This window comes from Microcaecilia unicolor, chromosome 11 (assembly GCF_901765095.1).
Source record: "Microcaecilia unicolor chromosome 11, aMicUni1.1, whole genome shotgun sequence".
Classification (NCBI taxonomy): Eukaryota; Metazoa; Chordata; class Amphibia; order Gymnophiona; family Siphonopidae; genus Microcaecilia; species Microcaecilia unicolor.
In genome coordinates, this window is record NC_044041.1 from 203875227 (window position 1) to 204019012 (window position 143786).

Consider the following 143786-nt stretch of genomic DNA (forward strand, 5'->3'; position numbering starts at 1 on the left):
TGGGAAAAATCCACAATTCCAGGAATAACATGTATAGAATGTTTGTACGTTTGGGAAGCTTGCCAGGTGCCCTTGGCCTGGATTGGCCGCTGTCGTGGACAGGATGCTGGGCTCAATGGACCCTTGGTCTTTTCCCAGTGTGGCATTACTTATGTACTTATCCTGGTGCATTATGGAACCTGCAGCACTGATTCCAATGGCTAGAATCATGGACTACAAATACTACACTGCTTTGGGATGTAAGTTTAAAACCAGAACCGGCCAAAAAAATCTCCCTCCTGGAATGGGTAACTTGGCAGCTGTGCTGCTTAACGAGATCATTCAACTGGAAGTCACCTTTAATAGAAGTGGAGACACTGGATTTCCTTTCCTAATATACATCCACAATGAATATGCATGAGACCGATTGTGGAAATCCTGAAAACCTGTCTGACTGGGTGTGCCTACAGAAGAGGCTTGGGAAGCACTGGCACTTAGTACCCTTTCCAAAAGGCGCTCCTTGTCAGGAAATGCCCTCCCCATCCGCTGTTCCTACACTGCAGCAGTAATTGGGAAAGGTGCTGTATAGGCAAGTTATCAAACAGCAACATACAAGGAACATCTGGAAGGGAAGAGGTCTTTCCAAAGAAACAAAGACATTCACAAACATAATACACTATATTTAACTTTAATTGTTTATGCACACAAACTGCTATTATTTAAATTTATCACTGATAGAACATTCAAAGATCATTATAAACCACGTTTCCTCACATTTTTGAATTAAGTCAAAATCCTAACAATCCTGACATGAGACACAGAAAGGGATGTGATATGAACATTTCCTGGAGGAAAACCTCTGGCAAGCACAGGTGCAACGTGGTACCTGTAGTGTTGACTGCAAACGGGAAAAACAGAGCGACAAATAGCACATTGGAAGTTGAAAAACAAGGACTGAAGCGGGGTTACCTTCACAGCCCTCAAATATCCCCACAGCCACAGCGTTTTGGTTGCTGTTCTTTCAATTCTCTGGGCTACACAAATTTAGGCCTGGACAATTCTTGGATAGAAGATTTCCAGGCTGTAGGGAGTAGTGTTTATCCGTCCGAACTACACAGAATTAATGCCACAATGTAAGGGCTGCTGGGACACCTTCTCCTGAATAAGATGTTACACTCAAATCCTATCCACATCCTGAATGTTAAAGCAGAGGGAAACTTATCTCGCTGTCATGGATAATTCATGGGTTTTATAAGTAGGGCTTCTGGTTTTAGGCTTTAACTGATAAAACACTGATAAAACAGCCCTGATACATACACATACGAAAAAGGTGTTTATTGAATAAACACTGAAATACCCCACTTCCCCTAGTGCTCTCTCACTCATTCCCTGGCTTCTGTTCTGTTTAGTTTTATCTGCACCCTTCTCCTCCACCTCTAACTCCAGACTCCGTTCCTTCTATCTTGCTGCACCGTATGCCTGGAATAAACTTCCTGAGCCGGTACATCAAGCCTCATCTCTGGCCATCTTCAAATCTAGGCTAAAAACCCACCTCTTCGATGCTGCTTTTAACACCTAAACCTTCAACTGTCCCCTATCCCTGATATGTCCTGTCTGTCCTAACCCTTATCCCTTACTTGTCCTGTCTGCCTGTCATAATTAGATTGTAAGCTCTATTGAGCAGGGACTGTCTCTCCTTGTTCAAGTGTGAAGCGCTGTGTACGTCCGGTAGCGCTATAGAAATGATAAGTAGTAGTAGTAGTAGTTTTCCTGTGTTTTCTGTGCTAACAATACCTAAGTTACACATATTTGAATCCAACAGAAAAAGTACCCAGTCATAGTATCTTGGTGTGATTTCTTATAACTTCAAAGAACCCCTAATTAGCTAGAAAATAAACATTTCAATTAACTTATTACCACCTGCAAGCCTGAAAGCCATCAAAGCAGTGGACATTCAGGTACACTAGGTATTTCTCTGTCCCCCCCAGAGGACTTACAATTTAGTTCAGTGTTCTTAATGCAAAGCCGGGACGCCAATGGCAGCCCCCATTGTCTTTTTAGATTTCTTTTTCTGCTACCCAGGCTCAGGACAGAAAGGGGAAAGTGGATGGAGGAAGAGCCCCATGCATGAAAGACAAAGCAGTTCTCAATAGACACAAGAGAATGCATGTGGAAATGCTCACAACAACCTTGATGATACCACCCAATGAAGTTTGAAGGTGAGCTGGTGGGGGATGGGTGTCATTGACACACACTGGTCAACGGTGACACGACCCTGGATGGGAAGATATTTGGCTGCGCTCCTTCAGCTCATTAAAGTGACCCCAGCTTAAAAATTAATGAAGGCCATTGATCTAGTTTGTACCTGAGGCAATGGAGGGTTAAGTGACTTGCCCAAGGTCACAGGGAGCTGCAATGGGAGTCACTTGGTTCTCAGTCTGCTGCTTTAACCATTAGGCTGCTCCTCCCCAATTTCTAAAACCTTCAAAATGAAGCCTATTTTATAAATAGCCCCGTCCACACAGTGGTGTGCTGGAGCAGGCTCTCACAGGCTCGCAAGAGCCGGTTGTTAAGTTTTTAAGAATTTTGGGAGCCGGTTGTTAAAGTAGGGCCCTCCGTGGCTACTTTAAAAACTGGCCCCCAAAATGTGGGTTTGGGCCCCCTGCTGAATTCTCTTTTACTTTGCTGGTGGGGATGCTGAGCCCTACCAGCCAAGTAAATAGACTACTGCTGCTCCCCACTCCTTGTTTCCACCTCTGGGCAGCAGGCTGGGACTTCTCGAGCATGTGAGAGAAGTTCCAGCATGCTGCTCAGAGCAAGAAGTTGGGAGTGGTGGCAGTCCATTTATTGGCTGCCAGCAAAGGTATGCCTAGTGTGCCCGCACGAAGGGAGGGAGGGAGGAGAGGCAAGTGTTGCTCCCCCACCCCCCTGGCCCTTCCAACTGCAGAGCTGGCTATGTCCGGAAAAAGAGCCTGTTGTTAAAAATTTACCAGCACACCCCTGCGTCCACATATCAACTGTACAACCAACCTCATTAAGTCCATGCATCCCTTCTTAGTATTGTATCAGGCTTCAGAGAAAAATATGTTGTGCTCATACAGTAATTGTAAAAATGATGCCTGATGAATGGGAGTCTTGCTCCAGTAGACCAGTTTACACTGTGGGCCCTCCTCCCCCACCTTTCTTCTGGCTGAGGTATGGCTTATGGGGTAGAAGTGGTGCCTTGCGGGCCAAGCAACGAAATGCACTAGGCTTTTTCACACAAGTTTGTGGGTGCGGAGATGTAATAAAAGGCGTTTGCTTATGAGTTTTTCTTGTGCAAAGCCTTGTGGAGACACCAGGGCATGATAGTGAGGCTTGTCTGCACAGATGCAGAGCACGCGAGGAAGGCTGAAAGGCTGAGCTGAACGCCGAGGAGGAGTAAAACATCAGCTGGTTCTTTCTGTGGTCACGTTAGTGGGATTTCATGCCTGTGTCTTCCCTGTACTACTAGGATGTAAGACCCACAACTTTATTTTTTCTTGGTTTCACAAAGAGCATAGGTGAAAGATAAAAGGAGACAGAACTGAGGAGGGCCGTGCGCTGGCCTTTTTCTATAACTGGGTGCCATTTCTAGAATTTGAGGGTGGATGTGAGAGAGAGAAGCAATCCCCAAAAAGAAACCAAGTCATTTTTTTGCTCCTGCTGTCTATACAGCCATCCCAGATACACAGCACATACCACACGCTGTGATAATAAAAGGACACGCAGAGGAATCTCGTTTGTGCCAATACTTTATTTCAAGTTCGGATTTGTCAATAGGCAAAAACAAACATTGATCTCTGAGTTACCACTGTACACGAGAGCTTCAGTTTCACATACTCAGTGTTGACCAATAAACGCTATTTTGCCACACTGATTCTTCACTTTTTCAGTGTGCTTCTACTTCTGGACTGCTCTGGTATCTTTTGTCTCTCCTTCTGTTCATGAAACATTCCCCCCCCCCCCCCAACACACACACACAAGCACAGGGCAGCTGCTCACTGCGACCTCAGATTAACTGATGGGCACAGGGTGGTCTTCTTAGCTTGGGCATGTAGGACGGAGCAGAGCTTCAGGCGTTTAGTAGAAAGACTAGGGCATGACTTTTTCCAGGGGAGGAAACAGGGGCGTAGCCAGACACCTACATTTGGTGGGCACCACCAAGATGGGTGGGCAGAAGAACTCTGCCCTGTCCCACAAGTGATTTGATCTCTCACTCTCTCGCCTGAATGCCATATGGTCTCTCAAACATCCCCCCTACCCCGCATGCCTTTTACATAGCAGATTTTCAATGGCAGCGAGCAGCAACTAATACACACTGCTCATGTTGGCCCCACAGTCTTCCCTCTGATGCAACTTCCTGTTTCCGCATAGGAGGGAATACATCAGAGGGACAGTTGTTGGGAGTTTTTGGCTGGTGGGGCTTGGGGATCCCTGCCAGACACATCATAGGTGTGCTGTTACTGGGTGTGCAGTTACTATGCCAATGGGAGGAAATAGAAGAAAGCAATTGAAGCTGCTACGAGGAGTGGGCTCTTTTAAGTGACGGCAGGGTCTTCAGTGTGTTGAGTAATTGATGGCAGTTTTGATTTGTGTATTAGTTTTATTTATGGTTTTATCGCATCTACTATACATGCTTTTTTTTACTCTGTACATCATTTGGGCAGGTCCGTTTTGATTGGGGGGGGGGGGGGGAGGGCAGGCTATTAATTAATAAATGAAAAGAAATGAAAACAAGAAAACAACATTGAGTTCTGTTCCCTTCCCGTCCAGGGTGGTAGGATGTATGAAAGGAGGCAGAACACAGAATCCCGTCAGGAGTAAGACTAGCTAAAACACTCTTTGGCTAGTAAATGGAGGAACATTTTATTAATTTATAACATTTATAAGCTGCATCTAACACTTGACACAGCTTCAGCTCGCTTCATTGTTCTGATTGAAACAGAGCGACTTCTTACAACAGGGATCTTAAAATAAGAGCCCAATTAAATTACAACCAGTCATTTCTACTAGTTACAGTTACTCAAGTGCATTTAAGAAAAATCAGAAGGGTTTGCAATCCTGACCAGCGGGTATTTGCGTTATGAAATTAACAGTTTATATCTCTCAGTTTCACAGATTGTATTGTGGCTTTGGCAGCACAAGTCGAGATGCCCAATTCCACCCCAAGGGGTCATTTGCTAACAATTATTGTATACTAGTCTGCTGTTAACCGCATGCCATTTGCCATGAAAATAGGCCCAGTGGCAAATAACACATGTGAGAACTCTTAGTAAATGACCCCGTAAATGTTAGTAAAGGATGACTCTAACAAAACAAAGACAAACAACCTCTTTCATACTCAAAGTGAACAGTGCTCCTAAATCCATAAGAACATCAGAGTTAGCCATACTGGGTCAGACCAATGGTCCATCTAGCCCAGTATCCTGTTTCCAACAGTGTCCAAGCCAGGCCACAAGTACTGCCCATATGCTTTGAGGTTCAGTGGACAGAAAAAAATAGAGAGGAAGAATCTCCACAGAAAACCAGATGGGAAAAGAAGCAGCAACGACCAGTAGGAGAGCTGATGAGCAACTCAGAATTCCACTAGATTAGAACATTTACTGTAGCTCCCAACAGTTCGAAATGCTAACAGTCCTTTAAATACCAAAATACTGAAAGAAAGCTTGATGATTTTAGAGGACCTTTGGCATTTTGAACTAATGTTGGCAAATCACAGTTTGACGCAGGCACATTATACTGAAACATGGTCTATATCGGGCCTCCTTATCTGGTGGAGTCCTGAGTCATTCATGAACTCCTCCTACTGGTCATGATCCCTCGAGGTTCAGTGGAAGATTTCATGAAGTTTTCAGGCATTTATAATTCTTATGATCTCCGCCAAATTGGACCTGAATACCAAACCCAGTGTAGTCTAGGATGTGAGCAAAATAAACAAATGTCTCAGAACATGGCATCAGTAGTAGTTCAAGGTGATGTTTTTGTAAACTTTCTTTGTAAACTGGTAATAATGAGGGCAAAGAACCTCTGGCCAGCTGAGACAGATCATTGTCAAATGTTTTTTGGGGAACGAGATGAAAAGATGAACATTTTGCGTGGGAAGCAGAAGTGGAAACGGTCATTGAGGATGTCTGTTTGAGAATTACATCTTCTCAAGAAAGATGTCCACATGTCGGTTCTCCCAAATGTATATTACTGGTACTGATCCTTTCACATTATATCAAAAACCTACACTAATTCTCAGAATTGCTATAAAACTGCCAACAAGGTTCAAAGAGGGAAATCATTGCTTGCCTGAGTGGATGAAAACCAATGGAGACGATATTTGATATCATCTGACAGGTCAATGGCATTCACTCCTAACCCTTGAGCACTATGAGTAGGTCAGGTTTTCAGGCTCTCTTTAATGATTATGCATCAGATATATTTGTATACAATGGAGAGTGTATGCATGCAAATCTTCCTTATGCGTGTTTGTTAGGGATAGCCTGGAAACCTGACTCATTTATGGCCCTTGAGGAGTTGGGGGTGAATGCCCCTGCCCTAGAGACATCCAGGGGTGCTGGTAAATTGTTAACAGGGGGCTCTCTCTCGCCAGCAAAGTAAAAGAGAATTCAGGAGGGGCCCAAGCCCACATTTTGGGATCCATTTGTTAAAGTAGCCATGGAGAACCGGCTCCCAAAATTCTTAAAAACTTAACAAACAGCTCTCGAGAGCCTGTGAGAGCCTGCTCCAGCACACCACTGGTCAGACATCGGAACTGAGGGTCCATATATTCAGTTGGGAAAGCCAGGACTGGGTCCGCCAGACTTTACGTTCATAAACTTTACCTAACGTTTGACAGTATGTTCTTCAAACATTTTTTTTGTTTGAAGAATCTGCAGCATATCATCAGGGAAAGAAGATCTTCTCTGGATAAGGATGCCAGAATGTTTAAAAGAATGATTTTTCAGCAAGCCTTTTTCCAAAGTAAACTTTTGATGTCTCACTCCTCCTTCCCAGACTTGTCTAGTTTCAGTGCGTATTAATTTGTTGACCTTAAACATACTGTTGTTTAGAAGCAGAGCTGCTAGCTCTACTCGACAGCTTTTTGTGATCTCCCAAGGACTGGGTGTGCACACCTACTGGTGAGAAAGCACTGTGGGATGACTGCTCCAGAGCTGGCTTGCTTCTGTTGTGCCCTGCCAGGTGATTCTCCATGTTGAAGTTGCTCCAGTTCTCCTCATTAGCCATTTTGTAGCCTGTGAAGGGAGAATGGTCTTCATTCATAGGAGGGCAAAGGTAGGATATGTTCTGGAATGGAGCACTGGACAGGTTATATGCTTTCTGTGGGGCACTGTTGATGTCTCTCGCAGATGTACTAGGTGGACACATTTTCACATTATGAAGCATGCACTTGCAAATAAGGTGGACAAGTTCCATCAGGTTGAGGACCAGTGAAACCAGAGACACCACCAACATGAAGAGGATGAAGATGGTCTTCTCGGTAGGGCGTGAATTGAAGCAATCCACTTTGTGGGGACAAGGTTCCCTTTCACATACATACAATGGGGCCATCATAAAGCCATACAAGTACCATTGCCCAAGGAGAAATCCAGCTTCAAAGAAACTTTTGAAGATGACACTTACAGTGTATGTCAACATCAAGGCACCCTGAATCTTCACTTTGCCATCTTCCTGCACACAGATCTTCGATAACTTCTTCTCAATGTCTGCAATTTGCATATCAACTTGCAGATCTTTTGTCTGGAGGGCTCGGAGACTGCTCTCCTTCTGTTTCAGCTTCTCATCTTGTCTGGCCAGGTAGATCACATGAGCAAGATACACCAGTGTTGGCGTGCTGACAAACAAGAATTGCAGAACCCAGAATCGGATGTGGGAGATGGGGAAGGCCTTGTCGTAGCAAACATTTGTGCAACCTGGCTGCTCAGTGTTGCAAAGAAACTCTGACTGTTCATCCCCCCAGACAGACTCTCCAGCCAGCCCCAAAATTAAAATGCGGAAAATGAAGAGCACCATCAGCCAGACCTTGCCGATGGCAGTGGAATGCTCCTGCACTTGGTCCAACAGTTTCTCCAAGAAGCCCCAGTCTCCCATTCTCTTTGGATATTGTATCTGTAAATTACAAATAGTTTGTTAGTTTTGTTTATTTTAAATCAAGATTAGTTCACAATTCAATGAAAAATAAAGATCCGTATGATACCATTCGCTTTTTCTACTTTACATTTGGTTTTCTGTGTGTTCTGCAGCTTGTAGTCTCAGAGCTGGTGGACCATAGAGCAGTTGTCTAGAACATCCTATTCTTGCAACATTTACCCTAATGCTAAATGCTCATAGTTCCTGGTCCCTAGGCCTTGGGTTCCAATAACTGTACAGCACAGATGACTTTCTCAATAACACAATAAACTGGGATAAGCAGTATAAAATGTTTTGTACTTTTTGGGATCTTGCCAGGTATTTGTGATCTGGATTGGCCACTGTTGGACACAGGATGCTGGGCTTGATGGACCTTCAGTCTTTCCCAGTATGGCAATGCACTTATGACTGGGAGCTCATTTTCAAAGCATTTAGACTTAAAATGTTCTACAGGTTACTATTGTAACTTTGTAAGTCTAAGTGCTTTGAAAATACACAGTGCATTATGAAATGTCACCACAGAACGAATCTACTGTTATCAACATCCAATGTTTCTCGTAAGTTCTGTAAAACAAGCTTGCTCTCCTTTTAACTGTGGGAATGTGCTGAAGCCATCATATGGGGTGGGGCACACAGGTTTCATGGGACTTCTATGAGACAACTTCCCTGCATGGTTCAATTCAAAGGAGGGCTACTGCACACCCCCCAGTTAGAGCATTGGTAGCAGACTCCCGTGCAGTTTACTACTACTGCTACTTATCATTTCTAAAGCGCTACTAGACGTACGCAGCGCTGTACACTTGAACATGAAGAGACAGTCCCTGCTTGACAGAGTTTATAATCTAATCAAGACAGACAAACAGGACAAACAAGAGATAAGAAAATAAGTCCATAAGCCATTATATTAAGATGGATTTGAGGAAAATCCACTGCTTATTTCTAGGATAAGCAGTAAAAAAAAATCTATTTTATTGTTTTGGGTGTCCTGACAGGTACCCTTAACCTGGATTGGCCACAGAATCCAGGGACTCTACCATGAAGGTGAATGGCAGCTCCCTTGTTCAGTGCTTCTCAATCCTTTTCTGAAGGTAGTCAGGTTCTCAGGATTGCCTCAATAAATGAGATAGCATTGCATGCAACGGTTATTAAGTCTATGCAGGTTTATCTCATGCGTATTCACTGTGATAATCTTGGAAACTTGACTGCCTCCAGGAGAGGGGTGAGAAGCACTGCCCTAAACTGAACTGGTAGAAATATTTTTGTCCTTTCTCACTTCGTTGTCCCATTGACAACCACATCACTTCTCAGCTTTTCTTGGCAGTGATCCAGGTGCAGGGTCTGAATGAGTTGAGTATAGACCCCTCTTGACCTTCTGACTGAGTCTAAGAATCTAGACAATACAGAAGAGAGGGGGAGGGAGACCTTTGGGGCCCCAAACTGTTTGGACTCTGACCAAACCAGGATAGGTTTAATTTACCCTTAAATAAAATGATGACCTCCCAGAGCCCAACATGTTCAACAGTTTGTCATTACTGCTGCTGTAGATGTACCAGTGACTAGTCACATGCAATTAATATGAACACATAAGGAATCCAAATAAAACATCAGATCTCTCACTCGACTATTGCTGATCCCTTCTGTAACTCTTTGCCACTTTCCATTGTCCTTTTTTCCAACCTTTCATGACTGTGATGACCTGTACAGAAACAACCTGTATAAACACATCACATCCTTCCTATAACTTTGCAAACACAATTCTGCAAAATCTCTCTCTGGAAAACAAAACAAACCCAGAAGCATGGTGGCCACTGATTACAATCTTGCCCCTGGTTCTTTAATCCTCTGCTAAAAACAAAAGCTGAAGTGTACCACTGAGGGGTAATGCTGTCATGATCCTGTTTTCATTTGACTTAAAAAAAAATTATCAGCAAATGCCTGGACTAGGGAGGACATCCCCAGTGCTAATTACTGTAACATTGTGTTGATTTTACTGTGTTGTACATGTGTTTTTTTTCCCCTAGGTATTTCTTCTTTCCTGGTGATGTGTTAAAGGGGTTGCTTGGGAGGTGGTAAATGGAACTGAATTAGCTAGCCCAGATTGGAGGAAAACCACCAATACAGTGACTGCATTTACTGCATGGCCAGCTCTTTTTCTTCTCAGGGTATTCAGAGCTCATTTTCTGAATCCCAGGAACATGGGGAAATGTGGGCTGGCTAGCCGCTTTCACCAGGAACACACATGTGGTGGACAGAAGGACAGAAATATGGCTGAAGAAATGAGTAACCGGGCAATCGGGAACTCGGTGGCTGCCTTCAGCTGTGTTTCAAGTGAATTCTGAGAGAGACTTGGAGAAGGGGATAAATGGAAATCTGGTCATATTTTTTAGCCAGTTGAGGGAACCCTTCTCCTGAAGAGAAAGTGGATGCTGTGGTGGTAAGTTTACAAGTCTTCAACATTTGAACAAAAGCTTATGGGTACTGCTTTGGTACAGAACACCAAGACATGCGCATGTATAACACATTAAAGATAATTTTTACCAGTAATGAAGGAGGGAAAAGCCCGTAAGCCATTATGAGGATGGACTCGGGGAAAATCCACTGCTTATTTCTAGGATAAACAATTGTGCCTGTGCTCTGTCGAGCATCAAAATATAACAAAATATTTAAACACACATGAATACAAGTGTATTGCTTCTTCAGCTTATTGAGAGTGGAGTAGTCTCATATGTAACACACGATAAAGATTATTTGATTTTTCACCCAATGACTGGGTGTATTATCTGTGTGTATTGTCTAATCATTGACTTAACCTCCACCACCCTTTGCTAATCTTGTATATGAAAATATATTTCTGTTTATCAATATGCTATCAGGTTAAGTCAATGATTAGACAATACACACAGATAATACACCCAGTCATTGGGTGAAAAATCAAATAATCTTTATCGTGTGTTATATATGAGACTACTCCACTCTCAATAAGCTGAAGAAGCAATACACTTGTATTCATGTGTGTTTAAATATTTTGTTATATTTTTAGGATAAGCAGCATAAAATCTGTTTTACTCTTCTGGGATCTTGCAAGGTACCTGTGACCTGGATGGGCCGCTGTTGGAAACAGGATACTGGGCTTGATGGACCTTTGGACTGTCCTAGAAAGGCAATGCTTATGGTCTTAACCTGCAGCACATTCAGTGCTTTCCATTCTGTATTTCTGCCATGGTCCTTGCTAGACCACAGGTAAATTAATTGCTTGTAGGATTCGCCCTCCCCTCCCCCCCTACAAAGTGACAGGGACTTACAGTTTCAAAATATTTGGGTATTTATGGTCATCTGACTCTATTATATAAAAAGGACAGAAGAGGTTTAAGGTCCATGATACCGCGATGTATGCCAAAATATTCAAATCTTTGAACTATACGTGCAGGCTTATATTTTTAGAGGTCCCAGAATGTAGTAGATTAATGTTAAATTTGATAATCTACTCAAAGCTTAGTACAATAAAGTACAAGCAATGATACATTTAAATAAATATAAGACAGCAAATAAAACAATTTTAAAATGCTATCAGTCAATAAACCCCCTACCATTATGGGGTGTTAACCTCTTGGGCTCGATATGGGCTTTAAAGTAAGATCTGCCACTCTGCCATCCCACTCTCTAACTTAGCTTTGCTACACTCATCACTTACCTTCCGTCCACTCAAGGCATCAAAAGTCAGAGTCTCTTTATCTCAGTATTTCCTGACTTGTTTCCATTAACTATTGAGAGCAGAGCAGCTCATCTGTGCTTTTCAGGCAGGACTGGGAGTATTTCTGGAATTCTGTGACAAAATGCTCAAAACTTCCAGGCTGATACCTGGCTATTTATAGATCTTTCCAAATACTATGAGTTCTCAAACCAGGAACCACTTCAAGGGACACTGCATCTCTTGAGTTCCTCTCTCCTACTGACATGACAAGAGACTGATTTACATGTCAATCCTCTGTCCCTGCTTGGTTTTAAATACAGTCTTTCTGTTGGTTTTATGAAGGACAGAGATCTGAAAAAAAGGTGACGAAAAAGATGATCCAGTGATATGATGGGGGGGGGGGGGGGGGCAGTCTTAACTAAGTAGGCTTTTGTTTCAGACTTTGGGGATAGAATTAAAATAAAATATAACTGATATTATTATTACAAGAGCAAATTGACTGTTGGTGAGTTATATTGTTTTCATTCAAATGCATTGTTTATCTTGGTAAAATTAATAGAAAAAGTAATTGATGTCACTATTCGTGATCCTTAGAAATATTTTTATGCACTAGAATTCAATCTATTTCATGCAACAGACTCAAAAACACTGGAACTGACATCTGCATGTGATGTATTGCACAGTACCAGAAACTGGACTGTATTTTAATACAGAGTTCTAATAACTAAAATAGTGCAAAGGCAGTTTCGCTTACCTGTGTAGCTGGCTCAGCAGTGACGTTCCTGTGGTGATTGGCTGCCTGTTTTCCAGCACAGGAGAGGTAGAAGCATGATCAGTAGTTTTGAGGTTGGAAGGGCTCTCTTAACAGTCATATAAATATGTCAGAAAGACCGTAGAAAGGGAGGAGGCGAGGAACCTTTGCCAATGACTCTGGGCTGGATTATTCCTGAGGGAAAAGCCTGTGAAATTTGAGGGTAGGCTGGAGGTGGTGCAGGAAACTAGGGGCCAGGCTCTGGGCTGGAGAAGGGGAGGCGCAGAATGTTAGGGGCGTGGCTGTTGGAGGTGCCATGGGATGCAGTAAGTGGTCTGATGCAGAGAGATCTAAACATTCACCAGATAGAAAAGGCAAGGGACCAAACAGTACCGATGTTAGATTTTTCCTTATTTTAGAATTCCTCCAGGCCATCTACTGCCCGGGGCTTGGATGACATCTTTTTAGGGTCTTCCGCTGTACACCTGACTAAAAGGTTGGTTTGTTTTGTGCTTTTGACTAGGTCCTGCTATTTGGATATTACTGGTGTGAACTGTATCCATGCTCAGACTATAGCTGTACCGAATTGCATATTTTAATATTCGGCCGAATATGAATAACGGGCATTGAGCTGTAACATAACAAATAATAAAGAATCAACATTGAATCAGCGATCAAGTGTTTATTTCAGTAGGATTTAGCACAGTGGAGCTCCAGATTATTTATATTCGAATTTAAATCACTATTCAGCCAAATAAAAATAATGTATTCAGGGCACTATTTGGATGGAATACGAATATTCATTACAGCCCTACCTCAGACCTCGTTAAATTCATTCCCTTGTCTTTACAGAAGTTGTCAGAATTTCCAGAGCCTTTCAATAGTAATTGTGGTATCTGAAAAGAACACTTTCAGTATTAGACAGGTTGGGGAATTACCGCGGAACGTTTGTAATCTGGAGAGTTGTTTGCATTCTCAATTTTGTGTGAGTGTGTTTTTGGGGTGGGGTGGGGTTGGGGAGGAGCCCTCTGGGAAGTTTAGTCCCCCTGATTTCTAGCATTAAATAAAATACAAATCTACTTAACCCAGAATGAGAAAACCAGAACTGGAGTGCACCAGTAGATAACAAACAAACCAGCAAACAAACCAGAAGGTATCCTCTTAACCAAAGTCCACAAAACGAAGATGGGGGTAGACCAATGTGCTTCCAAAGCAAGTGGTTTATTGATGAAAATTTTTCTTCACCCAACACATAATTAAACTCTGGAATTCGTTGCCGGAAGCTTAGCAGAGTTTAAAAAGGGGTTAGGCGGTTTCCTAAAGAACAAGTCCATAAACCGCTACTAAATGGACTTGGGAAAAATCCACAATTCCAGGAATAACATGTATAAAATGTTAGTACGTTTGGGAAGCTTGCCAGGTGCCCTTGGCCTGGATTGGCCGCTGTCGTGGACAGGATGCTGGGCTCGATGGACCCTCGGTCTTTTCCCAGTGTGGCATTACTTATGTACTTATGTACTTATGTCCTCTACTTGGCTCACTTTTATTACATAGAGCAGTGATTTAACCTATTGTGATGTCATAGTGGCTCATTCCACCAATAAGAGCCAACCTCATTAGTGATGTCACAATGGCTTGATTGTATAGAATGTTTGTACGTTTGGGAAGCTCGTCAGGTGCCCTTGGCCTGGATTGGCCGCTGTCGTGGACAGGATGCTGGGCTCGATGGACCCTTGGTCTTTTCCCAGTGTGGCATTACTTATGTACTTATGAATAATGGCTAAAAATGACTCAACGCAATCCTGCGTTTCAGTGCCTGATGCGCCTGCCTCAGGATTCAAACCTATATTTTTCAAAGATACTGACGAGCTGAGCATAGATAAATAGCATATTTATGCCCAGTTCGTCAGTATCTTTGAAAAATATAGGCTTGAATCCTGAGGCAGGCGCATCAGGCACCGAAATGCAGGACTTTTAGCCATTATTCATCAATAAACCACTTGCTTTGGAAGCACTTTGGTCTACCCCCATCTTCGTTTTGTGCACCAGTAGATAGCAGAATGAGCCAATGCAAAGTAAGACACTTTTATCTGGTTTTCTTTTATAAGTTCGGGTTTCAACACATTTGGGGAACAGCTGCTAAAAAAAAAAAACTCCATCCTTACACAGGATGAAATAAATTACAGCTGAACAGAAATGTCTGGTGGTATCTTTTTGTCGGAAGTGTTGTGGTACGGTCTGCTCACACTGTGCACGAGATAATTTTGACAGCTGATGGATGATTCATTAGACATTTTTAAAACTAGAATACAATCTGCAAACCTGAAAGCAGCTAATAGGGCCGACCAGGGGAAAGCAACCCTTATTAGGAGAAATGCCTCTCAGATCCAAGTATATTAAGAGATATCTTACTTTTAGAAAAGGTTCTGTGGACTCTGTTGGCAGAGGATGTGGTCGAGGTGACCAACGTAGCAGGCTTCGAAAGAGGACTGAACAAGTTCCTGGAGGAAGTATCCTTAAAATATTACAGTCACGAACAGTCGGCAAACTGCTGTACTGGAAAGTGGTCACCAAAAGGAAGGAGTAGAGCAATGAAACTTCTCACAGATGGTGTTCGAACCAAAGTTTATTCAAAATTCTTCTAAAACATTGATGACAACCCGTCACCAATGTTTTAGAAGAATTTTGAATAAACTTTGGTTCGAACACCATCTGTGAGAAGTTTCATTGCTCTACGCCTTCCTTAAAATATTAGCCAGATAGACTTGGGAGAGCCACTGCTCACCCCTGGACATGACCTATGGGAGATAGATCTCATTTCAGGTATTTGTGACCTAGACTGGCCACTGTTAGAGACAGGATACTGGGCTTGATGGACCTTGGTCTGACTCAGCATGACTTCCCTTATATTCCCGTATTCTGTTCAATGGATGTTCCCTGTATCAGCAAGGGGTCTTCTCCATGGTAAGCTAATGTACAGCTCAAGCCATAGAGTCCTTTCACCTAACATGACCATAAAGCAATAGCTACCCCTTTAACTAAGGTGGGGGGGGGGGGCACCTTGATATGCAAGATTTTCCCAACACCCTTCTTCAGTTCCTTCTGAAATCCTAATCTTTTAAAAGTCATCAGAAGCTTGATACGTTCAGGTAAGAGCTGGAACTACAGCCATGGATCTCACTGCTCAGTTCCATTAGGAGCAGATCTCTACAAAGTATTGTGTCTGGGATAAATCCAGACATCGGGGTCTGTGTGTGAATGTGAAAAGAAAATAATTCTGATCCCTCAGCCAATAAATGTGCTGATTTAATTTGCAGTGGCCACAATGGCCATATGCGCATGTGCGCATATAGATATTACGGCCATACGCAATATATTTTTTTAACAGCACAGTTCCCTCCCAAGCACTGGAGCTCAGGTCTTTGTAGTTGGGTCTCACAGATATGGCACAGTTTGGCAAAACATTTCACTTAAAACTCTGACGATCTATTCTTAACACACACAAACCATGTCCTAACATAGTAAATGATGGCAGATAAAGACCTGTACGGTCCATCCAGTCTGCCCAACAAGATAAACTCATTTTACATGGTATGTGATACTTTATACCTGAGTTTGATTTGTCCTTGCCTTTCTCAGGGCACAGACCGTAGAAGTCTGCCCAGCACTGTTCTTGTACTAAAAGTTCTGAAGATTCTGGAATCCTAAAGAGTTACAAGATTCTGGAATCCCAATTAGTAGCAACATTCCATGTAGAACCCCAAAGAGTAACACAGTAACATAGTAAATGATGGCAGATAAAGACCTGTACGGTCCATCCAGTCTGCCCAACAAGATAAACTCATTTTACATGGTATGTGATACTTTATACCCGAGTTTGATTTGTCCTTGCCTTTCTCAGGGCACAGACCGAGAAGTCTGCCCAGCACTGTTCTTGTACTAAAAGTTCTGAAGATTCTGGAATCCTAAAGAGTTACAAGATTCTGGAATCCCAATTAGTAGCAACATTCCATGTAGAACCCCAAAAAGTAACATAGTAAATGACGGCAGATAAAGACCTGAACGGTCCATCCAGTCTGCCCAACAAGATAAACTCATTTTACATGGTGTGCGATGCTTTATACGTGCACCCAAGTTTGATTTGTCCTTTCCATTCTCAGGGCACAGACCGTAGAAGTCTACCCAGCACTGTTCTTGTACTAAGTTCTGGAGCTAACGTCAAAGCCCCTTAACATTCACACTCCAGCCCATCCCTATCTAAATAGAAACAGGTGTTACTGGTGGAAATACAGTATGGGAGGAATTCTATAAATGATACTTAAAAATAGGCACTGGAAAAGATCATCACTTCATGCTATTCTTCAAAGGGTTGGCGCTTTCTGGAACGGTGCGTAGCAACCGACTCTGGGCGCCAGACCTACGCCTGCTGAAACCTGGTGTAAATTACAGGGTCCAAGTTGGACACAGAAACCCATAATTCTATAACAACCTTTTAAAATGCCCAGGCCCCTCCCGCACCACACTCCTTTTTGGGTTGTGTGCTTTGGGCATTGGAGCCGACTCTGTGGGTGCTTGAGCACCCCCAATATTGAGAAGATTCCTTGTATGTGTCCAGGGAGGGGTTATTTCCATTGGGCTTAGCACCCCCAATAATTTTGAAAAGTTGGCTCCTATGGTTGTGGGATTTCGGCACACAGTCAGATGAACACACAAACTGTATTTAAAGTCAATCGTTGATGGTTAACAGCTTGTAGCCAATTAAACTGCACATACATTTTGGAAGCACGCCCAAATTTGGGTGCCATATATAGAATCTAGGGGAAAGACAGAACCCAACTTCTGGCTTCTTTGTCTCGCTCTACCTTTATGGGATAAGCTTATTTCTACCTAGGACATTGTAGTTTAATTCTGTGCTGGTAAAATCACAGGGGCCCTTAGACTAAGCTGCATTAAGAAGTAGGCTTAGCATAGGGGCGGCCCAAGGCACTCTGCCCCTCTGAGGCAGGGATGAGATGCTGCCCCTGTCCCCACCATCTCCCCCCTTCCCTCCTCAACCCTCTTCCCCACGTTTACCTTATATTTTTTTTCCAAAAGACAGCAGCGCCAGTGATTCCCATAGACTGCCCTGCCGTGGTGCCACCGGAACTGGCCTCTTGGCTCTAGTGCGTCCCGCCTCTGAGGAAACAGGAAGTTACATAAAGAGGCGGGCTGCAGTAGGGAGAAGAGGCCAGTTCTGGTCCATCTCAGGGTGATTCAGATAGTCATGGACATTTTTGGTCCTCTGCCATTGACAGCTAAACCCTGTACCTTGTTGAAAGTTTCGAGGAGTTTTAAGCCAGAATAGCATTAATTCAGGAAATTTCCTTTTAAATATAAGCTTTTATCCTGTATGATAACAGATGCGGACTCCATTGTGTACCCATGGATAGCTACATGTACAACACAGGACATGCTCAACTGCTTCTAAATGTAATATGAATACAACCTATGCATAGGAGGCACATATGACATAATCAGTGATGCTGTTACCTCGTGTCTTCCTTGATCAGCAAATTAGATGTCTACACATGAATGAGGGAGAAAGAAGGAAGATCCCCACGTAGCTGATGAGATTGTCACCTTGAATGAACGAATGAGTAGAAATGGTATCAATAGGGCAACTGCCTTATTTGATGTGTTCAACACTCCTCTCCGTGCTACCCTGAGATAGAGTAATTGCATGTCATCACCGCAAGAAAGCAGCTGTTGAGTTAACACGATTTCCTCATGCAGTAATTTATAGGGAGGGTCTGTGCTATTCTTTCTTACGATCTTCTACCAACACATGCCGTGATATGCAAAAGAGCAAAAAATAAGTGAGAGTGAGGAAGAGCTTGCCTCAGGCTAAGAAAGCCTAATGTCACTACTTGTGGTGGTTGCTTAAATTAAATATATTTTTGTTTTGAAGCAGCCCTGCTGGATGGCTTTTCAGGATCTCCAAAGGAATGGCTAGCCGCAGCTGTTGGAGAGAAGGAACTATCAGATGAATGGTTCAAGGTGGGACTGATTTTGCTGAGCATTGCCAGGTGATGCTCTGTGTTGAAATTGGTCCAGTTCTGCTCACTTGACATGTTGTTATAGGCTGGTGCTGAAGGATGATTCTCTGACATGGAGAGGCAGCAGCAACGATCATTCAGAAAGGAGTTGGTTGAACCCTCAGGTAACTTCGGTGGGACACTGTTGATATCTCTCAGAGATGAGCTAGGTGGACACGTTTTCATACGGTGATGCGCACACTTGCAAATAAGGTGGACAAGTTCCATCAGGTTGAGGACCAGTGAAAGCAGAGACACCACCAACATGAAGAGGATGAAGATGGTCTTCTCGGTAGGGCGTGAATTGAAGCAATCCACTTTGTGGGGACAAGGTTTCCTTTCACATACATACAATGGGGCCATCATAAAGCCATACAAGTACCATTGGCCAAGGAGAAATCCAGCTTCAAAGAAACTTTTGAAGATGACACTTACAGTGTATGTCAACATCAAGGCACCCTGAATCTTCACTTTGCCATCTTCCTGCACACAGATCTTCGATAACTTCTTCTCAATGTCTGCAATTTGCATATCAACTTGCAAATCTTTTGTCTGCAGGGCTCGAAGATTGCTCTCCTTCTGTTTCAGCTTCTCATCTTGTCTGGCCAGGTGGATCACATGAGCAAGATACACCAGTGTTGGCGTGCTGACAAACAAGAATTGCAGAACCCAGAAACGGATGTGGGAGATGGGGAAGGCCTTGTCGTAGCAAACATTTGTGCAACCTGGCTGCTTGGTATTGCAAAGAAACTCTGACTGTTCATCCCCCCAGACAGACTCTCCAGCCAGCCCCAAAATTAAAATGCGGAAAATGAAGAGCACCATCAGCCAGACCTTGCCTATGGCAGTGGAATGCACCTGCACTTGGTCCAACAGTTTCTCCAAGAAGCCCCAGTCTCCCATTCTCTTTTGATGTGGTACCTGTAAATTAGAAGATAGTTCATGGTCAGGTGCTCTATGTGCAACGTTCCCCTAATTCTAGAAAGTTGTGTGCGCAAATTTGCACGTGTAGGTTATAGAATAAGGTCAATTGTGCACGCAACTTCAAGGGGGTATGGACCTGGGAGGGGCATGGCCAGGTCAGGGGAATGGTCATGGAATAATTGCCTCCAGTTAGGTGCCAGCAATATGCCAGCCTAAGTTAGTCATGTAAATATGGTGTTACAAATGTTGCACGTACGAACGATATTATAGAATTTGCGAGAAGCGCGAATCATTCGGGCGTCTACGTTTAGGCAACCTTTTAAGAATTACCCCCCTGAGTGCCCATTTTGTTTGAAAATAAGTACATAAGTACATAAGTAATGCCATACTGGGAAAAGACCAAGGGTCCATCGAGCCCAGCATCCTGTCCACGACAGCGGCCAATCCAGGCCAAGGGCACCTGGCAAGCTTCCCAAACGTACAAACATTCTATATATGTTATTCCTGGAATTGTGGATTTTTCCCAAGTCCATTTAGTAGCGGTTTATGGACTTGTCCTTTAGGAAACCGTCCAACCCCTTTTTAAACTCTGCTAAGCTAACTGCCTTCACCACATTTTCCGGCAATGAATTCCAGAGTTTAATTACACGTTGGGTGAAGAAAACTTTTCTCCGATTTGTTTTAAATTTACTACACTGTAGTTTCATCGCATGCCCCCTAGTCCTAGTATTTTTGGAAAGCGTGAACAGACGCTTCACATCCACCTGTTCCACTCCACTCATTATTTTATATACCTCTATCATGTCTCCCTTCAGCCGTCTCTTCTCCAAGCTGAATAGCCCTAGCCTCCTTAGTCTTTCTTCATAGGGAAGTCGTCCCATCCCCGCTATCATTTTAGTTGTCCCATCCCCGCTGAAATCTTTGAGGTACGTATTTAAAATGATTTACCCAGGCAGCAGAGGCTCTCACCTGGGTAAATCGTTTTGGTGGCTCTGCCGCTGATATGCAGAGGCTTTTAACCAGACGGTGCCAGCAAATATCAGCTGTGACCACTGTGGCGTTACCTGGTTAGTGCCAGGGCAGTCTGGGGGGTAGAATTAGGCTGGAGCAAGGACTTACCTGGTCTGAATATTGGCCGTGACAGCTGCAAGTGAGCCAGATAATCAATGATGGCGCCTGGATTGAATAGCCGGATCTAATAAACTGTGCCTGCCAGTGGCTTTACAATCGCTGACCAGGGCCGCCGAGAGGGGGTGGCAGGGGGGGGGGAGACAAAATTCCCTGAGCCTTCAAGGGGGTCCCGGCACCGCAGTCCCACCCGCCCTTAGCTCCGTCGTCGACCGTCTGCCACCGGGCCAGGCCCCCTGCATTGAAATCACAGCACCTCTCACCTTCATGTGAAAGCGCTGCAGGCAGCAGCAGATCGCCTCCCTTCGAGCCTCCTTCCCTCCCTGTGCCCCGCCCTCATCTGACGTAACTTCCGTGAGGGGCGGGGCACATGGAGGGAAGGAGGCCCGAAGGGAGGCGATCTGCTGCTGCCTGCAGCGCTTTCATACGGAAGTGAGAGGCGCTGTGATTTCAATGCAGGGGGTCTGGGCCAGTGGCGGACCGGGCGGTGGGGGCTGGCCCAGTCTCTGACCGTTGCAGGCTGTTTCTAGGCAGAAAAAACAATTTCTACTGCAGAGGCAGATCTGCGGAAACATGGAAACACCACAAACGCCTGCTGTGCACTCTGAAGGGCTAATTTTGCAGCAGGGTGGCCAGGCAGGGAAGGAACAGGGGCACCTCTTCTGCTTTGAATCTCTAAAGCTGCCCACCGGAAAAACTGCCTGTCTGTTCCAAGTTAGGTGAAACTTTGAGCATGTGTGTGTCAGTAAGAATTAATACTTATGTGTGCATTTCATAAGGTAGGTGCATAACTGCTGATCCCAGGAACATCCCACATATGCACTTATTGTGTACATATGGCTGCAGGGCACCCACGGAGGGTGGCAGAGCAGCAGAGCCAGTGCAGAGGCCTCATTTGCATAAAACACATGGCCAGCCCAGAGCATTGTTACAAGCTTTTTAAGATTAACCCCTAAAGCACCAAATAGCATTTGCAGCACCATTTGAGCAGGGTTTAGGTTTTCTCACAGGATCAAATCTCAAATATACTTTGCAAGGTTTTACTTTGAAATTAAGAGTTCATGAGCTATGGTTAAGATACCTGTAAAACTGAGGCTTTAGCTAAATAAAATTACAAGCCAGTAAGGTGTCCTATTTCTTGTTAAGCTAAAATTCTTGCTATTTGCTACTCAGTGTGTGGAAATCTTACAGCAAACTTCTAATCTATTCCTCACCAGCTGCAGCCCTGCTTTGCTAACAGTAAAAATAAAACAGAGTTTAGGTGCTACAGAAAGTTCAAGATCCTGTGAGGCTTTTCCTAAATTTCTCTCTGGGCAAAAGAGCCCCAGGATTTCTTTCTGTGGAATATTTTCCACTTGCAGGAGAGGGAAGATTGGGCAGAAGAGGAGCCGTCGAAGCTTCCTGCAACTTTCTCTGCTCTGGTTCTGTTCAGACCTTCCATTTGGACCTAAGGAAGCCGAGAGAACCAGCAGGAAAAGAGACAGAGAGGGAGAGAAAGCGTGAGGGAAGCTGCCAAAGAAGGAGACGGTGGCATATTTGGACATAGTTATGCAAAGTGACGAGAGCCAGAATGGGTTTGGGTAGGGATGAGAACAAGCAGAGACGCCCCCCTCCCAGGGTCCCGGGCTCTATGTCTGCTCAGTGTCACCGGGGGGGGGGGGGGGGGGGGGGGGGGAGACATACAGAGCCCTGTCACTTGCAGGAACATCATTCTTGTGCAAGAGACAGTTCCTTTAGCAGGGAAGAGAGAGGCAGAATCGAGCACTTGGAGAAAGGAACAGATGTAGGAATATAATCCTATTAATTAAAAAAAAAAAACATAGTGAAACGTGTGAAAATCTCTGGCTGTATCCTAGGGGATTGGGGGGGGGGGGGGGGAGTGTGATCATCTTTTTCTGACAGATTATTTCTGAAGCCTCCACCTCCCTCCCGGAGCAGTCAAGACTGTCTCTTCCTGCATCTCGTAATTAAAGCAGCCCAGAAGTTTTCCTGCACTTACCCGCCCTTGCCAGGGGAGCTTCAGACCGATTCGTCCAACATGGCAAAAAGAGACCTTCTTGAATCACATCCCTGTGACAGCAAAGCGAATCTGAAGAGGAGAGAGAGATCTTGGAAGCTCAGGGTAGATGATTCCAAAGAGGGAAAGTCAGGGATGCACTGGGCACTGGGGGCTGGGCAGGACTCAGGAGGAGGATCTTGAACGAGGGTTGGGGATATGACAGACAGAGCCAGGGAGGGAGCTGTCTGGTACCGGTTCCAACCCAATATCCATAAATCAGCAGAGTATTCCTAGTAAAGAATTTGGAGACGGAAGAATCAAAGACATTACAGAGGATATGTTGGTTTATTTCATAGTAACGACCTTTCCACTCAAGCGTGTGCATTTTCTTAGTGATTCTTTTAGCCTTCCCAGAAAACCATCCAGAGTGGTGTACAAAACAGATTTAAAAATACAGCACTTGGAACATAATAAAAACATAGCATTAACAGTCACACAAAACCATAATAACCAACCCAGAAATACACTATAAGTACCCATATCAAGGCTCCTTTCAGCTAATGAAGGGAGATGATATACTGGCTTTCTGTGGCTTTTTGTAACTACATTCAAAGCGGTTTACATATTTTCAGGTACTTATTTTGTACCAGGGGCAATGGAGGGTTAAGTGACTTGCCCAGAGTCACTAGGAGCTGCAGTGGGAATCGAGCCCAGTTCCCCAGGATCAAAGTCCACTACACTAACCACTAGGCTACTCCTCCACTCATTCCACCAATAAGAGCCAACCTCATCAGTGATGTCACAATGGCTTGATTGCCCGATACTTGGCTCACTTCTGATATTGTGATGTCATAAGGGAAAGGAGGAAAGGGAAATGGGACTTGATATACCGTCTTTCTGAGGTTTTTGCAACTACATTCAAAGCGGTTTACATATTTTCAGGTACTTATTTTGTACCAGGGGCAATGGAGGGTTAAGTGACTTGCCCAGAGTCACAAAGAGCTGCAGTGGGAATTGAATTCAGTTCCCCAGGATCAAAGTCCTCTGTACTAACCACCAGGCTGCTCCTCCACTCATTCCACCAATAAGAGCCAACCTCATCAGTTATGTCACAATGGCTTAAAGTCCATTGCACTAACCACTAGGCTACTCCTCCACTCATTCCACCAATAAGAGCCAACCTTATCAGTGATGTCACAATGGCTTGATTGCCTGATACTTGGCTCACTTGGATATTGTGATGTCATAAGGGAAAGAGGGAAAGGGAACTGGGACTTGATATACCACCTTTCTGAGGTTTTTGCAACTACATTCAAAGCGGTTTACATATATTCAGGTACTTATTTTGTACCAGGGGCAATGGAGGGTTAAGTGACTTGCCCAGAGTCACAAGGAGCTGCAGTGGGAATCAAACTCAGTTCCCCAGGATCAAAGTCCATTGCACTAACCACTAGGCTACTCCTCCACTCATTCCACCAATAAGAGCCAACCTCATCAGTGATGTCACAATGGCTTGATTGCCCGATACTTGGCTCACTTCTGATATTGTGATGTCATAAGGGAAAGGGGGAAAGGGGAAATGGGACTTGATATACCGCCTTTCTGAGGTTTTTGCAACTACATTCAAAGCGGTTTACATATATTCAGGTACTTATTTTGTACCAGGGGCAATGGAGGGTTAAGTGACTTGCCCAGAGTCACAAGGAGCTGCACTGGGAATTGAACTCAGTCCCCCAGGATCAAAGTCCACTGCACTAACCACTAGGCTACTCCTCCACTCATTCCACCAATAAGAGCCAACCTCATCAGTGATGTCACAATGGCTTGATTGCCTGATACTTGGCTCACTTCTGATATTGTGATGTCATAAGGGAAAGGGGGAAAGGGAAATGGGACTTGATATACCGCCTTTCTGAGGTTTTTGCAACTACATTCAAAGTGGTTTACATATATTCAGGTACTTATTTTGTACCAGGGGCAATGGAGGGTTAAGTGACTTGCCCAGAGTCACAAGGAGCTGCAGGGGGAATTGAGCCCAGTTCCCCCAGATCAAGGTCCACTGCACTAACCACTAGGCTACTCCTCCATTCCTTAATCTTTGGGGTTCCGGAATCTTGTTATTCTTTGGGGTTCTACATGGAATGTTGCTATTCTTTGAGATTGTGCATGGAATCTTGTTAATGGGACTTAATATACCACCTTTCTGTGGTTTTTGCAACTACATTCAAAGCGGTGTACATATATTCAGGTACTTATTTTGTACCAGGGCAATGGAGGGTTAAGTGATTTGCCCAGAGTCACAAGGAGCTGCAGTGGGAACTGAACTCAGTTCCCCAGGATCAAGGTCCACTGCATTAATCACTAGGCTAATCCTCCACTCTCCATGAAGGCAACGCTCCCTCTCTTCCCCACCATGCACAGCCATCTGGGACTCATTCAACCAGGTCGCAAAGGAAGCTGTTGAAAATATAACCTGAGCTCTTAATCCCCGCCCAGCAAAGATTGTACAACAAGTGAGCACAGACCTCATTGAAGGGGTCACTAAAATTAACTCCTCTCTTATGGCGGGGCAGCTGCCATCAACACTAAAAACAGCGATGGTGCGCCCCCTACTGAAAAAAAAAGAGCTCACTGGACCAGGACAAGCTTGAAAACTACGGACCAGTCCCTAACATTCCTTTCTTGGCAAAACGTATAGAACGGACAGACTGCATTCAACTCAACAACTGGCTAATTAAAAGTAATTGGCTAGACCCATGTCAATCTGGCTTCAGACCTGGGTACGGAACAGAGACAGCTCTTGTGTCCCCTCTTGATGATCTGCACAGAAACCATGACAGGGGATCTGCCTCGATACTAGTGTTGTTCGATTTTTCAGTAGCCTTCAATACCGTGGATCATAATATCATGCTTACAAGACTGGCAGACGCAGTATTTACTTGGGTCAAATCCTATCTTCAGAGGCAGACTGATGGTGATCTGGACCCACCCCACCCATCCCATCCCACCCAGATCACTTGTTCTCAGAATTAGAACTCAGATACGGTCAAGCAGATGAGAATCAATCAGATTCCAGTGATGTGGATCTGGAATGAGAACAGAACCCAGGAATAGAGGTAGGTGGTAAATGCATCAACCAGCTACCCACCCCCCCCCCCCAAACATCCCCCTCTAAACAAGAAAACAGCAACAAAACTCCCTTCAGAGATCCAGACTATAATCAGCCATTAGATTCTTCAGAGGATAAAGGAAGAAGATAGCCTTCCTTGGTGGAGGAATTAAGATAGAGACACTTTCAAACATCTCTTTGGCCTTTTGTTCTGAAGAACACAAGTAGAGTTTGTTGTGTTCTAGGTGTGGATGAGGGGATGTAGCTTTTACTTGCAATGTATTAAAATTGGAAGATGGATGACTGTGGTGAGTCACTGGGCAGTGACCCCAGTGTGAAACACTGCTGAGTAAGCTACACCACTTTAATGTCTTATAGGTGAAATGGGCAGTCCAGTTTTACCCCTCCCCTCACCTCACAGAAGCCTAGCCAGGTTTTGATGTGTGTGTAGGGGGGGAGGGGGGGGGGAGGAGCAGACCTTTTGAAAAACAGACACAGGTGCCAGGCTGCAGGCCGATCTGCACAGGTGCCTTTCCTTCCAAATCTGTTTGGGGAACTGGCCACTCCTCTTCCCCCCTCTCAGATTTTCAGCTCTGGAAGAGATGCTACAAGACCAGAATCTAGACTCTGTGTGAGCAGAAAGGGATCACCGGCATCTCGCCTTTCTCGGAGCTCAACGCCAATCTGTTCCCCAGTAAATGCCGCACAAGTAACATTAATATTTTTGGGCAGAGTGTTGTATATTTCAGTATTAGGTTACACTTTTCACTCTAGCATTTACTGCAATTATTTTTAAATCATTTTTTCTTGTGTAAACAAACAAAGTCCCCTGCAAATTGGAGAAAAAGATCAAATCCAAAAAGAAATGGAACAATTGTTCCCTCTGCACAGCTATTGTAATTCTTGCACTCCCTTTAAAGATTAAGACTAAGGTGCGCTGGAAAATGTCCTGCGGTGGTGTAGGCGTGTGTTTTGGGCGTGCACACAATCATTTTTCAGCGCACCAGCAAAAAAAAAAAAAAATGTCTTTAAAAAAATGTTTTTGCCGAAAATGAATGTGCAGCAAAAATGAAAATTGCTGGTCATTCATTTTGGGTCTGAGACATTACCGCCAGTCACTGACCTAGCGGTAAAGTCTCATGCAGTAACCGGGTGGTAATGACCGCACATCAAATGCTACTTGGCACGCATCCCATACATGCATCTAAAAATTATTTTTTGGCCGCGCACCAATAATGAAATTACCACAAGAGCCCCGTGGTAGCCGGGCGGTAACTCCATTTTGCCGCACGTTGATGCTTACGCAGCTTAGTAAAAGGCCACCCAAGGCTTCTGCTTCCGGTGCAAAATACGATCGAAATGATGAAGCACTGGGTCCCCTGAGAGTACAGGACCCTGTACTGAAAGTGAATGGGCTGTGTCAGTGCCCTGTGGCTTTGTGAGCAGGGGCCTTGGGGGGGAGGGGATTGGGTGACTTACACCAGGAGCTGCAGAGGGAATTGAACCCAGGACACCAGGATCAAAGACCACTGCATTAGCCCTTAGGCCACTCCTCCTCTCTTCTTTATTTTTATTTATTTATTGCATTTGTATCCCACATTTTCCCACCTCTTTGCAGGCTCAATGTGGCTTACATTACATCATGAATAGTGGAAATATGTAAGAAAATATACATTTAGTATTGCATAAGGATCTTGGGTAACATGATAATGATAAAGCAGGATGGTAGAATAACAAGCAAATATCGTGAGGCAGTTCTGGATATATGTGTAAGGGTTCACATTTGTTGATCTTTGTGGTATGCCTTGTCAAAGAGATGGGTCTTCAGTAGTTTGCGGAAGTTGGTTAGTTCATAGATCATTTTTAAGTTGCCAGAATTGTGTGCTCAAGTAGGAAAAGGTTGATGCATGCGTTAGTTTGCATTTTAGACCTTTGCAGTTGGGGAAGTGAAGATTAAGGAATGTGCGGGATGACTTTTTAGCGTTCCTGGGTGGTAAGTCTATCAGGTCTGACACGTAGGCTGGAGCATCTCTGTGAATGATTTTGTGAACTAGGGTACATATTTTGAATGTGATGCGTTTTTTAAGTGGTAGCCAGTGTAGTTTTTCTCGTAGGGATTTAGCACTTTCATATTTTGTTTTTCCGAATATGAGTCTAGCTGCAGTGTTCTGGGCTGTCTGAAGTTTCTTGATTATTTGCTCTTTGCAGCCAGCATAGAGTGCGTTGCAATAGTCTAGATGGCTGAGTACCATTGATTGTATCAGGTTGCGGAAGACGGTCCTTGGGAAGAAAGGTCTTACTCTTTTTAATTTCCACATTGAGTGGAACATCTTCTTGGTTGTGTTTTTCACATGATTCTTTATGATGTTTAATTTTCTCATTCACTCAATAAATATTAAATCATCTTTTATGTCATCATTCCTAAACATATCTTTCAAATTTCTTTTCTACTGAACGTAATATTACCATCCACAGCAACAATATCCTAGAGTGCCCAGTACAACCGAACAAATACAGATTACACTGGCTTCCCATTAAGGAACGTATTGCCTTTAAGGTTTGATTCATAGGATTATTTACGGAGAATTTCCTGGATACATGTTAAATCTAATAGATCTACCACCTAGAAACCGTTCCTGCTTTTCCCGATCCTTCCTAAATTTACATTATCCAGAATGCAACGGCCTTAAATACAAATCTACCTACGCACCCAGCTTCTCCTTCGTAGGCACACAGCTATGGAATGCACTACCCAAAATCTTAAGATCAATTCAGAACCATCTAAATTTCAGGAAATTACTGAAGACCACCCTGTTCAAGAAGGCTTACCTTCCAGACTCAACCTAACTTACTTCTTTGTTACAGAAAAAATTCATGGACTCTATCTTTTATTATCTCTGTTGTTTTATACGTTGCATATTTGATTACCATGTAATTGTATTTTACTAACTGTAGCCTGCACTACAGTATTGTGTAAGCCACATTGAGCTTACAACTAGTGGGAAAATGTGGGGTATAAATGTGTTAAATAAATACAAAATCCAAACAATGCTAGAATAATATGTAAATCACAAACCAGACCTTCAATATTTTCTGGAATTGTAGATTCTGTTGGGGTAATATTCAGTGTGCAGGCAGAACTAACCTTGGAGATTCAATGCCAGGGCAGGCACAGCTCTGGTACGTCTTTCGAGGACACTGCCTAATATTCAGACCAGTCTGGTTAACTCAGTGCAGAAAGTTAGGACAGGCTTTTTGCTTGCTTGTCTGGTTATCAGACTGAATATTGCCTCTAATCTAATTGGCTAAATTCAGGGCTCTTCCCCAACTCCCACCCGGCCTGACCATCCTAGCCTGTTAGACATTGGCTGGCTATCGGTGATAGGCAGCCACACTGTTGAACAGCAGAGGCCCCTAACTCAGGGGGCTTTTACTAAGTCGCGGTAGTGTTTTAGCGTGTTCTAAAAATGCTACTGCAGCTTAGTAAAAAGCCTTAGCAGCGGGGTTTAACCAGGCAGGTGGGCTTTAGTTACTAGTGTGGTTTAATGGGTTGTAAGTTGCTGGAATGGTGGGTTTATGTTTTTATGACTTTATATAGAAACATCGAGGTAATTTTCAGCGGGAGGTGGTGAGTGGGTTTTGGCTGGCACCAGCTTTACCATCAGGAGCCACAGGACCTCATTCTGACTGGGGGAGATGGGGAAAAAGCAGAATTATAGCAGATTTGTCATCTACTACTACTACTACTTAACATTTCTAGAGCGCTACTAGGGTTACGCAGCGCTGTACAAATTAAACAAAGAAGGACGGTCCCTGCTCAAAGGAGCTTACAATCTAAAGGACAAAATGTCAAGTTGGGGCAGTCTAGATTTCCTGGGTAGAGGTGTAGTGGTTAGGTGCCGAAGGCGACATTGAAGAGGTGGGCTTTAAGCAGTGATTTGAAGATGGGCAGGGAGGGGGCCTGGCGTATGTAGAGTGCATCTGTAGATCTCACTCTTCAAGTGCTTTGATAGGTGGTCTATAAATGAAAATAAAAAGCCAGGCTGAATCCCTCGGAATTCACAATCACACCATACCAGCAGCCAGGGGCAGAGGAATGCATTTGAATGTGTTTTCTTCTCAGCTTTACCTGCAAATTAGAGTCTGTCCCATCCAGCCCCCTGGCAGTACACGGCACTGTGATCTCAAAATATGTTCAAACACCTGGGACAGATTTTAAGAGAAGGAGCAGGTTTGAAGTACATGACAGCCTGGAGAAGGGGTGCAGGTGCTCAGGATTAAACACAAGCACAAAGCTATAAGGAATACCCAAAATGAGCATCCACTTCTGGGTGTCAGAGTCGAGTCCTCCCCGTGGCTTCGTTAGCCTTTCTCTGCGCTGAATCTGCCCTTCTTTATAAAGCTGTAAACACGGCTTTTATATCAAGCAAACTCCTGCAGGAAGCAGACTTTGGCTTACAAACAATAAACTGAAAGTTATTCTTGGAATGATGTTATTTTAGGACATCGGGGAAAAAAGTGTTTTTTTTCCTTCGACTTGTTGCCATGTGGATGCTACAGGTCTAACAACTTAGGAGATTTTGTGCATAAAACCAAAAGAAAAAGCATCAGCAAACTTTGGAGAAACTGTACATTAAACTGAAGTCCAGTTATTTCCATATTCTGGTTTATGACCCTCTGAACCAGGTGGCTAGAAATATGGATCTTTCACCTCTTCATTAGTCAACTTTTTTCATGTCTGACAAGCAATATCCACTCCTACCCTACCTGAGATAATATTTAACTCCCTCTCTGACCTCATGTGCAACTTTCTTTAAATCAATCACCTTACTTTCTAACTCTTCCTACTTTCTTACCTGTCTATACGTTATGTCTTTGCTTTACCCTTCACTATCAATTACAACGTTCTATTACGTATTGTGTTGACATTGTACATCATATACTATGCCATACTTTGTATTGTTTTTGAATATTTTACTGCTGTAATTGTCTATTGCTCGTGTTTGATCTATTCTTACTGTACACCACCTTGAGTGAATTCCTTCAAAAAGGCAGTAAATAAATCCTAATAAATAAATATACTGTGGGAAAATTCGTACCCCCCCCAGATTAGCAAAATGTTGAGACCTGTACTAAGCACCCCACAAGAGGATTTTTCAGAAACATGTTCGAGAGCAGTGGGGTCCGATAGAGAAATTATGTGCATTAACTGTGAGATTTTACCTCCTAAACAGCAGGTGGAGGAGAAATGCTGGTTAGAGCCAATGCAGGGGTATTGGACGCCCTTCCCCCCTCCTGCAGATTTTGATAACTACTGCAACTGCTGTGATCACCTAATTCTATAGATTTATTTGGATTTTGCTCACACCTTTTTTCAGTAGTAGCTCAAGGTGAGTTACATTCAGGTACACTGGGCACTTCTCTGTCACTGGAGGGCTCAGAGTCTAATTTTGTACCTGAGGCAACAGAGGGTTAAGTGACTTGCCCAAGATCACAAGGAGCAGCAGTGGGAATTGAACCAGCCACCTCTGGATGTCAAGCCCTGGTGCTCTACCCACTAGGCCACTCCTCTATATAAATATTCAGCCTGAGGTGGTCAGCAGTTTTTATATTCAGTGCTGGGGTGTAACTGGGTACAGTGCTGAATTATCTAGGTACCATCAATATTCAAATGGATATTCAGTTAACTATTAGCCAGGGGCAGACTCACAGTGGTCATGGCACCTATCGAAAGAGATTAAGCTAGATGAAGCAAGGGGAGAGTAGACCCTTGAGCACTGCCCTATTGTTCTCACTCCACCCTTGCTACCAGTTAAGTCTGTCTCAGTGCTCTCCAGCCAGTACTGGGGTAGTCCAGGGGCCAGTCCACCTGGATTTTCTGTGGCATGATCCATGTAAGGACACTGAAAATCCAGATATGACCCAGTCAATTGGAACTATGTGGGTAGGGGTTACTAGGGAAAGTAAACATAGTAGGTGATGGCAGAAAAAGAGCTGTACGGTCCATCCAGTCTGCCCAACAAGATAAACTCATATGCACTACTTTTTGTGTATACCTTACCTTGATTTGTATCTGCCATTTTCAGGGCACAAACTGTAGAAGTCTTGCCCAGCACTAGCCCCGCCTCCCCCCACCGGCTCTGCCACCCAATCTCGGCTAAGCTTCTGAGTATCCATTCCTTCTAAACAGGATTCCTTTATGTTTATCCCACGCATTTTTGAATTCCGTTACCGTTTTCATCTCCACCACCTCCCACGGGGGAGGGCATTCCAAGCATCCACCACTCTCTCAGTGAAAAAATACTTCCTGACATTTTTCTTGAGTCTGCCCCCCTTCAACCTCATTTCATGTCCTACCACCATCCCGTCTTTGGAACAGGCTCATTCATTTGCAGATTAATACCTTTCAAATATTTGAATGTCTGAATCATATCACCCCTGTTTCTCCTTTCCTCCAGGGTATACATGTTCAGGTCAGCAAGCCTCTCCTCATACATTTTGTAACACAAATCCCATACCATTTTTGTAGCTTTTCTTTGCACCGCTTCAATTTTTTTTACATCCTTAGTAAGATACAAAAAAAAAAAAAGAATTCTAGGACACCGGCAGAGAAACAGGAGTGGAGAGCCTGGTTTTTTTTTTTTTGCACTCCCTTATAGTTGTGAAAGTGAAGCAGAGTGAGCAGGTGATGGCAGCATAACACAGAATAATTGATTTAAAAGAGGTTTTTTACACAGCGGGATCTGCATTGCAGAAGGACCGAACGACTGCTCTGCCCAGGCTGGCTACAATGTCACAACATGACACAGGTGATTTCTACTTGTACAGTTGAAGATGTAGCATTCACAGTTTTAAGAGGGACCCCAAATATTGCAAAAGTATGACTCTCATGGGTTCAGTGGGACCTACCGTCTGTACTTAACAGATGCTCCCTGAAGTAGCAGGTCTAGAGAGAGAGACAGGAGAACAGTGGCGTAGCCACAGGTGGGCTTGGGTGGGCCAGGGCCCACCCATTTATGGCTCAGGCCCACCCAACAGTAGCACATGTTTAGTGGTAACTGTTGGGAATCCCAAGCTCCGCCAGCTGAAGATGTTCCCCTGATGGTAACGAAAACGCTGCTCTCCATGACACCGGCACCTGCGCATGCTCAGTTTTCAGTGCATGCCTGCTGCCAAGGTAGAAAGAAGTGTTTTCCCATCAGCTGAGATAATTTTTTTTTTTTTTTTTGGGGGGGGGGGGGGGGAACACTTGGTGCCCACCCAATTCTTGCCTAGGCCCACCCAAAATCTGTTGTCTGGCTACACCCCTGCAGGAGAAATGGCCAATGTTTGACTAAAGACCTCATGCTACAGCCCCAACACTCAGAATCAAGTCTGGGGTGATGGGGATCAAGCCTGCTCCCTCTCATTGCTATGAAAGGACACAAGGTGGACACAGATGGCAAATGCTGCTAATGAACTATTTGATAGGAGCCACTGCTCGTTTATAAGATCAGCTGGGGGGTTCCAGTACTGCCCAGTCATACCATCTCGAGTGCATGGGGGTGGGGGGACACACACAAATGGAATGGTGCATCCACAGAGGCCACTTTTTAAAGAGAACTAGAAGCCAAAAGTGGAGGAAATACCTTAAGACCCCTCTCCCTCCAAATCAAAGAAAAAAATGGTAAAATTAGGATTTATTTCCCTCCTACAACACTTAACAGTACTAGACACAGCAGGAAAGAGGACACTGTTATTCTTCATTTCCTTAGGACAGAAAGAACCGCCTGCGTCAGGGAGAATACGTGACATGTACTTCAGATTGAGCCAAGAAGTGCAGCCTGAGAGGAGCGGTTTATGGACATCTTTATAGGTCTTGTCCAAGGCATTAAAGGAAGTGGGTAAAAGATTGATGTAGTGCGGTGGGTGAAAAGGGAGAGAAGAAAAGGTGGAGAACGGGGGCTCGTTTTTGAAGCACTTAAAGACTTACAAAGTTCCACAGTAACCTACGGAACTTAAAAAGTGCTTTGAAAACACACCTCCGTGTTTCGGAGGCTCAGCTCAGATGATCATGTTACTCAATAAAACAATTTTTATGTTTAGCTCATTTAATCTTTACTTCTACAATCTACTGCCAGACAGATGGAAACGTGGCTCAAGGATCCGGATAGTGATGCAGGATAACAGCACCACCACCTGGCTAAAAATAGTATAGAAATTTATTGCAGAGTTCACTATCAGCCCCCCCCCCCCCCCGCCCCAGATCACTGTCCCATGGCCCCATCTTCATTTCACTATTGATGTTCATTTTCTTGAGGTCTAACCCATGTCCGCTGCTACCTCAACTTGGATTTAAGACAAGTACGAGTTGGATCTGTCACACGATGTACATGAATGTTGAAGATAATAATAATAAGAAAGAATCAGACTAGCTGCATCATACATATATTTTTGAGTTCAACAAAAGATTACACATAACAAACCCAGCTCTGCATCACAGTATCGATGACAACTTCAGAACAAGTACAAAGACAAAAGAAGGCACAGAGAGCCTCCAGGCCTAAGAATTCCTCCGTTCAGAGTGATTTTGAAACCCCGATCACTGCTGTATAAACATACCTGTGCCTCTCTCCAACCTTGTTAATTCCTTCAGAAACTGAAGGAAGGCCAGCATCTGGCTCAGGAACCAAGAATGGATCCAGTTTAGAAAGCTCTCTTTTACATGTAAGGCACACAGAATGGGAGAAGAACCTCCATAAGTCAGATACATGGGTTCAAGATCTACAACTCTGAAACAAAATGACACATACAGGAAATGTTAAAGGTAGGACAGTTTTGCAGAGTCCGTGTCTAATTAAGATGCAATGGTCCTGGATGCCCTTAAGAACAGATGTATTGAAAGTTAGGCAGGACATCATTCTGCTAAAGTTAGAACACCTCATAGAAGTCAGAAGCTCAAGGAATCGCATCTTCTGTAGAGGTCTTTGGTTTTTCCCTTTAACGTCAAGGAGCACAGATCAAGTGGTCTTTGTACCTCCACAGTGGATCACCATGTCATAACCTCACGTTCTTTCACTTACACATATAGCTGCTTGGAAGCACAACTTCCCGCTCTGCTTGATGACCTTTCTTCAGCCTGCAAAGGAGATCTGTTCACTGTGGAGAAAGGATTCTGAGAAGAGCGGTCCAGGGAGGGTTTGCTAGAGTTGGTCCATTTCTTCTCACTTGGCATTTTGTGGCAGCCTAAGTAAGAAGGGCTCATGTCAGACATGGGAAGGTAGAAGTAAGGTTCCTCTTGGAGAGGTTTGTCTGGACCTTCAGATGGTTTGGTGTCCGTCAGAGGCGAGGATGCTGAGCTATTCTTCCCGTTGTGAAACATGCATTTGTACATCAGGTGAACAAGCTCCAAAAAGTTCAGACAAAGGGACACTGCAGACACTGCCATCATGAAGAAAATAAAGATGGTCTTCTCCGTAGGACGGGAGATGAAACAGTCCACTTTGTGGGGGCATGGATCTCTTTCGCACACAAAAATAGGAGGCATCGCAAAGCCATACAAGCACCACTGGCCCAGCAGAAATCCAGCTTCGAAGAAACTTTTGCAGATGACGCTTATCATGTAAGTGAGCATTAAGGATCCCTTAATTTTGAGTTTCTTGGTAGGAGTCCTATTCACAGAAGATTCAGTTTGCAAGTCTCTCGTCCGGAGACTGCCAATCTCATTTTCACTGCACTTCTGCTTTTCTTCATTCCTGGACAGGTACAGCACATGACCAAGGTACAGCAGCGTTGGCGTGCTGACAAACAGGATTTGCAAGACCCAGAATCGGATATGGGAGATGGGAAAAGCCTTATCGTAGCAGACATTGTTACAGCCTGGTTGCTCGGTGTTGCAGACAAAGTCCGACTGTTCATCTCCCCAGACAGACTCTGCAGCTACACACAGGACCAAGATCCGGAAGATAAAGAGCACCGTCAGCCAGATCTTCCCGATGAGTGTGGAATGCTCTTGCACCTCATCCAAGAGGTGCTTCAACAAGTCCCACTCTCCCATTTTCTGTTGGCCCTAGAAATACAGAAATAAGTTAGAACGTTCCATGCCACTGGTCTCCCAGTCATTCTGCAGCCAGGGCCGCCGAGAGGGGGGGGGGGGGGGGGGAGGGCAGGGGGGACAAAATTCCCCGGGCCTCCAAGGGGGACCCGGTGCCGCAGTCCCCTCCACCCGCACCCTCCGTCCACCACTGGGCCAGGCCCCCCTGAATTCAAATCATAGCGCCTCACCTCGACCTCGCTCCATGTGAAAGAAGTGCAGCAGAGGCAGTGTGCAGATCGCCTCCCTTCGGGCCTTCCCTCCCTGTGTCCTGTCCTCGTCTGACGTAACTTACTACTACTACTACTACTATTTAGCATTTCTATAGCGCTACAAGGCGTACGCAGCGCGAGGGAGGGACACAGGGAGGGAAGGCCCGAAGGGAGGTGATCTGCAGACTGCCGCTGCTGCGCTTCTTTCACACGGAGCGAGGTCGAGGTGAGGCGCTATGATTTGAATTCAGGGGGGCCTGGCCAGGTGGTGGACGGAGGGGGGATATTCACAATGAATTGAGTGCACTGACCTCCACTGCATGCAAATCTCTCTCAAGAATATTCATTGTGGATATCCTGAAAACCTGATTGACTGGGGTGGGAGCCACCGAGATAGTGGAACACGACGATAAGCCACAGCAATGCGAAGTTCCCCAGTTCCAAGCGGGAGACTTTTTTTTTTGGTTTGACAAAGTTTTTGACTTTATGTCTCAGAGCAGTGTGGGATTTGTAGTCCCTGATCCTGCTCATGAAATCAGTGCTTCAAGTCCCATAATGCACCAGGATGGTGTGGTCAGAAATCCAGTACCGTCCTAAAATTTCCAGCCTGGAACTTGGTATTTCTGCAGTCATAGTGAGCTGTGCTTTCAGATCAGTCACCCAACACTGCTTTCTAACTATCTAAACTGAAGTGTGTTTATTAGGCAATCAGCAAAATATAGAATAATGTTTACTCATTAGTAGCAAAACAATTTTTGCCTAAAAATGCAGTAAGACATTACAATATTTGAAGATATAGGTGGGTGGGTGAGAACTGTATTACAATCTGTATAACAGTTGGCTGGAAATGGGCCATAAAATCAATTAATGCCTTTAATGGAAGGAGTAACTAACTTGTTAGTCTCACTCACACACACAAGGAGTGACTCGGGCTGCACATACTGCAGCGGGACATGTTTATCCACGCCTACCCTAGCTGAGATAATATTTAACCATCTCTCTGACCTCACGTGCAACTTTCTTCAAATCAATCACCTTACTTTCTAATTCTTCCTACTTTCTTACCCATCTATATGTTACAACATTGCCTTACCCTTCACTACCAGTTATAATATTCTATTATGTATTGTGTTGACATTGTAAGTAGTAACTATGCCATACTTTGTACTGTTACTTGAATATTTTTACTGCTCTGTCTATTGCTCATGTTTGATCTATTCTTACTGTACACCACCTTGAGTGAATTCCTTCAAAAAGGCGGTAAATAAATCCTAATAAATAAATGTATTAAGTGAAAGTATGTGAACATTAAATAAGGGAGTCCAACAAGTGATAACATTTTCAGAAAAGTACTGGCCACTGGAAAATATCCAAAAGCCCACAGAACTTCCACTTCAAGGCTTGCTCTGGCATTCTGAAGGTCAGGCAGAATAAAACGTTTGTGTCACTGGTTCTAAGCCCCCTCCTCGGTTGTGGTCCAGCACTTCAAAGGAGGAGCTGGCTGTATCCCAGCAGTGACACAAGCCCAGCACTGGTCCTTTGACACAGGAGGCTCAGAGCAGTGCTTCCAAGTCACCCAGTTCCCCAGGGGCAAATTTTAGGCCAGTCCTGGATTTCTGACAACCTGACCTTGGTGCTTTGTAGGACCTGCAACTCTGATTTCAATGGGCAGAATCAGACCTTAGGAATACCACACTGCTTTGGGACTGGCCAAGAAGTCTCCCTCCTGGACCTGGATAACTTGTAGCTCTGTTAGAGGCCCAAGGTGCATTCAAATTCACAAGGCAGGAAAGTGAAGTATAGCTGTAGGCAGGTGAACTCTGACCTTTAATCAATAATATAGATTTGGCATTTTAGGCACTTTTGAAATTCAAAGCAGGCTTAAATGAAACATCTACAATTTAATCGAATAAAAAAAAAATTCACTTAATCACTCTACTACATTTCTTAATCCTGACCAATGTTATAATACAATAAAGACTGAACAATTTGGCAGAGCTACCAAGTAACCTGGCACCTGAACCAAGTGCCCAGGGGAAGGAGAGAGTTACAGGAAAGTGGAGGTGGTGTGAAGACACTTGATTTCTGTTGCAAAGACAAGATGGAATTTCTTAAGGAACAGAGGTCACCCCAGTCCACCTATCTCTTCCTGGCAAACTGAGTAGCTGTGTGCTCATATTCACGTTGCCTGCAAATCTAAGTAGAAGTTCCCCCAAATCCTCAAGAGAATACTGCAAACCCCAGAGTAGGGTCCAGGTTTTATAAGGACCCATGGAAGTTCATCTGACAAAAATGCTTTCTAAGCAAACCAACTGTGGAAAATCACAGCCCCCTTCTCTGAACCTCAAGAGAACATTTTTAATGTAAAGAGTAAAATTAATTTCTAGAGATATAAGTAAAACTGCTTCTGCGGCTTAATTCTATTCCACTTTGGATTTTTTCTCTAAATTAATTTAGAGTTTACACACCTGAGCACTTTATATTTAACAAAAAGGTATTAAGAATGCACTGCTCCTTTTCCACATGGGAAGACTTAAGGTGGGTCAAATTTAACTCAGACATTAAGATCTTAAGCCACAATAGACTCTTCAACGCAAATTATTTCAGAAACATTAATGAAAATGTAGAAATCTAATACAACTTACTCTGCATGAAGCCCAAAGCAGTTATAACACAGAGGCAGCCCCACACCCAGTCTTAACCTCCTCTGTGGAGGTCTCCAGGCAGCTGTAGGAGCTTTTAATAATCAGAGCATAATGAAATGATTGATCAGTGGGAAGCCAAGAGAAACTGGGGAAGAAGCTGAAACACACAGTGTATGAATGGGGAAAAGATTGGTGGTGGGGGTTAAAGCAGTGATGACAGGAAGAGAAACGTTACCCCCCCCCCCCCCCCCCTATTATGTTCGTATAAATGTCATTAGACCATGGCAGTGTCCTTTGGACATCCTCAGCCAGTCAGGTTTTCAGGATATCCCCAAGCAGATCTATCTCATCCATGCTCATTGTGGATATCCTGAACCCTGACTACCCGGGTATGTGGCCCGTCTGGGTTGTGCTTTGAATTCTCCTAAGTGTCCTGAACGCTCACTGCTTACTGGGCTGTTCCTACGTCCAGCTTCTCTTCCAGACTGTCTATCTCGGCCCTGGGTTGAAGAATTATTTCTGCTAAAGCCGGAGCTTCCGTATTCTGCAAAGTCCAAACTGTCTGGCCTTGGTTTTTTGTTGAACTTTGGCCTTTTTTTTTACCGTCCAGCTTTTTCCTAGTTGCGTCTTTTTGACCCGGTACCACCTCCCCCCCCCCGTTTCTGGGTCTGCTTTAACGTTTGTATTGTAGACCTCAATAAATTAACAATGTACCTGTTTATTTGGATTAAAGCAAGAATTAAATAAAAAAAAAAGTCCAGTTCCCCTTTAAAACAGAGGTGTATAATAATGATCCAGGAGGAGAGAAAATGGGGATGAAAAGAGTGAGGGCCATTGGGAGCAGATATGATAAAATATATCAGTCTAAGCGAATTTATCTTCATGGGGAAAACTGAGGCTAAAAAGTCTTTCCTGACACAAAAACTTCACCTGCACAGATCTGCCTTCCACGCAGTTGGAAGAGGGTTTTGGTCCGGCTGCATTTCACTCGTTTGAACACTGTGTGGCAGCAGAGCTACACTCTTCCCTCTTGTAGACCTGATTTTCGATTTTTAAGCTGTTTTTTTTTATTCACTAACCATTTCAATGCAGAAGTCTGTTTGAATATTTAAGGGCAGGAAAATAACCTGGTGAATCTAAACAAGTTGTGCTGCAAATCCCAAAGTTAAAAAAAGCGCCAATTTGATGGAATCTGAAATTGCAAATGCGTTTTGTTTTTGCCTCAGTCAATGTCAGCACAGCACAACCTGATTTTCTAATTGCATTTCCACTTACCGTGCATTTCGCTGAAACTTACAACCAGGGAGAAACCTGAAAGCGGGCCTAGAGGGATTTATAAAACTGCAGGGCAAGGCGAGCACAGTTTTGCACGGTGGGGAAAACTGTGATTCATGGGTTCGCATCTTTGCAGGGCTTGTGGGATCCTGGCTGTGTGACCTGGAGGCAGTTTGCATCCATGTTTTAGTTATGAAACTGTAAATTGCACAATGATGTATTGAAAGGGAATTCTTAAACTTGAAGTAAATGTGAGGAACCCATGAAAATTTCACCATTGAATCAGCACTGCTTTCTTCAGTTAACAGTAGACCAGCAGCTCCTTCTCTGGGAAATACCTGTGAGGGAGTGGCTACAAGATACTGGTTCTGCTGGCCCAAGAGAATCCGGTCCAGTGGTTGAAGAGAAGAACTGGGCCTCATGGGACAGGCACAAAAGAAAAGTGGCAGGAAAGAATAAGGGACCAGGTCAGAAAGTAACCTGACAGCAAAAAAAACCCCAAAGAGAATGAGGAATGAGAGGTCCATATAGAACCTTCTCAGTGCCAATGACACAGTGGCTTAGTTACGGGTGGACCTGGGTGGACACAGGCCCACCCAGCAGCAGCACCCCACATCAACATCTCTGCGGCATCCCGGCATCTGTCCGCCTGTCGCTGAACCCTGTCTTTCCCTGGTGTATTTTAGGCTGGGACCCGCCCTCACTTTCATCATTTCCTGTCTGGTGGGACCCGGCCAATGGAAGCCTGCGGAGCCACAGGCAGCAATAATTGAATTACTGCAGGCACCGGGGATGCCTGGAAGGTACACCAGGGAGGGACAGGGTTCAGCGACGGGTGGTCGGATGCCAGGACACTGCGGAGGAGGAGAGATGTTGATGTGGGGTAGGTGAAAAAATCTCTCTATTTTTTAATATCTCTGGGTGGGGGGGGGGGTGGGGGGGGGGGGGCTATGGAGTGCCGTTCTATGCCATGCCATGGTAGGGCCCTTCTAAGTTAGATCTGGGCCCATCCAAAATACTGGGTCTGGCTACGCCACTGCAATGACATAAGACTGGTTGAACTTTTTCATGAGCTCTGGTTTTAGTTAACACCTGCAGCTGAAGCCAAAGGGTTTTAGGTTGGCTGCCTATTTGTCAAAGAACTGAATTTAAAATATTCAATGTGACCTATAAAATCTTACCTGGAACAGCTCCAAAACATCTTTCATCTTCCCAGGAAGAAACTCACAGCTTGGCAAACTCTTAAACATTCTTGCTGGGATTAAGTCAACGGTGACTGGAAAAAGGGTCTTTCCGGTATAGCCCCCTCCATAGGGAATAACGTACCCAATTGGATAACTTAGCTTTCTTTTGGAAGTTATATAAAGCATGGTTATCGATCAGATTTGTGAATGCAGGTTCTTTTGTTCTATCTTTGTGCTAAAAATTACTTTAAATTGTTCATTTTATATATGGATGTTGATTGTGTTGTGAGTCACCTCGTAGCCTAGTGGAAAAGATGGTCTTTAACACCGGTAAAGAAATACAAGGAACAACCTGCAGGTGGGGAAAAGAAGAGAAGGGATAAAACGGGGAACTGGAGGGGGATAAGAGAGGTGGGGGCTCTATCAGTGAGAATGAGGGAAGGGGGAGGAATCGGGCTGTACCTCATCAAAAATCATTTGCCTCCAGTGGCCCCCAGCTTGGAGGAGAGAGCAAGCCTCCTGGGGCCTGTGGACCCAGGGCTCAGGAGGACAAAAAGAGCAGGAAACTGGAGGATTTTCCCCTGGACCCCAAAATCTGCCATTTAGGGATCGATTCAAGAAAGTGCGTCAACAATGAGGTGCAAAAAACATGGGAGCGAAGCATCAAATCTAGAACAGCAACTGCACGTGAGATTACGTTAAAGAACAGGGCGTAAGTTGGCATGTGCAGGTCAAGCTCTAGTCATGACCGCTTATGCCCTGTCAAAGGCTGGTGTATTCTAGAACTTACATGCTTAACTGTTAAGACACGCCCCTGCCCCGCCCCTTTCCAAGCCCTGCCCCCTTGGTAGATGCACACTCTAGCACGTAGACACCAAGTTCATAGAATAGCATTTAAGTACAGTTATGCGTAGCTACAAATTGCAGCCAATTATCACCAATTAATACTTAAGGGCTGTTATTGGTACTTAAGGTCAATAGGCGTCTAACAATTAAGTTAGGTGTGCAATTGGCACTATGCTATAAATTGCCCAAATTTGCATGCTAGTTGGAAATTTGGACGTCCAACTTTCTAGAATGCGGGGTTAATAGAGATTTCCACTTGCTTTTTTCCCCCCTGGACTGAGTTTAGGATGTTAAAAACTATCATTGAAGTAGTTCTAATTGACACAAGGAGATGCACAGATATGTTAAAAAAATTAATTTCATTTTATTGGTGTTACACTATATATGTGCTCATAAAAGTAAGAAAATGCTTGTTAAGAGTGAATTCATAGAAAAAGCATACAAACAATAAAAAAATGTAACATTTTATAAATACAGTAATACAACGTTTGGTATTTTGTGAATCTACAACTTTCAGAATTGGCATTGGAGGTTAGGAGATGAAACTCTAAAGCAGCTTCTTTTTTGAAAGATAAACTTCTCATCTGCCTTTTTTTCTTGCATTTTATTCCTGTGGTTATGTAGTTTGGGAATCCATTGGGCCATGGCAGTGCAGTTTGCAATAAATTCCCTAATCCAGAGCATCTGCTTTGATAATCTTTAATGCACAGATGCTGGGTTGGACACATTCTTCATGTAAAGTTGCTGAAAATGTGGCCATCTTAGATAGAATTTGAGAAGAAAGAGATGGTGTGTCTGCTGTAGGACAGCCAGCCCGTCTCCAGGGTCAAGCCTAACAGAAGATCTGTCTGCCCTGGGAGTAGTAAATGAATTCTGCTTTGGGAATGTGGCTTCGGAAGCTCTTCATTCCTTTAGAAATAATTAATATGCACATGGCACACACCAGTGTCCCTGTTTCCCAGAGTTTATCAATCTAAATCTGAGCACATGACATCAACGTATTACCCCTGAACACTTCGTTTTTTTGGGGTGTCAGTGGCTAAATGCTTTTGTGTATTTCTATCATGGACAGAAGTCTGTCTGTTTTTCCAAGAGAAGCACTTGTCATCATCATACCTGGTGGAACATTAGGACAGTGCCAGGTGGTCCCAGAGATGGCAAAGAAAGACCATGATCAAGTGTTCTATACCACGTTCATTGTTAGTTTAATCATGAATTAATAACGAGTGTAACTGTTGGGCAGAATGGATAGACCACTCAGGTCTTTATCTGCCGTCATCTACTATGTCCATCTGGATTTGTGCCTCTGGGCTTGCCCATTATTGGTCCCCACTGAGGTCGGAAGAGTCTCATTGACTGATTAGTAAACATTAATCCTAATAAATCAATGGACCTTGATAATCTTAGCTTGCTGGATACATTTTCTTGAGCTAACCCTGCTCCTGCTCACCCATCACATCAAGCTGTGCTCATTTAACGCTCCTGAGCACAAGCAGTGGTCTGGAGTTTCCATCTGGAAGGGGCGACGTACCCAGCAACTCCAGATCTGCTACAGGTATCTCACCAGCACTCGTTCCAGTCAGGCCAATAACTTTAAAGCAGCGGTTCTCAACCTTTCTTCTGTTGTGACACATCTGACAAATACAATTTGCAGCTGAACAAAGGGGAAAAAAACCCATATATCATTTCATTTTTGTGAACAATGATGTAAGGGAAATAAGAACATAAGAATAGCCATCCTGGGTCAGACCAATGGTCTATCTAGCCCAGTCTCCTGCTTCCAACAGTGGCCAATACAAGTCATAATACTGTGACCAATACAGTGGCCAATACAGACACAATGGTGGTGACTGCCAGGGTGGAAGGAAGGGGGCTGGCGACAGAAGCAGGCACCAGTTATGAGATTTCAAGTACCAGACTGTTGTTAAGAGAAGCACAAGCATGCTGTCTGTCAAAACTTTGGTGACACAACTCCCAGCAGGTGGTGACACACCAATGTGAACCACAGCTTTAGAATTACAGCCTCTCTCCTGCTACTCTTGGGGAAAGGAGTTGCTGGTGGTCATTTCCCCCCTGAGGAGTCACTGGTGGTCATTGCCCTTCCCCTGAGGAGTCGCTGGTGGTCATTACCCTTCCCCCGAGGAGTCGCTAGTGGTCATTACCCTTTCCCTGAGGAGTCGCTGGCGGTCATTACCCTTCCCCCAAGGAGTCGCTGGTGGTCATCACCCTTCCCCTGAGGAGTCGCTGGTGGTCATCACCCTTCCCCTGAGGAGTCGCTGGCAGCCATTTCCCTTCCTCCAAGGAGTCACTGGTGATCATTGCCCTTCCCCTGAGGAGTCACTGGTGGTCATTACCCTTCCCCCGAGGAGTCGCTAGTGGTCATTACCCTTCCCCTGAGGAGTCACTGGCGGTCATTACCCTTTCCCCGAGGAGTCGCTGGCGGTCATTTCCCTTCCCCTGAGGAGTCACTGGTGATCATCACCCTTCCCCTGAGGAGTCGCTGGTGGTCATCACCCTTCCCCTGAGGAGTCGCTGGTGGTCATTTCCCTTCTCCTGAGGAGTCGCTGGCGGTCATTTCCCTTCCCCTGAGGAGTCGCTAGTGGTCATTACCCTTCCCCTGAGGAGTCGCTGGCGGTCATTTCCCTTCCCCTGAGGAGTCGCTGGTGGTCATCACCCTTCCCCTGAGGAGTCGCTGGTGGTCATTGCTCTTTCCCTGACCTTATCCCTTCTTTTGATTTCCTATATGTAGTGCAGATACCAGAACCCTATGCAACTTTAATACTTTGTTACTCAGTTTAATCATGCATAGTAATACTGTTCGTATGTCCTTGTCCCATTACAATAGCATTGAAATATAGTGAAATTTCCCGAAGGGGATTTTGAAATGCTGTAATTATAAAATGAATTAAGATTCCCTATGAATGCAGGGTAAAATCAAATATGAATAATATTTTGATCTATTCGATTTTGCTTCCAGTAGGCACATCTTTCATTTGTTAATGACAATGTAGGGAAATAGTCCAGTGGCTGCTTTTCATGCACTACATATAAAAGGATAATTTGCCATTCCTTCTTCCACCCTAAAGTGTCCCAGTCTGATATTCATAATATTTATAGAACACTTTTTTTTTTTTGGGGGGGGGGGGGGGATGAGGCACATTTCAACATGTCTGTTTTTAAAGCTAAACTCCGCTCTCTCCTCCTGGCCCTCCATCCTCGTCATCGGATCATGCCACCCAATACCATCTAGTGTACATTGAGGGGATTTGGAATCCCTTGGCTGTGCTTTTCTTTTTGATGGATGTGTGTCACTGTGCTGAACTGGACTCCATTGAACTGTTTTGAGCTCCTAGGGCTTGCTGAATGTGCCTCTGCTGCTTGCTGTTCCCTTGATCTTGTTTTCAAAAATCAGTTCTATTTCACGACTCTTACAAAAGAAAAAAAATAAGCCTGACTTGTTTATTTGTGGAGGCAATTCTCTTATTGAACCAAACTCTGTTGTGTTCAAAATCCCTAACAGCTTTGATTGAGCTGTGCATTAATGTAAGTTACCCAGAATGCTGGAATACATGGAATTATCCCAACAGCTGCTCCGCAGGGGTCCTCCCAATCCATTACCTGCTCTTTTATAGTTTACCAGATGTTAAATATAGGGACTAGCTGAATAAATTCATGGTTTAACACATTCACTTTGTAATGACAAGCAGAGAAGCCTACACCCCCCCCCCCCTTACTTTGAGAACAGAGGACTAGACCACATCGAAGGGAAAGGGGAAATGGGACTTGATATACCGCCTTTCTGAGGTTTTTGGAACTACATTCAAAGCGGTTTACATATATTCAGGTACTTATTTTGTACCAGGGGCAATAGAGGGTTAACTGACTTGCCCAGAGTCACAAGGAGCTGCAGTGGGATTTGAACTCATTTCCCCAGGAACTGCACTAACCACTAGGCTACTCCTCCACTCATTCCACCAATAAGAGCCAACCTCATCAGTGATGTCACAATGGCTTAAAGTCCATTGCACTAACCACTAGGCTACTCCTCCACCGGATGTCTACTGTAGGACTGCATACATCCACATTCATATATTGTCTGCTATGAATATTCATGACCTAATGGAACTTTAACAATGGGTGATGCCCCTCCCTGGTGGCAGCAACAATAAGAACCTGGTAATTGAAATACTCCTGCCTGTTTCTTTGAGTTGAAAGAGATTCTTTTTGTGTGTTTCCGTGTTCAATGTGTAGCTCTGTTGCATGTAAAAATGAAAAAAAAAACCCATGGACTTAGCTCATACACTTAAGCTTATGTCTGTAATCAAATGCATTGTCCAGATTAGCTCTGCTGGCATCAGTCGTAAAAAATATATATATATATATATATATATAATATTAACAAACACATATACGTATTGAGAAAACAGCAAAGACGCTTTGATGTGTAAACTTAGTACATTCAAAAATCTATCACGGTCATATCCAATGGCAGTGTTTGATATCATGGTCCTTAGTGGTCATAACAGCTGCCAAACTGGGTCAGAGCAAAGGTTCAAGTGGCCCAGTGTCCTGTCTCTGGCAGTGAAAGGGTAGCAGCAGCTTGTAAAGTAATCCCAGATCAAGCAGACCCCCCCCCCAGCGCTTGACTAATGCAAGAGTGTTGCTGCTTGAGGATGTTCTCAGCAGTCTGTTGGGGCTCTGGTGCTATTTGCACCGTTGGCTTGTCCATTTCAGTACTGTTGATATAGTCTTTTAGATTACTGTTAAGTTTGGGGCAGAGGCTCGCAGTGAATCCAGCTGCTTGTGTTTTGGCTTGTTTTCCGCTTGCTCAAGCTTTATGTGACACTGGCAGGTGGAGGCTTTGCTGTAAGCCACCGAGTGGTTACTAGACTGCTTACGTTTGTGTACGGCGCTCACGATTCTCTTGAAGATCAGATAGAAGATCTCGCAGATGCTCAAGACAATACATATGGCTGAAGCTGCCACCATGAAATAGGTGAACACTTTCTTTTCTGTGGGCCTGGCAATGTAGCAGTCCACTATATTGGGACAGGGATCCACGTTGGTGCACTTGACCAGGCGGGGCATGTCAAAGCTGTTCCACATCCGGTGCAGGATGTAGAGAAAAGTGATTTCGATGCCTGTCTTGAAGAACAAGCTGAGGAGATATGTCCACCACAAGCCACCGTGCTTCTTGCCAGTGTTGGAGTAGAGTTTCGAGCAGTTCTCTCCATTTTTCACCCGGTTCTTTTTCTCTCGTTCTTCCCTGTAGGCCACGTGCATGATGACCAGAAGAGATGGGCACGTGACAAAGATAAGCTGCAGAGCCCAGAGCCGGATGTGGGAGACGGGGAAGAAGTGATCGTAGCAGACGTTGGTGCAGCCCGGCTGGCGGGTGTTGCAGTCAAAGTCTTTCTGCTCATCCCCCCAGACCTTCTCTGCCGCCACCACATAGACCAGGACCCGGAAGACGAAGACCACCGACAGCCAGATCCGTCCAAAGGCTGTAGAATACTTGTTGACGCCACTCAGCAAACCTTGGAAAGTCTTCCAGTCCATGGTGGGGTTTCTCCTGGGGGAAGATCAGAAAAGAGAGGGAGAGATTAGAGGGGGGGAACTAAATTGCACAGAACAATTAACTGAGGAGGGAATGTGACGACCTGGCCCAGGGGTTCTCAATACTGAATCACACATTGTTCTGATTTTCACAGCAATGAAAATATTGACATGAACCTGGTTTGGGGCTAACTGGATGCAGACTTATACCAGATTAAGGCCATTTTGGCCACCTTGAAAATCTACTACTACTACTACTACTATTTAGCATTTCTATAGCGCTACAAGGCATACACAACGCTGCACAAACATAGAAGAAAGATAGTCCCTGCTCAAAGAGCTTACAATCTAATAGACAAAAAATAAAGTAAGCAAATCAAATCAATTAATGTGTACAGGAAGGAGGAGAGGAGGGTAGGTGGAGGCGAGTGGTTACGAGTGGTTATGAGTCAAAAGCAATGTTAAAGAGGTGGGCTTTCAGTCTAGATTTAAAGGTGGCCAAGGATGGGGCAAGACGTAGGGGCTCAGGAAGTTTATTCCAGGCGTAGGGTGCAGCGAGACAGAAGGCGCGAAGTCTGGAGTTGGCAGTAGTGGAGAAGGGAACAGATACAGTGGGGGAAATAAGTATTTGATCCCTTGCTGATTTTGTAAGTTTGCCCACTGACAAAGACATGAGCAGCCCATAATTGAAGGGTAGGTTATTGGTAACAGTGAGAGAGAGCACATCACAAATTAAATCCGGAAAATCACATTGTGGAAAGTATATGAATTTATTTGCATTCTGCAGAGGGAAATAAGTATTTGATCCCCCACCAACCAGTAAGAGATCTGGCCCCTACAGACCAGGTAGATGCTCCAAATCAACTCGTTACCTGCATGACAGACAGCTGTCGGCAATGGTCACCTGTATGAAAGACACCTGTCCACAGACTCAGTGAATCAGTCAGACTCTAACCTCTACAAAATGGCCAAGAGCAAGGAGCTGTCTAAGGATGTCAGGGACAAGATCATACACCTGCACAAGGCTGGAATGGGCTACAAAACCATCAGTAAGACGCTGGGCGAGAAGGAGACAACTGTTGGTGCCATAGTAAGAAAATGGAAGAAGTACAAAATGACTGTCAATCGACAAAGATCTGGGGCTCCACGCAAAATCTCACCTCGTGGGGTATCCTTGATCATGAGGAAGGTTAGAAATCAGCCTACAACTACAAGGGGGGAACTTGTCAATGATCTCAAGGCAGCTGGGACCACTGTCACCACGAAAACCATTGGTAACACATTACGACATAACGGATTGCAATCCTGCAGTGCCCGCAAGGTCCCCCTGCTCCGGAAGGCACATGTGACGGCCCGTCTGAAGTTTGCCAGTGAACACCTGGATGATGCCGAGAGTGATTGGGAGAAGGTGCTGTGGTCAGATGAGACAAAAATTGAGCTCTTTGGCATGAACTCAACTCGCCGTGTTTGGAGGAAGAGAAATGCTGCCTATGACCCAAAGAACACCGTCCCCACTGTCAAGCATGGAGGTGGAAATGTTATGTTTTGGGGGTGTTTCTCTGCTAAGGGCACAGGACTACTTCACCGCATCAATGGGAGAATGGATGGGGCCATGTACCGTACAATTCTGAGTGACAACCTCCTTCCCTCCGCCAGGGCCTTAAAAATGGGTCGTGGCTGGGTCTTCCAGCATGACAATGACCCAAAACATACAGCCAAGGCAACAAAGGAGTGGCTCAGGAAGAAGCACATTAGGGTCATGGAGTGGCCTAGCCAGTCACCAGACCTTAATCCCATTGAAAACTAATGGAGGGAGCTGAAGCTGCGAGTTGCCAAGCGACAGCCCAGAACTCTTAATGATTTAGAGATGATCTGCAAAGAGGAGTGGACCAAAATTCCTCCTGACATGTGTGCAAACCTCATCATCAACTACAGAAGACGTCTGACCGCTGTGCTTGCCAACAAGGGTTTTGCCACCAAGTATTAGGTCTTGTTTGCCAGAGGGATCAAATACTTATTTCCCTCTGCAGAATGCAAATAAATTCATATACTTTCCACAATGTGATTTTCCGGATTTAATTTGTGATGTGCTATCTCTCACTGTTACCAATAACCTACCCTTCAATTATGGGCTGCTCATGTCTTTGTCAGTGGGCAAACTTACAAAATCAGCAAGGGATCAAATACTTATTTCCCCCACTGTAAGAAGGATTTATCCATGGAGCGGAGTGCACGGGAAGGGGTGTAGGGAAGGACGAGTGTGGAGAGATACTGGGGAGCAGCAGAGTGAATACATTTATAGGTTAGTAGAAGAAGTTTGAACAGGAAACGGATAGGGAGCCAGTGAAGCGACTTGAGGAGAGGGGTAGTATGAGTAAAGCGACCCTGGCAGAAGACAAGACGGGCAGCAGAGTTTTGAACCGATTGGAGAGGGGAGAGGTGACTAAGTGGGAGGCCAGCAAGAAGCAGATTGCAGTAGTCTAAACGAGAGGTGACAAGGGTGTGGATGAGGGTTTTGGAAAGAAAGGGGCACTGAATATTGCCAGATAGCCAGTTATAGGGCATTTAACTGGTCAGGTGTCGATCCTGACTGGTTAAATGCTTTGGAATATCAGGGGGTTTGTGTAAGGTGGAACAGCTACTAAGGCCTGAAGATTGCTAACCCTGCGTGCTGTGCTATTTAAGGCAATGGGGAGGGGGTTTAGATCTAGTTGCCTCTGTTCTGGTAAGTCCTTGCCTATCTTCTAGGCATGGTTTGTTGATTTTACTTTTTTGTTTATAGGTGATTTCTATGTGGACTAAGCAGAATATTTGAAATACTGTCAGAACCTAAATTTAATTCTATTTTTAAGCTCAGGAGGTCAGCAGTGGTGTTTCAGTTCTTGTGAACTGGGCTATCTGACATTGCAAACACTTATATTTAAATTGGCAAAAGTGCTCTCATCTGTTTCTGTGCAGCTTGTCTGGGACAAGACGTGCCTTTAATCTTCTGGGGTGGAGGAGGGGGGGGGGGAAGTCACATTACCGTTTTCACGTTTGCCTGGAGGTTTTGATTGAAATGCTTATGAAATACTCAAGGAAAGTAAACGCTTCCCCTCCTCCCTTGGGACCAAATAGCATAGAGAATTGTGAATTCTTTTTATACATCACACTTAAGTTCATTTGACAGACTAGACCATTTCAGTACTGCTGTTTAGGGCAGGATTAATTGTTTTAATGGCAGAATCTTATCAGCATATTCCTCACACCAGAATGCAGCATTGACATTCAGGTTGTAGGAGATTTATGTACACTTTTTTTTGGCCGTGTAGTTCTTCCTGTCTCCTTTTTCACTCCAACTCAGCTGGAAGCAGGACCTGGGATCCTGGCCTCAGGAGTCATATTCAGGGATTTTTCTTCTACTTTAACAGACCCACCCTCCTCCTACTGTTCCCAGCCTGCACAGGGCTCCCCCAAGCACCTGGCATCCTGGGCTCTAAATGTGGGCACCATCTATTGACCCCCAATTCCTCTCCCCCTTCCCCATTCTTCTATACCACTGGGACCATGAATGCCGCCTCCGCAGCGCCAACTCAGTCGGTCCAGGGTCTGGAAAACCCAATCCAGGAACCAAGCCACGTTCTTTCCACATGTAAATACTCAGCCTGTTCCACTGAGTCACTGGGCTGGACCAGATTCAAGGTATTTCTGTTCATATTGTGGCACGTTAGGCCAGCTCAGTTGTGCTGTTCTGTCTTTTTCTTAGCAAATAAAACTAAATATTATGCAAAATATTTTCCTGCAACTTCACAGGAACATAAATTCATTGTCACCTAGACAGGAAACTTTATGAAACAGAGAGGTAAAATCTTTCTTCTGGAACTTTTATTCTTGGCAAACTCTTCCAATTAAAAAAACAAAAACAAAATGAAAACACAGACAACCTGTCTTCAGCTAGGTTGACTGTGCAGTATTTAAGACTTGTCAAAACAAACTGTGTACATTGCCTGAGTTTCATCTGTGGTATAAGGGGGCCATCTTTGAATGCTTATACTGGGAAGTGCCACAAAGGGAGAATGAAATGGGTAAATTAGCTGGTGTCCTTTTTTTTTTTTTTTTTCATAAAGGTGGCTGAGTTGACTTTAGGAGTTGCTTTCCTTGCTGTAACCTTCACTAATCCCATACAGCCATGATCTTCACTTCCAGTCCTCGTGGGCTGCGGTCAAATCAGATTTTCAGGATGTCCCTAATAAATATGCATGAAATAATTTGCATGCCTACTACCTCCACTCTATCAAGAGAACTCATGTATATTCATTAGGGATATCCTGAAAACCCGACAAGTGGCAGCCCTTGAGGACTAGAAGATCAAGATCATAGAAATGAAATTCAGCATTTCTAGTCCAACCCTTGGGGAGCAAAAAAAACCTCCAAACAAATCAAAAACCTGCCACTCCCTGAGGGTTAACGTTAACAGTGCTTTGTATAAGCCTTTTGTTTCTCTGGGAAATTACCTATCTGTTTAGGTGTTATGCAGTGTAAAAGTACTTTCTGGTGCATTAGGGGGGGGGGGCTTAGAGAGAGAAGGGGGAGGGCAGTGTGGGAATACTGCTATTTTAATGTATTTATGTGTTTCATTTATTTACTGCAATTAATATACCGGCTTTCAGATAAAACATCAATCAAGATGCAGCCAGAAACAATAATAATGTAAAAACAATTTCAGATACATAACAGCACTTAATTGTTGAGACAACAGAGAAGAGAAAGGAACGCAGAGCATTACCTAATAAACCACAAGACCTGGCAGCCTGTCAAAGTGCAAATGAACTCTGTTAGGCTACAAACCCGAGGAACCAGCCCAGTCTTGAATTTCTTATACAGGTTTCCCGCCTAACTTCCAAAGCATGGGGGACACACTGCGGGTCAGAAGTATCAAGACGGAGCTGGGGCACTCTTGCACTCCTCAATGCGTTTGCTTGAGAGGACCATAGAGAGCGAGAAGGACATAAGAAAGGAGTTGCTGAATGCAAATAGCTAGGGGGGGGGGGGTCTCTAATGTTTAGCGCGTGCCAAAAAACATGAGCGCTCCTTAGTAAGAAACGCCAATGCATTGCGCACAATTTTAGCGTGCACAAAAAACATAAGCGAGCCTTAGTAAGAACTGCCAATGCATTGCACACAATTTTAGCGTGCACAAAAAACATGAGCGCTCCTTAGTAAGAAACGCCAATGCATTGCGCACAATTTTAGCATGCACAAAAAACATAAGCGAGCCTTAGTAAGAACTGCCAATGCATTGCACACAATTTTAGCGTGCACAAAAAACATGAGCGCTCCTTAGTAAGAAACGACAATGCATTGCGCACAATTTTAGCGTGCACAAAAACATAAGCGAGCCTTAGTAAGAACTGCCAATGCATTTCACACAATTTTAGCGTGCACAAAAAACATAAGCGAGCCTTAGTAAAAGACACCCTAGGGTACCAGTGTACTAAAATCAGAAATTGGCAACCTCTTGAATACCTGTGACCCTTCATAGATAACATAAAGGATAACAAGGCAGATAGAGGCGAGGCCCCTGTGCTTGGAGGTGGACATCCCTCTTGGCAATGCTTAACTAATAAGGGAGGTCACTTTCATCACCAGAGGATTTCACTAAGTTTATTGAATACTGTCACGGGTGTATATTTAGCAGTGAACACACGCAAGCAGCACAGTGCATAAATGTGAGGGGGGTTCCACATGGGCAAGAAGTGTGTGGCTCATGGGTGGAGGTCCCACGTGCACACGAAATGTATGGAAAACTGTAGGCTACATGCACTTCTCCCACGTTAACATGCCAGCAGTGGAACTGAGAGCATGTACATGCCAGGCCAGTGGCGTAGGAAGGGCGAGGTGGTGGGGCCGGTCTGCCCCGGGTGCACGCTGCTGGAGGGTGCAGAGAGCAGCCGTGTGCCTGTCGGCTCCTCTAGTTCCCTGCTTCCTCTGCCCTGGATCAGGTTACTTCCTGTTCCGGGGCAGAGGGAGCAGGGAGCCAGTGGAGCCGACATGCACGCGGCTGCTCTCTGCACCCTCCAGGAGCCAAGAATGCACCCGGAGGGGGGGGGGGGGCTTGATGCACCAGGGAGGGAGGTATCATTGCGCCGGGGGGGGGGGGGGGGGCTTGATGTGCTGGGGAGGGGGGTGTCATTGTGCCGGGGGGGGGGTGTCGTGCTGCACCCTGGAGGGGGGGACAGATGCCGCTGCACCCGGGGGGGGGGGGGGGGGGTGCAGCGGTGATCCGCCCCAGGTGGCAGCCGACCTAGGATTGCCACTGCATCAGGCACACCAATGGTGCATTATGGGGAAAAAGAGCCCTGCAGCAGCAACGGGTAAAAAGCCCCTGAAAAAATGGCAAGATTACTCTTACTGCCTGGCCAATGGGGGAGGGGGGGGGAGCACTTCCCATTGAGGTGATGGTAAGGGCTCCTGCAGTAACCTAGCGGTAACCAGGCGATTCTCAATTACTGCTGGGTTAGTGACGTGCTATAAAATACATTTTTCCCGGTACACCGCAAATAGCGCACACTCGAGGCGAAACTGCTGCCAACGGCTTTGTTGGGCTGGCGGTAGCGCTGGGTTTGTAAAACGGCCCCCTGTAAGCTAATATTCTATAATGGAATTTATTTATTTATTGTATACCCCACCCGTCTACCAATCTAGGCGGTTAACAAATAAACATACACCATCAAATACAACTAACAACCTACAAAGTAATATAAAATCAAGATAGTAATAACAATAATATTAAACGGAACCAATAATACAAGCAAATTACTTAGCAGTGGAGTTAAAAAGAAAAGAAAAAAAGTCTGCTGAAATATATAGACGTCCAACTGCTTTTGAAAGGAAAGTACAGATTCCTAGTGGCAATGAATTCCAAGGGGACGGGCCTGCAACCGTAAATACTGAATTCCTATATACATCGTCTAATATGTCTGAATCTTGGGACCCCTATCAGAGCCTGGCTACTTGACTGCAAGGAATGGGGGGGTAAATAGATCTCCAGGGTGGCAGCAAGACAAGACCCCAGGCCATGTTATTCGACGCTTAAATGGCGGTGCGTTGTTGTAGAATCGCTGCCTTAGTGACTGGGCGTTCAGGAAGCTTTGTGTTTATCTGTATTATGTCAGCTTGATATACCGCCTAATCCAACCAGAGAGCCAAAGTGGTTTACGGAAGATACATATTAAAAAAAAAAACAGAAAGGAAAGTCAATTAATCGGACAGGACAGAACACAATCAAACATGGAGGGGTTAGAAAAAGGAGGAGATTGGCACCGAGATTTCAGCGCTAAAATTCAATCCATGCACAAAACAATTAGCGGATGAGTCCAGTAATTCTAATTAATGAATGTTAGTGATCAATTATTGCAGTTAATTGGTAATAATTTAAATTTGCACGCACATCTCCCCGTGCCCTATTCTAAATCCCCTGGTGCGCAACTGAAAAGGAGGTGTGGCCAGGGGAGTGGCAGGGATGTTTCTAAAAGTTGCATGCGGGGTTATAGAATGGCCCCATTCCCATGCCAAAATGCTGGGAGCACGGCGCTGGCGTTTACACCAGGTTTCAGCTGGCGTAAATACCGGTGCCCAGCCTTTGGCTTGGAAATGGACTCTATGTGCTATTCTCAACCCAGAGTGCCGTTTATAGCATAATACTCCACGCCGAATTCTCAACGTTATTTATAGAATTGCCCCCCTATATTTATTGTCCAGGGGAGGTAGCTCATGAGCAAAGGGACAATTAGAGCATATTTCTGAAAAATGGTCTTTAAGGAGGCCTTAGCCCCATGGTTATGGGGAAAATCATTCCATTACCATTAAATTGTACTTAGCTGGCTGCCTCCCACTGAATATCGCAGGTTAATGCTTAGCAGATAGCTGGTTATATCATGTGATATAATCCGCTATCTGCGGATTTTCCGCACATTGCTGGCTACATTTTGTGGCCACGTCCGTAGCAGGTCTATCTTTGGCCACTATGAACTTAGCTGACCAGTGCTGAATATCACCTTGGCCGGCTATGTTCTTAGCAACCAAAGATAAACTTGATGTTCAATGCCAGTCATTGGAAATGGTCCGGCATTGAATGGGCTCAGCGCTGACTGCGAGAGGCAGCCCGGCTACCTCCCGCGGTCTGAACATTGGACCCAAAGTAGATTCTACATGAGCATTGAGGGAGGGGAATCTTAACAACTGAAATGTACGCGTAAAAGTATAAGGAATAATGGGGAAGGAGAGACAGGATGGAGATCTCGTGTAATATGTCTTATGGGTCAACCCGTCTTGCCCCACATAAAAGGTTTGCCACGGTGTTCTGGAGGGTATGAAGATAGTGAAGCGGATTGCGGGCCACTCCAGCCTACACAATGTTGCAAGTAGTCCATGCACGACATTAGGAAGGCATGTACCAAGGTATGACGTATGCCACAAAGAGAATGAAAAGATGTAATGCAAGGAATCTAGATTTTACAATATTGTAAATTTGAGGTAGAGGCAATCACCAGGAAGATTACTACTACTACTTAACATTTCTAGAACGCGACTAGGGTTACGCAGCGCTGTACAGTTTAACAAAAAAGGACAGTCCCTGCTCAAAAGAGCTTACAATCTAAAGGGCAAAATGTCAAGTGTCAAGTGGGGGCAGTCTAGATTTCCTGAATAGAGGTATGGTGGTTAGGTGCCGAAGGCGACATTGAAGAGGTAGGCTTTGAGCAAGGCTTTGAAGATGGGCAGGGAGGGGGGCCTGGCGTTTGATTCAGGAGAAACTACATATGAGGAAGAGAGGAGCTCCTGTGTTTGAAGAATGCCTTAATTTAAGATGTCTGCTGATGTAGTGATATATAATAGAAATGGAATTTAAGATTTGGTTGATATCGCATTTGAGTAATGTCTCATTCAGATGCTGTGGTGTGTGTCACTTAAAGATCAGGTGTGTGGCAGGATCTTTAGCAAATACTCACTGTATGTGTAACAGGCCATCACATGGCTTCTGTTAAGTTATCTAAAATCTTGCAATAATGAAGGCATGTAAGGTTTGGCTCTATTTTTGTACAGGTTGCCGAATTTGATTTATTTTCAGCTGTGTGAAAGTGCTTAACCCTATTGCGATGCTGCCAGTAAATACATAATGGGTCTGGCAAAGTCTGGCACGTGTGTCCTGTAGGGGAAGTGGATGATGCATCTTATCCCGAAGGAATGCGTTGAGGAATGCGACGTCAGATCTTGTGTTTTCCAGGTGAATGAGTCTGTGTATGTTGCACCTTTTATTCTGTCGCTGAAGGTTTGGATTCTGGAGGAAGGAGACGCAGAAAAAACAATTCTTGTGTTCCAGGAACACGTGTGTTTTTAAACTACATCAACACGAAACCTTCCTAACCTTTGATCATCAGAAACAACAATGGTCAGTCACTAATGTACAAAAACTATCACACGCATTTTCAGCCACTTTCAGCTGTGAAAGTTGAGAAAGAATTTGACTTGTTTGATCACCAGCTTGGTCCTTTCAAACGCACTCGAATTCCTAGGGATGGCTGCCCTTTGCCAGGACTTAGGAAATGTCCAGGATGTATCCCATGTCATTAATGAATGAAGATGAGCTGAAAACCCCCCCCACATTTCAGGTTTTTTTCGTGGGCAGATAATCGTTCACAGACCTTGTAAAGAAGACGCAGTATTTTCTTGAGAGTTTGCCCATTGGAACCCTCGTGAATGCACACAAGCATTGCATTATTGGGAAAAGAGTGCACACAATTACTTTGTTCCTCTGATGACAAATTGGCCAAAAGAAAACAAAGGAAATGATTCAAGATGACACAAAACTAAGCTTTTTTTTGACTGACCATCCGAATTAGCCCTAAACATACCACTAGTCATTTAGCTTTTCGTAGCCAATCCTTCTCTCAAATAAAGATTACTGGATAGCAGGGGCGTAGCCAGACACCCAATTTTGGGTGGGCCTGGGCCCAAGATGGGTGGGCAGAAGAACTTCGCCTTGTCCCATAAGTGATTTGGTATCTCCCTCTCTCACCTGCATGCCATCAAGCATCCCACTCCCCCATATGCATTTTAAATAGCAGATTTTCACTGGCAGTGAGCAGCAACTAATACATGCTGCCCGTGTTGGCCCCACAGCCTTTCCTCTGATGCATCGTCCTGTTTCCGCATAGGTGGGAATACATCAGAGGGAAGGCTGTGGGGTCAGTGCAAGCAGTATGTATCAGTCGCTGCTAGCAGCAAGTGAAGATCTGCTATTTAAAAGGTATGCAGGAAGGACAGTTGTTGGGAGTTTTTAGCTAGTGGGGCTTTGGGATCCCTGCCAGCCACACATCATAGGTGTGCTGCTACTGAATGGGCCTGAGCCCAAAGTGGGTGGGCCTGGGCCACCGCTGGATAGAGGCGCTGAACATGATGTCAGACCACCACGACACTGTACGGTTAATACCCAGGTAACCCCCGATAGGCCCCCAAGTACCTGGGTACCCAGATATGGAGGTGTAATTCACTCGGCAGTGGGCAACATTTAAAGAAACAGTGGACATGAACTCATGCCACTGCTTTCCTCAGGGCTGAAATCTTGTCCTATGGTTTTTTACCCCGTTTACAGAAAAAGAGAGAAATTTTTTGTCTTCTGGGAAAAGTGTTGAGCAAAGTGAGGAACATCAGTTAAATTGTAGAATCAAATGAGGTCCGGGTCTGCGTTTAACATAGAAATATTAGAAACATGTAGGCAGATAAAGACCATCTGGCCTATCCAGTCTGCCCATCCGTGTCATCTACTCTCCTTATCGCTCCCTTAGAGATCCTATGGACTTGTTCCAAGCTTTCTTGAATTCAGATACAGATTTTGTCTCTACCACCTCCACCGGGAGGCTGTTCCACGAATTCATCACCCTTTCTGGGAAGAAGTATTTCCTCAGGTTACTTCTGAGCAGGGCTTATTTTGAGGGGGTACTTGGGGGTACTGAGTACCGGCACCTTTTCCACTGTCTACTAAAATTGACCCATGGACCCCAAGTTTTAGAAATAGCTCAGGCTCTACACGACAATTCTACCTTGTCATAGATTCTGTGACTGGTTGCAGGGAACCTGGCTATTGTGGGATGGGTCCCTCAGTGATCACCTCACCCCTGAAATGTGTCTTGGCCTTTGAGTACCGGCACCTTTTTTGCTAGAAAAAAAGAACTGCTTCTGAGACTATCCCCTTTCACCTTCATCCTATGCTCCCCTCGTTCCAGAGCTCCTTTCAATTGAAAGAGACTCACCTCCTGTGCATTGATGCCGCATAGATATTTAAATGTCTCTATCATATCTCTCCTCTTTCACCTTTCTTTCAAAGTATAAATATTGAGATCTTTTAAGTTTGTCCCGATACGACTTATGACGAGGACCACTGACCATTTTAGTAGCCGCCCTCTGGACCGACTCCATCCTGTTTATATCTTTTTGACGGTGGGGTCTCCACAATTGTACACAATTTTCTAAATCAGGTCTCACCAGAGATTAATACAGGAGTATCACCACCTCCTAGTGGCCATTCCTCTCCCTGCACAAGCAGCCTTCTAGCTTTCACTGTCGCATTTTCCACCTGTTTGGCCACCTTAAAATCATCACATATGATCACCCTCAGGTCTCGCTCCTCTTTTGTGCACTAAAAACTAACCTGTTTAAAAAGGCATACCCTACCGATCCAACATAAATGCCTGATCTCTGCAACACAACAAAACTAAAGAACGTAATGGACATAACTCAACTCTTCCGCTGTACGATTCCCTAGTGTGGCTGGGCCACATGAACTTTATCTTACCACAACATCACTTTGTATTTGTCCACACCGGAGTCTGCAAAGGCCTCTCCGGTACTATGTAAGCCACATTGAGCCTACAAATAGGTGGGAAAATGTGGGATACAAATGTAACAAATAAATAAAATGAAGTACTTCATCCCCTATACTGAACTGTTCCCTCAGGTTTGTGCAGCTCAAATGCATGACCCTGCATTTTTTAGCATTAAATCTTAGCTTCCAAATTTTGGACCATTTATCAAGCTTCACTAGGCCCTTCCTCATGTTATCCACTTGATTTGATCTGCATGGAGTGGAGGAGTGGCCTAGTGGTTAGAATGGTGGACTTTGGTCCTGGGGAGGAACTGAGTTTGATTCCTACTTCAGGCACAGGCAGCTCCTTGTGACTCTGGGCAAGTCACTTAAACCTCCATTGCCCCAAGTAAGCAGCATTGAGCCTGCCATGAATGGGAAAGCGCAGGGTACAAATGTAACAAAAAAAAAAAAAATCCAATTCATAACCTTTAACCCTGGACCATACCATTTGGCAACTCCCAGTACATACTGGAGATATGTAGGATTTGGATATGAGGCGAGAGGTCAAATCCTGACTTTATAACCGATTATCATTGCAGGGTCATGTACCTTAATGGTATTTATAGGGTAACAGGTGAGTGTTATGCCCTCCACCCCAGAAGTGAGGCTCATAGATGGGCACATGGGATGTTGAACTAAGAATGGTTACAGGTCAACAGATAGGGTGGGTCCATATGCTACTTGGACAGTGATTGGGGATTTAGATAAGAAGGGGTGTTGCTGAAGTAGGCAGTAGGAGACTTGATCTTTAGAGGCTATGAATAGACAACACATTGACTACAGCAGTAAGCCATTACTGGCTTACATCAGCACCTCTGTAATTATTTTAGGGCATTTGGTAGTCAGTTGGATACAGAAGGACTGTGGTTCAATGGAGTACACAACAGTGGGCGTGAAGCCTCTGAGCTGTGGGGTAACTGTAGCTGACACCCTGTACTTCACCCTCTTTAAAGACTGGGCTCTGGTTTCATAATGAGAGTCCAATGTTAATAGTGTCCTGGGTGGACAAGTGTACATGCAAAAAGCAGTTACTATCCATGGAGAATTATGCAGGCCTTAGGACAGGATGAGGAGATCAGGACCCAGCCTCCCTCATGCCAAACTGGATCAAAATAAAGACTGGGTCAGCATGTTCTGGCCGACCTGGAGGCATCTGTAAACTCAGAAGAACATAAGAGTAGCCATATACTGGGTCAGACCAATGGTCCATCTAGCCCAGTATCCTGTTTTTCAAATATTGGCCAAGCCAGGTCACAAGTACCTGGCAGGAACCCAAATCGTGGCAACATTCTATGTAGAACCTCAAAGAGTAGCAAGATTCTGGAATTCTAAAGAGTGACAAGATTCCATGCAGGACCCCAGAGAATAGCAAGATTATGGAATCCTAAAGAGTGACAAGATTCCATGTAGAACCCCAAAGAATAGCAAGATTCTGGAATCCTAAAGAGTGACAAGATTCCATGCAGGACCCCAGAGAATAGCAAGATTCTGGAATCCTAAAGAGTGACAAGATTCCATGTAGAACCCCAAAGAATAGCAAGATTCTGGAATCCTAAAGAGTGACAAGATTCCATGCAGAATCTCAGAGTAGCCATACTACAAATCCCAGGACAAGCAGTTGCTTCCCATGTTTGCCTCAATAGCAGACTATGGACTTTTCCTCCAGGAATTTGTCCAAACCTTTTTTAAACCCAGATACGCTAACCGCTGTTACCACATCCTCCGGCAATGAGTTCCAGAGTTTAACTATTCATTGAGTGAAAAAATATTCCCTCCTATTTGTTCTAAGACATGAACTTTGTCTTACCACAACATCACTTTGTATTTGTCCACACCGGAGTCGGCTAACGCCTCTCCGGTACTATGTAAGCCACATTGAGCCTGCAAATAGGTGGGAAAATGTGGGATACAAATGTAACAAATAAATAAATAAAAGTATTTCCATGTAACTTTCTTGAGTGTCCCCTAGTCTTATACTTTTGGAACGAGTAAAAAAAAAATCGTTTTACTGCTACTCATTCTACACCACTCAGGATTTTGTAGACCTTTATCATATCCCCCTCATCCATCTCTTTTCCAAGCTGAAGAGCCCTAACCTCTTTAGCCTTTCCTCATACGAGAGGAGTTCCGTCCCCTTTATCATTTTAGTCGCTCTTCTTTGAACCTATATTTTCTTTGAGATTACGGCGACCAGAACTGAACTCAACACTCAAGGTGTGGATGCACCATGGAGCAATACAAAGGCATTATAGTATTTCGGTCTTATTCACCATCCCTTGCCTTGGCATCAGCCTGCAGCAGATGCCAAAGAACGTTCTAGAAAAGTTACGCATGTATTTTTATTTTCTAATTCAGTCAGCACATTGGAGGTTTTCTTTATATTGGTCAGAAAGTCATTAGCCGAGTGAATTTTTTTTAAACCATTGCTCAAATTCTACACCTTTTGGGGGAGCAGAAGAGCAGGCCTTCTCTGTGAGGGCTAAGGAATGACAGAGCTGCCTCCGCTTTCTACCCTGCTGGTCTTGTCTCTCTCTCTCTCCTTTGTGCTAGCTCTGGCTGTACTGCTCTACAGCTACTCCTCAGCTATTTAATCATGGGGCGTTTGCTGCATTCATGTGAAAAGAATCCTCCTAAGAGGCCTGCACAGCCTTCCACCATGAAAAGAGAGGGTGAGGCTGCAACAGACCGGCAAGGCAGGTTCCAGGATTGTAGTGCATCACGGTACAACAGCAACAACAAAAAAACAGCAACCGTTCAGCTATTGAGAGAAAGAAAAGGATCCTTCACAGAACTGAAAAGGCTGCATTCTAATTAGAAAAAGGCATGCAATATTTTCCACCATAAGGTGGTCGTTGTCAGGCAAATTTGTTTTCCGCTGAAACTGCAGCTGATCCAGCCTACACTTTGCATGAATTTCTGTTCCCTTGGAGGGGTTCAGTAACTGGGGGGGGGGGGGGGTGCAAGATACCACATCTGTCACTCAGTGTCTGTTGGGTTCCCTCCTTCCTCTCGGTTTCTACCAAATTTGGGGCAGCAGTTGCCGAGCTCTCTTCCATAAAGAGGTGGGAAAATGTGGGATACAAATGCAACAAATAAATAAATAAATAAATAATTACTGACGAGGCCTGGCACAAACCCTCACATTACATTTCAATGACTGTGCAAACAAATTCACTAACAGAAAAGTCAAAGAAAAGAAAATGAATTACTTGGTATGTCTAGATTTAGTGCTTTAAGGTTTCATAGTGACACATTTTAAGGCTTTGAAAATAATTCTCCGCTGAGCTCACACCCAACGCCATCCTAGGATCACGTTGGACAAAGAAGATTTTGTATGAGTAGGGTATCTGTGCCCATCGCCTGGGGACAAACACCATGTCCTGCCCTCACTTTACCAAGTTCTGTTTTCCTCACGCGCTTTGGAAGACTTGGTCAGAACTACATGAGAAATATAACTCCTGTCCCTTCTGAGGGATTAAAAAAAAAAAATGTTCCCGATCTTTAGTTGTGGTTTCCAGGTTGCCATTAAAAAGTACCTAGTACATATTTTGCTTTCTGTGACATATGAAACATTATCGAGAATTAAAAGTGCCAGTTTCCTACAGGTTATGCATTCTAAAGAAACTTTGTTTTTAACAAAGGCTTCTTCTCTCCCAAATCTCTCTGTCCCGTAAATTTCCAAACTTGGGATTTCTCAGGTGTGTTGTCCAGTGCTACAGCTCCGCACACAGAAGAACCAACTTTATCTTGGCTTGTGTATCGCTGTCTAAATGTCTATACTAACTTTTCTCTTACTGCAGAAAATAATGTTCACTTACCAGAAGGTTTCACTTTTCCTGGTTTCTTCACCCTAAAAATCCTGTCAGAGCTGGTCTTCAGATTGGGTTGGGGAAGTGACAGAGCAGTATGTACATGCCTCCTCTCCCTGCTTGTCCAGGACTGAGACTCGCCTCGTTCTAATAGAGGTGTGGCTCTTACTCAATGCTGCCTTCAAATTCAGATTTGAGAAAAAAAATTAAAAAAAAAAACAGTTGGAAAGATGGAAAAGCGCCTGTTTACAGTGTGATGTGAGGAAATGTAACTCTTTCTTCCTTAGACACAGGCACTTTTGTCTGGGTAGGATGGCAGGGAGTGTGTGGAGAGTCTGTATCTGGTGTGTGTCAGAAAGAGCATGTGTTTCTGTGAGGGAATGTGTGTTTGCATATGGTGTGTGGGGTGAAGGGATGAAGGGTGTGTGTTGTTTCTTGTGTGTGTGGGAGAGGGTATGTGTTTTTGTGAAGGAATGTGTGTTTGCATCTGGTGTGTGGGGTGAAGGGATGAAGGGTGTGTGTTTGTTTCTGGTGTGTGTGGGAGAGGGTATGTGTTTTTGTGGGGGAATGTGTGTTTCGTATCTTGTGTTTGGGGTGAAGTGCTTCTGTTTCTCTGGGGTGGAGGATGTGAATTTGGATCTGGTGCTTGTTTCTCTAGGTGATGTGTGTTTGTATTTGGAGACTTTTGGGGTGTGTTGTGAGGAGTGTGGGTTTGTATCGGTGTGTGTGATAGAGTGTGCGTGTTTCATGCGGGAATGTGTTTTTGTATGTGTTGTGTGGGGTAGAGGGTGCGTGTTTCTGTGGGGAAATGTGTGTAAGAGTTGTATGTATGAGGGGTCTTTATTTGTGGGATGGGATGCAGTGTATATGTCGGTTTGAAGGGAGTGAGTGTGAGTATGTGGTGGACATTTAAATTGAAGGATGTGCGTGTGTGGGGCACAGTTTCTCCCTACCACTACTACTACTACTACTTAACACTTCTAAAGCGCTACTAGGGTTACGCAGCGCTGTACAGTTTAACAAAGAAGGACAGTCCCTGCTCAAAGGAGCTTACAATCTAATGGACAAAATGTGCAGTCAATCAAATTGGGGCAGTCTAGATTTCTTGAATAGAGGTATAATGGTTAGGTGCCGAAGGCGACATTGAAGAGGTGGGCTTTGAGCAAGGATTTGAAGATGGGCAGGGAGGGGGCTTGGCGTATGGACTCAGGAAGTTTATTCCAAGCATAGGGAGAGGCGAGGCAGAAAGTGCGGAGCCTGGAGTTGGCGGTGGTGGAGAAGGGTACAGAGAGGAGGGATCTGTCCTGTGAGCGGAGGTTTCAGGTAGGAGCGTAAGGGGAGATTGAGTGCATTTGTAGGTTAGTAGGAGAAGCTTGAACTGTATGCGGTACTGTATGTGGATTCTGCTCAATCTTGCTTCCATTTGTCCTCTTCTCTTCTCTGCCCCTCTGTTCTGTCTCTTTCATATTCTCTCGCTCTAACCTGGCCTCGTGGAGTGGCTGAGGCTTTCCTCCACTCTTTGCTTGAGTCACCACCACATCTGCTGCTTCTTGGTGACAGGGTCTCTGATCCTCTACCATTATTGCAACTCCCGGCTCCTGTGCTGGGTGTATAGGAAGCTCATCGAAGGAGACGGGGTTGAAGACAACAAAATGATGTTCCAGGATGACAAACCAGAATCAAATACAGATGTCCAGTGCTTCTAAAGAACTTTATTCTCCAAAATATACAGGGTGCGTGGACAATCTTGACCCTTGAGCCACACATCCTGTATATTTTGGAGAATAAAGTTCTTTAGAAGCATTGGACTTCTGTATTTGATTCTGGCTTTTCACCCTGGGACACCTTTTTGTTGTTTTCCACCCCTTCTCCTTCAATTTGATCTTTTGTGGAAGTATTGTTTTCCTCTGTTTGCTGTTGTGTAGGAAGCTGCACATACACACACCAGACAGACAGACAGACAAACAGACATGAAATCAATAAGATGGGTTTTCACTTTTAGCACTAGGCGCCTTTGAAGAAACCCACAAAATGAAATGACGTGGCAAGTGCAATTTCAAAAAAACTCATCATGTCCAAACTATGTCTGGAAAACTTGAGGAAATACGAGGAAACTGCATAGTGGCATCTTCTGTGCATCCTTATATATCAGGCCCTGGTTTATTCTGAACTCTTATTGAGAGCTGGAGCGGTGAAGAACTTTCCACTCAGTCGGGCAAAGGCTGGGATTTTCAGAGCCACAAAGGCTGAATTCACTCACTGATCTGAACTTTGGGCCATGCAGCAGCGGCGTTGAGTCCACTGGGAAACAGTGATCATAACATGATCAAATTGTGAGCTAATATCTGGAGGGAAGTCGCAAAGGAAATCTACTTTAGCAGCATTTCATTTTCAAAAGATGACTATGAAAAATGAGGAAAATGGTTAAAAAGAAACTAAAAGGATAAGTTGCAAAGGTTAGGACTTTAAATCAGGCATGGGCATTGTGTAAAAATACCATCTTGGAAGCCCAGACCAGATGCATTCCACATATTCACAAAGTTGGAAAGAAGAGCAAACAACAGCCAACATGGTTAAAAGGTGAAGTGAAAGAGGCTATTAGAGCCAAAAGAACATCCTTCAAAGAATGGAAAAAGGACTTGATTGAAGAAAATAAGAATCAACATAAGCACTGGCAAGTTAGATAAAGAAGGCTAATAGAGAATATAAAGAGAAACTTGCCGCAGAGGCATAAACTCAGAGTAACAACTTCTTCAGATACATCAGAAGCAGAGAGCATTTGAGGGAATTTGTGGGACCATTAGATCATGAAAGATCAAAAGGGGCACTCAGGGAGGACAAGGCCATAGTGGAGAGATTGGATGAATTCATTGCTTCAGTCTTTATGGAAGAAGATGTACGAGATCTACCTGTACCATCTGGTTTTCAAGGGTGATGATGGAGAGGAACTGAAATAAATCTTGGTGAACATGGAAGACATACTGAGCCACATTGACAAATTAAAGAGTAGTAAATAACCTGGACTGGATGGCATTCACCCTAGGATACTGAAAGAACTCAACATAAAATTGCTGATCTGCTGTTAGTGATATGCAACCTATCATTAAAATTGTCTATACAACCTGTCGATTGGAGGGTGGCCAATGTAATGCCTATTTTCAAAAAGAGTTCCAGGAATGATCTGGTAAATTACAGACCGGTAAGCTTGATGTCTGGGACAGAGACAGCGTGGATTCAGCCAAAGGAAATCTTGCCTCACCAATTTGCTTTATTTCTTTGAAGCCCTGAATAAACAAGTTGATAAAGGTGAGCTGGTTGATGAAGTGTATCTAGATTTTCAGAAAGCTGTTGACAAAGTTCCTCATGAGAGACTCCTGAGAAAATTAAAGAGTCATGGGACAAGAGGCAATGTCCTGTTGTGGATTAGGAATTGGTTATTGGACAGATATGATTGAGGTCTACAAAATCCTGAGTGGTGTAGAACGAGTAGAAGTGAATTGTTTTTTACTCTTTCAAAAAGTACAAAGACTAGGGGACACTCAATGAAGTTACATGGAAATACTTTTAAAATAAATAGGAGGAAATATTTTTTCATTCAATGAATACTTAAGCTCTGGAACTTGTTGCTGGAGGATGTAGTAACAGCAGTTAGCATTTTCAGGTATAAAATAAGTTTAGACAAGATCCTGCAGGAAAAGTCCATAGTCTACTATTGAGACAGACATGGGGAAGCCATTGCTTGCCCGGGGATTGATAGCGTGGAATGTTGTTACTAATTGGGTTTCTGCCAGGTACTTGTGACCTGGATTGGCCATTGTTGGAAATAGGATACTGGGCTAGATGGAGCATTACTCTGACCCAGTGTGGCTGTTCTTAAGTTGATGTCATGCTTTTATCTAGTTGTGTTGATCAGTGACTTCTGCGTGGTCTCACATAGGGTAACTAGTCTTGTAAGTACAGTGTATTAATGAAGTGCTTCCAAATTTCATAGGGTGTTATTCAGTTCCAGAAGTTCTATATATAGTACCAGGCTGAGAACACATCTACCCACCCTGGCTCTTCCCATGTTGTGAAGGGGTGGAGTGAGGGTGGCACTAAGAAATAATCCATGGAGTACTGATGTTTAGGGCTATGCAGATAATTTAACCCTTTAAGCTCAGGCCTGTCCAGTAACAGACCTGAATTAAATACATGGCAGTGGTGACGCTGACTGCGTTACGTGCTGTTTCTATAGCAGGTCACCCGTTTCAGGTACCTCTTGCTGAATAGTGCTCAGTCAATGTCCTCCGGATCCCAGATTGGCACCCAAAATAATTAGTTATTAGGCTCTAATGATTTAATTATTGCAGCTAACAAGCACTTTATTGGCAGTAATTAAGATTTGGGCACCTATCTGACTTCGCAGTATTCTGTAACAATGGGCACCTAATTGGATCAGGTGCAACTCAAAGAGGGTGTAGCCATGAGAGGGGCAAGGGCGGGTCTCAAAAGATGCACCCGATTCATCATGCGATGCTATTCCATAAAGAAAACTCATCGCGAAGAGCCCTTTGTTGAACTGCGTTACTCATCAAATTCTATCAGCACCAAAACTTTCATCACCATTTATAGAATCTGGCCCTAAGCTCATAAGTTCGGGTCGCTGTACATTTACATGGTCATAGATCTGCACTTTGTATATTTTTTCAGTACTGCTGAATAAACATACAACCCCCCTTTTACAAAGCTGCGTTAGCGGTTAGCTTAGTCGAGTTTAAAAAAGGTTTGGACGGCTTCCTAAAGGAAACGTCCATAGACCATTATTAAATGGACTTGGGGAAAATCCACTGCTATTTCTGGGATAAGCAGTATAAAATGTTTTGTACTTTTTTGGGATCTTGCCAGGTATTTGTGACCTGGATTGGTCACTGTTGGAAACAGGATGCTGGGCTTGATGGACCTTTGGTCTTTCCCAGTATGGCAATACTTATGTACTTGGGATTCTGAATAGAATCTTGCTACTCTTTGGGGTTCTACATGGAATGTTGCTACACTTTGAAATTCTGCGTGGAATCTTGTTATTCTTTAGAATTCTAGAATCTTGCTGCTCTTTGGGGTTCTACATGGAATGTTGCTATTCTTTGAAATTCTGCGTGGAATCTTGTTATTCTTTAGAATTCTAGAATCTTGCTACTCTTTGGGGTTCTACTTGGAATGTTGCTATTCTTTGTTTTTCTGCCAGGTACTTGTGACCTGGATTGGCCACTGTTGGAAACAGGATGCTGGGCTTGACGGACCTTTGGTCTTTCCCAGTATGGAATACTTATGTACTTATGTACGCGGCAATGCCGACACAGCCTATTTAAAGTGAATGGGTTGTGTTGGCATTACCGCACCAGCAGCCGCTAGCTGTGAAAGGGGGGTGGGATAGTCATTTAAATCCCACAGCCAGTGATTAAATTATTATGCTTGTCACCATCTCTAAAAAAAACTCCTGCCCATTTTTTCACTGTAAGAGTAATCTGGGATTGGTGGTTTGAAACCACAACTTAATGGGCTGATGCTCAGAACCTAGCACTGGCGCTAGAGACCATTAGCTCCAGAATAGGGCCAACATTAATCCGCGCATAATGCTCGGAGGGCCAGAAACAACTCGCCTGCCAAAAATGAGTGAAAATGATATTTAAATGCATGTAAACGGATGTTAAAGAGGATCATCAGGTAATTCCCTCTCGTGCTCAGAGAACAGCGCAGGAAAGAACACTGGAAACCCACCGTCAGTTTGGAGCTTGAGTGGAGGGTTTTCAGTGTTACTGTCACACATTCAGACTTTTACTTAGGGGGGAAAAACTCAGAGGTGTAGCTAGGTAGGTCGCCAGGGGAGCGACCGCTCCACCAAACGGATTTCTGACCAGGGGCGTAGCCAGACAACAGATTTTGGGTGGGCCTAAGCAAGAAGTGGGTAGGCAACATGTCTTCTCCCCCCCACCAAAACCCAAAATATTTCGGCTGGCGGGAAAACACTTCTTTCCACCTAGGCAGTCTAAAGCAGGCATGCACTGAAAGCTGAGCATGTGCAGGTGTCGGTATCGTGGAGAGTAGCGTTTTCATTACCATCAGGGGGAAGTCTTCAGCTAGCGGAGCTTGGGATTCCCATCAGCTACCGCTAAATTGTGCTACTGTTGGGTGGGCCTGAACCCTAAGTGGGTGGGCCCTGGCCCACCCAGGCCCACCTGTGGCTACGCCCACTGCTTCTGACATCGTCAGTGCTAATTTTTTACATGAATAATAAGCACCAGTACCGTTAACAGGTCCACTCTTCGCTCCCCTGGATGCCTCAACCTGGCTACGCTTCTGCAAAAATGACCTGTGAATGATTAGCTTATGTGTGGATTCTGAACCTGGAAGGTCCCCCCCCCCCCCCCCCCCCCCCCCCCGGTGTGTTTGTGCTTGTTTTGTTTTTGAAGTAGGGAGGGAGATCATTTAAAAGCACAAGCACAGGCTCCCCTGCTCTCCAATTTGGCCATTTTCACAAGAGCTGTGCTTACTGCAGAGCTTTTGTGCATGTGCAAGGCACATTTTTCTCATTCAACTTCCCAATTCTCAACACTAACAGCGTGCATAGAATCTGCATGATACTAGTGTTAAGCCTTGGGAAGTTATTTTACTGGGCTGTTCTGCCAGTTTTCCCTGGCAGAGTTTTGAGCATCTCCCTCTAAGGGTAACCTTATCTTACTGCAGAGAGGGGCTGATACAGAGACATGCAGGAGATTTCAGAGTGAGCTTGAAGCAGCCTGGGTTGTGCTCTGCAGATGTTTGTGGGTTTCTTCCAATTCACCAGAGAAGTTAGTTGAAAATCTTCCAAGTTGGATAAGGAGAACTTTTACTGAATCCAACTTCTCTGAATGTCTTGAACGGCGATGCAGATTTGATATTTTGAGGAATCTGTGTTGTGTTTTTTTTTTCTTTTCTAAAAAAATGTATTTGAACTGTAAACTTCCATCAAGGTTTCTTTAAAAGAGTTTGCAATCTTTTTTTTTTTTGAGACTACATGCCCCTTGGGCAGGTCAAGGTGTTCCTGTTCCCTGCTTATTCATCTAGAGTTTTAAAAAGACTTGAAATGTTCAGAAGGTTTCTTTTTAAATAGTTTCAACGTTCCTTAATTTTGTCCCTTCAATGTCGTGTGCATGAACCCTAAAGAAATAAAACTTTGATGAAGAAACTGTTAGCTGCTTTGATATCGGTGGTCCCTATTCACAATGTGGGTCTACATAAACTGGAATTGAAAGTTTTGTATTGCATACACATATGAATCCTGATTTTAGAAAGGCAGGATACACAGATTCAAATTACAAGTGGATGCATACAGAACATAGCGTGTGTTAAGATTTTTTTTTCCTTCTGTACATCACTTTGCACTTTTTGTAAAACTCTCTGAGATCAATGTTGGGGTTTGAAGCTGCTCCTGGATTTGCTCATTTTGGGGTCCTTGTACAAAGGCATGCTAGGGTTTTTAGTGCAAGCTAAATACTACTACTACTACTTAACATTTCTAGAGCGCTACTAGGGTTACGCAGCGCTGTACAATTTAACAAAGAGAGACAGTCCATGCTCAAAGAGCTTACAATCTAATAGACAAGTGAAATGCCAGAAACATTTAGCATGTGCTTATTTTTAGTGCATGCTAAAAACGCTAGTGCACCTTTGTGCAGTGCTGGAGGAATTATTGGGGGAGGGGGGATTGTCACCTCCTTAATCCCTCAGTGTTTTTGTCCCTTCTGAAAGCGATACTGGGAAATAATATTGGGCTCTGTGACATCTTGAGGAAACAGTTTGACATACATTCGAGTATTTATACACCACTTAGACCTAAGCGGTTTACAGCTTCTGGGTCTGTCCCTATTGGGCTCACAGAGGGTTAAATGACTTGCCCAGGGTTACATGGAGCTGCAGAGGAAATTGAACCTGGTTCCCCAGGAGCTCAACCCACTGCCAACCATCAGGCAGCAGCAGGAATCAAACCCAGTTCCCCAGGTCCACAACCTGCTACACTAACCATTAGGCCACTCCTCCACTCCAAGTGTCTATGTGCTAACACATACACATATGTGTTCTGAAATACCAACATACATGTGCATGTTGTCGAGTGGCTTCCATTGATATTGTAGATGTTGACATTTGCCAAATTGGTTCTGCTGTCACACATGTTTCAATTCTGATATCTATGTTCTATCTAAATTCTAGCTTCACATGTAATAGATGTATTTCATTCAGTGGAGTTCTGATATGATCATTACTTATCTTCATTTTTCCTGTCCTCAGAACCACTCCCATTTCTTACGATGTAACAGAGATTTGGTGTTGGGGATGAAAGAAGAGGATGGTTTTCTGGGTCAGTGCCAAGAAGGTTTAGCAAAGGGATTTTTTTTTAAGATACTAATAAACCTGTGGATAAGAGTGAGTAAGTTGATATATTTGCTGTATCTTGATTTTCAAGTGGTGTATGATGGTGTCTCATGAGAAGCAATGAAAAAGTCTTGGGATAGGATACAATCCAGGTTATTTTCGAAAGAGATTGCCGGCCATCTTCCGACACAAATCGGGAGATGGCCGGCAATCTCCTGAACCCGGCCAAATTGTTATAATCGAAAGCCGATTTTGGCTGCCACCAACTGCTTTCTGTCGCGAAGGGGGCTTGTCGGTCGCGTAGCGAAGGCGGGATGGGGCGGAACGAGGGCGTGCTTTGAGATGGCCGGCTTCGCCCAATAATGGAAAAAAGAAGGGCGTTCCTGGCGAGAATTTGGTCCTCTTTATTTGGTCCCTTTTTTTCAGGTCCAAGTCCCAAAAAAGTGCCCGAACTGACCAGATGACCACCGGAGGGAATTGGGGATCACCTCCCCTGACTCCCCCAGTGGTCACTAACTCCCTCCCACCCTCAAAAAAAACAACTTTCAAAACTTTTTTTGCCAGCCTCTATGCCAGCCTTAAATGTCATACTCAGGTCCATCGCAGCAGAACACAGGTCCCTGGAGCAATTTTAGTGGGTGCAGTGGACTTCAGGCAGGCGGACCCAGGCCCATCCTCCCTACCTTTTACACTTGTGGTGGTAAATGGGAGCCCTCCAACTCCCCCCCAAAACCCACTGTACCCACATGTAGGTGCCCCCTTCACCCATAAGGGCTGTGGTAATGGTGTAGAGTTGTGGGGAGTGGGTTTTGGGGGGCTCAGCACCCAAGGTAAAGGAGCTATGCACCTGGGAGCTATTTTTATTTTTTAATTTTTTAAAGTGCCCCCTAGGGTGCTCAGTTGGTGTCCTGGCATGTGAGGGAGACCAGTGCAGTACAAATGCTGGCCACTCCCATGACCAAATGCCTTGGATTTGGCTGGGTTTGAGATGGCCAGCCACGGTTTCCATTATGGGCAAAAACCGAGGCTGGCCATCTCAAACACGGCCATCTCTGACATTTGGGCGACCCCAACCGTATTATTGAACAAAAAGATGGCCGGCCATCTTTTTCGAAAATATGGTTGGCCCCGCCCCTTTGCGGTGCCGTCCTCGGAGATGGCCGCCCTTAGGGATGGGCGTCCCCATTCGAAAACGCCCTCCACGTCTTTCTGTGAACTGGTATCTGGTTAAAAGATATAAAACGAATACTAGGCCTAATTGATTTGTTTTCTCAGTGGAGAAGGGTAAATAGGGATGTGTCTCCGGGATCTAGAGTGGGATCAATGCTTTCTACCATATTGATAAATAATGAGGAAAAGGAGATAAGTGATGTGATCAGATCTGCAACGTACACACAACTGTTCAATTGTTAGATTATGAAAGTGTGAGGAACTGCAGGGGGGAGGGGGCAGATAGTCAAATGGCAGATGAAATTTAATGTGGAAAAGTGGAACGTGATGGACAGGGAAAAATAATCCAAACTTTTGATACTTAATGCTGGGTTCCATATTGAGAATCCGCACCCAGGAAAAGGATGATGAGGACGAGGTCAGAGTCTGGCAGTGGTCAAGAAAGCAAATCAGCACAGGAACAGAAAATAAAACCGAGAATATCACAATGCCTTGTTGAGAAGACTGGATGGACCGTACAGGTCTTTATCTGCTATCATCTACTGTGTTACTAGGTAAGAAGCCATTGGGATAACTGCACCTTGAGTATTGTGTGCAGTTCTGAATGCCTCATTTCAAGAAAGAAAATGATTCAGAGATGGGTGACACGAAATGAGAAAGGGGATAGAACAATTCTCCTATGGGGAAAGACTAAAAAGGTTGGGGGCCCTTTAGCTTAGAGGAGAGATGGCTGAGGGGAGATATGACTAGAGGTCTAAAAAAATCTTGAGTGAGACGCAACAGGTAAATAGGGGGTACTCTAAGACGCTAATAGGCAGCACTTTTAAAGCTAACTGGCAAGTTCCTGGAGGAAAAGTTAGTCAAATATTATTAGCCATGGGAGAGCCATTGTTTGTAATCCTGGATTAACCACTGTTGGAAACAGGATGCTGGGTTTTATAGACCTGTGGCCTGATCCAGTGTGGTTTTTCTCATATTCTGCCCGAGTTCCTTGACATGACTGGAGACTTGATGACTACAGTAGAGAAAAAAATTTCTAAGGCTTAGATTTGAGTATTTTTCCATCATCCCTGACTAGAAGAACCGTTTTTCAAACAGGACTCATAGGGGTCAATCCATTATAGTGGCTTAAGGCTAACACGGTATTAACCCTGTAATACAGTGCTAGCCTTAAAGCACACGTGTGTTAGTCCCTGCTGACATCGTTACAGAGTTAACATGCTTGATATACTTTTTGCAATAGTGGCTTATTGAGGGTTATTGAGTGGAAACTTTTGTAACGTTTTGTAATATGTTAAGTTTCATTGCTTTAGTTGTCTATGTGAGGTTGCAACCCGCTTAGGTTTCTTTGATAACGAGGGATATAAATAAATAACCCTAAACTAAGCTTTATTTATTTATATATCTCAAGATCCTGCCACATGTCACATTATGAGAAAGACATTGTTCTGTTTGGAGACAACGGATGGTTTTCTGTAATGGTGATTGCTAAATAGGGGCAGAATATCGACACATTTTTGTGATTTGAAAAGAAGGCATTTCAGCTTAGCCAGAGAAAGTGAGTATAAAATGTGGATAGACTTCTGCTGACATGCCGAAGAGCAGGATTTTCCCATTCTGTCTCTCTGCGAGAGAATTGCTTGGCACATCCTGCCCCTGGTCTGAGACAGGATCGGTGGCACATGGCAGTGAGGTGGCACTGGTAGGTACTGGAGTGTCATTCTAAAGTAATGAAATCATTTGAGGTAGCCCTCCTCTTTTGCATGTACAGAATGACACAGAAGGTGCAGTGTGTGTGTGTGTGTGATGCAACCAGGTGGTGCAAGGATTAGAATCATTCTCCATGCATCCAAGGCTTCCTGGTAATCTTTACTCACACTTCAGGTGGGTGAGCCAAGACCTGTACCAGTAATTCACCTTTTGAATCACTCCTGGCAGAGTCCAAATGACACTCAGCACCGACAGCCAGATCCTGCAGTTTGTGAATTCAATGTTTTTCCGGTTACTGTTGCCCCACTAAGGAAACAGCTTAATAGCCTCCAGCACTGTCACTGGGGTTGTGCTGCAACTGTGCATGAATTCTCCTCCGGGGCAGGAGTTCTCTGAGTTTTGCTGGCACTGGCTCTTGAGTGCTATAAAACAGTTGACATCTTGTTTACCCTGTTCTGCATCTCCTCCAGCCCAATATTCTGGGTCTATCTGATTATGAATCATAACTAGCTACCCACCCAAAGAGTTTTTATTTCTCGTAAAAGATACATTAAATCGGTGTTATAGTGGAATGAGTCAAGCTTCTTCTTGGTCGCACACGTTTTCAAAATCTGTATTTCTAGATTGGCAAGTTGCTATTTGTTTTTCTTTGCTAAATATTTTGATTTGTAGGTATAAATGCCACACACTAGCAAGACTGCTGCTGCGGTTTGTTTGGGTTGGTGTAAATTTATAGCTGTGTTGATCTTGCTGCCCTTTCTTGGTCCTCAGTTTGAAACTGAGCAGCTGTGATACTCTGGCTCAATCCATCAGATTCTTAGCTGTAAACTGCACCATGGTGATCCATGTTTCTCTCAGCCTTCTGCAATCCAACCCAGATTTGGGAATTCAAATCCTCTCACTCCTCTGCCTGTGCGCTGCATGTGAGTGGGCCTTCCAGGGGCCTTGGCTTGGGTGGACCTTGGAGGAGGCCCCTCTTCCACTAAGAAGTCAACCTTTCTATTCTGCTGCAATGCAACAGATCAATGAAAGCATACTGGAGGCAAAGTCAACATCTATCGCCAAAAACCCACCCCCTATTAACCTTGGGGCTCACCAAAAATCAGTCTTAGCTATGACACTTGCCTATTCAGTATTACTCCCCCCCCCCCCCCCCCCCCCGTTTAAAATCCCCAGGCCATTACCTGTACTCTCTCCTGCTTCCAGTGGTCTCGTTGTAGGCCATTACCGGTACTCTTTCCTGCTTCCAGTGGTCTCGCTGTGGCTACACTCCATGTAGAACTCTGAATGTAACCGAGCAGTTTTTTTTTACAGTAGCTGGTGTTTCAGTCCTCGCCAGGAGCAAAATCATAGATAGTGCTTGTAAAAACAGGAGCATAAATTCCTTCCAGCAGTCTTAAGCTTGACGTCATCAGAGGGTTCTTAGACCTCATTTACAACCTTGGTTTGATTATTGGCAGGCACTGTCTTGCTGACACGACACTTGTGCCTTTTCACTTATTTAATCTTTAGCACTGAAAGATTATATTGGTTGCATAAAATGTTCCAGAAGTCTTTGACCCTATGATTGTCTACAGAAGAACCCTGACTAGGCATTTCACTCTTTTGGATGTCACGTACCCTTTTTATGTACGGTATATTGCTTTCTTGCTGCTGCCTCTTCCAGTTATCTTGTAAGTCTTGTACTTCCCAATGACCCACTTTCACCATACAAATAAATGAATTATTTGTATGAAATATAGACTTTCGTTCTAAGAAGAATTGGGTTTTATGTAGTGGCTTCCATCCTTACGGATCCCATAAAGCTAACACTGTATCTCTCAAAGGCATAAATGCCTTATTGCCATAGCTCTGGTGTCCACATCACAACCCCTCTCTCCCTTGCCCTTACACACCGGGGCAGTGGTGATAGTACATTTGGCTGAACACCATACATGAAGGGTGGCAGCTGAAAGTGATTTGGGATACCATAAGGATGCAAAACATGGCATAAGATCCAAATTCTTCTTGTGCTCTTATTTCACACGGTCAATACAAGACTTGCTGAAGCTCTGAACTGAAGTTGGTGCAGGAAGGTTGCTGGTGAGGTTTCAGTCCAGGCAGGTGACCCCTATCGATTTACGTAACACCTTTATTCTAGAAGGCTTGTAGGCCATGGAGCTGGTTTGGTCCAAAGCACAGCACAAAGGTCTATAAGATAATGAGTGGAATAGAACGGGTCGATGTGGAGCGTCTGTTTACGCTTTCCAAAAATACTAGGACAAGGGGGCATGCGATGAAGCTGCAGTGCGGTAAATTTAAAACGAATCGGAGGAAATCTTTCTTCACTCAACGCGTAGTTAAACTCTGGAATTCGCTGCCGGAAAAGGTGGTTAAGGCGGTTAACTTAGCGGACTTCAAAAAAAGGGCTGGACGGCTTCCTGGAGGAAAAAGCCATAGAATGTTATTGAATGGACGAGGGAATAATGCAGTATTTCTAGGATGGGCGGGACAAATTGCTTGTTCTTTTGGCCGCTGTCGGTGACAGGGTGCTGGGCTCGATGGACCCTTGGTCTGCCCCAGCATGGCGATGCTTATGTACTTATGTACAGTAGAGAGAGGGAGCGTGCACAAGTATGTTCAGAAGAAGCTGGAATTTATAGGTGTGTTGGAAGGCTTGAAAATGCAGAGGCTTATGCTTATTTGATTGGATTCAGTGCTTTTCACAACATATAAAAGTGGTTTACAATATCATTTGAATAGAACAACCACAGACTACAATGGACTAAAAGTTAGGGCGTGATATTCAGCTGGCGGTCATCACCACCACCGGCATTGAATCTGACGCATAGCTAGTAAAGTGCCAATATTTAACACTTAACTGGCCAAGTGCCAACTCTGCCCCAGAACCCCCCCCCCCCCTAAAAAAAAAGCTCGTTAAGTGCCGCTGAAAATTAGTGGTTAAGCCCAAACAGGCGATTTAACCAGCCGGGAGCCATTCCGGCCGGTTAAATCACTTTCAGTATCGCCCCCTACAGTTCTGAAGAGCTTACAAGTGAGGGTAAGTAGGAAAGCAAAGATCTGTCCAAATCTTCAAACTGATGTGCAAACAGTCAGGGACTGAAGCAGTGAAAGTGTAATGTCCCTGTTAAATTCCCCCCCCCCCCCCCCCCCAGGCGTGAAATTCCATAGCTACTGAGCCTGAAAACTGAAGGCAGCTTTGTGGGAATAATTCCTATCACAGTCTGACTGAAGAGGGAACAACATGCACAGGATGGAACACAGGGAATCAACAGGTTGCCAAAAAGCTTGGACCTGTGGTCCTGATTTAAGGTGACAGTAGAATCTGGTTACAGCAGTACAAGCCAGAGAAGCAAAGGGAAAGCAGGGCACATCGCACGAAGACCAGGGATGAGCTTTTATTTGGAAGGAAATGGAACGTTCTTTCGGCTTGTTTAAAACACTGCTAGCAGCCAGTTCTAGGACCTCAACCTTCCTGCTGACAAAATCTGCACAATGATGAATGTAATGAAGGCTCCCGGCTGTCTCTGGGCTCCTCACCTAGCAGCTGACTCCATCACATGGTCTTCAGGAGCAGAAGGATCCCTGATTGCACTTGACTGTCCAGTGCTCCATTTTGAGATGACCTGAGGCTGGAGTCATTGTACTTAGAACACTGGTGGAACGGGAATGACTTGGGTTTCCTCTTTCCTCTGAAGATCCACAAAGTGGGAGACTGAGGGGGAGGGGGGGGGGGGCTGGAATGGCTGGGAGGATGGTTTCGGTCTTGAAGGGGATGGCTTACTTTACCACAACTTTGAAGTGTTTAGTCAGTGGGACTGGCAACCAGGTTTTAGGGCTCACTTAAAAAAAAGAACCCCCCCCACAAACAAAATGAGATCCATGAACAAAGCAAACTGGCCAGCAGAGCTCTTGTCAAGACATATGCTGAAACCAGCCAGAAAACAGATTGTGGGCTGTAGCTGAAATTTGGTTGGCCTCTAGTTTGGAAGCACAGTTCCGCAGTCTGGCAAAGTCCTGAATGCACTTTTATTATTAAGATTTAGCTCAAGGTGAGTTACATTCAGGTACACTAGATATCGTCCTGTCCCTGGAGGCCTCACACTCTAATTTTATATGAGGTAATGGGGGTTAAGTGATTTGTCTAAGGTCACAAGGAGCAGCAGTGGGATTTAAACCGGACACCCTGGATGTCAAGGTTGCTCCTTCCCACAGGGTCAATATAGCAAATGCATGACCCAGATCCCTATGTGTCAGACTTCACCAGTTCAGTTGTTGCTTTCTTTTTCAGATCGTTAGTGGGATCCCAGTACAGATCACTGGGACACTCTGCTATTTACCTCTGTCTGTAGGGAAAACTGAGCCTTCAGCCTACTCTTTGCTCCCTATCTCTTAGCCAGTTACCAGTGCAGACGGACATGGCCCTCCTATGCCCTGACCTTTTCATTTCTGGATATCTTTCATGAGGGACTTTATCTGAATTTTCAGAAGCTACTGAGTGCATTAAATTAAGTGCTGAGAGGGTACAAGAAACAAAGGACTGCTTTGTTCTTAGTCAAGTGCGTTTTTTGGCTACACATTTTTGCAGTGTTCCAGCTGAACAGCAGACCTACTCCACCCCCTGTCGATTTCATGCCATCTATAACACAAACAAAACCGATTAAACACAACTTTCAGGGCAAAGACAAAGCAAAGTGCCTAGATTAGATACCATGTGCAAACCAAATCAATCTCTTGGGTGCTGGAGTCAGGGATTTTGAAACTTTACAGGTTTTGCATCGAAGCTAATGGGGAGAATGAATCGACCTGCAATGATGGAGGCTTCAAATGGGTATCTGGAGTGAGAACAACGATCCTCTTTATTTATATTCTCTTCCAGTAGTGATTTGCAACCCGTCTTCTTCTCCCAACCCCCCCCCCCCCAATAGTCAAAAGTTAGGTGCGTAGTTCTAGAATCGGGCCAGTTGCACACGAAACATAATTAATTAATTGGCACCAAATTGGTGATAAATACCCATAATTGGCATTAAGGAGTATTTGGCACCAATTTGCCGTTTCACACGTAACAGACTTATGCCCTTATTTATTTATTAGGATTTATTTACCGCCTTTTTGAAGGAATTCACTTGAGGCGGTGTACAGTAAGAATAAATCAAACATGATCAATAGACAATTGCAGCAGTAAAAATATTCAAATAACAATACAAAGTATGGCGTGTATACTACTTACAATGGTACGTCAGGACGCTGTGACTGTTCCTGCGTGTACTTTGTAGATTAGTTGCATTTTACAAGCCCGACTGCCGCATTTAGGTACCATCATTTACACCAGCTCTAGAGATGGCGTAAGTGGTTGCGCCTAAAGTTTGAGACCTAACTATGGACTTACGCTAGCATTCTAGAACAGATGCACACGCTACTCTGTTGTTATGGAAACACTAGTTTAACGCTCAGTTTTCTGGCGCTGCCTAACTTTTACCGACCCCCACAGTGTATAGATTAAACCTCCTTCTTGTCTTTGGTACCCTCATCTCTGTTGTTCCTGTTTAACTCACATCTAACATTAAAATGACATCAACATATTTTTTTTTTCAGTTTTCCAACATCTGCTCTGTATCTCTCTTAGGTGGGAAAACTGAATAGGGCCACTTTGGAGCTACTTTCAAAGAACATTACTGAATTAACCTGCGGTGACTTCTACTCTGAACCTGAAACAGCCTCAGCTGAGCCTCCAAAGTAGTAGAGTTCAAACCAAAGCCAGGAATGGAACCAAGCATAGGAGCCGGCTCTGTGGGCGCTTGAGCACCCCCAATGTTGAGAAAATTCCTTGTATGTGTCCAGGGAGCGGTTATTTCCACTGGGCTTAGCACCCCCAATAGTTTAGAAAAGTTGGCTCCTATGGAACTAAGCCCTGCTTTGCAACAGCAGCTACCTGCTACCAGGGAGTCCCAACACTTAGCTGCTCAGTGTACTTGTGGTTCCTTAAATCTGGTGCATCCATGGAGGTTATGTGTTGTTACAAGGATTTACACACTGATACTTTCTGTAAGTTCCTCTCAGAGTTTTTCACTTTTTAATTTTGCTTTTTGCAGTGAATGAGTCTGGGAACAAGCCACCATCTGATGACCTGCAGATCTTTATGAAGTCAGAAACATTGATGGCAGAACAGAGATTTGATCTCCATACTTCCCTCTGTAGGATTTTTTCCACATCTGAAACCCAATGTTATATAGATTTTGTTGCTTTTTTTAGGTTGGAAAAGGAACGTTGAAATTGGCATAGTCGCAATTTACACCATATTTTACAAACGTCTCACTGAGAGGGTCTTTGACTAAGCCGCGGTAGCATTTTTAGCTTTCAGTAGAAATCAGCTACCGAGACGCCCTTAGGAGTATAATTGGTGTCTCGGTGTTTATCGCCAACTGATTTGTGCTGTGAGCTAAAAACTCTACCACAGCTTAGTAAAAGACCCCCTGAATATGGAGTCGTTTATAAAATATGGGAGAAATACAAAGTGATGCATGTGGGAAGGAGGAACCCAAACTATAGCTATGTCATGCAAGGTTCAGCGTCAGGAGTCACGTACCGAGAAAGGGACCTGGGAGTCATTGTTGTTGATGATAAGTTGAAACCTTCTGCTCAGTGTGCTGCTGTGGCTAAGAAAGCAAATAGAATGGAAAACAAAAATGAGGATATTATAATGCCACTGTATCGGTCCATGGTGCGACCGCACCTAGAGTAGTGTGTTCAATTCTGGTCGCCGCACCTCAAAAAAGATATAGTGGAATTAGAAAAGGTGCAGAGAAGGGCGACAAAGATGATTAAGGGGATGGGACGACTTTCCTATGAGGAAAGGCTAAAGCGACTGGGGCTCTTCAGCTTGGAGAAAAGGCGGCTGAGGGGTGATATGATAGAGGTCTATAAAATAATGAGTGGAGTGGAAAAGATAGATATGGATCGTCTGTTTACGCTTTCCAAAAATACTGGGACAAGGGGGCATGCGATGAAGCTGGAGTGCAGTAAGTTTAAAATAAATAAGAGAAAAGTTTTCTTTACTCAGCGCGTAATTCGACTCTGGAATTCGTTGCCGGAGAATGTGGTTAAGGCAGTTAGCTTAGCAGAGTTTAAGAAAGGTTTGGACTGCTTCCTGAAGGAAAAGGCCATAGAATGTTATTAAATGGACATAGGGAAAAATTCACTATTCCTGGGACAAGCAGTACAAAATGCTTTGCTCCGTGGATCTTGTCAGGTGATTGTGACCTGGATGGGCCACTGTCGGAGACAGGGTGCTGGGCTAGATGGACCTTTGGTCTGTCCCAGTGTGGCGATGCTTATGTCTTACTTGATAGTAGGTACAGTAAGAGCAGCCATTTTACAAAAGGAATCATGGTCTACAGGTAGCAGAATCACTTGGAGCTTTTGCCATATGAGCAGTGGACTTTGTTACAGGTGCTTTACACATGTGGAGATGAATTGTAGAACAGACGTAGAGATTCAGTTTGAGACAACCAGGTTGGGACGTGCCAAGTTCCACTAGAATTTAACACCAGGATCTGCCTATCTTCACCATAACGTCTTTTAAATACTTCCTTTGTCAATCTGTCAACTGAGGTAAGTCAGCAGGAATATGAAACTCTTTTAACGAGACAGAGATACCTCAGTGAGGCTCCGTGAAACTTTGAAAACTGCTGGACTGAAAGCTTATGAAACTCAACAAGTTACTTTGGTCTCTACATGGACCATGTTTCGCTTTCACTTCCTCAGGAGACCAAAACCATTTGCTATTGGAGGGTGCAAAGCTTCAGACCTCCCTGCTATGGTGTCCTGCTCATCTGAGGAGACTAGTGCATGTAGGTGTAACTATCAGCTAACTGCTTATTTACATATACCTCAGAGAAGATGCTAAATAGTAGTAGTAGTAGAAGACGCAAATGCTGATGAATGTTTTTGAAGTACACTTGTATTTCCATTGCAAAATAGGAGAAACGTGTAATGATAAGGTCCATCCAGAACACGTCCCCTTCAAATCTCTCCGTGCCTAATGCATACATTTATAAGTACAGCCTGTTCTAAAATTGCTACTTATATGTGTGTGAAGCTTTATCCATATCAATAAAGTTTTTCCATGCATGAATCTTCTCCAGTTGCTCATGGCTTAAGGGTAACATCGTAGACCCAGAAAAGAGGGCTTCATTTTTTCAAAAAGGGTTTTCGTTTCCCCAATGAATATGCATGAGATCTATTTCCACACAATGGAGGCAGTGCAATCAAATAGATTGCATGCAAATTCAATGGGGAAATCCTAAAAACCCAACTGGATTGCGGACCTTGAGGACTGACATTGTACATCCTTGATATATACCATCACACTCGTTAAATGTCCTTCAAAGCAGTATACAAAATATAAAAATGATAAAATACTCATCCACTATCAAAAACTTCCTAACAAAATCGTATGCCAAATGCTCAACAAACACTCCTTTTGATACATAAGCTGGCCCAGCAAGGGGCATTCTGAGACTGTCTAGCAGAGATCTTCCATACTGCTGATACTGCTTCCCTTAAACCACAATCAAGAGAAAAGCAAGATCTTAAGCTGTTTTTTGAAAGGATAAGAGATTCACCTCCACACACACACACGTCCCCTGGCAACGTTGCAACATTTTTGCACCATTTTGCCATTCACACTTTGTTTAAGGAAGGAGTAACGGATAAACGGCCTCAAATGGAACAAAGCTCCCTATTAGGGGTGTTCCATCACATGTTGGAGCCCATAGCCAAATGAATTAAAAAAAGTGCTTCCAATGGGGAGGAACATATGTTTTTTGTTCTCTGATCTTTTGAACTTTGCAGCTGCTAATTTTGAAGCTTGGAGCCAACTGGTGAAGGGTGACTTTTATGTTTCCATAGTGTACAGTAACATTTTGAACCTGAGCTATCGAGCCCTGCAGGTGTTTTGTTGAGGAACAGAGGAGGGCGAGATTTTATTATCAATGTCTAGAATGGAAGGGCCTTTGTCAGAACTTGCTCTTGAAATGAATAAAGGCAGTGTGGAAGAAGTGGGCTCAGGGCTGCGACAGCTGGAATGCACTCATGTTGGGACTTGATTTGACGAGGCCTTAGAATTGTTTGAATTATGGGGTGTTGCTGCTGTTTGTGATGTTCAGGCACGAAGACGCTTGACACAAGCACTCACTGCAAATGGTTTGACAGAAGATCTCACTGGCTGGATGGGAATTTCTGAAGGTGTGCTTCTGAGGGCATTAAGTGATAATTGCGATGCCAGGGCAGAGTCCATATGATGGAGAGAATGAGGTTGAGAAGCCGTTGTGTAGCAAAAGCAGGGTGTTACATAAAACAATGAGAAATAAATTCTTGGAAGTCACTGGTATACAGGGTAATATTCCAGAGAGAAGCCTTGATTTATTTAATTGCTTTTCCTTGTTGGTAAAACAGCTTGATGAGGTCCTCCTATAGAACCTTTGATTTTGACTTCATTGCCATGAATTTTGTCTGTTTTATCCTCATAACATCAGTGTGTTTGGTGCTCTGGGTGTTCTCTGTGTCCCTGTCCTGGAGATGCGGGTTGAAAAATGTTCTCCTGGGGTTGGCTAGCTGCACTTGGAGGTGTTCTGCAACATCTTTGGTGAGGAAGGGAGCTAGGTGTGCCTCCACCTCATCAGTTTCTCGTTCTGTCCAGAAAGCAGCTACAAGAACACTTACGGAGTGGCTTTGGGTGGAGGGGGGGGGGGGGGATAGTGAAGGTGATGCACCCTAACTCTTAAGAACAGCCTTTTCCTCAGTCTGCTCCTGTATTTTGAGAAGGTGGTAGAAACCCATCTCTCCAACAGGGGCGTAGCCAGACAACAAATTTTGGGTGGGCCTAGGCAAGAAGTAGGTGGGCACCAAGTGTTCTCCTCCAAATTTCAGCTGGCGGGAAAGTGCTTCTTTCCACCTTGGCAGTATGCAGCAGGCATGCGCTGAAAACTGAGCGTGTGCAGGTGCCAGTATCGTGGAGAGTAGCGTTTTTGTTACCATCAGGGGGATGTCTTCAGCTGGCCGAGCTTGAGATCCCCATCAGCTACCACTGAATGTGTGCTACTGTTGGGTGGGCCTGAGCACTAAATAGGTGGGCCCCGGCCCACCCAGGCCCACCTATGGCTACGCCACTGCTCTCCAATCAAAATTTACCCATCCTGCTCTTTTCAAAAGCTTTTATTTGCCATGGACACTGAATAGGGGAAGAACTTTCTTTGGAAATACAACCTCAGGGATATGTGGGGTAGTAACTGGAAACAGTTTGGGCTCTGGTGTTTCTGTGTTGTGCATTTAAATTGCTATTTCTCTGGCAATGGTATCATAAAAAGATTTTCATATGAAAGCATTGCATCAAGGCAGCTTATAAGTAAAACACACAAATGTACCTGAATATATGCTTGATCTGTTTCTGGGTGGTAAGTCAACCAGTTCAAGCCTTGAACTGGTTGACTTACCACCCAGAAACAGATCCAGTACCTCACGATCATATTTGAACTTACACTATCCAGACTGTAATGGCTTAAAATATAAATCAATTTACGCCTCAAATTTCACTTGCATTGGCACTCAACTGTGGAACGCCCTACCCAAACCAGTAAAATCTACCCAGAACTACCTAAACTTTAGGAGATTATTGAAATCAGTATTGTTTAAAAAGGCTTATTCCCCAGGTTCAACTTAATCAGAATTATACTTTACCATCATATGACCCAATGGTCACTAATTACACGTTATTATCTTCCTCATTTTATTATTGATTAATTGTTAATTCTATTTTTCTTAATAACTATTGTTGTTCAATTGTTATTCATACCTTGTTTCTCAACTTGCAAAACTGTACTTATTTGCATTGCAATTGTAAGCCACTTTGAGCCTGCAATCAGTGGGAAAAAAGTGGGATACAAATGTGATAAATAAATAAATAACTCTGTAACTCTTATCATCTATCAGAGCATGCTATAAATCTGTTTCCATCCTAATCTCTTTAGGGAGGTTATTTTGCCTTGTAGATGTCACCGCTGAAAACTTCTGGAATTTTTCACTTTTTTTGCATGTTGATAAGACACCAACTCCAGATCCCCCAGTTGTAGCACAAAACAGATGATGGTAGAAAAATTCCAATAAATCCATCCCCTCTGCCCTGTCCACACTGGTAAGAATATAACCCAGCTGTCAGCAATGTAGTGTACGCACTTGTAAGATCTGTAGCCTCATCTAGAGAGTTTTTGTCCTGTCATAGAAATGCAGGATGTGGGTGTAGGACTCATCCAGTCTGCCTACTTTTATTCCTGGTGCAGAGTCACAGACCCCACTGAGCTCACCAATCTATTACATTTCTTTGAAAGGGTGAACGAACACGTGGATAAAGGTGAGCTGGTCGATATTGTGTATCTGGATTTTCAAAAGGCGTTTGACAAAATAACTCATGAAAGACTCCAGAGGAAACTGGAGAGTCATGGGATAGGGGGTAGTGTCCTATTCTGGATTAAAAACTGGTTAAAGGATAGAAAACAGAGAGTAGGGTTAAACGGTCAGTATTCTCAATGGAGAAGGTCAGACAATGGAGAGAGGAAGGATTAGGTCAAGATTAGGGGTGGGGGTGGGGAGGGATTTAGGAAAGGTGTACCAGAACCAAAGCTCATCCTTCCTGTGAGGTGGGTTTAAGGACCTTTGAAGCTTTGGAGGGCAGGAACGTGAACTTGGGGACAGCTAGTGTTAAGAATAAAAATTGAGAGTCTCTAGCTCTTGAGTTTAGGGTGGCTGATGGTGCAGATCCTCCAAACAGCCGCATTTTTAGGGACATTGTCAAATATGCAATATGGGCCCTTACTTGTGCAAATGTCTTTTGTGAACATGCCATGTTTTATGAAAAAAAAAATGAAATCTTCTTTTCTGTAGTATAATTCTAAAGGTCTGTATTTCTGAATACCTAGTTACCATTTTCAAAGGGTCCTAGGGTTTATCCGGCTGCTCGTGTTTTATTTGAAGGATGAAAGCTGAGGTATTGTCACACAGCTCTGAGGTGAGAGAACATCATTGTTCACATCTTGTTCCTCTTGGCGGTGTGGAAGAATAATAGAGAATAGAGAGAGGATGAGACACACAGTTCACAAGTCAAAGCAAGCCAATGGCTAGTTAGCAGAATAAAATGAATCTCAATGACTGTGAGGTAAAAGAACGCATTTATAACACCATAGAGCTCATTTTCAAAGCTGTGGTACATTGTGTGTCTAAGTGCTTTGAAAATGAGTCCCTAAATTGCCAAAGACTGGCTGAAAAATGGCAGAAAACTTAAAGAATGGACAGACTGAGTCCCCTTAGCTGTGAGGGAAGAGCAGGGGTTTGGACGGTATAATCTGAACTAAGGTAAACCATGAAAAGAAGAAGGTAAATCTGCCATTGTGGATTAATCTGTCATATTTGTGCCTTGCTCCATGTTATTCCAGCCATTTACATACAGTTTATTTACTTTAAAAATCCTTATAGATCACCTACTAGGCTCCAAGAGGCTTCCAAAGTGGTTTACAACATTAAAACTCAAAACATACACTTAACAGCCATCTCCTTCCATTAAGCACCTCTTCCCCCCCACTCGCCCAGCAGCAGAAAGAGAGTCCCAGGAACGCAATCATCCTTCCAATCCCGAGAACAGCCAGGTCTTGAACCCTCTATGAAAATGGCTGATACTCCACCACACTAAATGACTGAAGGAACCTGTGAGCACCTTGGCTAGATGGCAAACAGTGCCTCGGGACATAGGGAACTAACCTGTTACAAAAATACACTGGGCCCTCTCCCTGTAAAATTGTATCCAGGCCAGAGCTGGTAGCCAATGCAAAGCACACAACAGAGGCTGTGTGGACACCCATCAGGGCACAGAAAAATCAATTCGGCTACTGCATTCTGAGCTACCTGCAGAAGATGAAACAAACTCCCTGCTAAGCAGGGGCATAGCCAGACAACAGATTTTGGGTGGGCCTAGGCAAGAAGTGGGTGGGTACCAAGTGTTCTCCCCCCCCTCCCCCAATCACCACCAAAAAATATCTCAGCAGTCTGCAGCAGGCGTGCACTGAAAACTGAGCATACGCAGATTCCGGTATCGTGGAGAGTAGCATTTTCGTTCACATCAGGGGGAAGACTTCAGCGGGCAGAGCTTGGGATCCCCACCAGCTACCGCTAAACATGTTCTACTGTTGGGTGGGCCTGAGCCCTAAGTGGGTGGGCCCTGGCCCACCAAGGCCCACCTGTGGCTACGCCACTGCTGCTAAGCCCACACACAGTCCATCACAATAGTCTAAAAGTGGTTGGACAGACAATTGAACCACCAGGCCTAAAGTCGTCCAAGTTCAAATCTATGCAACATTCCCAAATACGAAGGATTTGAAAGCTCTTCCATATCTGAGTAAATCAATATTTAGGGGCCTCTTTTACTTCAAGAAGCTGTTGAAGGGGAGTGGACAAGGTGGCGCCGACACGCCGAGAGGAGTGACCCTGCTTTGCGTTTGCTGTAGGATCCTTCTTTTTCCTTTCTATACCGATATGCCTCATACAAAAAGAAAGGGGATTATTAAGGCCTTACCAGCACCAGCCCTTGTATCCTCTCCGAAACAGCGGACGATAGACAGTTTCACTCTCCAGCGCCCACCGATTGAGACCGGAGCTGGATTTCTGCAGGACGTCGGAGAAGGGAGCCCGACAACCCTGGAACATGAGACCACGCTTTCCCCACCATACCCAGTCGTAACACGGGAAGAGAAGACAGGCCAACAAAACGCGGAAGGTGTGAATATTGGGGTCTGTGGAGTTGGTTCTCCCCCGGAGCAATTAACGGTGGGTGTTGAGAACTTGGAAAGGAAGGGGCCTACAAACCCCCCCATGGTGGTGACGTTTGACACTCTCTGGCAGCCTATAGAAAATATGAACTCCCTGATTATAAGATGAACTCAAGAAACAACGAATTTAGTTTCTACGGTGGATCAACTGTCCAAGTCGATGGATAAATTGAAACAAGACTAATTACCAGGTACAGAGATCTCAGCATTTTCCTTGATACTTGAAAAATCATTTTGTCATGGTTATGAAAGATAATTTAAGTTTGCGTCAGAAAATAGAACAAATTGAAAACTATAACAGACGCTTGAATATGAGGATTTTGAACTTTCCTAAGCCAGTAGGGATCCTCCCCTTAGAACTATTTAAGAAATACCTTGTTGAAATTTTGAAGATTCCTCCTCAAAATACTCTCCCAATAAACAAGATTTATTTTCTTCCTGTCAAAAAGAGTCAGGGAGGGATCCCTGAAGACTTGGAACAGATTCAGCAAGAAGAGCGGAATGATGAATTGAAAGATATTTCTTTTAATATTGGAAGATTCGTTATCAGAAGTAATAAACAGGGCTACACTTCTGATTTAATTCGTATTTGAGCAAGGCTTTAATGCTATACTTAAATTATGCTTTAAGAATATACATCATAAGTTTTGTGGTCAAAAAATATGGATTTTTCCTGATGTCACTAAAGTTACTCAAGAGAAACGGAAAAAGGTTTTTAGAAATGAGAGAGGAGACGAAGTCTATAGGTGCAACATTTTTGTTAGGATACCCATGTAAATGCATAGTGAGATATCTGGAAGTAAAATATGTTTTCTTTTTACCAGAACAACTTAGAGTTTTTATAGAACTGAAGAGGGTGTCGGGGTCATAATATCAGTAAGGCTGGATAGTTAATATAGGTGGGTGGGCATATAACCTTTCTTTTTTTCTTATTTTCTATAGTGATTTCCCTGATTTATCTGTCACTCCCCCCTTTGATTGTGGTCTAAGGAAGGGACAAAAGTGAAATAATTTACCTTTGGTTAATCTCTGTTTAAGAGTATAAATATTGTTACATATTTTGATTACTTTTGACTCCTGAGTTGCATGTAACAAGTTTATCACTTGCGTAAAATTATAAAAGCATAAATCAATAAATTAATAAATAAAAAGCTTTTTTGTTCAGACTTTTTAAGATGCTGCAGTCAGAGTCCAGCAGCTGATCTCGGGGCAGGGGGTTGTGTGGGATAATGAAGTAATTGTTTGTATGCTTGTTTTTATTATTATGTATGCTACGCTGTTAGCCGCTTAGGTTTAAACGGGGTATAAGTTGTATAAATTGAATGGGCTGTGGAGCATTTGCATGCTGGGAATTGCTAGCGCGGTTTAGTAAAAGAGACCCTTAGTTTAAAAAAAAAAAGGCGGTCTCAGATTTTAGCCTGATCAAAACAGGCTCTCAGCATCTCATTAAATCTGAGTCACCATGCAAAATAATCTTGTTGAGGGTGTTCAGGAATGACGTGGAAGGATGCCAGAGTGTTAATGTGAAACAGGCCAAAGAAGGAGGGATATTGTGATCACGGCAGCTGAGGAACGGATAAAGTCAGAAATCTATTTCCTCAGTCACATGATGAAGTGACTGTGACACAGGAGAAAACCTGACCGGCTGGGACAAGAACAGACCCCAGGTTTCTAGAAAGTTCTGTACCCAAATTTTCAACTAGCTTGCAGATTCGTATATGCAATTTACAGCATAATGCCAGTTGCACGACTAACTTAAATTAGACGCCAACTGAACTTTAGTACCAATTAATTTGTGATCATTGGCTCTAATTTGAAGTTATGTGCGTAATACACTTAAATGCTACTTTATAAACTTACCCCCCCCCCCTCGATATACAAAACCATTTAACTGGCCAGGATCGGATATTCAGCCCCACTTTAGTGACTATATTTGGCCACGTGCATATGTGGGGGCTATCTTTGGCCAGTTTCCACATAAACGGCTAAGTCTCAATTTTGACGTAACCGGTTATCTTCAAACCAGCCAAAAATAAACCAGATATTCGGTCACCAGAAATGGCCTGGCATTGAATATCCGGATTTAGCTAACTCCCACGGTCTGAATATTGGCCCCTTAGTGCCTAAATGTTAAAGTGCACAACTACAGAGGGGGCGTGTTTTGCAGTTGTGCACATAAAATATAGAATATTATCACTTATATGCACAACTGCCAAGTTTAGATGCCACCAGTGACCATTTTTACCAGCCGTTGACCTGGGCATGACATGCTGACTTGTGCTTTATTCTATAACTAGCCGTTAAGCACGTAAAAACGGGCAAGTATTGCAGCCCTCCTCTCTTCCCCGGCCTCACCCCATCCACCGATCCTCCCCCCCATATCCAGCGACCCTCGTCTTTACCTTGGCCTCCCCCCTCCCCCCATGTCCAGCAACCCTCCTCTGTGCCCTGCTCTCACCCCAAGTCCAGCAACCATGGCCTCTCACCCCTGCCCTCCCCCCATGTCCAGCTACCAGATCGCTCTGCTGCTGCCTGCAGCGCTTCCACCCGGAGGTGAGAGGCGCTGTCAGGTCAGTGCAGGGGGCCCGATACAGAGGGGGGCGGGAGTAGCGGCGGGGATGGGGGGAGGGTGGAGGTTGTTTCACGCGATGTTCCTTTCCAGGCAGTGGCGGCGTCCGACAATTTGACTCCGTTTCCCTCTCTGTTCCGCCCTCTGACATCTTGACGCAAGAGCGGGACAGAGAGGGAAGTCTGTACTGCGCATTTGCAAGTGAGTACGGTCACTTGCCATTTATATGTTTGATGTCAATTTTGCATGCCATTTTTTGTGGTCTTCCTTGAATCTACCCCATAATATGTAGGGTACAGTGAAACTGGATTTGAAATGAGGGATGTATCACAAATAGAGAGTTGCTGGCACTGTACTCAATAAGTCCTTAGCATTAAAGACCCTGCACTGTCTATTAAAATGTTTTATTGTGTGTTGTGTTGGAATTATAATGTAGCTACTATGCCATACTTCGTATTGTTATCTAAATATTTTTATGGCTGTTATTGTGTATTGCTTATGTTTGACTTATTCTTGCTGTACATATGTACATAACTATTGCCATACTGGGACAGACCGAAGGTTCATCAAGCCCAGTATCCTGTTTCCAACAGTGGCCAATCCAAATCACAAGTACTTGGCAAGATCCCAGAACAGTACAATACGTTTTTTGCTGCTTATCCTAGAAATAAGCAGTGGATTTTCCCCGAGTCGATTTTAATAATGGTCTATGGACTTTTCATTTAGGAAGCCATTCAAACCTTTTTTAAACCCCGCTAAGCTAACTGCTTTTACCACATTCTCTGGCAATGAATTCCAGAGTTTAATTACACTCTGAGTGAAGAAATATTTTCTCCGATTCATTTTAAATTTACTATTTTGTACCTTCATTGCGTGCCCCCTAGTCCTAGTGTTTTTGGAAAGAGTAAACAATCAATTTACGTCTACCTGTTCCACTCCACTCATTATCATAGCTCCCCTCAGCCGTCTTTTCTCCAAGCTGAAGAGCCCTAGCCGGTTTAGCCTTTCCTCATAGGGAAGTCGTCCCATCCCCTTTATCATTTTTGTTGCTCTTCTCTGTATCTTTTCTAATTCCACCATATCTTTTTTGAGATGCGGTGACCAGAACTGCACACAATATTTGAGGTGCAGTCGCACCATGGAGTGATACAAAGGCATTATAATGTCCTCATTTTTGTTTTCCGTTCTTTTCCTAATAATACTTAACATTCTATTTTCTTAGCTGCCGCTGCACACTGAACAGAGGGTTTCAATGTATCATCAACGATGACGCCTAGATCCATTTCCTGGTCAGTAACTCCTAATGTGGAAGCATGCATTACATAGCTATATTATTCAGGTTCCTCTTTCCCACATGCATCACTTTGCACTTGCTCACATTAACCGCCATCTGCCATTTGGATGCCCAGTCTCCCAGTCTCGTAAGGTCCTCTTCCAATTTTTCACAATCCTGTTGCGATTTAACAACTTTGAATAACTTTGTGTCATCATTAAATTTAATTACCTCACTAGTTATTCCCATATCTAGATCATTTATAAATATGTTAAAAAGCAGCGGTGCTAACACAGACCCTTTCGGAACCCCACTATCTACCTTTCTCCATTGAGAATGCTGACCATTTAACCGTACTCTCTTTTCTATCTTTTAACCAGTTTTTAATCCACAATAGGACGCTACCTCATATCCCATGACTCTCTAGTTTCTTCTGGAGTCTTTTATGAGGTACTTTGTCAAACACCTTTTAAAAATCCAGATACACAATATCAACTGGCTCACCTTTATCGTTCGTTCACCCCTTGACAAGAAACGTAATAGATTGGTGAGGCAAGATTTCTCTTCACTAAATCCATGTTGGCTTTGTCTCATTAATCAATGCTTTTGAATATGCTCTGTAATTTTGTTCTTTATAATAGTCTCTACCATTTTGCCCGGCACCGACATCAGACTCACCATTCTATAATTTCCTGGATCACCTCTGGAACCTTTCTAAAAATCGGCATTACATTGGCCACCCCCCCATTCCTCCAGTACCATGCCTTCAAAAAGGCGGTAAATGAAATCCTAATAAATAAATACTTTATGGCTATCCAATTGCCTGTTGGTCTCTAGTCATCCCCCACATGGTCTCCCCACTGCTCCCTGTGTCAGCCCTAAGCAGGTTTGAGTTCTGCTGCCTTCTCTGTACGTGGAGGGGTTTAGAAAGAGTAAGAAGAGAGCACAGGGAGGAGACGAAAACGATGATAATCTAGATTATGCAAGACAAGAGACGAGAGACCAGAGGGAGTTGAGTGAGTTAGCATAAAACTGGCATACATATGAAGCAAAAATTAGGTTCATTAAAAGAAATTTCTTTCAGAGCAGCAGGGAGGAATCCTAGATGGAGATTGTTATTCATACAGAGCTAATTGCATTAATAAACATAGCAAGGATGATTCATAATATGGTTATTAAATGTGCACATTGTCAAAAAGGAGGAGAATTAGAGGAGATGAAGTCAGTAATTAAAAGCAGACCAGGCCAGAACTGGAGACTGGGCTTCATTTGGGAGGGTCTGGCGTTTTGTCAATGGAAACTTGGAGGTGAAGCTTGATTGAGTTTCAGGCTTTGCTAGGACCCAGCAAGTTATATATTTTGCTTCTAAACTAGTTTGTTTTCCAAGGACCCTGCGCCACTAGGGAGTTTCCACAACAAGAAATTCGGGGAACACCAGTAATCAACAATGTTGTGCCACACGGGGGGAGTGACCTTGTGGTTAGAGTGCCAGCCTGAGAACCAGGGCAGCCCAATTTAAGTCCTTCCCCATTGCCTTAAATTGTGAGCCCTCTGGGGACAGGAAACTACTTAGCATACCTGAATGTAATTCAGCTAGAGATACCAAGAGGGGCATAATCGAAAGGGACGCCCAAGTTTTCCTGAGGACGTCCTCGCAGGGCGTCCCGGCGAAGGGGCGGGGAAACCCGTATTATCGAAACAAGATGTGCGTCCATCTTTCGTTTCGATAATTCGGTCGGGGACGCCCAAATCTTGACATTTAGGTCGTCCCTAGAGATGGTCGTCCTTAGACTTGGTCGTTTCTGATTTTTTTGGCAATAATGGAAACTAAGGACGCCCATCTTAGAAACGACCTAATCCAAGCCCTTTGGTCATGGGAGGAGCCAGCATTCGTAGTGCACTGGTCCCCCTGACATGCCAGGACACCAACCGGGCACCCTACGGGGCACTGCAGTGGACTTCAGAAATTGCTCCCAGGTACATAGCTCCCTTACTTTGTGTGCTGCTGAGCCCCCCAACCCCCCCCCCCAAACCCACTACCCACAACTGTACACCACTCCATAGCCCTTATGGGTGAAGGGGGGGCACCTAGATGTGGGTACAGTGGGTTTCTGGTGGGTTTTAGAGGGCTCACATTTACCACCACAAACGTAACAGGTAGGGGGGGATGGGCCTGGGTCCACCTGCCTGAAGTGCACTGCACCCACTAAAACTGCTCCAGGGACCTGCATATTGCTGTGATGGACCTGAGTATGACATTTGAGGCTGGGACAAAAGATTTTTAAAGATGTTTTTTTGAGGATGGGAGGCAGTTAGTGTCCACTGGGGGAGAAAGGGGAGGTGATCCCCGATTCCCTCCTTTGGTCATCTGGTCAGTTCGGGCACCTTTTTGTGCCTTGGTCTTAAGAAAAACTGGATCAGGTAAAGTCATCCAAATGCTCGTCAGGGACGCCCTTTTTTTTCCATTATGGGTCGAGGACGCCCATGTGTTAGGCACGCCCAAGTCCCGCCTTTGCTATGCCTCCAACACGCCCTCGGGAACTTTGGTCATCCCAGCGACGGAAAGCAGTTGGGGACGCCCAAAATCGGCTTTCCATTATACCGATTTGGGTGACCCTGTGAGAAGGACGCCCATCTTCCGATTTGTGTCGAAAGATGGGCGTCCTTCTCTTTCGAATATAAGCCTGCAAGTTACCCAGTTCCAGCCTGGAGATTTTTGTCCAGTCCAGGTTTTGACCTTACATGTGTGGGATGTGTAGTGCCTGATCCTGCCCATTGAAATCAGTGCTGTGAGTCCTATGATGCAACATGATGGGATAGTCAGAAATCCAGGACTGCCCACAATCTCCAGCCTGGAACTGGGTAACTTGGCATCTCTGCTCACCGGGAGCCTCTACTGAAAGAGGTGTGAGCCAAATGGGAAATGTCTTTTACAGTAGAGCATCATAAAAGTGGGATCCTTCCCTGAAGTGTCTTGTCTTTAGAGGGTACTTTACCGGTGGCTGTGTACATGGGAGGAGTTTGAGTGTATATGGGAGCAGCGCACAAGTGCATATGCAAATGATAGAGAATTATAATTTACACACATTCCAACAACAAAGCTTGGGCATTTACACCTTAAAATTAAGCATGTTTTTGGCTACTTGTGCTACTATTCTGTAAAGAAAAGTAGGGGCCTGATACTCAGCCCATGGCGATAAGCTGCTTCCAGCTGTGGAAGTTCTGGAACTCACTGCCGGAGGATGTAGTAACAGCGTTTAACGTATCTGGGTTTAAAAAAGGTTTGGACAAGTTCCTGGAGGAAAAGCCCCTAGTCTGTTATTGAGAAGGACATGGGGGAAGCCACTGCTTGCCCTGGGATTGGTAGCATGGGACGTTGCTACTCTTTGAGATGGGATTCCGGAATCTTGTTACTCTTTGGGATTCTGGAATGTTGCTGCTAATTGGGTTTCTGTCACAACGTTGCTACTGTTTGAGATGGGATTCCGGAATCGTATTGCTTTGGTATTGCAGCCTGCTCACTTGATCACCACAGACTGCTCAAAGACTAAAATACTACAGATTCTTTTAGATTGGTATTGGATAAATGAAACTCTTTATTTGCACTTTAACTGGAGAGTGTATAAGTCATTATTGTTACTGCATCACAATGATTAAGAAATACACACACTAATTGAGTACATTACTAAGTGAGAGGTGCCTTATCTCTCATACATTGTTCTTGAGATGTGCCTTACATTCCAGCCTGTTCTTTGAGATATACCAGGAAAGTCTCTTTTGGGTCAAAGACAGGGGATTTTTAAAATGTATTCTCGGTTAAAGCAAGACTGAAAAGCAATTTTTAATATTTTCCATCACAGGAATCTTGTTACTCTTTGGGATTCTGGAATGTCGCTACTAATTGGGTTTCTGCCAGGTACTTGTGACCTGGGTTGGCCATTGTTGGAAGCAGGATACTGGGCTGGATGGACCATTGGTCTGACCCAGTATGGCTATCCTTACGTTCTTATGACCTGCAAGTTAACCAGGTACTGGCCGATATTCAGACTGGTGCCTGGTTAAACTCTCCGTATGAAATTTGGGGAGCTGTTTTGCTTTCTAACTTTGCAGTTACATAGCCGATTAGTGGACTGAAAATCTCTGCTACCTGGCTAATTTCCTTCTTTGCCCTAACTGCGCCCCAGACTGTCCACAAACTAGCTGATTCTGGCATAGGCAGTTAGAGGGGATATTCAGTTTAATGCTATTAAATATCCCTGGATAGCCCCACACAAGCGATTCAGATGGTCAGAAGCCTCTCCTGGATGCTTAAATTGTTTTGAATATTGTCTCCTAGGGGGTCTACCTTCCTGTATAGAATAGGCTTGATATAGGTACCATAACCAGCACCTTTAGTAGATGCCCTGATACAGAATTACCCTATAGAATGGTGAGAGAAAAGGACCACTGTCTTCAAAAAAGGGGGAGGATGGATGGATGAATCCACCACCAATATCCAGGAGAAGTGTATGGAATGGAGGTGGAGTCTTCCCCTTAATCAGAACCGTGCTTACATCTACCCATCACACAGCAATTAATGCCCAGCAACTTACATAAGAACATAAGAGTAGCCATACTGGGTCAGACCAATGGTCCATCTAGCCCAATATTCTGTTTTCCAAACAGAGACCAAGCCAGGTCACAAGTACCTAGCAGAAACCCAAATCGTGGCAACATTCCAAGTAGAACCACAAACAATAGCAAGATTCTGGAATCCTAAAGAGTGACAAGATTCCATGCAGAATCTCAAAGAGTAGCAACATTCCGTGTAGAACCCCAAAGAACAGCAATATTCTGGAACCCTAAAGAGTGACAAGGTTCCATTCAGAATCTCAGAGTAGCAACATTCCATACTACAAATGCCAGGGCAAGCACTTGCTTCCCATGTCTGTCTTAATAGCAGACTATGGACTTTTCCTCCAGGAATTTGTCCAAACCTTTTTTAAACTCAGATACACTAACCACTGTGACCCCATCCTCTGGCAAAGAGTTCCAGAGCTATTCGTTGAGTGAAAAAAATATTTCCTCTTATTTCCTCCATGGTCTTATCCCCCAACTCTTTACCTCTTAAATCAGGGATTCTCAAGCCAGTTCCAAGGACTAGCCAGACAGTTTGGTTTTCAGGATATCCATAATGAATATGCATGAGATAGATTTGCAAACACTGCTTCCACTCTAGGGAAATCTGTCTCATGATCCTGAAAACCAAGACTGGCTGGATGTGTCCCGAAGAATGGCTTGAGAATCCTCAGTCCTAGTAGTGGCCATGAAATAACCTGCGGACTGAAAACAAATCATAGAAAATGGTTGTTGTTTTTTTTTTTTTAATGCAGCACATAATAAAGCCATAGAATCTTTTACTGAAAACATGCTGAAAGCGACTAACATAATAGGATTCAAAAGAGGTTGGGACAAGTTCTTGGAGGAAAAGTTCATCAGAAATGATTAGGCAGGTAGATTTGGGAGAGTCACCACTTATCCCTTGAAATGAACTATGTGAATTGTTATCTAGTTTTTAGGATCTGCCGGGTACTTTGACCCAGCCAGGCCACTGTCAAGAGACAAGGTGTTGGGCTTGATGGATCTTCAAAGCCAGTGTTAAACATGCAGAGGCCCAGGGCAGAAGTTTAGGAGGGAGCCCCAAAGCCTGCATCTTCTTCAGCTTCAAGTAGGCTTGGGGACTCCCTGTAACACGGGGGCCCAGGGCCATTCCCCTGTTTGCATTCCCCTAATGCTGGCCCTGTGTACCTTGGTCCCAGCTTATCTGATCCTTTTTGAACTTTGCATCATAAGATTTAATGCAGCAAACAATAGTAATCTATTATTTTGAATACAGAGTTGACAAAGTCTTGCATAATACCATTTGGAGGATTTGCTGCTGTTTTTTTTTGATAGAGTTCTGGTGAAGGCAGACCAAGCCTTGAAGGGTTTTCGTGCCAGGCACTGCGGAACTGAGAGAGATAAAACTTTCTTGGCAATCTTAAGTGCTCTTGTCTTTGTGTAGACCTGTCTTGAGTTCTTTGAATCAGAGTCAAAAGTCTTACAGGGCTGCCAATGAATGTGCCTGCCCACTCTCATACCCCTCATATTTTCCACTTTGATTCTTGCCAGCACTGGGCTTTTCAGCCTTAAGTCTTCATCCTCTTGTGCACAATCAAAATGGGGTAAAAAGGAAATCTCCACACAAAAATTAGGATTAGCATGTCAACCCCCCCCCCCAAAAAAAAATACCAACAACTGGAAGAGTAGCCTAGTGGTTAGTGCAGTGGACTTTGATCCTGGGGAACTGTATCGGGCAATCAAGCCATTGTGACATCACTGATGAGGTTGGCTCTTATTGGTGGAATGAGTTGAGGAGTAGCCTAGTGGTTAGTGCAGTGGACTTTGATCCTGGGGAACTGGGTTTAATTCCCACTGCAGCTCCTTGTGACTCTGGGCAAGTCACTTAACCCTCCACTGCCCCAGGTATAAAATAAGTACCTGTATGTCCTCTTTAAATGTAGTTGCAAAAAAAAAAAAAAAAAAAACCCCACAGAACGGCAGTGTATCAAGTCCCAAATTACAAGATTTCAGAATCCCAAAGAGTAAGAGTGGAGGAGTAGCCTAGTGGTTAGTGCAGCAGACTTTGATCCTGAGAAACTGGGTTTGATTCCCACTGCCGCTCCTTGTGACGCTGGGCAACTGACTTAGCCCTCCATTGCCCCAGCTACAAGTTAAGTTCCTGTATATACTATGTAAACTGCTTTGAATGTAGTTTGAATGCCACTTTGTACAAAACCAAATTCATGCTCACAGATCAGCGTTTCTTCTACCAGATTCCTGGGGTCAAAGTTCCTCTCACCACACCACTACCCCATCACCCAGGCGAGAGAATTGACCAGGGTCTCCAGTGGCATCAGATTAATATTCCTTACCTAAGGGGCAACACCGGACATATTTCTGAAGTTTTCCTCTTGGCAGGAGATGTTGGAATTTAATCATAATAGCTTGACTTTCTCTTGATTGCCACTTGTCATGCCAGTGTAGCAATCCTTTCTGCATTAGATGGAAGAAACTGGGGCATATTGAGGGCACTCAACAGCCATGGTGGGCGAGACCCAGTGCATTTTTACTGGCAAAAAGAGGTGCCGGTACTCAAATGCTAGGCCACCCTTCAGGGGTGGGGTGATCACTAACCAGCTTATTTTCGAAAGAGAAAGACGCCCATATTTTGACCCAAATAGGGAGATGGGCGTCTTTCTCTCGTGGGCGTCCAAATCGGTATAATCGAAAGCCGATTTTGGGCGTCTTCAACTGCAATCTGTCGCGGAAACGGCCAAAGTTGTCGGGGGCATGTCAGAGGCGTGGTGAAGGTGGGACTGGGGCGTGTTTATCGGCCGAGGAGAGATGAGCGTCAATTTGGGTCACTTTTTTTGGAACCTTTTTTTTCACGAACAAGTCCCAAAAAAGTGTCCTAAATGACCAGATGACCACCGGAGGTAATTGGGGATGACCACCCCTGACTCCCCCAGTGGTCACTAACCCCCTCCCACCAAAACCCCCCAACTTTAACAACTTTTTTTTCCAGCCTGTATGCCAGCCTCAAATGCCATACCCAGCTCCATCACAGCAGTATGCAGGTCCCTGGAGCAGTTGTTAGTGGGTGCAGTGGACTTCAGCTAGGTGGACCCAGGCCCATCCCCCCTACCTGTTACACTTGTGGTGGTAAATGGGAGCGCTCCAAACCGCCCCCAAAACCCATTGTACCCACATCTAGGTGCCCCCTTCACCTCTTAAGGCTATGGTAATGGTGTAGAGTTGTGGGGAATGGGTTTTGGGGGGGCTCAGCACCCAAAGGAATGGAGCCATGGACTTCAGAGGTAGTTAACTGTTTATTTTAAATTGTTACAAGTGCCCCCTAGAGTGCCAGGTTGGTGTCCTGGCATGTGAGGGGGACCAGTGCACTACGAATCCTGGCCCCTCCCATGAAACAATGCCTTGGATTTGGTCATTTTTGAGCTGGGCGCCTTTGGTTTCCATTATCGCTGAAAAACAAAACCGCCCAGCTTAAATCCGACACATTTGCCGGGCACAAACCGTATTATCGGAAAAAAAGATGGACGTCCATTTTTTTCAAAAATACGGTTTGTCCCGCCCCTTCACGTACCTGTTCTCGGAGATAGAGGCCCATGGAGATGGGCGTTTGCGTTCGATTATGCTCCTCTAAGGGACTCATCCCACAATAGCCAGGCCCCCTGCAACCAGTCACAGAATCTATGACAAGGCAGAATTGGTGTGTAGAGCCTGAGCTCTTTCATTAAAACTCGGGGACCATGGGTCAATTTTGACAGGCAATGGAAAAGGTGCCAGTACTCAGTACCCCCAAGTACCCCCTCAAGAAAAGCCATGGCAAGACCTATTGCGTGTTACAGGAAAATATCTTTTTAGTTTGTCTGTTTAAAATTGGATTCCCTGCTTTTTGTTTAGTACCTGAAATGGGATACAGTTTAAGAAACAGTATTATGAGGAAGAAGTGAGGGGGGGGGGGGGGGGGGTGGGTGTAAGGAGTAGCTTTCCGTCTTGAAGGGCCCTTTTACTAAGCTCCATAAGCATCTACATGTGTGCCCAACGGTAATTCCATTTTTGGAGCGTGTCCAATACGCATGTCTAAAAAATAATTTTTATTTTGGACGAGTGTAACGGACACGCGCCAAGCGGCACTTGATGTGCTTAGGTCATTACCGCCCAGTTACCGCGTGAACTGTTTACCGCTAGGTCAATGGCTGGCATTAAGGTCTAGGACCCAAAATGGATGCACGGCAATTTTGATTTTGCTGCACGTCCATTTTCGGCAAAAATGTTTAAAAGATCTTTTTTTACAGGCGCGCTGAAAAACATATCGGCGCGCACACAAAACCCGTGCCTACACTACCGCAAGCCATTTTTCAGCGCGCCTTTGTAAAGGATCCCTCGGTTTGGTGGACTCCATTTTTTAAATTGAGTAAACTGATTAACCGAGTGGCCCGCCTGCCCCAAAAGTTTGCACCCTTTACTCCGTGTCTGAATTTAGAAACTGTCTACCTATTAGAAGTGATGACTGTCCTTAGTTCAGCAAACCAGGTACATGGTTCTGATGTTTTTACCCACCTAAATATGTAAACACAGAAGTCTGCAAAAAGACTGCATGTGGCCCATTTTCAGAGCACATATTCAAAATACCCCCTGCCCTCCTCCTCCCCCCCCCCCCCCCATTTTCTTGAAAATAGGAGCTTGCTTAACTTGTGAGAATGGGGCAAAACTGCCATGACTCTAATGCCCTGCAGCTGACGTCTTTCTCCCCATTTACTTAAACTTTGTACTTGGGAGGACGACTCCATCCCTGTGAGTCACCTCCAGACTTGCTGCAACAGGAGGTTGTAGGAACTACGTAAAGGTCCAGGTTTGTACAAATCCTGGCTGGGAGTGGAAGGGAGCATTGACACACCCTGCAGCAGGTTCCAGAACAAGGCGAGGGGAGAAAGAATGAGCCTGGCTGTAATTAATGATACAAGATTGTAAACCTTTAAAGGCTGTGCACCTATGGTATATCCTCTGTGCTATAATCTTGCATCGTTTTATTGTTGAGCGGTTACGATTCCACTGTTTGCAGTTTGGACTTCATCCTTAACTTTGATTTCCCACACATGGTTTTTCCAACTTATCAGCTTTAGTAATTGTGGTTTTTTTAAACTTTCAAATGCACCATAAACCATAGCAAACCCTAAGTCAGCTCTGAAGGATGAGAGGGGAGGATGGTCTCCACCGGGCAAATATTAAGAAACTAGTAAAACACGCCCGTTTCTGGAGGAAATGAAACGGGCGCTAGCAAGGTTTTCCTCCCAAACCCTCCCCCCTCTCTACCCACCCCTTCGGCGTTGTGAAGCCACTGACCGCCATTGCTCCGCACCTCGTCAATGCACGCCACCTTCATCCACTGACGCCATTGCTCCGCCCTCGCTTTGACGCCATTGCTCCGCCCTCGACGTCATCACGTTTGACGCGAGGGCGGGGCCCAGACGCAGTGATTTCGGTGGCTTCACCACCACGAACCCTTCGAACCCGAAGGAAGTGCCCGAAGGAAGTGACACTGACGTCAGTGTCCTCAGAACGTTGAGGGTGAGTTTTATTATATAGGATGTGCATTAGGATCAGGAATTTAAGCTCCTCTTCTCATAGCGGAAGGGACACTTGGAGGGTAATTTGATAGCAGAGTGTCTAGGGGTAGTAAGTTGGCACCATTTTATCAAAGCAGAAATTGTCTGCTTTGCATAACAGCTGTTCTGGAGCAGATGTTAATGTCCCTTTTTTTTTTACTTTTTAAGGATGCACAGAAATTAGTGCATTTTATAATCTAGGCGAGAACCTGCCCATGCTCCGCCTCACCCCTGCCCCGTAATCACCATCATGTCACGGCACACGCTTTTATGCTGGCTGCTATTTTATAAGAGGTTTAGGCAATTTGCAGGCACGAAAATATCCATATATGTGAATAACGCATAAAATGTATATGATATTTCTTAAGTGACCTCACAGGTGACACAGTGTTAAGCTGAGCTTTGAAGGGCCAAGTCTCTAACTAAGCATGTGCAGTCACACACGCCCTTGTGCACATAAGTGGCACCTTAAGCCCCAGGTTCTATATAGCGTGACTGAAATTGCACCTGCAGAGCTGCTCATATCCTGGATTTGTGCGTGCAATTTAATTACTTAACAAGCCAACGAACTCCGATATTTGCCACTTAAGTAATTATTGATTATAATTGGCATTAATTAGAACCTATTGCTAGGCGTACTCTGTAAAGTGCTGCGTGCAAATTCTAATGCGCGCTGCCAAAAAGGGGGCGTGGGCCTGCAATGGGTGGACCCTGGGCGTTCTGAAAATCTATGCGCATGCTTATAGAATACAGCTGCTCTACACCAGGGGCGTAGCCAGACTTCAGTGGGAGGGGGGTCCAGAGCCCAAGCTGAGGGGGCACATTTTAGCCCCCCCCTGCCATTGCCGCCGCCACCGCCGCAACCAACTTTGCCCCCCCTACCGATGACCCAATCGACCCCCCCTCTCGCCGCCAACCCGCCGTCACCTACCTTTGCTGGCGGGGGACCCTAACCCCCACCAGCCGAGGTCCTCTTCTTCTCGCAAAAGGCTTCCTTCTGTTTCTGACGTCCGAAACAGAAGGAAGCGTTGTGCGGGAAGAAGAGTACCTCGGCTGACGGGGGTTGGGGTCCCCCGCCAGCAAAGGCAGGCAACAGCGATGGTGGGAGGGGGGTCAAGAGGGTCATCGGCAGGAGGTCCAGGGCCAAATCTACAGGGGCCCAGGCCCCTCATGGTCCCACGTAGCTACACCACTGCTCTGCACCTAACTTAAGTGTCGGTATTTACACCAAGATTGACTTGGCGTCAATGGATGTGCCTACAGTTTGGTACAGGCATGGCCAAGAGGCATATTCTATAAACTGTGCCTAAATCTAGGCACATTTTACAGGATACGCCTAGGTGGAAATATTTTCAGCACCGATTTTTCAGATGCCATATAGAGAATCTAGCTTGGAGAAAAGGCGGCTGAGGGGAGATATGATAGAGGTCTATAAAATAATGAGTGGAGTTGAACGGGTAGATGTGAAGTGTCTGTTTACGCTTTCCAAAAATACTAGGACTAGGGGGGCATGCGATGAAGCTACAATGTAGTAAATTTAAAACGAATCGGAGAAAATGTTTCTTCACTCAACGCGTAATTAAACTCTACCACATTCTCTGGCAACGAATTCCAAAGGCGGTTAGCTTAGCGGAGTTTAAAAAAGGTTTGGACGGCTTCCGAAAGGAAAAGTCCATAGACTATTATTAAATGGACTTGGTGAAAATCCACTATTTCTGTGATAAGCAGTATAAAATGTTTTGTACTTTTTTGGGATCTTGCCAGGTACTTGCAACCTGGATTGGCCACTGTTGGAAACAGGATGCTGGGCTTGATGGACCTTCAGTCTCTCCCAGTATGGCAATACTTATGTACTAGTCCTAATTGCACACAGGTGGAGTAATCGCTGTTCTATAAGGGGTCATATATATGGGTGTGGCATGGGCGGGGCATGGGTTTGCCTCCTAATTATGTCTACGCCTTCTAGAATACTCTTAAGTTGTGTTCACTGCATGGCATGCTTAGGTGCGTCAACTTACAGCAATCATAGATCTGGCAGAAATGGATTTGCCTCTTAATCAAGGGTCGTCAAGGCTCACAACTTAGCCTGGTTTTCAGGATATCTTACCATGGTAACCAGGGCCTGGGCCCAGCCACCCACCCACCTATTGATTGTTGAGAGAAGAATCCTAGAGCTGAATCACCACACGAGGAATTCTAAAACTTTTCCTGTTGCAACACAGGGGCCTTTTTTTCTCTTTGTTTCTCGGTACAGGAAATGCATTGCAAGTGTGTGTATTGTGTATTGTGTGGGACACATTAGTAAGTAATTTCCAAATGCTCCTGTTAAGATAGTGAAGCCATGTCGCCTACTAAGCAAACTTTAGCAGTTGAAAGCTGTGAAGGGAGAACCTTCGGTGGTGGAGAAAAAAATCTTCCCTCACTTTTGTTGGGGGATGTTGCTGTCTCTCAGGGTTAGTGGGGTAACCTTTGAATACCTGAAAGTGATAAACCTGCTGGTGGTTATCTTTCTGCCATCATTGCATCAGTCAGACTTTACCTATGACTCAAAAGCTGTGTTGCTCAGACACCGTGAGAGCCACTGCAGGAAACTGGGCACCTGCCAGCTGCTCCTCAGAGATGAGGACTGCTGCCCAGGGCTGCCTTAAAACCATTAGGTCATCACCCATGGCAGCAGTTTCTGAAGGGTGGCAACCAGCAGCCGCAATGGGTCCTGACAGCCACATGCATTCAAAAAACTCTCGGCACTTCCTTCTATTCACAGGGAAGGTGGACAGTTTTAAAAGACTGATCTGGAAGGGGATGGTTGCGAAGTTCCTTTCAGGTCCAGAGCACTCTGCCCCCTACCTCCCCCCCCCCCCCGAAATTTTCATAATGTCATTGTTTGACTTTATTGAGATCAGCTTGTTGTAATGCTCTTAGTTATTCGTCAACTGTGTTAGTTAAAACCACTACAGTCTAAATGCCACAGCAAAGATCGTTGACTGGTACCTCAAGTTTTGATCATATAACACTTTGCTTGAGGAATTTACATTGGTTGCCCATGAAATATTGAGTGAGGTTTAAGGTGTTTCATATTATTTGTCAGGGCCGCCGGAGCTGGGCCCGGGACAAGGCCCCCCCCCACACCCGAGGTCGCCGCACACCCGAGATCGCCGGGCCCCGCCCACCCAAGGTCGCCGCTCACCCGAGGCCGCCGGGCCCCCCTCCACCCGCTATCGGGCCGGGCCTTCGGAACTAACCTTAAGCCTCCTTTCACTTCGCAGGGCAGACCTCTCCTCCTTCCTTCCGTGCCCCGCCCTCATGGACGTTACATCAGGCGAGGGCGGGACATGGAAGGAAGGAGTGGCTTGACCTGCTGCTGCTTGCTGCGAAGTGAAAGGAGGCTTAAGGTTAGTTCTGGGAGTGATGGAGGGCGGGCCAGGCGGCGGCCCCCCTGGAGGCTTGGGACCCAGGACTTTTGTCCCCCCTGTCCCCCCCTCTCGGCGGCCCTGTTATTTGTCATCTGTTTTGCATTTCTTTCAACCACCCAGATCATTGCGTCTGGTGAGCAAAATATTCGACATTGTTGATTTTGACTAAATTTTGGTATGAAGTGATTTTCTCATCAAGCAAACTTTCCCTCTTAGCAGGGCCCAAAGAATGGAATACTCTTCCTTTGAGACTTAGAATGCAAGGTGAGGTCAATAAATTTTTGAAAGGGTGTTTTTTTGTGATAGTGTTTGGTACATGATAGGACAATCAGTGACAGTTTGTTAGCGAGGCTATGGAGTAAGAAAGTTAATAGGATTTTATGCATGGAATTCTGAATTGAATATAATTACATGTTTGTGTAATTTTATTATGAGTGTTTTAGTAATCCATCTCCGATGAAAGTAGAATAGAAATAAGGGGGGGGGGGGGGGAGTGAAAGGCTAGGGGTTTGCCTAGGGTTAACGGCGTCTGGTCTGCAGTACAGGGAAGTTACTGGGTGCAGAGAGGGAGGTCACAACAGCACAGGATAGGGAAGTTGAGAGCCACACGACATCCATTATATCATGATACGGTGCAGGTCAGGATACCAGCTGTAGAAGTACTTCGTATGTATATACAATCTTTTAATAATGATGCAGATTACACGTGGATGATCTGGTATCGCGTTTTTGCTACCCACAAATCAAAGGGAAACATAATTCTACTAATGAGGGCACAGCCTCTGCTAAGACTGTGGTAAAGGCGGTTAGCTTAGCGGAGTTTAAAAAAGGTTTGGACGGCTTCCTAAAGGAAAAGTCCGTAGACCGTTATTAAATGGACTTGGAAAATCCACTATTTCTGGGATAAGCAGTATAGAATGTTTTGTACTTTTTGGGGATCTTGCCGGGTATTTGTGACCTGGATTGGCCACTGTTGGAAACAGGATGCTGGGCTTGATGGACCTTTGGTCTGTCCCAGTATGGCAATAATTATGTACTTGGGATTCTGAATGGAATCTTGCTACACTTTGGGGTTCTACTTGGAATGTTGCTAATCTTTGAAATTCTGCATGGAATCATGTTATTCTTTAGAATTCTAGAATCTTGCTGCTCTTTGGGGTTCTACATGGGATGTTGCTACTCTTTGGGATTCTGCCAGGTACTTGTGACCTGGATTGGCCACTGTTGGAAACAGGATGCTGGGCTTGATGGGCCTTTGGTCTGTCCAAGTATGGCAATACTTATGTACTTATGTACTTGGGATTCTGCATGGAATCTTGCTACTCTTTGGGGTTCTAAATGGAATGTTGCTACACTTTGAAATTCTGTGTGGAATCATGTTATTCTTTAGAATTCTAGAATCTTGCTACTCTTTGGGGTTCTACATGGAATGTTGCTACACTTTGAAATTCTGCATGGAATCTTGTTATTCTTTAGAATTCTAGAATCTTGCTGCTCTTTGGGGTTCTACATGGGATGTTGCTACACTTTGAAATTCTGTATGGAATCTTGTTATTCTTTAGAATTCTAGAATCTTGCTGCTCTTTGGGGTTCTACATGGGATGTTGCTACACTTTGAAATTCTGTGTGGAATCATGTTATTCTTTAGAATTCTAGAATCTTGCTACTCTTTGGGGTTCTACATGGAATGTTGCTACACTTTGAAATTCTGCATGGAATCTTGTTATTCTTTAGAATTCTAGAATCCTGCTGCTCTTTGGGGTTCTACATGGGATGTTGCTACTCTTTGGGATTCTGCCAGGTACTTGTGACCTGGATTGGCCACTGTTAGAAACAGGATGCTGGGCTTGATGGACCTTTGGTCTGTCCCAGTGTGGCAATACTTATGTACTTGGGATTCTGAATGGAATCTTGCTACTCTTTGAGGTTCTACATGGAATGTTGCTACACTTTGAAATTCTGCGTGGAATCTTGTTATTCTTTAGAATTCTAGAATCTTGCTGCTCTTTGGGGTTCTACATAGAATGTTGCTACACTTTGAAATTCTGCGTGGAATCTTGTTATTCTTTAGAATTCTAGAATCTTGCTGCTCTTTGGGGTTCTACATGGGATGTTGCTACTCTTTGGGATTCTGCCAGCTACTTGTGACCTGGATTGGCCACTGTTAGAAACAGGATGCTGGGCTTGATGGACCTTTGGTCTGTCCCAGTGTGGCAATATTTATGTACTTGGGATTCTAAATGGAATCTTGCTACTCTCTGGGGTTCTAAATGGAATGTTGCTACACTTTGAAATTCTGCATGGAATCTTGTTATTCTTTAGAATTCTAGAATCTTGCTGCTCTTTGGGGTTCTACATGGGATGTTGCTACTCTTTGGGATTCTGCCAGGTACTTGTGACCTGGATTGGCCACTGTTAGAAACAGGATGCTGGGCTTGATGGACCTTTGGTCTGTCCCAGTGTGGCAATATTTATGTACTTGGGATTCTAAATGGAATCTTGCTACTCTCTGGGGTTCTAAATGGAATGTTGCTACACTTTGAAATTCTGCATGGAATCTTGTTATTCTTTAGAATTCTAGAATCTTGCTGCTCTTTGGGGTTCTACATGGGATGTTGCTACACTTTGAAATTCTGCATGGAATCTTGTTATTCTTTAGAATTCTAGAATCTTGCTACTCTTTAGGGTTCTACATGGAATGTTGCTACACTTTGAAATTCTGCATGGAATCTTGTTATTCTTTAGAATTCTAGAATCTTGCTGCTCTTTGGGGTTCTACATGGGATGTTGCTACTCTTTGGGATTCTGCCAGCTACTTGTGACCTGGATTGGCCACTGTTAGAAACAGGATGCTGGGCTTGATGGACCTTTGGTTTGTCCCAGTGTGGCAATATTTATGTACTTGGGATTCTAAATGGAATCTTGCTACTCTCTGGGGTTCTAAATGGAATGTTGCTACACTTTGAAATTCTGCATGGAATCTTGTTATTCTTTAGAATTCTAGAATCTTGCTGCTCTTTGGGGTTCTACATGGGATGTTGCTACTCTTTGGGATTCTGCCAGGTACTTGTGACCTGGATTGGCCACTGTTAGAAACAGGATGCTGGGCTTGATGGACCTTTGGTCTGTCCCAGTGTGGCAATATTTATGTACTTGGGATTCTAAATGGAATCTTGCTACTCTCTGGGGTTCTAAATGGAATGTTGCTACACTTTGAAATTCTGCATGGAATCTTGTTATTCTTTAGAATTCTAGAATCTTGCTGCTCTTTGGGGTTCTACATGGGATGTTGCTACACTTTGAAATTCTGCATGGAATCTTGTTATTCTTTAGAATTCTAGAATCTTGCTACTCTTTGGGGTTCTACATGGAATGTTGCTACACTTTGAAATTCTGCATGGAATCTTGTTATTCTTTAGAATTCTAGAATCTTGCTGCTCTTTGGGGTTCTACATGGGATGTTGCTACTCTTTGGGATTCTGCCAGCTACTTGTGACCTGGATTGGCCACTGTTAGAAACAGGATGCTGGGCTTGATGGACCTTTGGTCTGTCCCAGTGTGGCAATATTTATGTACTTGGGATTCTAAATGGAATCTTGCTACTCTCTGGGGTTCTAAATGGAATGTTGCTACACTTTGAAATTCTGCATGGAATCTTGTTATTCTTTAGAATTCTAGAATCTTGCTGCTCTTTGGGGTTCTACATGGGATGTTGCTACTCTTTGGGATTCTGCCAGGTACTTGTGACCTGGATTGGCCACTGTTAGAAACAGGATGCTGGGCTTGATGGACCTTTGGTCTGTCCCAGTGTGGCAATATTTATGTACTTGGGATTCTAAATGGAATCTTGCTACTCTCTGGGGTTCTAAATGGAATGTTGCTACACTTTGAAATTCTGCATGGAATCTTGTTATTCTTTAGAATTCTAGAATCTTGCTACTCTTTGGGGTTCTACATGGAATGTTGCTACACTTTGAAATTCTGCATGGAATCTTGTTATTCTTTAGAATTCTAGAATCTTGCTGCTCTTTGGGGTTCTACATGGGATGTTGCTACTCTTTGGGATTCTGCCAGGTAATTGTGACCTGGATTGGTCACTGTTGGAAACAGGATGCTGGGCTTGATGGACCTTTGGTCTTTCCCAGTATGGCAACACTTATGTACTTATGTATTATTCTAAAAACTTATAAAGAAAGATTAAAAAAAAGAATTGCTAGAAAAGGGCTGATTCGTGCTGCAGTTCAGTGGTTGGGTCCCACATCCTGCTGTCCTTCACCATCTCTCATAAGGGTAAGGTGTTGGTTAATATCAGGGTAACAGAAGACATATAGGATACTTTTTTATTCAGCGTCACAGAACATGGATTACACATCACGTTATGAACACATGAGCAGATCTTTTCTGGCAGACCTTATGAAGTTTGTCCAGTAAACAGCACCTTCCCGTGAGAAAAAATTCAATTCACACAAGCTGAGCCTTCCTCGAACGCTCAACAAAGCAGAACCTACTAGGGTGAGCGGATTGTGCCAGGTCACAGGTGCAGCCAGTTCTGTTTCTGCAACATCGACCTTAGTGCATTCTGGGATTTGTAGTTCAAGCTTCTCTAAGAAACGTCTCCATGATATCCTTATTGTGATCAGGTTACTCATTTGCTTCATTCTGAAAAATGTGGAAGTCCTGTGCACCCGTCGCCCTGATTTTTGTTTTGTTACATTTGTAGGACGTGCAGGACGTCAGACTCACAGAAACAGAGGCCTGAGCAGCCTTCTACATGGAATGTTGCTAGTGGAATAGCAACCACTAGGCCACTCCTCCTCCACTGTTGCTGCTATTTGAGATTCTACATGGAATGTTGCTATTCCACTAGCAACATTCCATGTAGAAGTCATCCCTTGCAGGTCACCAATGTGGCTGCGCAGGTTTCTGCTTCTGCGAGTCTGACGTCCTGCACGTACGTGCAGGACGTCAGACTCACAGAAACAGAAGCCTGCGCAGCCTTCTACATGGAATGTTGCTAGCAACATTCCATGTAGAATCTCCAATAGTAGCAACATTCCATGTAGAATCTCAGAGTAGCAACATTCCATGTAGAATCTCAAAGAGTATCTATTTTATTTTTGTTACATTTGTACCCCGCGCTTGCCCACTCATGGCAGGCTCAATGCGGCTTACATGGGGCAATGGAGGGTTAAGTGACTTGCCCAGAGTCACAAGGAGCTGCCTGTGTCTGAAGTAGGAATCCAACTCAGTTCCTCAGTTCCCCAGGACCAAAGTCCACCACCCTAACCACTAGGCCACTCCTCCACTGTTGCTACTATTTGAGATTCTACATGGAATGTTGCTATTCCACTAGCAACATTCCATGTAGAAGTCGGCCCTTGCAGATCACCAATGTGGCCGCGCAGGCTTCTGGTTCTGTGAGTCTGACGTCCTGCACGTACGTGCAGGACGTCAGACTCACAGAAACAGAGGCCTGAGCAGCCTTCTACATGGAATGTTGCTAGTGGAATAGCAACCACTAGGCCACTCCTCCTCCACTGTTGCTGCTATTTGAGATTCTACATGGAATGTTGCTATTCCACTAGCAACATTCCATGTAGAAGTCATCCCTTGCAGGTCACCAATGTGGCTGCGCAGGTTTCTGCTTCTGCGAGTCTGACGTCCTGCACGTACGTGCAGGACGTCAGACTCACAGAAACAGAAGCCTGCGCAGCCTTCTACATGGAATGTTGCTAGCAACATTCCATGTAGAATCTCCAATAGTAGCAACATTCCATGTAGAATCTCAGAGTAGCAACATTCCATGTAGAATCTCAAAGAGTATCTATTTTATTTTTGTTACATTTGTACCCCGCGCTTGCCCACTCATGGCAGGCTCAATGCGGCTTACATGGGGCAATGGAGGGTTAAGTGACTTGCCCAGAGTCACAAGGAGCTGCCTGTGCCTGAAGTGGGAATCGAACTCAGTTCCTCAGTTCCCCAGGACCAAAGTCCAATACCCTAACCTCTAGGCCACTCCTCCACTGTTGCTACTATTTGAGATTCTACATGGAATGTTGCTATTCCACTAGCAACATTCCATGTAGAATCTCCAATAGTATCTATTTTATTTTTGTTACATTTGTACCCTGCGCGTTCCCACTCATGGCAGGCTCAAGATCACAAGGAGCAACAGTGGGATTTCAACTGGCCACCTCTGGATTGCAAGACCGGTGCTTTAACCACTAGGCCACTCCTCCAGGGCAGGGCAATTTACACACAGGTGACAATTTCCCTGTCCCTGGAGGGCTTGCAGTCTAACTTTGTACCAGAGGCATGAAGGGTTGAGTGACTTGCCCAAGACCACAAGGAGTGTCGGTGGGATTTGAACCTTACAGATCCCAGCCTGCTGTTCTAACCACTAGACTACGCCACCGTTCTTTGTAGACTCCCCAGTTTATTGAGGCCTAATTTTGGTTAGGCTTTAAGGTGTTCCCAGCTTGTCCTATTTTTGATAAAAGGGGGCCATTTTTTTCTAGAGTCTCTTTCCCCACACCTAGTCTTCTGAGCAGTCTGTGTGGTGCTCTACAGGGCTGCCAGATCTTCCTATTCCCCTGTCACTCCTCCCCTCTTTCCCCCAGGCCTCGACCTCCCTTCCTTAAGAAACTATTGAAAAGGAACTTATATAAACTGCTTTTGTAAGAGAGATGCAAGAAGTGCATTCAAATTTTCATTATCATAGTGGTGTGATGTAACCGTGTAGTGTAACTATAACTCTGAGCCTCTATCAAGGCAGTGGCGTGGCGAGGCATGGTACAGCTTTAGTGATGTCCAAAGGTGCAAAGGTGGCACAGCAAATTTCTGTCATTTTCTGAGTGTTTTTTTCTTTCAGTTTTAGCACGTGCTAAAATGATGTATCTCCTCAGAGGGCCTGATGTACTAACTCATGCAAGGAGGTTTGATTGAAAGGAGACGATGAGGCAGAAGCTGTCTACACCCAAGGAGGTCTAATTGCTCCCCCATGTGCAGCCGCCATCTTGATACACTCAAAATATATTTCTTTGTATGGTGGTGGCAAGCTCTGCTTACTGGCTTCAGGCCAGATAATGGGCTAAGCACGCTCCCGCCTTCTCCTGTCAATGAAACTTTCTTTGAACTCATGGGACTTCTCAGGGGTCAGCAGCCTCTTTACAGGAATTTTATACTGATATAAATTAATGCTGTCGTAAACCTTTGTGTGAAAATTAGCAATGGGCAGCCAGCAAAAGAAAGTTCCACGGCACTGAGGTCCATTATCCCTAAAAAGATTTGTATTGCAGCAGCTCATTACTTATGAATTTAATTAAATGCATGCATAGTTTCTTACAGGCATATGTTGACTACAGAGAAGAGGGAGACAATTCATGATAAAACATGCAAATTCTGTAACTTGGGCATTTTTGTGTATCGTTTTGCCTGTTGCCATCTTGTGTGGAAAAATATCACACTTTAGTACATCAGGCCCTGTTAAAGCATAAAAACAAACAAACATTATGCTGGATTTTCTTTCTGTTTCTTTTCAAAACAAATTAACACTGAAATGACAGCAACCCCCGTAGTGTCCTGTGCTGTTGGTGAGCTATAAAGCAAACTTGAAATGTAGGTTCATTAAGATCAGTCCATGGCCTTCAAGTCACAGTTTGCAAGGCTCAAAGCTACCTGTCTTCTGGCTTCACTTTAATTTCAGGGGGGAGGGGGGGATATAACTCCAGCCGGGCATTCACCTGGTTATTCAAAGCATAGAAGTCCTGGTGGCTGGGGTTGAAGGGATGGCTGTAGGTAAAAGGCATGGTTGGGATACGGCGGTATCGCTCTTTCGTCCTTTTCAATATACATTCCCTACACCTCTTGCCAATCAGGTAGACCATTTCACATACGTTCAGGAGAACACAGATGGCCGCGGTCACAACCATGAAGATGGTAAAGATGGTCTTCTCGGTTGGGCGGGAGATAAAACAGTCAACAATGTTAGGGCAAGGATTGATGCTGCATTTCACCACACTGGGAAGGGAATAGTTTTTGTAGAGGTTGTGAAAAATGTACAAGAAGACAACGTCCACCGCGGTCTTGAAGACCAGGCTGAGCAGGTAGGTCCACCAGAGGCCTCCTCTCTTCTTGCTGGTGTCCGGGTAGAGTTGACTGTAATTTTCTCCTAGCTTTTCCTTGAGCTTCCTCTCTCTGTCTTCCCGGTAGGCCACATGCATGATAACCAGGAGAGAGGGGCAGGTGACAAGGATGAGCTGCAAAGCCCAAAGTCTGATATGGGACACTGGGAAGAAGAAGTCATAACAGACATTGGTGCAGCCTGGCTGCCTGGTGTTACAGTCAAATTCTCCTTGCTCATCCCCCCAGACCCGCTCAGCTGCCACCACATAAACCAGCAAGCGGAAGATGAAGACTATGGACAGCCATAAACGACCAAATGCTGTTGAGAACTTGTTGACCCCACTCACAAGCCCTTGGAAGAGTCCCCAGTTCATGGTGTCCCTTGTCCTTGAAGTCGCCCTGGCAGAGGAACATTAAAGTCATGGTTAGGGTTAGTCTATTTCCTCAGCCCTGACTACCTCTCCCAAAAGTCACAGCCTGTCCTGGTAGGTCACAACTCCAACCCACCTCGGACTGAAAGTGTTTTTTCTCTATTTCTTTCTACAAGTGGCACGATCAGGTTTATACACTGCTATGAAATGTGCTGAACATCCCTATATATACAGTGGGGGAAATAAGTATTTGATCCCTTGCTGATTTTGTAAGTTTGCCCACTGACAAAGACATGAGCAGCCCATAATTGAAGGGTAGGTTATTGGTAACAGTGAGAGATAGCACATCACAAATTAAATCCGGAAAATCACATTGTGGAAAGTATATGAATTTATTTGCATTCTGCAGAGGGAAATAAGTATTTAATCCCTCTGGCAAACAAGACCTAATACTTGGTGGCAAAACCCTTGTTGGCAAGCACAGCGGTCAGACGTCTTCTGTAGTTGATGATGAGGTTTGCACACATGTCAGGAGGAATTTTGGTCCACTCCTCTTTGCAGATCATCTCTAAATCATTAAGAGTTCTGGGCTGTCGCTTGGCAACTCGCAGCTTCAGCTCCCTCCATAAGTTTTCAATGGGATTAAGGTCTGGTGACTGGCTAGGCCACTCCATGACCCTAATGTGCTTCTTCCTGAGCCACTCCTTTGTTGCCTTGGCTGTATGTTTTGGGTCATTGTCGTGCTGGAAGACCCAGCCACGACCCATTTTTAAGGCCCTGGCGGAGGGAAGGAGGTTGTCACTCAGAATTGTACGGTACATGGCCCCATCCATTCTCCCATTGATGCGGTGAAGTAGTCCTGTGCCCTTAGCAGAGAAACACCCCCAAAACATAACATTTCCACCTCCATGCTTGACAGTGGGGACGGTGTTCTTTGGGTCATAGGCAGCATTTCTCTTCCTCCAAACACGGCGAGTTGAGTTCATGCCAAAGAGCTCAATTTTTGTCTCATCTGACCACAGCACCTTCTCCCAATCACTCTCGGCATCATCCAGGTGTTCACTGGCAAACTTCAGACGGGCCGTCACATGTGCCTTCCGGAGCAGGGGGACCTTGCGGGCACTGCAGGATTGCAATCCGTTATGTCGTAATGTGTTACCAATGGTTTTCGTGGTGACAGTGGTCCCAGCTGCCTTGAGATCATTGACAAGTTCCCCCCTTGTAGTTGTAGGCTGATTTCTAACCTTCCTCATGATCAAGGATACCCCACGAGGTGAGATTTTGCGTGGAGCCCCAGATCTTTGTCGATTGACAGTCATTTTGTACTTCTTCCATTTTCTTACTATGGCACCAACAGTTGTCTCCTTCTCGCCCAGCGTCTTACTGATGGTTTTGTAGCCCATTCCAGCCTTGTGCAGGTGTATGATCTTGTCCCTGACATCCTTAGACAGCTCCTTGCTCTTGGCCATTTTGTAGAGGTTAGAGTCTGACTGATTCACTGAGTCTGTGGACAGGTGTCTTTCATACAGGTGACCATTGCCGACAGCTGTCTGTCATGCAGGTAACGAGTTGATTTGGAGCATCTACCTGGTCTGTAGGGGCCAGATCTCTTACTGGTTGGTGGGGGATCAAATACTTATTTCCCTCTGCAGAATGCAAATAAATTCATATACTTTCCACAATGTGATTTTCCGGATTTAATTTGTGATGTGCTATCTCTCACTGTTACCAATAACCTACCCTTCAATTATGGGCTGCTCATGTCTTTGTCAGTGGGCAAACTTACAAAATCAGCAAGGGATCAAATACTTATTTCCCCCACTGTAAAAGGCACCACCAATATTCTAAATGAAGCCTCCAGCCCGAAGTGTGAAGGGAGGGAGATATCCGGTTTCCCATGAATGTCTGCCCCGCCCTCGCTCTCTCTGTAACACAAACAGTGAAGGAAAACACAGCAAAGCACGAAATCAAATCGCTCTCTCTGTAACAGTGAAGGACTCAGAGGGGGGAGGGGAGAGAGGGCAGAAGCCCTCACTATCTCTGTAACACAAACACAGCACAGCAGGAAACTTAACACTGAAGGACTCCACTCTGAGGGGGGGAGGGGACAGAGAGCACAGGGGAAGGGAGAGAGGGCAGAGGGCAGGGACCAGTGTTGCCAGGTGGGCGGTTTTACCACCCAATTGGGTGGTTTTCCGCGACCCGCCGCAGGAAATTTTTGCCCGCGGCGGGTTGCGGTTTTTTGGGCTTCTTTTGGGTCTTTTGGGCGGTTTTTAAAGCGGTTTTTTCGGCCGCGGGGGCGGGGTTAGTGACATTTTGGGCAGGGTTAGTGATGTTCTGGGCGGGGCCGATGATGGCGGGGGTGATGACGCGGGGGTGGGGGTGTCAGGGGCAGGGTTTGACTTTGGGCGGGTTTTGGGCTGGATTTGGGTTCGTTTGGGTGGGAAAAAATTTTTCCACCTGGCAACCACACGCTCCCACATGCACACAGAAGAAAACCTTGCTAGCCCCCGTTTCATTTGCATCAGAAACGGGGCTTTTTTTTAAATAATCTGAATAAGGTTGGAATTTGTATGTAGAAGAAAGAAGTAACCTTATCGTAGGCTGCAGTACTTAAAATACTTTTCACATACGCATTTTTGGATGTAATTTAGGATAATGTAATTCGATTCTAACTAAGGTTAAATTTGGAAAGCAGCATGTAAAATAGCTAATGAGCTCCTGACAGGATTGCCACAGATAACAGAGAAATAATGAAGTGACATCTATTAATTTCCACGTGTTACAAAGGTCCGAAAGTGAAAAAGTAAGTCTTGGGGTTTTTTTTTTTTTTAGCTCGTTTCCCTGATACTTTTCTGCCCCTGGAAAATCCTTTGCAGGCGTCAAGTGGAAGGAATTTCCGTGTAAATTGTTCCTACCCGGGCTCTTGCGCACATGAAAGTAAAAACCTGGCCCTTTCTGTGGCTTTCGGAATTTTTGCTCGGAGACAAATGTATGGCCGGAGCCCTGTCTTGGTTAGTGAGGTTGGGAAAGATGCCCGGACACATTTTTTTCCCTTTCTGAGTGGGAAGCAGACTGGCACCGAGGCTGGATCTGAGCTGGGTGGGCAGACTGGGATGCAACTGGGAAACCACAAGAGCGGTGGAGTTGCCGGAGAACGAACAACTCCCAGGGAACTGGATGTACGGCTATAAACTGACACGGAAAAAGCGTGCAAGAGCTAGACAAAGTCAAATAAAACAGTTCAAAAAAGCTTTAAACATAATCTCGGCCTGGCCAGGGTTTGGTAAACTCCTTATGCCGTTAAAATAGATTTTATTGGTACGTCCAGTTCCTTGAGAGGGGGACTTTTCCACCTCCTTGGCTTTTGTGCGTCTGCTTTGTGTTGCTTTCTTCTGTCTATGCCACACGCAGGTGGCAGAGCCTGGGCACAGCCTTTCCAGAATCTAATGGTGGCCACACACCCCCCTCCTGGTCCTTCTTACCTGGGCTTCTGGGTTCCCCCTCCTCACTGGGCTTCCTGGAGTCTGTCCTCAGATTCAAGTCACCTGCAGATGTGTTCCCTCCCTCTCTGTGCCGTGGTAACACCTATAGCCCAAAGCAAGGTGTGCCTGGCCCTACCTGCAAAACTTAAACTGTGTTTCAAGAAAAGAAAAGGAAAAAAACAAACAAACAAACAAACAAACCCTGTTGCAGTGAGCTGGGAATGGAAAATCCAGGCTCTCTGTTTGTGAAAACTGACCGAAATATTAGGTTTCCTTTCCTGGAGAAAAGGCTTTTCTTTTGACAAGAGTTCAAATAAAACCACCACAGATCCTGATCTTGAAAGGACAGTTTTATTACAAAATGGCTGTATGAGATATGTACATGATATAATATAATGCTATACACAGAGAGGGTTTTGTTTTGGAGGGGGAGGGGGAACTGGCAGGCCGGGTAGCTGGTTGCCGAGGGACGCAGTACCCCCTGCCGAGGCCCTCCTGCAACCTTTCCTGGTTAACTTTACAAGCAGGGCTTTGTTATCTGGAGCTGCGCCTTTGGGGGGGGTGGGGGGGGGGGGAGTCATTTACAATTCACACATTTTTAAAATTTCCTTTTCTGGATTTTATGCATAAAATCAGATCACAGGTTGTGCACGTCTGTTTTATCCTCAATTACTTATTACAACCTTTATTTCAGCTTCTCTCCAAGGAACTTTTTCCCCTCTTTTTCTTTAGAACAGTAATACCGGGAGCCACCCTGAATCCCTACTCGTCTTAATTGATTTCTTTTTGCCATTTCTGCAAGAGAGGAGCTGAGAGATGGTGATTACTCTGCTCCTTTCTGAACGGTGGGCGTTTCTGCTGCTCTGTTTCAGCTTTAGAGCCAGCCTGCAGCCTTCCGAAATCTGGAGGAAAATCATCAGACACTCTGGACAGCAGCCCCCAGACTTAAATTGCCCGGGACAGATTAGGTCTCTCCTAATCCTAATTACTCATTTTAATCTCATCTGCTGTGGTTTTAAACCCCGTGGGAGGTGAAGAAGGACTGATCACTTTTCTGCTGTAAAAGCTCTTTAAATTTCTGCAGACCACTTTCACATCATTCCTCAGTGTTGTGCCCCTTCCCGGGTTGATTAAAACCAGTTCGTTCATATGTTAGATTATCCAGATCTCTGCTCATTCCCCCTCCCCCTGTTCATTTCCACTGTCCTTCTTGAACTGTGGGGCCCCCAAAACAGACACACACTTTGGAAGTGGGAAGCGGAGGCTCCTAATTCCATTAGAATTAAAGTACACAGAGATCTTCCCTTATGCTATTCATGTGGGGATGTATCCTGCCAGCCCCCCACCCCCACCCCACTGCTGTGCCCTTCTATGGCAGCCCCCTTAACACGTTCCTCAGCATTTAGCAAGAATTTGGGTTGGCTGAAAATGTTCCCAGCCCAGGCAGGGTCTGTATAGACTCACACACAAACAAATCTCTTAAGCCAGTATTCACAAATCTTTCTGCTGCCATGATCCCATTTCACATAGCAGCGGAAACATGTGAGCCCCTAATGGCCCAGGATAATGATGTCCCACGAAGTTGCCCACACAGGTCAGGACCCCAAATGCAGGTAGCCTGATAGCTCTGCCTTGTAAGGATCCTATCGCCTCTCTGCATTCTGTATCCAGCCAACAAATCAATTTAACAAGTAGAAGAGAGATTAAGGTAAAAATTCAACCATTCGGGTGCTTTATATTTCTGATGGCAGCTCTAACTTTTTATCATATTTCTGCCCCACGCCGGAAGGCTGGTACTGCAGGTCTGAAATGTCTTTAGCAGGTTTGGCAGGATAGTGTGCTTGGACTGGACAAACTTCATCACCCAGAATCTTGGCCCTCAGTCTTGTCTCACGCTGGCCACATGGCGTTTTGTTGCCCATCAGTCTGTGCATAGCATTTCTTCTCCTGATGCATGTTTGCATACGATGGCTCTGAGCCCTTTTCCTCCAGGTGGTCAGCTGTAATCTATAGCTTCAGAGGGCAAGTGAGGAACTGTATATCAGTCTCCAGGAAGGCATCTTGACCATTCAGTGACAGTTTTGCCAGCTCTCAGTAAAACTAGTCCCAGATCCATTTTCTGTTCAAAGGCAAAGTTTCAGTTTTGTCCTCTACAGTCAGTAATTGTAATAACAGGTGGACTACAATTGTTACTGTTGAACACGGTTCTGCCTGATCTTGAGAAGTCTGAAGCCTCTTTATGACAAGACTCTGATCCAGATGTTGTCTGAATGCTGCGTAGCGCCACCCTCTTGGTTCTGTGGGTTGTTGCACATTCTCGGCACTTCTTCCCCACCAAATAGATCACTTCAACAAAGTTCAGCAGGATACACAGCGCTGAGGTGCTCAGCATGAAAATGGTGAAGAGGTTTTTCTCGGTAGGCTTGGAAATGAAACAGTGCACAACATTGGGACACGGGGTAATGCTGCATTTCACCAGCCTGGGAAGAGTATAATTTTCATACAGTCTATGGAAGATATAGAGGAACACAATATCTACAGCTGCCTTGACGAGGAGGCTGAGCAAGTAGGTCCACCAAAGGCCACCTCGCTTTTTCTCAGCGTCTAGGTAAAGTCTGCTGCAGTTCTCCCCCAGTTTTTCTCTGCGCTTTCGTTCTCGCTCTTCCCGGTAAGCCACATGCATGATGACCAGGAGAGAGGGGCAGGTGACCAGGATAAGTTGCAGAGCCCAAAGTCTGGCATGAGAAACCGGGAAGTAATGGTCATAGCAGACATTGGTGCAACCGGGCTGACGGGTGTCACAGTCAAAGTCCCGCTGTTCATCCCCCCAAACTTTCCCAACAGTCAGTAAGTAGACCAGGATACGGAAAATGAAGACCACCGAGAGCCAGAGACGGCCAAATGCAGTGGAATATTTGTTCACACCAGTCAGAAGAGCTTCATACACAGCCCAGTTCATGGTAGCTTTGTCTCGTCAACTATACCTAAAAACAGAGAAGGAAGAGGGACATTTTTTTTAATTGATTTGCAATGTATATACAATAAACAAAATCAAGAAAATAATTAAAATGAATGTAAACCCCCTGGTGATGGAGCAAGGTATAACAATGATGGTACCAAATATGTCACAGTGTTTCTCCAAAATGATTCAACGCCAACCAGGGAGTTTAACGATAAAAAGGTTATCAATAGAAATCAAACAAAATAAAACATGGAAAGAAAATATTTTTATTTTGTTTGATTTCTATTGATAACCTTAAGAGTGGACTAACACGGCTACCACACTCCTCTACTTAATGATAAAAAGAAAATATTTTTTTATTATTTGAATTATATCTAAATGCTAATGAAATTTTACCAACTTGCAAATTTAACATTTGTATTTCAATTACAGATTTGCAACACAAATCAATTTAGTCTCTAGAAACACTGAGAGCATTTTCAGATGGATATAAATATTAGCTACATAAACCATTTAAGCACATTCAATTTTACAAAACACTAGATTCTTTAACGTTTCTTTTCTCCTATCTTTCAGATTTCCGGAGACCTTCAAGGATCTCAACAGGTAAGTTTTTCCCTACTCTTTTTTTTTCCTTTTAGTTATCTCTCATTTATTGTTCACTTTTTTTAAATAGTTTCAGTCACTTAGCTGTTCTCTTTGTTTTCTCTCTGGCTCTCTTGACTTTTGATGCTGGAGATCATCACCTGAAAGAACTTTCTTCCAGTCTTTTCCTAGTAACATGCTCTCATCAATCCAGCTCCCTCCCAACAGCCAGCCTGAGCTGTTTGTCACTCTCCTGAGACTTCCATCAGCATGTGGAATACTCAGTGCATGCCCACAGACTACTCAGCTTCACTGCACTGCTCACTGCCTCTACACCAGATCTAGAAGGAGCCACGTAATCTTTTAAAATTTAACCCATAGGGTTACATTAACATTAAGGAAAAGGAAAACAGTCTTAATATTTAGTCCACATCTGACTGAATGGACAAACGTTAAACTACATTACTACCACCATTTATACAACCCCCAAACTAAAAATTATTAAACTTTACCAGCTTGAAGAACAGATTCGTCTTCTAGAAACAATTCAAATTGAGAAGTACATAAGTACATAAGTACATAAGTAATGCCATACTGGGAAAAGACCAAGGGTCCATCGAGCCCAGCATTCTGTCCACGACAGCGGCCAATCCAGGCCAAGGGCACCTGGCAAGCTTCCCAAACGTACAAACATTCTATATATGTTATTCCTGGAATTTGGATTTTTCCAAGTCCGTTTAGTAGCGGTTTATGGACTTGTCCTTTAGGAATCCGTCCAACCCCTTTTTAAACTCTGCTAAGCTAACCTCCTTCACCACTTTCTCCGGCAACGAATTCCAGAGTTTGATTACACTTTAGGTGAAGAAAACTTTTCTCCGATTTGTTTTAAATTTACTACACTGTAGTTTAATCGCATGCCCCCTAGTCCTAGTATTTTTGGAAAGCGTGAACAGACGCTTCACATCCACCTGTTCCACTCCACTCATTATTTTATATACCTCTATCATGTCTCCCCTCAGCCATCTCTTCTCCAAGCTGTATAGCCCTAGCCTCCTTAGTCTTTCTTCATAGGGAAGTCGTCCCATCCCCGCTATCATTTTAGTCGCCCTTCGCTGCACCTTTTCCAATTCTACTATATCTTTCTTGAGATGCGGCGACCAGAATTGAACACAGTACTCAAGGTGCGGTCGCACCATGGAGCGATACAACGGCATTATAACATCCTCACACCTGTTTTCCATACCTTTCCTAATAATACCCAACATTCTATTCGCTTTCTTAGCCGCAGCAGCACACTGAGCAGAAGGTTTCAGTGTGTTATCGACGACGACACCCAGATCCCTTTCTTGGTCCGTAACTCCTAACGTGGAACCTTGCATGACGTAGCTATAATTCGGGTTCTTTTTTCCCACATGCATCACCTTGCACTTGCTCACATTAAACATCATCTGCCATTTAGCCGCCCAGTCTCCCAGTCTCGTAAGGTCTTCTTGTAATTTTTCACAATCCTGTCGCGATTTAACGACAGGATCGAGGAAAACATATTTATTGGTGGAAGAAGGAATTTTAATTTGACGACATCCTGTTTTTAAATTAATCAATAGAATTAAAACAAAATAAAACATGGAAAAGAAAATAAGATGATACCTTTTTTTATTGGACATAACTTAATACATTTCTTGATTAGCTTTCGAAGGTTGCCCTTCTTCCTCAGATCGGAAATAAGCAAATGTTGGTAGATGACAGTATATATAAGTGAAACATCAAAGCATTTCAGTGACAGACTAACAGGATGAAACTATTTTTTAAATGAAAATGATTTATGAATTAGTAGTTATCATATGGAAACTTGAACTGATCCTGCGTCTGCTGCTGGTGGAAAACTCAGCTATGTGGATTAACCAGTAGAAACCTGTCATATGATGGGAGGAAACATTTGCCAAATTGAACACATTGTGTGACGGACGTGATTCATAACGTTAGTACTTCAAAATGGGCTAAGTGCACCGAAGGAATGAACCTCACTTTTCAGCCTTCTTAAGGCCCGTGTTTTCAAAGAGAGCTTCTTTCTAGGGGTGTAATAATTTGCAGGCAACATATCAAGGTGCTCTTGCAATTTTGTTTTTTAATCAGACTGGTGGCACCTACAAGAACTGGTACTTTTCTGCAAATGGGTTTGTTTTGCACATGCCATGACAGAAATGAACCTTCTTCCTTTCAAATTTACTGCTACTACTCACCATAAAACTTGCATTGTGCCAAAGAGAATTTCCTGAGATGTAAGGTGTCTAGGCAACCAATTCAAGTGTGCTTGGAAATTCTTTTTAATTAAACCTGTGGCATCCAGAATGATGGGAAACATTTTGGTCTTTTGTCTGCCATATTTTCCTGGTCTCTCTCTACATTTCTTGGTGTTTAAGGATCTTCTCTCTCTCCACCTGATTCACAGAATAATCACTTTGAACTGACACCTCTATAATCCATGCTGTGTGGCTGTTTATCTCCGTTACCGCAATTTCTCATTTTCTTGCATCAAGCTTTTCTGTAATGTCCCTGGTGATCATAAACTGGTTACCATCCTGCTTATTTTTGAAAGGAGAAAAATGCCCATGTTCGGGAGATGGACTTCCCCGTTTCCCATGGGCGGCCAAATCGGTATAATTGAAAGCCGATTTTGGTCGTCTTCAAATGCACTCCATCGCGGGAATGAATAAAGTTGACGGGGGCATGTCAGAGGCTTGGTGAAGGCGGGACTGGGGTGTGGTTATCGGCCGAGCAGAGATGGGCACGCTCGGCCGATAATGGAAAAAAGAAAGGCGTTTTTAGCGAGAAATTTAGGACACTTTTTTTTGGACCCTTTTTTCTCACAAACAGGTCTCAAAAAAGTGCCCTAAATGACCAAATGACCACCGGAGGGAATCGGGAATCACCTCCCCTGACTCCCCCAGTGGTCACTAACCCACTCCCACCAAAAAATCCCACTTGCAAAAACCTTATTTCCCAGCCTCTATGCAACCCTCAAATTCCGTACCCACCTCTATGACAGCAGAATGTGTTCGATCCTCTCATAGCCTTTCCCTGGGTCAGATGTGGCTCTCGGGTGCAGTACAGGGTCACATCAGCATTGCATTGTGGTGGGTGTAGGGTATTGGGCTCCGTGATTTCACTAGCTTGTGATACAGTCTCACGATGTTGGTAGTTGGTAGGCTCTTCTCCCATGGTGCTTTTCCCCCTGCCTACTGGGTCAGAGTGTGCCCTGTTTTGTTTCCGGTAGTGGCCATTTTTGTAAGCCAGTTTTAGATCCCTTTCGTGTGTTAGCCATGTTACAGAACTTAGTTCTTACCTTGAATGTTGCTGAAAGAGGGCATTGTACACCATTCTGCCAGCTCTGAGCTACTGCTAATCTTAGTACCAGGGAGACTCGTTGCCAGTGGGGCACAACCTCTGATCTGCAGTTAACTGTGAGTAAACGCGGTTATTCCAATAAAGGACGTTTTCAGCGAGATTAGTCTTACGATGTGAACTGCTGTGCCAAGGTTATATAGCAGCAACAAGTCCTGTCCCTGGAGCAGTTTTAGAGGGTAATGCAGTGCACTTCAGGCAGGCGGACCCAGGCCCATCCCCCCCTACCTGTACCACTTGTGGTGGTAAATGGGAGCCCTCTAACTCCCCCAAAACCCACTGTACCCACATGTAGGTGCCCCCCTTCACCATGAAGTGCTATGGTAATGGTGTTGAGTTGTGGGGAGTGGGTTTTGGGGGGGATTTGGGGGGTCTCAGCACCCAAGGTAAAGGAGCTATGCACCTGGGAGGTAATTTAATGTTTTGTCCTATTTTTTAAAAGTGCCCCCTAGGGTGCCCGGTTGGTGTCCTGGCATGTGAGGGGGACCAGTGCACTATGAATCCTGGCCCCTCCCATGACCCAAAGCCTTGGATTTGGTCATTTTTGAGCTGGGATGCTTCGGTTTCGATTATCGCTGAAAAACGAAAATGCCCAGCTCAAACAAATGCCCACATCTCAAAAACGCCCACGTCCAATGCATTTGCCTGGCACAAATCGTATGTTCGAAACTAAAGATAAATGTCCATCCTTTTCGAAAAAACGATTCGGCCAACCCCTTTACGGACCCGTTCTCGAAGATGGACGTTCTTACACATGGGCGTTTGCGTTCGATTATGCCCCTCCACGTAGACCAGGGGTTCTGGAGAACTCCCTTGCCAGGCAGAGATTTGCATACAATGGAGACAGTGTATGCAAATCGATCTCATGCATATTTATTTATTTGTAGCATTTGTATCCCACATTTTCCCACCAATTTGCAGGCTCAATGTGGCTTACATTTGCCGAAGTGGCGATTGCCATTTCCGGTAACAGAATTACATTCGGTATTGCATTAAGGTGCATACATACATGATAAGGAAGAGTACATTTTGGTGATAGATTCATTGTGGATATCCTGAAAACCTGACAGGCAAGGGGGTACTCTAGGACCGATTGGGAAATACTGGTATAGATCATTTAGGGTCTCTTTTACTAAGCTGCTCTAGTAAATGGACTCAGTCTTTCCCACATGCTAAGCCTGTCTAGTGCAGCTGTCAAAAGGACTTTTTTCTATTTGCTTCATTCATGGCCCATGTGCTAATGTTAGCATCAGTGTGCGGCCATTAAAAAAAATGGATGGCCGGAGCACTATTTAGGAAGTGCTCAGGGCTCCCATATTATTGATGTGATAACCAGTTAGCATGGCCATAATGTCAGCACGCTAGCCGGTTAACACATCCATACCCATTCTCTGCTCCTGACACGCTCCCTCGAAAAATACTAAAGAAAAAGAAATAGCAATGGGAAAACTAACACAGGATGCTTCAGGGTGTCCTGTGATGGATTTAGTAAAAGACCCCTTAGTGATTAGGGTTAAGAAGCACTGGTTGGCTATAGTCTGTGATCTCCTCTTGCCCTCATGGGCTTCTAACCCAGATGTCTGCTGATCTGCCCTTCATCCATCACTTCTTTGGCGTCTAACTCAGTGGCGTAGCCACAGGTGGGCCTGGGTGGGCCGGGGCCCACCCACTTAGGGCTCAGGCCCGCCCAACAGTAGCACACATTTAGCGGTAGCTGGTGGGAATCCCAAGCTCGGCCAGCTCAAGATTTCCCCCTGATGGTAACGAAAGCGCTACTCTCCACGATAACGGCACCTGCCCGTGCTCAGTTTTCAGTGCATGCCTGCTGCAGACTGCCAAGATGGAAAGAAGCGTTTTCTCACCAGCTGAGATATTTTTTGGGTGGTGGTTGGGGTGGGGGGGGGGAACAATTGGTGCCCACCTACTTCTTGCCTAGGCCCACCCAAAATCTGTTGTTTGGCTAGGCCCCTGGTCTAACCCTGAGGACTGTGCTAAATAACGGAGCAGTCAATCATTTATCGTTTACCGTTTTATCATTATCATTTTTATTAATTTGTCGGGGCAGTTTACATACCGTTGTACGGGTACTTGTAGCATGGATCTAACATTTTGGCGCAGCTTAGAACACTCGTTTGTACAGAGTTAGGAAGTTGTGGGAATTAGGACTCAATAGAAGTTTCTTAGTTCTCGAGTTCTCGATGAGTGCAAGAAGTGTTCGGCAGAGAGGACAATCTTTCTGATTTCCTGAAATGATGTCTTAGTGTATCACCGACTCAGTATCAGGTAAACTTATGTTCTGCTCTGCTGTGGCTTCTACCAGTCCCATATCAAAGAAGTCCCACTATCCCTGTTCCACTTTCTGATCCTCTTTCTTGTCATAAAATATAACAAGTGGCTCCAGAGACCCCCTTCCAGCTCATCACTGTGTTGTGTCATGGAATGATGACTCCAGGAGGGTGAAACAGAGTTGGAGCAAATTTCCTATACCATAGTAGCTGGTTACAATGAAACAGCACTGCAGCATCTTCAGAAGGTAGTGTAAATTCAGGGGACAGACCTCAAGAATGGCTCAGTATATAATATAGTCTGATAAAGGGGGGATATGGGCACATTTCATTATTGTGGCATTTCAAGAGCTTTTTTGAGTGGGCGGCATCTTTCCAGTGTCAACCATTGATTCCCCAGGAACTCTCCAAATGGCTTGAAAATGTTTATTTTTCCATTTAGTTTTTGGTATCATTCCATATTTTCCATCACTTTTCTTACAGCTATGCTGCAGCAAATCCCTTAGACCTGCCAGTAAAATGGGCAATTATACTAATTCAGCCCCTTTCAAAGCCTGAAATCTCTCTTTATAGTTTATTAGAATTTGCTTTACTACTAAGACTGACATTGTACAGTATACAGCGGTTTACAATACTATTTTACTCTGTCTAGAGTAAAATAGTAGATGACAGCAGGTAAAGACCAAAACGGTCCTTCAGGCTGCCCAGTAACTGCTACTCCGTGCGATTTACTTACCTGTGCCTTCTTAAGAAGTGCAAAAGTCATTCCAGACCTATTTGGAGCTGAAGCTTGGTTTCTGTCCCGTTGCCAGTTAGGGAACTTCAATCTACACTTTTTTAAAATTCCATCTTCGTTTTTATAGCCATCTTCTGTGGGAGGGCATTCGTCATCCTTTCCATGAAAAAAAAAAACATGTCTTGATGTTGCTTCTGAATCTACCTCCCTGCAGCTTCGTTTCATGTCCTCATAGGTCAGTGCTTCTCAAGCCTTCTCCTATCTGCAGGACACAAGAGAGATGTGAGTGGAAAAATTGCTCCCTGTCTTTTGTCTCTCCCTGCAGTGGCTGGAACCACCAGGGGGGCAGGGTGGGACCACCAGGGGGTGTGATGCACAAGGCGCTATGCTGGCTTAGGACACTCCTGCTTGAAGGCACACCTAGCCAGCTGGGTTTCCAGGATAACCACACTGAATATTAATGAGACAGATTTGCAAACAATAGATCTTCAATATATGAGCATTTATCTCATATTTTTTTTTGTTATATTTGTACCCTGCGCTTTCCCACTCATGGCAGGCTCAATGCAACTTACATGGGGCAATGGAGGGTTAAGTGACTTGCCCAGAGTCACAAGGAGCTGCCTGTGCCTGAAGTGGGAATCAAACTCAGTTCCTCAGGACCAAAGTCCACTCCCTAACCACTAGGCCACTCCTCCACTGTTGCTACTATTTGAGATTCTACATGGAATGTTGCTATTCCACTAGCAACATTCCATGTAGAAGTCGGCCCTTGCAGATCACCAATGTGGCCGCGCAGGCTTCTGCTTCTGTGAGTCTGACGTCCTGCACATACGTGCAGGACGTCAGACTCACAGAAACAGAAGCCTGCGCAGCCTTCTCCATGGAATGTTGCTAGTGGAATAGCAACATTCCATGTAGAATCTCCAATAGTATCTATTTTATTTTTGTTACATTTGTACCCTGCACTTTCCCACTCTTGACAGGCTCAATGCGGCTTACATGGAGCAATGGAGGGTTAAGTGACTTGCCCAGAGTCACAAGGAGCTGCCTGTGCCTGAAGTGGGGACTCAAACTCAGTTCCTCAGGACCAAAGTCCACCGCCCTAACCACTAGGCCACTCCTCCACTCTTTGTGATAATCCTGAAAAGCCAAATGTATTAATTTGCATGTCTTCACATTAAAAAAAAGCTTAACCACCAACTATTGAACAGGTGGGCAGTTTTTATACAAGGCATGCATCTTAAGAAACGTTTAGAGGGCTCCTTTCTTTTTCAAGCTGTTTTGGTTTGGAACAAAGTAGCAGACATTGTATTTGTAGTTTCGTAAACTTGGAAAAACTCATTTGTTCCAGAGATGTTTGGTGTATAAGTGAAGTTGACACTTGTTTGAGAATCTTCCTCAACCCCTACGCCAAGCCCCCTCCCTACCCATCTTCAAATCTCTGCTTAAAACTCACCTCTTCAATGCTGCTTTTGGCACCTAACCTTTCGAGAAATATAGTAAGCCCTATCAGATCGACTCTACACTTGTCTTTTAGATTGTACACTTGTCTCTAGATTTACACCTGTCTTTTAGATTGTACACCTGTCTTTTAGATTGTAAGCTCCTTGAGCAGGGACTGTCCTTCCATGTTAAATTGTACAGCGCTGCGTAACCCTAGTAGCGCTCTAGAAATGTTAATTAGTAGTAGTAGATTATGTTATTTATTTTGTATTGTAATTAATGTTGTGCTTTGGACTTGCTTAGGGATTTAGTGGTTTATAAATGCCCAAGAATAAAATAGAATAGATCATTTCTTACGTTGTCTGTTCTATATTGCAAAGCCTTTGTGTCACTGGCAAAAAGGCAAACTTTTCCTTCTCTTATTGCTTACAAAGATATCGAACGGAATCTGCCGCAGGACTGATCCCTGAGGCACTCCACTGCTCACCTTTCTCTCTTCAAGTGAATTACGTTTATTGCTGTCGGCCAATTTTCTAACCCAGTTCACCACCTTGGGACTCAATCCCTGATTGTTCAGTTTATTTATCAGTCTATGAGGAACAGTTTTGAAGGTTTTGCTAATGCAGGCAAACGCTAAATACTGTAACATCCTATTTTATATGTATGGTCATGTGGTACTTAAGCACATGCTAATGTCTGTTAGCGTGTACTAAGCTTTAGTAAAATACTGTGGTTGCTGTGTTAATCAACTTGGGCGGGGGGGGGGGGGGAGTTATAAACATGAATGACTCTTAAGACGTGTTATTTTACTGTTAACTCCAGTTATTATTATTTATTTATTTAGATCACACCTTTTTCAGTAGTAGCTCAAGGTGAGTTACATTCAGGTACTCTGGATATTTCTCTGTCCCAGGAGGGCTCACAATCTAAGTTTGTACCTGAGGCAATGGAGGGTTAGGTGACTTACCCAAGATCACAAGGAGCAGCAGGGGGATTTGAACCGACCACCTCTGGATTACAAGACCAGTGCTCTAACCACTAGACCACTCCTCTAGAATCTCAAATAGGGAAAGGGGAAATGGGACTTGATATACTGCCTTTCTGAGGTTTTTTGCAACTACATTCAAAGTGGTTTACATATATTCAGGTACTTATTTTGACCAGGGGCAATGGAGGGTTAAGTGACTTGCCCAGAGTCACAAGGAGCTGCAGTGGGAATTGAACTGGAATTGAACCCAGTTCCCCAGGATCAAAGTCCACTGCACTAACCACTAGGCTACTCCTCCACTAGCAACATTCTGTGTGAAGCCTGCCCCTGCAGATCACCAATGCGGCCGCACAGGCTTCTGTTTCTGTGAGTCTGACGTTCTGACCATATGTGCAGGATGTCAGACTCACAGAAACAGAAGCCTAAGCGCTGCATTGCTGATCTGCAAGGGGCAGGCTTCTAGAATAGCAACATTAACATTCCATGTAGAATCTCCAATATTTTATTTATTTAGCTTTTGCTCACACCTTTTTCACTAGTAGCTCAAGGTTAGTCACATTCAGGTACTCTGGATATTTCTCTGTCCCAGGAGGGCTCACAATCTAAGTTTGTACCTGAGGCAATGGAGGGTTACGTGACTTGCCCAAGATCACAAGGAGCAGCAGTGGGATTTGAACTGGCCACCTCTGGATGTCAAGACCTGGTGCTCTAACCACTAGGCCACGCCTCCACTCCACCCACTAGGGGGCCCTTTTACTAAGGTGCATAGGTGCCTATGTGCGTACAATGTGCGTCAAATTAGAATTACCACCCGGCTACTGTGTGCCCCGGGTGGAAATTCTAATTTTGATGTGCGTCCAAAATGCGTGGCAGAAAAGAATTTCTACTTTCTACTGCATGGTGCTAACATGGCGGTAATCGGCAGGATACACGTGCTGATGATTACCAACCGGTTAACGCGTAAGACCTTACCGCTAAGTCAATGGGTAAGCGGTAAGGTCTCAGGCCCAAAATGGATGTGTGCTGATTTTTATTTTGCCGCGTGTACATTTTTGGCAAAAAAGGGCCTTATTTTGCAGGCGCGCTGAAAAAATTGTCCTGCGCATGTCCAATACACGTGCCTACACCAGCACAGGCCATTTTTCAGTGCATCTTAGTAAAAGGGCCCCTACGTCTCATTGCATAAAATGGGACCTGTTATAAAATAGCACGTTAGTGGTAAAATAACACATAAGAACACAAGAATAGCTATACTGGGTCAGACCAATGGACCATCTAGCCCAGTATCCTGCTTCCAATAGTGGCCAATCCAGGTCACAAGTACCTGGCAGAAAAACAAAGAATAGCAACATTCCATGTAGAACCCCAAAGAGTAGCAAGATTCTAGAATTCTAAAGAATAACAAGATTCCATGCAGAATTTCAAAGTGTAGCAACATTCCATGTAGAACCCTAAAGAGTAGCAAGATTCCATTCAGAATCCCAAGTACATAAGTATTGCCATACTGGGAAAGACCAAAGGTCCATCTAGCCCAGTATCCTGCTTCCAACAGTGGCCAATCCAGGTCAGAAGTACCTGGCAGAAACCCAAATAATAGCAAGATCCATGCTACCAATCTCAGGGCAAGCAGTGGCTTCCTCCGTGTCCATCTCAATAACAGACTATGGACTTTTCCTCCAGGAACTTGCCAAACTTTTTTCTAAACCCAGACACACCAACCGCAGTCACCACACCAGAGCTTAACTATTCTTTGAGTGAAAAATTATTTACTCCAATTTGTTCTAAAAGTATTTCCGTGCAACTTCATTGAGTGTCCCCTAGTCTTTGTACTTTCCGAAAGAGTAAAATATTCACTTCCACTTGTTCTACACCACTCAGGATTTTGTAGACCTCAATCAAACCTACTCTCAGACATCTTCTCTCCAAGCTGAAGAGCCCTAACATCTCCAGCCTTTCCCCGCATGAGAAGAGTCCCTTCCCCTCTATCATTTTGGTCACTCTACTTTGAACCTTTTCCAATTCCGCTATATCTTTTTGGAGATATGGTGACTGGAACTAAATGCAATACCCAAGGTGAGGTTGCACCATGGAGCGATACAGAGGTATTATAGTATTCTCAGTCCTATTCACCATCCCTTTCCTAACAATTCCTAGTATCATGTTTGCTTCTTTGGCTGCCGCTGCACACTGGGCAGAAGATTTCAGTATATTGTCTACAACGACACCTGGATCTTTTTCTTAGGTGCTGACCCCCCCCAAGGTGGACACTAGCATCAGGTAACTATGATTCAGATTATTCTTCCCAATGCGCATCACTTTGCATTTGTCCAACAAAAAGAAACTAGTCCTCGCAAAAATATAACAATTGCCAAAAACAGCGAAGATGACACACAAAAATAAACAAATCAAAAAAATATATAGTAATAAAAAAATAATAATGATAAACCTTATGAAGAGGCAGAACCTCTAGAACAAGATTGCATGAACAGTCATTCAAAGGTTGCTATGTAAGTTTGCCAACATAAAACATAACCCGCTGTCTATATCGACTGAAGAAGCGAAATAAAGCGTCTCACGCTCTGTTCATCCAGTCTTTTTGCACTAGGTTCCGCTTGATAGAACTTTCTTCATATAAAATTGCAAATGACAAGAGAAAATACATATGGTGTAAAGACTCCTGACGCAGGCCAGTTGGGCCGAAACACAGCTGTGTCGAGTCATATCACCTTTCAATAAAATTTTGAGTTAAAAAAAAAAATTTTTTTGGTGTCGTCTTGTTTTGTTTTTTACTTTTCTCATCTTTTGTTATTTTTTATTTTTCATTTTTTGGTATTGAGGTTTTTTATTTTTTATTTTTGTTTATCATTATTATTATTTTATTATTATTATATGTTTTTTTGATTTGTTTATTTTTGTGTGTCAACTTCGCTGTTTTTGGCAATCACTTTGCATTTGTCCACATTGAATTTCATCTGCCTTTTGGTTCATCTGCAAATTTAATTATCTTACTTGTCATTCCGATTTCCAGATCATTTATAAATATGTCAAATAACACTGGTCCCAGTATTGATCGCTAATTGTCGTGCATGCAAGAAATGCTAGCACACCTTAGTAAACAGGGACTTAGGTCTTATTGCAGAAAATGGGGCCTTTGCTAAAATAATACAAGTTAGAGGTAAACTTACAGCAGCCCATTGATAACCTCCCCCCTTAATAAACAAAAGTAAAACAAAAAACAATATAAGATTGGACTAACAATACATTTTTTGACTAGACTTCTGAGGTCAAAAGCTTCTTCTGCAGGTTAGGGACAGACTTTGCTGAAATCCAAACAGATCAGATCCAGCACATTTCCCTGATCTAGTTCTCTGGTAACCCAGTCAAGAAACTGATCAGATTTATTTTAATATGGGAAATTTATATTCTGCCATTTTTTATTTTTACAATCAACCAAAGTGGAGAACAAAAATTAAACAATTTAAGTCAAACATTCTACAAACGCGGAAGTCATTCTCTTCCCTTTGTCACCTCTTCCTTTAATTTAAAGCCTGGGGTCATATTATTTGAATTTCTCACATGATTTTATTATTGGTGGATTACCTTGCTGTAATCTAATTTGATTAATCTGTCTGTATTGAGAAGGCAGGATAGAAGTTAGAAGGTAGAATAGAAGGTGATTTGAATGTATAACTCATAGAGGTAAACAAGAAATGTAAATAAATGAAATTATGGACAGCTGAGAAGTTCAGGTACTGAAAAGCTGTGAAAAATACAAACCAAGCCCTTGCTAGATATACCAGGGAAAGAGGAAAGGGTGGATGACTACTGCAGTGGTATGGCCACGGGGGGTGGGGGGGTGCTCAGGTCCCCTCTGCGTTCATGGCTGGTGGGGATGCCAAGCCTCGCCATCACAAAACAGCTCCTGTGCTGAATGAGCAGCAAGCACTTGCGTGCTTCAGCCACTAATGTCGGCTCTCCCACACATGCTCAGGTCTGTGGCCCACCCTGTGGCCACTGCCTATATAACTGCAATAGTGAGAACAGTAGTAGTATATGGCACGTTGAGTGTGAAAAAATGAACATGCAATGAGTGTGATGGAAGAAGATGCTACCCTTGATGACTGGGGTGAGATGAAGCTGGAGAACAGGGTGGTTGAGATCATTGAGTAGATGCAAGAAAGAATTAGAGGCATCACTGGATCCTCCGAGGCTTAGGACCCTGAAACGTGGGCTTTCTTTGCCGGACTGAACATACATTTGGCAGTATGTGTCTTGCCTCATTGAACACTGACCCCCTTGAAGGTGAAGGGATTGGCAAGCTGGCATTCGAGACATTAGTAAATATTGACATCCCTACACAAGAGAGCTGAAAATTACATTGGAAGGTGGGTACTGGGCATGCGAGTGGAGGGGAAAGTTCCAGAGGATGATCGGAAAAAGAAAGAAATGAAAATCTAGAAATTTCTAGGACTTTGTAATGTTATCACGTTTATCAGATTAACACTATTTTTAATAGGGCGAATCCCTTATTTATTTGTTAGGATTTATTTACCGCCTTTTTGAAGGAATTCACTCAAGGCGGTGTACAGTAAGAATAGATCAAACATGAGCAATAGGCAATTATAGCAGTAAAAATATTCAAATATCAATACAAAGTATGGCATAGTTACTACTTACAATGTCAACACGATACGTAATAGAACATTTTAATTGACAGTGAAGGGTATAAGCAAAGATGAAACATAGAGATAGGTAAGAGAGTAAGAGGAGTTAGAAAGTAATTATCATGGTTCTTCTAGGCGCCAGGTTTGATGCCAATTGGTGCATTGGGATGGACATACTGACTTGGTGCAGAAATGAGCTACAGGTGACCTAGAACCATTCTTCAGCCAGCTGAAGTTGGAACAGCTTGAGGGAGAGCAGGCTGAATCCCTACAGGGTGGACATTCCTATCCCCACCCAGTGCAGTGTAAGTATAGTGGTAGTTTGCTAAGATGGAGGCTGGACAATAAGTCAAAAGAAGCTCCAGCAAAGAGCAGAGTCCGTTCAAACAGAAGTAATACCATTTATTTTTTTAAGATATCAGTCAAACTGTGGATTTCTGAGCTGAATGTAGGTAGATAGGAGATGAGTTTTCCTTTTCAAAGCCAAAGGTATCGTATTTACTCCAAAACAGATTAACAAGAAAACTAAAGCAAAGAAGTGAGACATGTAACCTTCCTCTATCTCCCCCCCCCCCCCAAAAGAAAACAAGAGAGCTTTGGCTTAAGCTGAAGAGACCTGCAAACTATCGATATGTAGAGAATACTGACCATCCGGAAAGGAGAGATTAAACTCATGTAGCAGAGAGAAAGAACGGACTTGTGAGTTTCATTTCTTCTTTCACTGTCAGTTAAGGAATTTTGATGTATTAAGTTATGTCCAATAAAAAAAAGGTATCATCTTATTTTCTTTTCCATGTTTTATTTTGTTTGATTTCTATTGATAACCTTTAAGAGTGGACTAACACGGCTACCACACCTCTCTACTTATGTTGGGGAATGAAAGTGTCAGCTCTTGAAATTGTCTCCCAGCTCTGGGTAGGAGTGTGAGATCCAAAAAGTTATCTTATCTACCATGTAATTTAGACAGTTCTCTTCTTACCTGATTGTAGGTGGCCTTTACTGTGCGGAGACCAGGTCGAGTTTGCTACTGGAGGTTTTCCATTGTGATTTCCTGGATTAGGAAAGCCTTTTCTTCCAGATAAAAAGACATCCTGAGGATCTCATCCATCTCTGCAACATTCATGTATGGAGCCTGTCCCAGGCAAACAAGTTTCTGGGTGTGACCCGAGCAGCTTTAAGGTGGAAGGCTTACATCTGGCAACTCTTTCGCATCTTAATTGCTACCGTTTGGACAAGAGTCTACCTTACTTGATTTAGAGGTGCATGTTATTTTGGCCCTGTCAGTTTCCTTCTGGGCTCAGGCTCAGCTTGGGAATTTTTAGCCCTTTTCCCCCCCCATCTCTCATGACTTTAGTCTAATTCCAGCTGCAGTGCTTTACTGGGCTGTGCATCAGGGCTTCTTCTGGGACTCTGTTATAATAAACACTAAACCCAGCAAGGAGAGGAGCAAGAGATCCAGGCAATGTTCCATCTAAGCGGAGCACATGAGTGATTGCTCATACATTTTAGGAGCATTGCTCACAGATTTTGCATGGTTGCTCACAAAAATGTGTGTGGTTTTTTTTTTTTTGTGTGTGTGCGTTAAATACAGAAATGCATTGCTAATACTGGTGCTCAGAAATTGTTGGGTTTTAAAACTTGTTGCTCACACATACAAAAACATTTGCACACACCAGGCCACTCCTTAGAGGAAACATTGCCCAGGGGTAATCCATAGCAGACCTCTGTTCTACAGTGGACACAAGCTGACTTAGAGAAGAGAGATCCGGGTGTCTGTTTTCTTGTCCCAGCTGTACCTAGTTCAGATGTTTCTGGGAGGGGCTAAAGGAGCCAGAGATAGACAGAAGGGAAGGGGCTGGATATGAAAGTAGGAAGGGTAGATGGACAATGCAGGACGCACATTTTGGTGGGCTTCAGGCAACCAAATGCATGGGGCTCCTCATCATAATACAGATATATTTTAAACCTTGCACAAATTTGCATAATTCTGATTGCAGAAGAAAACCGGAGAAGGAAGAAGGAGGTAAGGCATTGAAGACTACGCAGAAGGGGTGGGAAAAGTTAGATCTCTGTGGGTCATAGGGACTGGTTCCAGCAGCTAAATTACCAGGGAAAAAAAATCTTTCTGGGGAGCCATTGAATTAATACATCCGAGAAGGCCCCTCCTAAACATCTGAGCCCTAGGCATGTGCCTAGTTTGCCTCAGCTTTAATTCCTGTTCTGGTGATGGGATGAGAGAGAACGGGGAAGACACAGAGCTGAGAAGGGGATAAGCATGTAGAAGGAGAGAGGCTGAGGAAAGAGGACCAGATGGAGGGCTGGTGGGAGCATGAGAGATGGAGAACAGGAAGTAAGTCTTAGAAAGGCGATGGTGTGACCAACAGAGGTGAGGAAGAAATAGAAACATAAGATGTCAGCGGGAAAGAACCTTCCAGACCACCCAATCTGCCCTTCTGTGCCTATAATACTGCCATGTGTCTTAGTTTGTTGTGTTGATATTGTACGTAACATACTGTTATGCCACAATCCTGCTTATAATCGAACAAGAAAAATGCCCAAGTTCCGACCTAAATCGGGAGATGGACGTTTATCGCACAAAAACAAATAACACGGTATAATCGAAAGCCGAACTTGGACGTTTTCAACTGCACTCCATCGCGGAAGCATACAAAGTTGACAGGGGCGTGTCGGAGGCGTGGTGAAGGCGGGACTGGGGCATGGTTATCACCCGAACAGAGATGGGCGCCTTTCGCTGATAATGGGAAAAAAGTATGCGTTTGTAGCTAGAATTTAGGGCACTTTTCCTGGACCCTGTTTTTTCACGAATAGGGCCCCAAAAAGTGCCCTAAATGACCAGATTACCATCAGAGGGAATCGGGGATGACCTCCCCTGACTCCCTCAGTGGTCACTAACCCCCTCCCACCACAAAAAAAAATGATGTTTCACAACTTTTTATTTTCACCCTCAAATGTCATACCCACCTCCCTGGCAGCAGTATGCAGGTCCCTGGAGCAGTTGTTAGGGGGTGCAGTGGACTTCAGGCAGGTGGACCCAGGCCCATCCCCCCCACCTGTTACAATTGTGCTGCTTAATGCTTAGTCGCCCAACCCCCCCACACCCACTGTACCCACATGTAGGTGCCCCCTTCACCCCTTAGGGCTATAATAATGGTGTCGACATGTGGGCAGTGGGTTTTGAGGGGGATTTGGGGGGCTCAACACACAAGGGAAGGGTGCTATGCAACTGGGAGCTCTTTTACCTTTTTTTTTGTTTTTGTAAAAGTGCCCCCTAGGGTGCCCGGTTGGTATCCTGGCATGTGAGGGGGACCAGTGCACTACGAATCCTGGCATGGGTGGGCATGAAATTTCTCCCCCTCCCTGGTACCCCTCCAGTTTGATCTTCTGTCCACCCCTCCCTGCCCACAGACCCCAAATATTAAATACTTGAGCTGGTGGGATCCCTAAACTCTGCCAGCTGAAGATTTCCTACTACTACTGGAGCAGCCAGCACTCTTCCAAATGGCAGCCGGCAGCACTTGCCTCAAATTGGTGATGCTGTCGGCAGGCCATGCATGCTCAGTGCTTTTGCATGTGTGCAAACTGAGCATGTGCAGAAGGGCCGGTCTTAGCGTCAGCTCAAGGCAAGTGCTGCTGGCTGACATTTGGAAGAGCGCTGGCTGCCCAAGGACAGAAAATCTTCAGCTGGCGAGATTTGGGAATACCCACCAGCCATAGCAAGAGTGTCACAATTTTGGGTGGGCCTGAGTCCAAAGTGGGTGGGCCTGAGTCCAAAGTGGGTGGGCCCCGGCCCACCCAGGCCCACCTGTGGCTACGCCACTGGCTTGGGCAACATTTTGGGGAAAGGGGAGCCTGCTATGAAAAGAAGGAGTCCACGTTAACCGGTATGGAACTAGGCTGTTGGAACTAACATTTAAAAAGGAGACGGAGCAGCTTTTAAACTAAAATGGAGCAGCCAACAGTCACTGAGAAGTGGATGGTTTGGAGTGAGATCTCTGAAGGATGCTATTACAAATGGTGGTTAGAGCATCCTGATAGGTTGTAACAAAGGCAAAAGAAAGCCAGGAGGTTTTAAGATGGCAAATCACCCCTGCAAAACTTCTAAGTAGCTTGTAGATACAAACAAACAAAAAAAACAAACAAACACAATTTGAAATGTTTGTATACAAATACTAAAAGCCTAAAAAATAAGAAGGGAAGTTAGAGTATATTTCACACACAAAAAAAGAGGTAGATATAATAAGCATTTCTGAGACTTCGTGGAAGGAGGACAATCAATGGGGCACTGTGTTATCAAGGTACAAATTATATTGCAATTATATAGTGGATCAAGTTGGAGTGGGGGGGGGTTGAGCTATATGTTATGATGATATGGAAGAACGGAAACAAATCTCAATGAAACTGGAGGACGTTCGGAGCCAAATCGACAAGTTAAAGAGCAGTAAATTGCCTGGACTGGCTGGTTTACACCCCAGGCATTGGAGCCGACTCTGTGGGTGATTGAGCACCCCCAATATTGAGAAAATTCCTTGTATGTGTCCAGGGAGGGGTTATTTCCATTGGGCTTAGCACCCCCAATAATTTTGAAAAGTTGGCTCCTATGACCCCAGGTTACTGAAAGAACTCAAAAATGAAATTGATGATGGGAGTGGAGGAGTGGCATAGTGGTTAGGGTGGTGGACTTTGGTCCCGAGGAACTGAGTTCGATTCCCACTTCAGGCACAGGTAGCTCCTTGTGAGTCTGGGCAAGTCACTTAACCCTCCATTGCCCCATGTAAGCCGCATTGAGCCTGCCATGAGTGGGAAAGCACGGGGTACAAATGTAACAAAAATAAAATAGATACTATTGGAGATTCTACATGGAATGTTGCTACTATTGGAGATTCTACATGGAATGTTGCTATTCCACTAGCAACATTCCATGTAGAAGGCTGCGCAGGCTTCTGTTTCTGTGAGTCTGACGTCCTGCACGTACGTGCAGGACGTCAGACTCACAGAAGCAGAAGCCTGCGCGGCCACATTGGTGATCTGCAAGGGCCGACTTCTACATGGAATGTTGCTAGTGGAATAGCAACATTCCATGTAGAATCTCAAATAGTAGCAACAGTGGAGGAGTGGCCTAGTGGTTAGGGTGGTGGACTTTGGTCCTGAGGAACTGAGTTTGATTCCCACTTCAGGCACAGGCAGCTCCTTGTGACTCTGGGCAAGTCACTTAACCCTCCATTGCCCCATGTAAGCCGCATTGAGCCTGCCATGAGTGGGAAAGCACGGGGTACAAATGTAATAAAATAACCCTGGTTACCTGAAGATTGGAAGGTGACAAATATAACATCAATTTTTATGTTTAAATCTTTTTTATTATTATTAAGAATAACAGAACATAAATTCCATAGTGACATTCCACAAAGCTCTTGTACCATATTTACTCCCTATCCCTAACATATCCCCTAACTCCTCTCCTCTCCCCTTCTACTTCGTTCTAACCCGCCCCTCTACCCCCCCCCCCAAATTGAACAGAATACAAATACAGCAGGAATATGGTATTACATATTCAATATCTGGCTTCTAGATTCAGAGGGCATTGTACTCAGGAATGGGCTCCATCTGTCCATAAAAAGTTTAAACTCTTGGTGGGGCTTCTCTCTAGCCTGTAATCGTTCCATTCTCATCATGGTTATCATCTGAGTTCTCCATATCTGCATTGAGGGACCTTTTACTTCAAGCCAGTCGATCAAAATCGTTTTCTTTGCCATCATGATAGCTCTTTTCACAAATGCTAGTTATCCCTTAGGTCCAGGTCGGCTAATCTCTGGTTTGCCGAACAACAGCAGTGGTGAGCATCTCCATTTTGCTTTCCACAAACACTCTATTTGACTGAGCAAGTTTGACCAAAACCGGGCAACTCTCGGACAGTTCCAGAACATATGTCCTAAAGTTGCTCCGCTCCCTTTACATTTAGGGCAGGCTCCATCAGGGGACAATCCCATATGAAAAGCTCTTCGGGGTGGAACATAGAGCCGTAGCGCAAATCGATACTGGAGCTCCCATTGATCAGTCCAGGTAGTCACCTGTCTCAGAGTTAGAACGTGTTCCTGAAAAACACGGGCTGTTAACTGTATTGATAGGTCTTTCTCCCAGTCTTTAGCATATTTGGCATAGTCTAATTCCAATTTAGTATCCTTAATGTGCCTATGATGGTAGAGCAACGGTACCTTCTGCTGGGAGTTTAGGGAGAGTGCTGAGGGTAGCTCCTCCTGTACATCTTCTGCTAATGCCTCCCAGGGAAGACTGGATACATAGTGTCTTATTTGCCAGTAAAACAATTGGTCTTTTGGCCCTAACAGTTGCGATTCTTGTAAAGTTGTGTAGGATTGCAGTTTCCCCTCTTCTGTTATAATTTGTTGTAGAAAGGTAACTTCTCGTTCTTTCCATTTGCTAAATATTCGATAGATAAGTCCTGGTGGGAAAGCTGGGTTACCACACAACGGCAACAGAGGGGTTACTTTATAGGAGAAATGATGAAGTTTGCAGATCCACCGCCAAGCTTTTTGGGCTGTAGGTAGTATATGAGAGGCCACCAATATTGGCGAGATTTTACATTTCAGACCATGCAGTAGGCTACTAAAGTGGTATGGTCTAAACAACTCTAGTTCGATCTTGGTTGCCGAGAAGTCTGTAGTGCCTCTAAACCAGTCGTTTAAATGTCTCATGGCACTTGCTACAGTAAGTGATCTAATGTTTAATAAGCCCAGTCCTCCATATTCTTTTGGAGTGCAGACCATAGCAAGAGGTAATCTCGGCCTCTTACCCCGCCACAGGAATTTTGTCAGCGCTGAGTTCAATTTCTTCTCATCTGCACCTTTCAAGTACAATGGTAACATTTGGAACACATACAGCCAGCATGGTACTATCATCATGTTATACAGGCCTATTCGCCCTATAAGCGAAATGGGCAGCATCTGCCATTGTGTCAGTTTTGTTATTGTCTCTGAGAGCAAGGGTTGAATATTGAAGTCATAAAGCTTAGTCAGGTCTTGTGGAATCCGCACCCCTAAGTATTTAATCTCTACCCCCGTTTTCAACTGGCTCCCCTCCACCTTCCACTTTCCCACTCCCAGAGGGTACACTTGAATGATAGAGGATTTCTGCAGGTTTATCTTAAATCCTGAGATATCCCCAAAACATGTGGTTCTCTGAATCAAGGTTCGCACTGAGTTCTCTGGGTTGGTTGTCACTATCAGCAGATCATCGGCAAAGGCCATCACCTTAACCCTCTCTCCTCCCACTTCTACACCTGCTATTCCCTCCTCTCTAATCAGGGTCCTTAGAAGGGGCTCGACAGCTAACAAAAATAATGCTGGAGATAGAGGACAACCTTGTCTGGTCCCCCGCCGGATGGGAAACTGCGGGGTGCGCACTCCATTAACCAATACCGCAGCTGTCGGGTGTAACACCAATTTTTAAAAAGGTTTCTAGGGTGATCCAGGAAATCACAGACTGGTAAGGCCTGATGCTATTGACAGGAAAAGTGATAGAAACTATTTTAAAGAACAGAATGCAGTAGTCATTGAATTTGATCTGTTGAGGGCTTTTGATTTGGTAGATCATGACCTCGTGTCAGCAGCTCTTAGTGCATTTGGTATCCAGGGCCCAGGTATTATACTGGATTCATGGGAGGCCGGTTGTGGGGTATTGCAGGATTCACCCTTCTCGCCTTCAAAGTTTAATCTTTTGATGCAGTCACTTGGAGAAGCCTTGGAGCAGGTTAATGTAAAATATTTCATATATGCAGATGGAGGAGTGGCCTAGTGGTTAGGGTGGTGGACTTTGGTCCTGGGGAACTGAGGAACTGAGTTGGATTCCCACTTCAGGCACAGGCAGCTCCTTGTGACTCTGGGCAAGTCACTTAACCCTCCATTGCCCCATGTAAGCCGCATTGAGCCTGCCATGAGTGGGAAAGTGAAATGTAACAAAAATAAAATAGATACTATTGGAGATTCTACTATTCCACTAGCAAAATTCCATGTAGAAGGCTGCGCAGGCTTCTGTTTCTGTGAGTCTGACGTCCTGCACGTACGTGCAGGATGTCAGACTCACAGAAGCAGAAGCCTGCATGGCCACATTGGTGATCTGCAAGGGCTGACTTCTACATGGAATGTTGCTAGTGGAATAGCAACATTCCATGTAGAATCTCAAATAGTAGCAACAGTGGAGGAGTGGCCTAGTGGTTAGGGTGGTGGTGGACTTTGGTCCTGGGGAACTGGGTTCGATTCCCACTTCAGGCACAGGCAGCTCCTTGTGACTCTGGGCAAGTCACTTAACCCTCCATTGCCCCATGTAAGCCACATTGAGCCTGCCATGAGTGGGAAAGTGTGGGGTACAAATGTAACAAAAAATATCACTGTGATGTATCCAGTTATGAGACGGTCTATAAATTGTATCAGTTTGATAGGAAAAATTTTTTACTACAGAGTCAACATAATTCTTTATAATTAGAAAGCTATCAACCTCAACCCCAAGAATCCTTTAAGAAACATCAAAGAAATATTGGTCACAACCAATGATGAAACATTGATACCTTGAAGGATTATCATCAGTAGAGCCTAACCACAGAAGCTTAGTTTTAGTTCAGCTAAGTTTTAATAAGTGGAAATAAATCCAGTTATCTATGTTCTTATGAATCTTTGGGCCCTGTTTACAAAGGCGTCTACACAGTTGGCATTTGCTAATTTTTAGCGTATGCTAAAAACGCTAGCGCGGCTACCCATCAATACATAACTCCCTCCCTTCACCTAGTACACAACA

General features: G+C 44.4%; 6 protein-coding genes across 17 annotated transcripts; all 6 read right to left on the reverse strand.

The window, feature by feature from the left end:
- Positions 1-6675: 6675 nt before the first annotated feature.
- On the reverse strand, positions 6676-22784 carry LOC115479598 (gap junction alpha-4 protein-like). Of its 3 annotated transcripts, none has more exons than XM_030217608.1 (2): positions 22704-22784; positions 6676-8115 (listed from the first exon to the last, which is right to left on the reverse strand). In XM_030217608.1, exon 2 carries the CDS (start codon positions 8095-8097, stop codon positions 7039-7041), a length of 1059 nt encoding a protein of 352 aa, XP_030073468.1. In that variant the 5' UTR covers positions 8098-8115; positions 22704-22784; the 3' UTR covers positions 6676-7038. The 3 variants fall into 3 exon arrangements, with proteins under 3 accessions (XP_030073468.1, XP_030073466.1, XP_030073467.1); XM_030217606.1 differs by lacking the exon at positions 22704-22784 and adding an exon at positions 18108-18193; XM_030217607.1 differs by lacking the exon at positions 22704-22784 and adding an exon at positions 12582-12891.
- On the reverse strand, positions 18483-22788 carry LOC115479599 (gap junction alpha-4 protein-like). Its single transcript, XM_030217609.1, has 2 exons — positions 22704-22788; positions 18483-19573 (listed from the first exon to the last, which is right to left on the reverse strand). Exon 2 carries the CDS (start codon positions 19553-19555, stop codon positions 18503-18505), a length of 1053 nt encoding a protein of 350 aa, XP_030073469.1. The 5' UTR covers positions 19556-19573; positions 22704-22788; the 3' UTR covers positions 18483-18502.
- An 11315-nt stretch (positions 22789-34103) lies between these two features.
- Positions 34104-40373, reverse strand: LOC115480901 (gap junction alpha-4 protein-like). Of its 6 annotated transcripts, none has more exons than XM_030219885.1 (2): positions 40355-40373; positions 34104-35860 (listed from the first exon to the last, which is right to left on the reverse strand). In XM_030219885.1, exon 2 carries the CDS (start codon positions 35846-35848, stop codon positions 34871-34873), a length of 978 nt encoding a protein of 325 aa, XP_030075745.1. In that variant the 5' UTR covers positions 35849-35860; positions 40355-40373; the 3' UTR covers positions 34104-34870. The 6 variants fall into 6 exon arrangements, with proteins under 6 accessions (XP_030075745.1, XP_030075741.1, XP_030075740.1 ...); XM_030219881.1 differs by lacking the exon at positions 40355-40373 and adding an exon at positions 40017-40074; XM_030219880.1 differs by lacking the exon at positions 40355-40373 and adding an exon at positions 39672-39723.
- A 5660-nt stretch (positions 40374-46033) lies between these two features.
- Positions 46034-63613, reverse strand: GJB3 (gap junction protein beta 3). The gene is made up of 2 exons (XM_030218237.1): positions 63323-63613; positions 46034-47618 (listed from the first exon to the last, which is right to left on the reverse strand). The coding sequence occupies exon 2, from the start codon at positions 47603-47605 to the stop codon at positions 46799-46801; it is 807 nt and encodes a 268-aa protein (XP_030074097.1). The 5' UTR covers positions 47606-47618; positions 63323-63613; the 3' UTR covers positions 46034-46798.
- Positions 63614-112520: 48907 nt separating this feature from the next.
- Positions 112521-118431, reverse strand: LOC115479875 (gap junction beta-4 protein-like). 2 transcript variants are annotated; one of them, XM_030218170.1, is made up of 2 exons: positions 118153-118431; positions 112521-114438 (listed from the first exon to the last, which is right to left on the reverse strand). In XM_030218170.1, the coding sequence occupies exon 2, from the start codon at positions 114411-114413 to the stop codon at positions 113589-113591; it is 825 nt and encodes a 274-aa protein (XP_030074030.1). In that variant the 5' UTR covers positions 114414-114438; positions 118153-118431; the 3' UTR covers positions 112521-113588. The 2 variants fall into 2 exon arrangements, with proteins under 2 accessions (XP_030074030.1, XP_030074029.1); XM_030218169.1 differs by lacking the exon at positions 118153-118431 and adding an exon at positions 117896-118121.
- Positions 118432-118461: 30 nt separating this feature from the next.
- On the reverse strand, positions 118462-136376 carry LOC115479876 (gap junction beta-5 protein-like). Of its 4 annotated transcripts, none has more exons than XM_030218172.1 (3): positions 135943-136376; positions 127866-128021; positions 118462-120879 (listed from the first exon to the last, which is right to left on the reverse strand). In XM_030218172.1, exon 3 carries the CDS (start codon positions 120852-120854, stop codon positions 120033-120035), a length of 822 nt encoding a protein of 273 aa, XP_030074032.1. In that variant the 5' UTR covers positions 120855-120879; positions 127866-128021; positions 135943-136376; the 3' UTR covers positions 118462-120032. The 4 variants fall into 4 exon arrangements, with proteins under 4 accessions (XP_030074032.1, XP_030074031.1, XP_030074034.1 ...); XM_030218171.1 differs by having other exon boundaries at positions 127866-128127; XM_030218174.1 differs by lacking the exon at positions 127866-128021.
- Positions 136377-143786: the final 7410 nt, after the last annotated feature.

Excerpts from the sequence above, each read along its gene's own strand:
- GJB3 (XM_030218237.1), bottom strand. The coding sequence starts at position 47,605 with ATGGACTGGAAGACTTTCCAAGGTTTGCTGAGTGGCGTCAACAAGTAT.
- LOC115479598 (XM_030217608.1), bottom strand. The coding sequence starts at position 8,097 with ATGGGAGACTGGGGCTTCTTGGAGAAACTGTTGGACCAAGTGCAGGAG.
- LOC115479599 (XM_030217609.1), bottom strand. The coding sequence starts at position 19,555 with ATGGGAGACTGGGGCTTCTTGGAGAAACTGTTGGACCAAGTGCAGGTG.
- LOC115479876 (XM_030218174.1), bottom strand. The coding sequence starts at position 120,854 with ATGAACTGGGCTGTGTATGAAGCTCTTCTGACTGGTGTGAACAAATAT.
- LOC115479875 (XM_030218170.1), bottom strand. The coding sequence starts at position 114,413 with ATGAACTGGGGACTCTTCCAAGGGCTTGTGAGTGGGGTCAACAAGTTC.
- LOC115480901 (XM_030219885.1), bottom strand. The coding sequence starts at position 35,848 with ATGGGAGAGTGGGACTTGTTGAAGCACCTCTTGGATGAGGTGCAAGAG.